Source organism: Notechis scutatus, chromosome 1 (assembly GCF_049901735.1).
Source record: "Notechis scutatus isolate UNSWTSFEM ecotype Mainland chromosome 1, rNotScu1.2, whole genome shotgun sequence".
Classification (NCBI taxonomy): Eukaryota; Metazoa; Chordata; class Lepidosauria; order Squamata; family Elapidae; genus Notechis; species Notechis scutatus.
In genome coordinates, this window is record NC_142009.1 from 39669329 (window position 1) to 39809642 (window position 140314).

At 39.1% G+C, this 140314-nt stretch overlaps 5 protein-coding genes across 13 annotated transcripts; all 5 read right to left on the reverse strand.

Moving 5' to 3' along the window:
• Positions 1-10355: 10355 nt before the first annotated feature.
• On the reverse strand, positions 10356-11306 carry LOC148132757 (endogenous retrovirus group 3 member 1 Env polyprotein-like). The gene has a single exon (XM_087951470.1). The coding sequence runs from the start codon at positions 11304-11306 to the stop codon at positions 10356-10358; it is 951 nt and encodes a 316-aa protein (XP_087807596.1).
• Positions 11307-14547: 3241 nt separating this feature from the next.
• Positions 14548-18708, reverse strand: LOC113430529 (uncharacterized). The gene is given in 4 exon segments (XM_087952302.1): positions 14548-16319; positions 16322-17222; positions 17322-17436; positions 17438-18708. Coding segments are annotated over 4 exon segments (4059 nt in total).
• Positions 18709-24169: 5461 nt separating this feature from the next.
• Positions 24170-35336, reverse strand: GTF2A1L (general transcription factor IIA subunit 1 like). Its single transcript, XM_026680202.2, has 6 exons — positions 35274-35336; positions 33225-33321; positions 30136-30695; positions 29478-29765; positions 26232-26321; positions 24170-24277 (listed from the first exon to the last, which is right to left on the reverse strand). Exons 1-6 carry the CDS (start codon positions 35319-35321, stop codon positions 24170-24172), a joined length of 1191 nt encoding a protein of 396 aa, XP_026535987.2. The 5' UTR covers positions 35322-35336.
• Positions 35337-60691: 25355 nt separating this feature from the next.
• STON1 (stonin 1) lies at positions 60692-85946 on the reverse strand. Of its 9 annotated transcripts, XR_015748823.1 has the most exons (7): positions 85555-85946; positions 69930-71874; positions 68134-68336; positions 65756-67039; positions 62903-63109; positions 62757-62796; positions 62155-62588 (listed from the first exon to the last, which is right to left on the reverse strand). XR_015748823.1 is itself a non-coding variant. In XM_026684822.2 (5 exons), exons 3-5 carry the CDS (start codon positions 71821-71823, stop codon positions 66965-66967), a joined length of 2172 nt encoding a protein of 723 aa, XP_026540607.2. In that variant the 5' UTR covers positions 71824-71874; positions 85555-85618; positions 85759-85946; the 3' UTR covers positions 65624-66964. The 9 variants fall into 9 exon arrangements, 1 of the variants encoding a protein (XP_026540607.2); XR_015748828.1 differs by lacking the exons at positions 62155-62588; positions 62757-62796 and adding an exon at positions 60692-61881 and having other exon boundaries at positions 62968-63109; XR_015748825.1 differs by lacking the exons at positions 62155-62588; positions 62757-62796 and adding an exon at positions 60692-61881.
• A 5682-nt stretch (positions 85947-91628) lies between these two features.
• PPP1R21 (protein phosphatase 1 regulatory subunit 21) lies at positions 91629-120040 on the reverse strand. The gene is made up of 22 exons (XM_026684794.2): positions 119886-120040; positions 118634-118702; positions 117614-117760; positions 117344-117445; positions 115889-116053; positions 115501-115559; positions 114740-114834; positions 114409-114461; positions 113368-113517; positions 111722-111823; positions 111549-111637; positions 109114-109250; positions 108362-108454; positions 107733-107860; positions 104384-104536; positions 102178-102270; positions 100029-100277; positions 99137-99172; positions 98496-98612; positions 95447-95545; positions 94746-94874; positions 91629-93134 (listed from the first exon to the last, which is right to left on the reverse strand). The coding sequence occupies exons 1-22, from the start codon at positions 119943-119945 to the stop codon at positions 93105-93107; spliced, it is 2355 nt and encodes a 784-aa protein (XP_026540579.2). The 5' UTR covers positions 119946-120040; the 3' UTR covers positions 91629-93104.
• Positions 120041-140314: the final 20274 nt, after the last annotated feature.

The window sequence follows — 140314 nt, forward strand, 5'->3', positions numbered from 1 at the left end:
TTCATTTAGTGACCCCTTCCAATTCTTTGCTTTAATTATTTAGAAGAGAAGAACTTTATACAGGAGTATGCACAGAGGCTCTTGCAGCTGACTTCAGCTAGCCTGCACTATAGGTACAGTATCATATACCAAAGAAAACAAGAAAACTAACATCGCCCCCAAATGATTCTACAGTAAATATAGCAGACTATCTGATGATGTAGTCCAAGGAGACATTGCAAAGCTCAACATTTTACCACTGAAGACAATCCTTTGGCAGAAGTCTGATCTACAGCACATTTAAGTGCCTAAAAAAATGTTATGCATCCAATATTCTTACAATTTGAAATTTCTCCACAGAGACACAGAGGGATGTATGTTATACTGCTAACAAATGAAAGCAACGGATTTGTGCACATGAAGCTACAAGAAAAAATATTGGGCTTAGAACATTGGCTAGAACCACCCAGAATAAATGGCTCACATTATTTTTCTTGAACAATTACAAGTTTAAATTCATAATCAAAGAAGAACAAAGGGGGTTTTTTTGTCCTACAATATAATTTAAATGGTCAGGGAGGAGAGGAGAATCCAGAAAATTGTCTTATCAGCAAATAGCTTTTTGAAAAACTCGGGAGCACTTTATATAAAGGGCCTCAAGATGCCAGTGGTTAGATTGGCATACAGTTATATTTCACTACAAATAACCTAAAATATGTGATACATATACATACATAACTAATACATTGCTATTTCTCTTGATTTCCTGGTATTTTCAAAACTGCTTAGTGGGAGATGTATTGTCTAACTGACTAGTGTCCAACTATTGGAGGAGATGGGAGAAATTCCAGGATTAATGTCTTTAGGTTTTTACCAGAGTATTTACTTCTAAAGCAATGGGCTCTTCCTGTTCTGCAGCATCCTTAGCACTGATTGGTTAGCAAGTGGGGGAATAAAATATCTATTTACAGAGTCATTCTATCCCCTCCTGCCAAAAAAGCGGTTGAGGGACAGATCAGATGCTGAAGTATCCTTGTATGGATAGTGTCCACCAAAAGGAGATCCATGCTGAAAACCCCTACCCTGTGTTTCTCATATAATAAGGCTGGGTCTTTTTTTTTTTTTTGAGCCCCGAAAAAAATGGCTAGGCCGTCTTTTCGGGGGTGACTTAATTTCCCCCCCCCCTTGCATCTTCGGGCGGGCGGGCGGCGACGGCTTGGATGTTGACCTCGGCGTTGGTGGGGCACTTTGTATCGGGATCAACGCAGGCAGCACCATCTCCGGGTGTGCAACAAAAGTACTTCCTAACAGCAAGCCCCCCCCCCACCATTCCCCACCATTTCGCATGTTTTAATATAGGCCTTAATTTTGGGGGAGGGGCTTAATTTCATTTCATGTCTGTAAAACATGCTGGGACTTCCTATTGGGGGAGGCCGTATTGTTGGAGAAACAGGGTAGAAATCTTAGGAGACAGACTAACAATTTTTCCTGGTTTGCAAAGGGTACCTAATGTAGTGATTTTCCTTCCAATTTTCAAGAATGGAAGAAGGAGATCCACCTCTGTCCTCTAGTACAGGGGTCCCCAACCGCCGGTCCGCGGACCCGGTACCGGGCCAGCGGAACAAGCCTTACCGGGCCGCTGGTTGCTGGGCACCGCCATCTTTTTAGTAAAAAGCGCTTCGGTGAGCTTTTCGGGTAGAAAGCTCACCAGAAGCGCTTTATCAAAAGATGGCGGCGCCAACGCTTCGAGTGAGCTTTCCGGGTAGAAAGCTCACGGAAGCACTTTTTCATCAAAAAGATGGCGGTGCCAGCGCTTCGGTGAGCTTTTCGGGTAGAAAGCCATTTCTGCCGAAAAAGCTCACCGGGCTGCGCCGCCATCTCTTGGCAACGCGCTTCGATGACGTCACCGGAGCGCTTTTCGTCATAAAAGATGGCGGTGCCCAGTTGACGCCCGGTACCGGGCGCGGCGCCCAGCTGATGCCGGAACTGGGCAGCGGCGTCGAAAAGGTTGGGGATCCCTGCTCTAGTAAACCAGCAGGAGTTTGTAAATGACAAACTATGGGAATTACATTTAAACAATTATCCACATTACCTGTAGTTTCTGGAAAATTATTTAGAATGAAAGGAGATGAGATCAAGAAATAATTTTTTGAAGCGGGGTGGACCAGGGCTTCCTTGAAAGGTACCAGAAATGTCCCTTCCTGCAGTGAAGAATTTACCTGTGCCTTTACCAGTGGTTGGATTCAATTTTTTTTACCATCGGTTCTATGGGCGTGGCTTGGTGGGCGTGGCAAGGGAAGGATACTGTAAAATCTCCAGTCAGAGGTGGTATTTGCCCGTTCTCCGAACTACTCAAAATTTCCACTACCGGTTCTCCAAAACTGGTAAAAACCTGCTGAATACCACCTCTGGCCTTAACCCCTCCTCCCCCCCCCACCCCGGCAGTCACCGTCCTACAAGCTTTCATCAACCAGGAGGGACAAGAATCTAATTGACAGATGGCTGCACTAACAGCACTGAGGACTCTGCCCACTTCATCAGGTCCAAAAGGAACAAATTGTTTCAAGATAACCAGGTAATCTCCCCAGGCAATTTCCCCAGGCATGGGTTCCAACTGGGAATGAATCTGAGTTACTTCATCAGGTGTTCTCTAAATTCCTCTGCAGAGTCCTAAAGATTATCACCCAAGCCCTCCTGTCCCGAGAAGGACCAGGTAATTCTGAACAGGCCCACCAGGCAACACTCTGCAGATGCAATAAGGGTAGAAAAATAATAGAATAGAATAAAATAGAATTCTTTACTGGCCAAGTGTGATTGGATACACAAGGAAATTGTTTTGGTGCATATGTTCTCAAGGTACATACGTCAAGAATCATAAGCATAACACTTAGAAATAGTCATAGGGTACTATAAATTATACTAGGAAACATAATAATAAGTCTATCAAATCATATTAGTAAAGTCAATAAAATAATAATTAAAAATTCATAAGGATACAAGCAACAAAGTTACATTCATACAGTCACAAGTGAGAGGAGGTGGGTGAAAGGAAGGATAAAAAGATTAATAGTAATAGTAATGCAGACTTTGTAAATAGTTTGACAGTGTTGAGGAAATTATTTGTTTAGCAGAGTGATGGCATTCAGGAAAAACTGTTCTTGTTTCTGGTTGTTCTGGTGTGCACCCTCGTTTTGAGGGTGGAAATTGAAACAGTTTATGTCAGGATGTGAGGGGACTGTAAATATTTTCACAGCCCTCTTTTTGACTCGTGCAGTATACAGGTCCTCGATGGAAGGCAGGTTGGTAGCAATTGTTTTTTCTGCAGTTCTAATTATCCGTTGAAGTCTTGTTGGGCTGCAGAACCAAACCAGACAGTTATAGAGGTGCAGATGACAGGCTCAATCATTCCTCTGTAGAGCTGGATCAACAGTTCCTTGGGCAGTTTGAGCTTTCTGAATTGTCACAAAAAGAACATTCTTTGTTATGCTTTTTTGATGATGTTTTTGGTGTTAGGTGTCCAGTTCTTGATATATGATAGAACCTAGAAATTTGAAGGTTTCTATGGTATTTTGCTACCCTTACTTTCCACTTGCTGCCAAGGTGGGTGTTAATAACAGCTCTTTGTTCATCCCTTGTTTTCCTTCAGTGGTGTTCGAGGTGTCTCTTAGCCATTTTCAGAACCTGAAGCTCCTCCACAAACCACAGGGAGTGTCACAAGTGATGGGTCAAGAGCTGCTGCATAGGTGCCATCCTATCTAATGTTTTTGCTGCCCTTCAGTTCCAGGACATAACCAGAGCTTTAGCAGGACCATTCAGTAAAGCCTGCAAGATATCCACCAGATCCCTCTGGAAGATATTTAGGTCCATTAGTCACCACTGCTCAAATGGGTCTGTCTTCCCTGCAGAGGAGGGCAGCATAAAAGAATCTCAAGGACAGAGAGTGTGATCTGAATGCCTTCATCTGGATAGTTACATTTATAATTTTATATATAGAGTGCGTACAGCATTTGGTAAAATCCAAATATATTTTACTCGGATTAACTGATAATTAAGAATGGAAGTAAACTGGAAGGAATGACATGTCAAAATTAATCCCAGATGTAACTTGCGGTCAGGTTCTTGCCTGCACTACAAGAATGAATAGACTTGGTCACATGACCTGAGTATCTTAACAACTAGGTCCGTGATGGTAAACCTATGGCATGTGTGCCACAGGTGGCACGCAGAGCCATTTGTGTGGGCATGCAAGCCCCAGGCAAACTTATCTCACTGCGCATGCACGCACCTCTCAGCTGATTTTCAGTCCATTTGAGGCCTTTTTCAGCCTCCCAAAGGTTTGAAGGAAACCTCTGGAGCCTTTGGAGGCCGAGGTTTAAAACCAACAATTTATGGAGGATTAAGCATCCCCCCAAATCTGGTTATTTTTTTAGGCCAGTTGGAAATCTTTTTTAAAAAAAATAAAAGTTTTATTTAAGTTTTCACAAAACATACAAATACAAATAAAATATCTTTTTTTGAAAACAGCATGACCCCGGGTTATCACTTCTCCATACAGACATAAACTCAATACATATTTATCTTGTACATTCTAATCCATATCTTATAACTATTTTCACAATTTTTTTGATAGCTTTTCCCTGTCTTTACTTACTATAGCCTTATTTTAAATTATCTCATTCCTTTCTTAATTCAATTATATATCTTTATCTAATTTTTAAAATCTTCTAATCAATGTTTTTATATTTTTGTCTGTCCTGTTTACAATTTCATATTATCTTTTCTCATAAAACAAATTTTCCCCTGTAATTATTAGAGTGGAGTGTAACACCTTTGTATCTTTTTTCAAATCTTGTTTAAAAATTTAAGTTACACCTTTACAGTTATAACATTCATTTTCTAACCTCTATTTAATAACACATACCTATTTTCAATCAAATTCTGCTTGGTACATTCCCTTAAAAATACACGCTAAATTCTTAAAAGAAAAAAGTATATATGTATACATATATCTGTGTATATATGTATAACAATAGTAAATGGAATAATTATTCTATTCAAGTACAGCTCTGCCATTAATATTAATAACAATCTTTTACATTTCTATTTCTTTTAACAAACATTACCTAGTAATATCAGTTGTCTTTCATTTTAATCATCTATATTTCATATTTTACGTATTACTGTCTTTAAATAAAAAACCAAACAATAGTTATTAACAGTAGTCAACAAAGTTATTGTTCTTATTCAAGCTCATCTGGTCAACTGATAAAAATCTTCCATGTTTCTTTTCAGGTTTTTTTTTTAAACTTTCTTTTAAAATCATCGAGAGCCTTACTCTCTTTACAAACAAATATTCCACAATTTTTTTCTATCACTTTAATCATCTAACATATTTTCTAACCCTTTTCCATTTCTAATATAATAATGCTATCCCATGCACCCTTGCAGAATCCTTGTAACAAAGTTTCAGCTACAATGTATCTTTTGCAAGCCATGTTAAAATTCCACTATCGATTTTTTTTAAGTTCCAGGTGGTCTCCTCCATTTTCCAGATTCCACCCTCTTTTTTCCTTTTTCCCTCCGCTGCTTTCTTTCTTTTTTAAAAGAAAATTTTTAAATTATCCAAGAATCTTTATCCCTTTGACACTTTATTTTCAGCTAGAAATAGCCTGTTGATGTCAAAGTGGGTTAGTATCAATTTCTTATTCGAATCTCTTCTTCTTAATGTTCCAAATCAGTTAAAACTGTCAATGTTAGAGGGAAAAAAGCTAATTCCATTTCCTTTCCCGTTCTCTTTCGCCGCTTAAAATCTTTTTTAGGAATAGTATTAGTCTTTAAAATTCAGGTTCCAGGTACCTTAAATAGATGTTCTCCATTCAACTCGGTCAGTCAAACTTTCTCCTTTAAACTTCCTCCTGCACAATCTTGTCCGGTCGGGTTCTTCTTTGAGGTGGTCATTTCTGACCATCGCTGCAACCGCCTTTAGGAAAGGGAGTAATGGCCAGCCGAGGAGGAGAGATGCGGTTCTCCTCAACCCCACTGATAGCTCAACCCCACTGAAGCCACGAGGTGGCTTCAGCCCCGAATCCAGGCAGCTCGGGGCACTCCGGCGGTGAGCACGGATCAAAACTGCACATGATTGTGATTTCGGTCCGTCACCGAAGAAGCCCAAACCAGAAGAGCCGGCCAGTTGGAAATCTTGAACAAACTTCAATTTAAGTATTTTTCTATTTATTAAAAGAAAATATTGCCTGCCATTTTACAGGCTGGAAACAATAAATAAACACTTTTGTTTTTGAAAACTTGTTGGAGCTGAAGTGTTATCCCTAGAGAGATTCCTGAAATTTTTATTTCCTTGTCTTTCTCTCATTATATTATATTATTGGAAGAAATCTCTAAATGATTATACTTCAGACACATGAAGACTGATGCGTTTTATACTTACCTACATTGATCACAATTCCCTTTTCTCTCTTTTGGTTCAGGTTTTTAATTTAGATGATGCACAAGCAATTTAAAAGGTCTATTATCCTGAGAACCATTGGACAGCATTTGGCAACAGTGAAAAACAGAAAACTTAGATGCTGTCAGGATGCTGTCAGGAAGCCCTATATCTATATTGGGTATATATATATATATATTTCTATACATAAAACAAGAGTGTTTTTTCAAAAATAATTTTTATTGAATTTAAAAAAAACAGTAATAAAAGACAAGACAAATTAAATGCAAAAAGGAAAAGAAACCTAGAGAATAGAAAGTGCAAGAGAAATTGATATTGATAAATATCAATATTATTGATAAATAATATTATTGATAAATAATTATTGATAAATAAAACTGTTAAAATTCTGAAATTTGCAGATGACACAACAGTGATTGGGCTCATTTGAGATAACGACAAATCCACATACAGACAGGAGGTTGTACAACTAGCTGCGTGGTGTAACCGGAACAATCTGAAATTGAACACACTCAAAACCGTAGAAATGGTGATAGACTTTAGAAGAAACCCTCCCATACTACCACCTCTTACTAGACAACACAGTATCAACAGTAGAGACCTTCAAATTTCTAGGTTCTATTATATCACATCATCTAAAATGGACACCTAATATCAAAAACGTCATTAAAAAAGCACAACAAAGAATGTTCTTTCTGTGCCAACTCAGAAAGCTCAAACTGCCCAAGGAGCTGCTGATACAGTTCTACAAAGGAATTATTGAGTCTATCATCTGCACCTCTATAACTGTCTGGTTTGGTTCTGCAACCCAACAGGATAGACACAGACTTCAGAGGATACAATCTGCAGGGAAAAAAAATTATTACCAACCTGCCTTCAATCAAGGACCTGCCTTCAATCAAGCACCTCCAAAAGTCAAAAAGAGGGCTGTGAAAATATTTACAGACACCTCAGATCCCAGACATAAATTGTTTCAACTCCTTCCCTCAAAACGACGCTATAGAGCACTGCACACCAGAACAACTAGACACAAGGACAGTTTTTTCCTGAATGCCATCACTCTGCTAAACAAATAATTCCCTCAACACTGTCCAACTATTTACAAAGTCTGAATTACTATTACTATTAATCTTCTTGTCACTCCTTATCACTCATCCCCTCCCACTTGTGACTGTATGACTATAACTTTATCGCTTGTATCCTTACTATGTATATTGACTGTTTCCTAGTATGATTTGATTGCTTCTTGTATCCTATGACTATCATTAAGTGTTGTATCTTATGATTCTTGACAAATGTATCCTTTATTTTATGTATACTGAGAGCACTTGCACCAATACAAACTCCTTGTGTGTCCAAACACACTTGAATAAAGAATTCTATTCTATTCTACAATTAACCTCTATCATTAAAAATGTGTTCTTCTCTTTACATTGATAACCTAAGCATAGTCCCCAGGTGCCTTTAAGGATAGGAAAATATCTTATAGGGATCATCATTGCATCCTTCAGCTTAGAACTTCCTATCCATCAAAAGCCAGGCAAACATCAGTCAAGAAGAGGCAGGAACCTTTGTTAAAATCAAGCTATACTAAAGATCATTCTCCTCTTCTCCATGCAGCAATAAAATATAGGGGAAAGTCTCACGCTGGAAAATATGTGTGCATCTGTATTAAGGGAGGTGTATATATAGATAAACTTAAAATGATGTAAGGAGGAAAGTGGGGGAGTAGCTCCAACTGCTAACTGCTTTGACCTTGCCAGTTGCTATCAGTCAGAATTCAGAAGGTTAGCTGTGTCAGAATGGCTGGGAAAAGATATGGGCAGCTCTGCCTTAGCAGGTCCATAAACTGCTAAGTACATGATTTTCCTGATCCTGAAATCCTGTAACTAAATCTGTTACTCTTAAAGCTAAACCCAATCTGTGAATTATGTTCCTACTCTTTTCCAAGGGCTGTCAATGAATTGTTGATATTGCAACTTATCTTGCAAAGAGAACAGTGGGGCTAAAAGGCAACCAGATTACGGGTAAACTAATCAAAGGGCAAGATCTTATTTTCTTATTTTAAAAACAATATGACTAGAATAAAACTAGCCTTTGTTCAGTTCATCAACTCTTGATCTACTTGCCTGATGGACTTCTGGACCAATGTTTGGGAATGAGATGGCTTTGGGTATCCTGGTGGGAGTCCTGAGCAATATTCAATACCATTAATCATGGTAGCCTTCTGGCATCTGGGATAAGTGGGTTTTTGAAAGCCCTGCTTTGAATTTATTTTGTTCCACCTAATAGTGTGAGATTAAAGATAAATATGCCACCAAATATACCATCTAGGATAACAGGGGTGTCAAACTCACAGCATCATGTTGTCATCACATGATGTATCATGACTTTTCCCCCCTTCGCTAAACTGGGGGTGGCATGGCCAGCTTGTGATACATCTGGCCCACGGGCCATGAGTTTGATACCCCGTAATATAATATGATGTGGAGGATGTAGGGATTGTGTGTTGTTTCGTGGCTTATTCCTGATACACATTGCCCAAGCTGAACTTTGTCATGGCCCCATCAGATCCTGGTTCAGGGGAAGAGGAGTTGGAACTGGGACCACCCGACAGGGATGGCACATCTCCCCTGGAATTCTGGAGAGTTCAGGAGTTCTGGGGGAGTTGGTCAACCAGAAGGGGAGCTGCCTGCCTTCACAGACACTGGGGAGGATCAGCTGCAGATAGGAAGTGGTGATGAGAGGCAGCAGATTCCCTTTGTGGAGCAATAGCTGCCTCCCCCTTAAGGGCACAGAGGGTGGAGCAGAGAAATTTTAAAGGTCTGCGAAGCTGCTGACAAGGTGGCTGCCTCACCCCTCCTCACAAGGAACACCTGGCTTGAGCTTATTTAATCAGAGGTTGCGGGGGAGTCTTTGTTGGGAACAATTGTTTTGCCTTGCCACACACTTACCCACCCTTGGGGAAAAAAACTGCTTTGGATTGTGTTTCTGCCCCATGGACTCTGAACCTTGCCTTGGGGGTCCTGAACCTTGTTTAGATTTATGGACTTTGCCTTGTAAGCTTGTACCTTGTTTTTGGACTATGGATTTCCTCTGTGCCTTGTGAATCGGCTCTAGTGACTTGGCTTTTGTTTGTGGGATTATGTTGCACTGACTGTGGGTGGCTGCCTTTGGGAAAGTTTGGGGTGAAACTTTAGTGGCCATTGTAGGACCATTTGTTATGGGATAGCAGAGCAATAAATGACTTTATTGAAGCCTGCATCTGCCTAGGTGCCCTAGTCATAACAGGCTTCTGCTGTAGTTTCTTCTCAAATCTGCTAAGTTGCAAGCAAGAGCAGGTAAAAAGAGAGCAAACTAGGAATTATAAAAACCTATTGTAGCAGCAAATCATATATCGAAGACAGGACTCAAGACCACGAAAAAGGTGGAGGAAATCAGGTTTATTGCGCAATACGTTCAGAGTATTAGCATGACAAATTCTGAACCCCCAGCTGCATCTGGGGTGGTTTCTTTATACCCAGAATGACCTCAGCATAGGTCTGGGCGTTTACCTTTAACACTTTCACAAATTACGGTCAACTAATTATACACGCATCTTAGGACAGATAAATGCAATATCCTGTGTTACGGCAGGAACACAAAAGAGGATATGATAATTTGTTTTCTTGCTTATTCTGTTATCTTACACCAACAGTAATTTTCCATTCCCATCCTTAGTTGCAAGAGAAGCATAGCTTTACTTCCTTAAAATATAAGTTCCTTAATTTCGCAACAAACAAAATACAGAAGTAAATGTGACCTGTAAGTTAGTTCTAACCTATGACCTAGTTTACTATAATGTCCATATTTTATATGCCTTAATTGGTCCTGCTTCATTCCCCCCTTTGAAACTACACCCACATCAAGAGATTTAGTGTGCAGTTTCATATTCATCCAAATTTTGAGTAGTGGGATAAAGAGGAAGAAGTTCTTCATATGTTCCCGAGGGGTCGTGGGCCCATAAGGCCATTACCTTTTCAGTTGTTTTCTTTTCGACAAGAAGTGAGAGGCTGCTGGAAATGGTACGCACGAAGATAGGAAGAATACAAGGCAAGATTACACATCCAGCAGCAATCATCCCAACCAGTGCCACAATGGCCTGTAGGCCAGGTAACTTAGGGAACCAAGAACCAAAAACTTCACCAAAATCAAAACCCTTCCATTTTTGAACAGGGACATGAGCAAGAGTCATAATTCGCTTAGCGCGCTGTTCAATGATTTCTCCTATATCATCAAATTCCAAACAGCAGTTGGTAAAATTGAATTTCCCACAGACCCCACCTTCAGCAGCCAAAAGATAGTCTAAGGCCAAGCGATTCTGATAGACAGCATCCCTGAACTTTCTTTGTTGCTCCGCCAAGGTAACCAGAGACTGCGCAGTTTCATTAGCTATTAACTCAAGCACCGCCTGGAGCCTAATAATGCGGTTGAGCATATAGATAGGGGTACGGTATCCCCAAGACCCGTCTGCTGCCCACATACTTGGGTTATAGTACTGGACAATTCTCTCTGGGGGCCAGTCTCCGTCACTCCAGTCCCCAATTTTGTAAGGCCTATCAGCCTGCAATTTTCTGCCCTGCCATAGATTAGCATTCAATGCCTGGGGTATGTTTAGTGGCATCATAAAGAAAGAAGGATTAATAATTCCTAAGGTGCAAGTCCCTCTCCAGTCAGTGGGTAGAGAGCTATAGGCCACATCCCCGCATATCCAATGTACACCCGGAGGGGCTTCAAGCGTTTTCAAAGGAATACTTATCTGCCCAGTAGGTGTTGGTCCTGTTAGGCCAATAATGCCAGACCTTTGTGGAGTGGTTCCACTCATGCACTTCCAAACACTCAGTGTCCCCAACAGATGGACCTTTCCCTTGTGTATTGGCCAGGCACCAGTGAGCAACAATAGGGTTGGACAATTCCCATCTCGAGAGGGGCTGGTGTGGAGGCATAGCCGAAAGATTATAGGGTATAGAATAGTTCCACTCCTGGGCTGCCCATGGCCACTGATCCCCTATTTTAGTTCCCCCACATATGTAACAGTTAGTAACATTAAAGGTATGAGCTATAGTGGAAGCTAGCTCCAAGAACAGATTTCGTGCCTCATGGGAGGGCTGAAATTCTATATCCACCTCCTGCCAAAATTCTGAGAAATATCTAGAGTTGGAATTAGATGCAATGTTCCTAGTCTCTATGGACAAGTGTATAATCCCCCCTGGGTCTGTCCCTTTTGCATATAACCTAATTCCCAACGTTGGTCCATATTTCGCAATCCAGTCCTGGGGATTAGGAATGGTGATATTAATCCAATTACAATTATACAGGGAGCAGTCTTTGGACTCCAGAGCCCGTGAGATGTGCAAGTTAATCCCCCTTCCTGAGGAGATGTACGTGGCCCACAGAGCACAGCTCCAATATGGGCAGTACCTCTCAGCCACATTACCACTGCAATCCCACCTTCCCCTCCCAGCAGGATTCTGGTAGGGGCAAATGTATATATCGGCATGAGAATATGTCCTATGCCAGGACAAGGATGTTCCACATGAGGTGGGCCATTGGGAAACCTTGCATACATCAAACAAAAAAGTTGCTGGGCTAGTAGGTGTCAGAATCCGAGTTTGAGCAATGATAGGACCGTTGCTATCCCCCTGACTCCTAACCACCAACCACGTTTGGGCAGGTTGTACCTTGGGATCAAAGCATTCATCCCTTTGTGGGCAAATAGAGTACCAGGTTCCATTGAAACAACAGGGGGTGGGAGTCAATGTGCAGGTGTAGTGGGTATGGTATATCAAGGTAGTGCGAATCTCCCTTCCCCTTAATACCGTTTTGAGGCATGCAGTGCAATTGTTGGGACATAAGGGGTCCCGACCACTGAGGGCCTGATCTAATGTAGGAGGGATCTTGTTAGCCTCGTTTTCACCCTGGGGCTTAGGAAATTTGGGCTTTTGTGCGGGGGCGTGGTATCTAGGATTTCTCCAATAAGGAGTGGGTACGATTCCACTTTCCCTATAACACACAAGTCCCTGGTTTCCCATACATCGCTTTAAAGGGGCTTCCACTCGGAAGATGCCTGTGCATTTTTTTCCATTACAACCTGTAGGGGGGCTCCAGGTATCATAGATGCATTGGGGTAGACTAAAGTCTGTGCAGGTTGCCGGTGTTCCTATAGTATATCTGAGGCCACCCCTTCCATCCTTACATTCAGGGTGCATCTCACATTTCTGCCCCTCAGAGAGAGCGGTGGAGCTATCCCTAGGGGCCGCTGTGTAGCACTTCTCCCCATAATTTCCAGCACATCGTAACACTAATGTGTTCTGCATCTGGCTGTTTTCCATGGGCAACATATAAAAACAATTGGAGGTAATATTGAAAATTGTGCAAGTAGGTGGAGTCCCAACATACGCTGTCAATATCCCGTTTATCAACACAGCCATCACACGCCAGGTCATGTTTGTACGTTGCTAACTGATAAGCAGAATTACGGGGTAGTCGGGTATGTTTCACCGAGACCCATGGGGATCGTAGATAGTAGCACCGTATCGTGTTATTTTTCATACATTGCCAATACTTAGTCCCTTGATATTCGCACTGGGGAAGATTTGTAATACGACAGTTAGGGGGTCTATATTCAGTATAAGTGAAATGTTTACCTGTAGGTCTTACCAAATAGCAATCCAGACATGTTTCAATTTTCCTAGCATTAACCATTGGTGGGGGTTCATCCTCGAAAGGATCTGGTGAGTACCACTCCTCCATTATGTCATCATCTAGGAGCAGCGGCTCCTCTGACACCACCTTTTTCTGCTTCAGTGTTGAATATAGGTATAGTGAATTGATTGCAACACGTAGCACTAGCAGAATGGTCACAATCCAGACAGACGGCATGAGCCCTCTGCGGATGCACGCGGTTTCCCTTAACCTCTGACTAGCTTCCATTTCCCTTTATTCCCCCCTTTTTCCACAGCCTAGAACTAGGTACGGGAAACTCTAGACCTCAGGCGCCAAGGGAGACCCGTGCAGTGGGCGTTAGCTTCCGGAGTAACGCCAGCAGGGGTGCGACGGTCTTTGCCTCCCGTAGGTAGAGGGACAGCTTCCGGTGTGTCACCACTAGGGGAGAGCAAATCCTCTTCATCTCCCGTAGGTAGAGGGACAGCTTCCGGTGTGTCACCACTAGGAGAGATATCCTTCTTCACCCTTTTCAGGATAACCTTAAGTGGAGAACCCGGGCAGGTTTCCACTTTCCAATGAGTAGGTGCAGCCAATTTAACACTGGACCAATGGATCCACGACCTTATTTCAGCTACCTTAACAACAAGGGGAGAACACATGACCACAGTATAGGGCCCCCTCCATTTCGGACCTAATGTTTCCCTTTTCCAATCCTTAACCCAGACTTCCTGGCCTGGATGTATATCATGTGGGGAAGTCACCAGCATGTGGGGCTTACACGTGAGGACATAATGTTGTAATTCATGGACAATGGTATTGAGGGCTCTAAGCTGCTGTAACCGAATAGTATCTGAGATCTTGGTGTCGCCATTGGCATTAATCTTGACCAGATTGGGGATCCGGCCATATAACAATTCAAAAGGCAAGACCAAGATATCTTTCCGTGGGGCACATTGAACAGCCACCAGGGCCAAACTCAAAGCATCAGTCCACTTAAGATGGGTTTCCTGACATATTTTAGTGAGTTTGTCCTTGATTGTTCGATTGACTCTCTCCACCCTGCCTCCCGAAGGAGCATGGAAGCTACAGTGCAGCTTCCAGGTAATACCTAAAACCCTGGCTAACTGTTGGGTCGCCTTGTGGATGAATTCCGGACCGTTGTCCAAAGAGATTCGAGAGGGCAACCCGTATCGAGGGATTATAATATGTAGTAATGCCCTCACGACCTCGGTAGCCTTCTTCGTGCGTGTAGGTATACACTCCGGCCACCCAGTATACGTGCACACAATAACAAGAAGCGCACTATATGGACCACAACGGGGCATATCAGTAAAATCAATCATTAATGAATCAAAAGGGTAACAACCTCTTGGTTGGTGGCCCGGGGGTGGTTGCGGGCCTTACCTAGGATTGTTAGCCGCACATATTTCACATCGAGCACACACGTTAGCTGCAATGCTACTAACTTTATCTATGTACAATTCTCTCCTTAGTGCCTTCGTTAAAGCAGTTTTCCCCATGTGCAGTTGCTGATGTACCTGGCGTACAATATCCCATGCCATGTGTGCTGGAATATACACCCTATTGTCTGGTAGGACCCACCAAGGGCCCTCTGGGCGTGCCTCAAGTGCTTCCAGCCTAGCCATGTCATCCCCCGAATAATGGGGCCGCGGGTGGTCATCCGGCAACCATACGGCAAGGTTCCGTTCTACTGGGGTGAAGACGATCATGGCAGCTTCACGTGCGAATTTATCGGCACGCTCATTGCCCCTGTGTATGTCCGTTACTACCTTCTGGTGTCCACGGCAATGCATGACTGCCACCTTGCTCGGGGCCCACACACTGCCTAGGAGATGTAATATCTGCGGACCATATTTAATATCTTTACCCCCTGCCGTAATAAGTCCCCTTTCCTCATACAGAGCTCCGTGAACCTGAACTGTAAGAAAGGCATACTTTGAGTCTGTATATATGTTAACAGTCAAACCATCAGCCAGTTCAAGGGCTCGTGTGAGCGCATGCAACTCAGCTAGTTGGGCACTGGTGCCCGGGGGCAGTGGTGCAGCTTCCCATACTTCATCTAGAGTGACCACAGCATACCCTGCCTTTCTAATCCCCTCGTGCAAGTAACTAGTCCCATCTGTGAATAAGGTGTAGTCAGGAGCAGGGAGGGGCACATCCTTCATGTCAGGGCGACTAGCATAGGTTTCCTCAATTGTGTGGATGCAGTCATGAACTAATTCTGTGTCAGGCTCGGGTAAAAGTGTGGCAGGGTTCAAGGAGGTGGATTGGGTAATGGTGACCATGGGGTTGTGAGTGAGGAGCGCTTGGTACTTGAGCATGCGGGGGTTGGTCAACCACAAGTGTCCCTTCATTTCCAAAACAGACCTAAGGGCATGGGGGGTTCGAATATCCAATCGCTGACCAAAGGTCAATTTACTGGCCTCTTGGGTCAGTAGGGCTGTCCCAGCCACAGCCTTAAGACAAATGGGCCACCCCTTGGCAACATTGTCAAGTTGTTTAGACAGGTATGCCACAGGGCGGTGCCAAGTGCCAATGACCTGGGTGAGGACGCCTACTGCAACATTCCGTTTAGTGTCCACAAATAGCTGGAATGGCTTTTCTAAATCTGGGAGGCCTAAACTAGGAGCTTGCAATAGGGCCTGTTTGAGTGAGAGGAAGCTGGCTTCCTCCTCACCTGCCCACTGAAGTGGGTCTTTATCGGCCCCTTTTGTGGCCTCATAGAGAGGTTGTGCAATGAGGCTAAAGTTGGGAATCCATATACGACAGAACCCTGCCGCTCCCAGAAATCCCCTCAAGTCTTTTCTGCTAGTTGGCCTAGGAAGTTGACAAATAGCCTCCTTGCGCTCATGGCCTAGTGTTCTCTTCCCTTGTTCAATATCATAACCCAAATACCTGACCTTCTGTAAAACTAATTGTGCTTTGTTCCTAGAGGCTTTATATCCTAAACTCTGCAAGAGGGAAAGTAAGTCTCTGGTATTGTCCCAGCAGAGTTCCTCATTGAGTCCTGTCACCAGGAGATCATCTACATATTGCAACACCACGTCAGGGGCTGGTGTGTGCAACGCTTCTAGATCCTTGGCCAGAGCTGCCCCAAAGAGAGTTGGTGAATTTTTAAACCCCTGAGGCAGCCTTGTCCAAGTGTACTGCTGTTTCCGTCCGGGTTCTCCCATTCAAAAGCAAACAAGTGTTGGCTATGTTCATGGATGGGTATGGTGAAAAAGGCATCCTTCAAATCTATGACCGAGAACCACTGAGCGGCCTGGGGAATTAGGCCTAGTATCACATATGGGTTGGGGACCACCGGATGGATGGTCACCGTGGCTAAATTAACAGACCTGAGATCCTGTACCGGCCTAAAGCAGCCATCCCCCTTCGGGATGGGCAATATTGGGGTATTCCAAGGAGACTCAGTTGGCACTAGAATATTATGTTCCAAGTATATATCAATAATGTCCTGAATAGCCTGCATAATGTGGCGTGGATACGCCCTCTGGCGAATCCTCACGGGGGTTTTCATCGGCACTTCCTCTACCAGAATGGGTGGATGATGAGCTGCAAAGCCGGGGGGGTTATCTTCTGCCCACAAATGAGGAACTTGGAACTGTCTCCACGTTTCCTCTTTCCTGTTGCTGAGATCTCTAGCGACCATAAGCCGCCAGGATTCCTCTAGGGGTACAGACAAATTCAACTTGCCATAACCCAGGTGCATGGAGCCGTCTTCTTTGAAGGATATTTGTGCTCGTAATTTACAAAGTAAGTCTCTTCCTAATAATGGGATAGGGCAATCGGGCATGTAGACAAACTGATGAGTAATAGCTTGGCCCTTTACTCTACACTCAAGGGGTTCTAAGAAGGGGCGTTGGGATGTACTCCCCGTTGCCCCTTGGATATTAATAGTCCGCCGAGAGGCTTGGGCCAAAGGCTGAGTTAGGACGGATCGGGTAGCTCCAGTATCTACCAAAAATGTGACAGGCTTGCCTCCCACTTTCAGGCTGACCATGGGTTCTGGGAGGCTCTCTGAACCCAGTCGGTTTCATTCCCAATCCTCAACCTGGGCCAAGCCCACAAGGGGAGGTCTTCCTAAACCCCTTCTCCCCTCCTGTCTTCCCCGGCCTCTCTCCACTGGCCTCCTATGGCCATCTTCCACCACAAAGGAGAGATTCCGTGGGGGGCCCATTCTGTCTCCAGGCCTGTCCCTATTATTCTTTTCAGGGCACTCCCCTTTCCAGTGGCCTTGCCTTTTACAGAAGGCACACTGATTAGGGCCTATTTCCCATCCCCCCCCTTTGCAGACTGTTGCCCCTAGCCTGTAGGCCTGGCCCTGCACCTCGTGGGACATGGGCCTTCCCTCTTGTAGGGCCTGCAATGGCTGCCGCGAGTAACTCGGCCTTCCGTTGCAATTTTTGGTCTTTCTTTTTGTCTTCCTCCTTGTCCCTATTGGCAAATACCTTGCGGGCCACTTCCATCAGCTCGCTCATGGGCTTTCCCAGGGCACCCTCAAGACGTTGCAATTTACGTCGTATGTCCAAGGCACTCTGGGAAATGAATGCCATAGTCATCATACGCGCATTCTCAGGGGCTGAGGGGTCTATAGGGGTGTACATACGGTATGCCTCTACCAGCCGGGTGTAAAATGCTTCTGGGCTCTCGGTGGGTTCCTGCAATATTAAAGCAGGCTTTGACATATTAATCACAGGCTTTCCTGCAAGGCGAATGGCTCGGACTACAAGGGACTGGTAATCCCTCAATCGTGTTTTCCCTTCATCAGTGTAAAGATCCCAGTCTGGGTTACTAGATGGGTATTTCTCATCCATGAGGTCAATTAAAGAATGATTCAGTGCAACATCAGGTTTTAATATTTCACTGATTGCATTCCTAATTTTCTCCATTTTCTCGGGGCTGAACAATGTCCCCATGAGTTGTTGGACATCTAGCCAATTGGGATTATGGGCATCCATTATTGTCTTCACTAAGTCTGCCACTTCCATGGGTTTTTCGCTGAATGGGCCGTAATGTAACTTCCAATTTAACAGGTCTGAGGAAGTGAAAGGTACATGCTGAAATAATGAGAGTGTGACTAACTCAGAGGGGTTCCTAGGGTTAATGGCCAGTTGATCTACCTGCCTCAGAGGAGCTGTTAGAGAGGCTTTTTCTGTTTTTGCTCGAGTCCTGGCAGCAACTGGCTCAGTTCCAGATGAAGTCCCCTCCCCTGATTCCAGACTCAGAGACTGTCGGAGCCTCTCAGTAGAAATAGGGTCAGGCCATCTTTCCACTGGTGTAGAGGATGCCTGCTGGGGAGGGTCAGCCTGGGCTGATCGATCTGTCTTCTTTACATATGGGGACCATTGGTCCAGCTGGGCCATGAACCCAGAGACCCCTGATGATTCTTCATCTCCCCCTCCATCATCAAACCCTCCTGGTGGCACATATGGTGGGGGGTGTGGCGCTTTCTCAGGACAATTGGGCAACACCTGCGCAGTTTTGCGCAGGGTTTTCAGTGTAACCTTCCGTGACAATAGAGCCTTACACCGACGCATTTTTAGTACTCGTAACCAAGGTGGGGGGTGATTCAATAGGTCCAGCCACACGTCAATGTATGGTGCCTGATCTGGATGTCCTAGAGTAGGGTGGAAGACCAAGCGGTGCACCTGTACTGCAGTGGGGATGTCAAATGTACCTATAGTGGGCCACCCAAACCCAAATGTGGGCCACTCTGTCTCACAAAACTTTCGCAATTTTAGTCTACTCCACTTATAACCGTAATCTTGTGATTGGTATGCCTCTTTGAAATGTTTTAACATAACCTCCAAGGGAGTGACAGGAGTGCTTTCCTTACCACCCATGAGCCACCCACTTAACCAGACAAGACAGTTTGAGGGAAAGGGTTGAAGAGGAGAGTAGGTGGTCTCTCCTTCTCCGGACACACCAAGGAGTCACATTCACACACACCCGACCCAGGGAGCCGGATGCACACGGTCTCCGATGGGAACTGCGGGCGCCACTCGCTTTCTACTGACCCATGGTGCTGGACACTCACAGTCACCAAAGGGAACTGCAGTAGTCTTTCTTCACAATCAGGCCTGACAATTCCACCCACCTTACCTTTTAAGAGAGGGTGATCAGTCCTCTCCTCCGTCCCTGCTTATAGGGAGGGATTATTTTCCCAGTCTAATACTTGCCTGCAGGCGTCTTCCTTCTTCACAGCTGGCCAGCCCCCAGTCCTGTTCCTCTTACCCTTCAGCAGTGGTTCTTGGAGGTGCTGATCGCCGATGCCAGGGAACAGAAGTCTAAGGAAGTCCCTCGGATTCAAAGGTCCGATGGCTCCTGGGATGTTCCCCACAACTCACCGATACTCTGGCAGTCGGGATGGACCCCTCCAGAGGGCCTCAGGGCCCCTTCAGTCCTGCCGCGGTCGCCATTGAATGTAGCAGCAAATCATATATCGAAGACAGGACTCAAGACCACGAAACAGGTGGAGGAAATCAGGTTTATTGCGCAACACGTTCAGAGTATTAGCATGACAAATTCTGAACCCCCAGCTGCATCTGGGGTGGTTTCTTTATACCCAGAATGACCTCAGCATAGGTCTGGGCATTTACCTTTAACACTTTCACAAATTACGGTCAACTAATTATACACGCATCTTAGGACAGATAAATGCAATATCCTGTGTTACGGCAGGAACACAAAAGAGGATATGATAATTTGTTTTCTTGCTTATTCTGTTATCTTACACCAACAGTAATTTTCCATTCCCATCCTTAGTTGCAAGAGAAGCATAGCTTTACTTCCTTAAAATATAAGTTCCTTAATTTCGCAACAAACAAAATACAGAAGTAAATGTGACCTGTAAGTTAGTTCTAACCTATGACCTAGTTTACTATAATGTCCATATTTTATATGCCTTAATTGGTCCTGCTTCACTATGAATGTTTTGCCCATATGCAGAATGGACCTTGACTTGTTTCTGGCTTTTTCAATATACCATGGCACAGTATGATCTTAGCTTAACAATCAGTAAAGTTTGATAGTGTTTCTCATGCCCTTTTAGATCTATTCTTCAAACTGCTACTTAAATTGATACTTTTCAATGATCTGCAAAAGCAGCACCCAGGTATAAGAATGAAACCCCAACATTTCCAAATTCTGTAAAATGATAAGGCCCCATCATTGAAGGTATATTCACAATTTATACCTTCCATCAGAGGGGTGGGATTCTACCGGTTTGGACTGTTTCACTATAACTGGTTGTTACGATTCTGCGCAGTTCAGAGAACTAGCAAATCATCTCCCTGGTTGGCCCTGCCCCTCTCCACCCGCCACTCCCCAGTCAGTTCTTATCGCACATGCAGAACATCGCTGACTGCATGAAAAAGCATCTAAAACAATTTAATGAGGACTTGACATACTGATCGTGGAATTATAATTGATCTTCTTGGAAGGAGATATGGAAAACTGAGAGGGAAGGTAGGGAAAATAGAGCAGAACTTGTGGCCTTTTGCTATAGCTATGGTAGACACCTATACTGGGAGCTCTCTGCTGGTAAGTTTGTTGCCCGTTCCATTGTATATCTGCAAACAAAAAAGATAAGCTCATTTCTCATCTAAAGAAACTAATACATGGTAGAACTGTTCCAGAATCTGTCAACTGGAGGAATACAAGATATCTATTTCTTACAGAAATTCTAATAAAAATATAGATCTCAGTTTGTCATTTAAAAACCAAATGTGAATTGTGTTTCTAACACATCCTTCTTGTTGCCAAGCCTCAAGCTTTCTTTGTGAAATACGTGTATAATCTCATTACAGTGTTATTACACTTTCAGTTTTGATTAGGAATTTTTCAGTTCAGTCGGTCTGCAAGCCTGCAAACATGCTTGTGGAAGAAATTAGCAAGCAATTTCTTTCAAACCCACAATGATGCATTGCACCAATACACTCTCAGTTTATAACTATAGAAAAGGGGAAATTAGCAAGACACTTTGCATGGATTTGCTGGAGAATGAATCGACACTTCTGTAGATAACATAATGGAACATGTCCTTAATGCAAGAACACAAATGCCTTTAAAACGTAAATCAGAGTTAATTATGCTTCCATTGATTTCTTAACTGGGAACTTTAAAAGTTTTAATGCCACAGTTTAAAAACTGCCAATAAGATCTGACTTTGGTTTGTGACAACCTGCTGCAACAGCAGAATGATCATACATCTGAATGCTTGGCAACTGTCCAAAGTAAAACATTACATTTTGGCTGAAATTTGAGAATATTAAAGTTCTATAGCAAAATATCACAAGTTCTGTTTTTAAAATTCTAAGGAAAGCTTTTTCTACTTAGATCACTGGTGCATCCCAGTTCAGAATAGGCCACCCCTCCTTGGATTTAACCATTGCATCAAACTATGATTTTTTTTTCTTAACTGTGGTTTTAAAATTGAGTCACAATTAGGTTAATATGTGATCTTAGATTGGCAGAAACCTTACATAGTTTTAGACAGAGCATTTCCAGTCCTACCTAGGGGTGCCAAGCACTGAAATTGAATGTAGACTTATGAATTCTGTATCTTGGCAGAAATCATTTGGTTTCTATCACTCTGTGGTAGAGACCAATTACCACCTTCTTTTATTCACTGTTAAGCAGCTGCATCTGAATTAGACCTTTCAAAAGTCATAAAACCTTAGCATTCTTGCTCTGAATGGTGCAATTTTATGGTGCATGTTCTCTTCCCTCCAGGCAGAGCCTCGATCTCATCATTTTCACCACAATCCCTCTCTTTTTTTAACCTACTCTGCAGTTACCCCTACTTCCCTCTCTTTCATGTATTTTCCCACTAGCAAATTTACTGGATTTTTTACAAGTGTTTCTCAACCTTGGCAACTGGCTGGAGAATTCTGGAATTTGAGGTCCACACCTGTTAAAGTTGCTGAAGAAACATGGATACAAAAGTGAGTGCAAGGCATGAAAGGAATACATTGACATAGTTTGTTTATATAGAAATAATGAATAAATGACTGAATTGCAAAACTAATATATGGAGGAAGACCAATAGGTCAAGAGGGAGGGAAAGACTGAGAGAGCTTTTCTTGTATGATGCTGAACTCTATACATTTTAAAGTTGCTAAGGTCAAGAAACACTCGCTTAGAGCTCAACTGTTCCCTATTGGTCTTCCATCTTAGTTGTAACCAGACTTAATCTTGCTTAACTTCCAAGCCCAGACAAGATCAGTTATGAGCTACTATTTGCTGAGATATCCCAACTGGTCTATGGGTCTAACTGTTCAAATATGGGAAGTAGTGATCCTCAATATTCTTTGAATATGAAGTGTTTTACCTTTGCACCAAACAATCCAGATTTATAGCTACACTAAAAAAAATGCTACTAATTTGCCCACACAGACCTACTAATTTGCCCACACAGACCTATCTACTAATTTGCCCACACAGACTACACAGACCTAAGTAATTTGCCCACACAGACCTATCATTTGACGCCCCAAATAAAAAAACAGTATTTTTCTAAAAGGAATTGTATTTATTCTGTGCTGCATCCACAATCACCATCTACACTGAAAGCTTACTATGATAACTAGTCTTTTCATCTTTGCTCCCTGTACTTCTCACCAACTAATAAATTTGTTTACACAAAAACTGGTGACAGCTACTAATTTAAAAGTCTTCAGAGGGAGGCTATGACTTTAAATGAAGCTGGGTATTGCTGATGGTCATAAAACTATATCCCAACAATTAAACAGATAATTGTTTTAATTCAGGGTCTATGCCAGAGGTGGTATTCAGCAGGTTTTGACCAGTTCTAGAGAACTGGTAGCAGAAATTTTGAGTAGTTCGGAGAACCAGCAAATACCACCTCTGACTGGAGATTTTACAGTATCCTTCCTCTGTCATGCCCACCAAGCCACACCCACAGAACCGGTAGTAAAAAAAATTGAATCCCACCACTGGTCTATGCCATTTGAAAGTAGATTGTCCATGCAATCTGAGGGAAGAAGCATGAAAAATGCACTTTTAGATAGCCATATACGGTATATATTACATTTCTTGGGGGAGGGGGGAGTTAGTGTATTTTAAAACAATGTTTTACCTATAATTATAAATGTGACCAATCTTCTGTCCCACCCTCAACTGTAAATCACATTTTTAAAAAAAATAGGATAAATAATGAAAGATGACTATGGAGACCAAGATCAGCCTTGTTGGACTCCAAAACTCACTGGCGCAAAAATACTTGTCTGCTGTAGTATATGAAACTGGCTCACACCAGCCTGTGAGAGCAGTCTGTAATATTTTGGGGAATTTTGCAAGCCAATGGAACTCAATGCTCAGCCTAGACACCTAGCGCATCGTCGGCTTGGCGGTTAGCAGCAGCAATGGAGCTGGAAGAGCTAATAGTTATCAAGCGCTCTATTGCACGTCCATCTCTTTTTATGAGCACTCCAAAAGTCTCTGGTGAGCCACTGCGAGAAACAAAATACTTGCCTCAAACAGGCCTTGGCAGCAGGGGGATTCTTGTGTTTTTATGTGCCACCCCTCCAGAGATAATGTCAAAGTTGCTGTTTCTTGTCTTTGCCCACTATGATTTACTAGATAGGTTTTGCATTTTTTGTCTTCAAAATGTTTTCAGTTTTTTAATATTGATTTCAATTGCTGTAAGCCAACTTGAGAGACTTATGTGCATTTGGAGGAAGGAATAAAGGGAGCATAACTGTGTATGAGAGAGAGACACACACAGATGGAGACAGAGAAAGCATCTGGGGGGGGCACCAACCTAGGAAAGGAGCAAGCAGATATACAGTATTTACTGATTCATACAAATTAAATGGAACTTGATCAATACACACAGTAACTGTCAACACTGAGTTTTTTTATAGAGTCGCATACTTTATTCATGTGATTTGTTTTTCAGAACACAAAACTTTCAATATTTCCTTGCTGAATTTTACAGAACAGTTTTTAAAAATACTGCAGATATTTCTGAAACTTTCACCACTCTGCATCTCCAATGGCTTTGGAGAAAATGTAGTCCTTTCCCCCAAAGCACATCACACCATCTTTCAAGTAGAATTTCCATCTGTTCTTACTTCGCTGAACCTAATGAAAGATAAAATATCAGCTCCCTCAATCATGGCTTCGAAAACATTTGCATCCTGGTGATTAGAAAGTCCGCTAAAAGAAAAGATGCTTTCTTTTATAAGCAATGGGAAAGAAAGTTACTTGATGTACCAGTCTAATATTAGAACCAAAACCGGGGCGGGAGGGCAGGGGGAGTCAACAATGCAAACCTTACAGTAATTTAGAAGCAGGAAAAACACTGCAGAAAGAAACCTTCTGTTAGAATGCCAGTCATTATACCTTCTGGGATACTCTATTAATACATTCTCCATTTTGGTCCAATTATGCTCATTTAAATTTATGGGGATGAGAAAACTCTCAAACATTTTCACTGGGTGGCAAACCTCATGGTTTCTCTCAATTTGCTGCTCTCTCACACACACACTTACTGTAAGGGACAGCACTTAGCAATAGCACTTAGACCTATATACCGCTTTATAGTGCTGTAAAGCCCTCTCTAAGTGGTTTCCAGAGTCAGCATATTTCCCCCAACAATCTGGGTTCTCATTTTACCCACCTCAGAAAGAGGAAGGTTGAGTCAACCTTGAGCCTGGTAAGATTTGAACTGCCAAATTGCAGGCAGCTGGCAGTCAGCAGAAGTAGCCTGCAGTACTGCACTCTAACCTCTGCACCACTGAGGCTCTTGCATGATTTTCATGTCAGAACCTTGAAAAAGTGCTGAGAAATCACATTAAAGATGCTTTATGCCTTTCTCACAGTCATCAAGCTACTACTCTCAAGATCTCCTGGGCAACTGAGAAAAGTGTTAGACCTGTTAACCTCAGTGGTGTGCATAGATTTGTTTGAACATTTCCACTCTCGCTTAATCAGAATTGTCCCAAGCATGCTTTTGGAAATAAGCCTTGCCAGCTCTGAAGCGGAGAGAAATGAAGCACCGACACCTGTTCAAACACCTGTTCGTCTCTGTTATGCCAAGAACTGTTTCCCATTTATCTAATTCTTTCCTTATCTCACCACTCCCGTATTCAGGGGTGCAATTCAACTGGTGTAACAACTGGTTCCGTGAGTGCGTGCTTTACACGCACGTAGCATTTGAAAAAACACTGCTTTTTCAGCTCTAAAACTTACCTTCTGCTGCAGTCCCGGTGAATAAATTAGCTAAGGAGTGGCAATCCGCTGTGCCGCGCCAAACAGCTGAGCTGAAAACCCCAGAAATAAAGGATAGAATGGGGCAGGGACAGGTGGGCGGGGCCAAATCGTCGCCGTAACTACTGGCTTGCCTGAACTGGGCCAAAAGGGTAGAATCCCATCCCTGCCCATATTACTAAAAATGTAGTGTGCCTAAAGGCACATGCCCACGATAACCAGTTATCTAACATTATGGGGGGGAAATTCACACTTAGATTAGATTAGATTTCTTAATGAATCAAAAGGTCCAATCCTTTTAAAGAACGGCAACGTTTAATCACATGGTTCTGCTCAGTTTTAATTTTATTTGCATGGATTTCTGAAACCTCAGCAAGCATATGAGAGATTTCAGCTGCACAATTCCTTAAAAAGACAACATACAACTGAAGAGGTCATCATAGGCTTATTGTCTAACTTTTTGCTGTTATCTTTCACTAGCTCATGGGCATGGGGATTAATAAGCATGCTATTCAATTATATAAATATACGAGAGGAATATATTAAAGGGAAATTAAGCAAGCATGCAATTTTGTTACTTCTATGTCAGTTCTTGCATAAAATATATATTTGGGCACAGAACCCAAGTTACTTTTAACGACATGCCTAAAAATATAAATGAATTAGGGGCCTGCCCCAATCTGGCACTATGGAACTAGGTAAAAATATCTGTATCTTCTCAAATTTCCCATCACCATGGGAGAATACTTGATTCTGACATACTTGATATTAAGGAAGGCTGACTTGAAGTTTCAGAGCTCATTTAAAAAAAAAAACTTAAACATACCTTGTCATATTGGCATACTATTATATTATCGGTGTCAAAAACATCAGGTGTTTCTTGTTCACTAACATCATCACCGGAATTTAAAGGATCCTGAAAAGAAACAAACACCCCAAAAGTTTAACCTAAAGAGTTTTGACTAACATTTAGTTATTTTATTAAAATAGGCTATAACTAACCATGATTATAGTAGATTGCGGTACAGGAATGGAGAAAGCTATGATATATAGAGCAGGGGTCTCCAACCTTGGCAACTTTTAAGACTTGTGGACTTCAACTTCCAGAATTCCTCAGCCAGCAAAGCCAAGGTTGGAGACCCCTGATATAGGGTATTTTCAATTCTTGCCTCTACAACAAGGATCAAACAAATCCACAGAGTTCTTTTGTCTACTTTGGTACCGGATGTAGGATCTGCAAAGCAGAGTACAACTCAGACAGTGTCACAAATGGTTGCCTGATTCTACAAATGTACCTTGTGCCAAACAGAACACATCGCTTCCTCAAGTGCTCTGTTGTGCTTTTCCAAGTAAAAATTCAGAAAATTACCCTGCATCAGTACTATACCTATAGCAGCTATGTTGCAATTTCCACCTTCCTGGCGGCACATTACTGAACATTGTCTCTTTTCTTTCAACTTTACAGATATTAAACGGAGCACTCAGACAAATATGCTTCCCCAAAAGAGCTGCTGTCTGCTTTCTTTCTATAAAAAAAGAACATTCTGGAGGGTTTAGCAATAAATGACTTCAGATTACTTTTTCTACTAATACAGTCAGTTCAGCTTTCCTCACTTTCATCCTTCAAAAGATGTGTGTCCTGTCTCAATTACTTCTCCACTCCCCTTTTTGCCTTCTGGAAGGTAAATTCTGCACATTTCATTTTTTATTAACCAGGCTTCTGCACATTTTCCCAATTAAATATTTTTCAGCACCAATACTCAATATTTTAAAAAAGAAAATGCAAAATTGTTTCTGTGGAACCAGGACAGGGAGCAGCTTCAGGATTTGCAGGGACCAAATTAATCTATGTTGTGCGCACACAATTGCCAGAAGCAATAAGAAACAATTTATTTCCAGGAAGTTGCAAATCTAACTAAAAGAGAACATACAATAAGTTAGTGTCTTGCCCAGAGATGAACACTGCACATTTATAATCCCCTCAAGCTAGATCAGGGGTGTCACACTCGATTTCATTGAGAGCCACATCAGGGCTGTGTTTGACCTTGGGGACCAGGGTGGTATGGCCAGGGTGGGCATGGCCAGCTTGACATCACTTGTGTTGGGTGCGTCTGTGGTAAGTGGAGCGCTCTGCCAGTAAAAACTGACCCCTTATTTTCCTTTTCAGCCACAATGGCCTCCTGCAACCCTCTGCCAGTGCACGTGGCCCTCCCAAGCCCTGTTTTTGGAGCTCCATTTTCATTGGCAAAGGGCTACAGAAGGCCGTTGTGGCTGAAAATGGGTCCTGAGAGGGCCACATGCAACCCCCCAAGCTCTGTTTTCACTGGCAGAGTCACCATAGGCTGGTCCTTCGCTGTTTCCAAGGTGGCCTCATGGGCCAGATCTAAGCACCTTGTGGGCCAGATCTGGCCCCTGGGCCTTGAGTTCGACACCCCTGAGTAGATGATTATGAACAATACATGTAGATTTCCCATCATTGTAACACAGGTAGTCAACTTACAACCACAACTGAGCCCAAACTTTCTGTAGCCCAAAATTAATGTCTCAGTTCTGCCCCCATTTTATGAACTTTCTTGCTACCTGTGGTGAGCACATGGAGGGCTGTGCGGCCCCCTAAAGAAATGCAACCCCATACCATTACTGACCCACTGCCAAACCAGTTATGCTGGAGGATGTTGCAGGCAGCAGAACGTTCTCCATGGTGTCTCCAGACCCTGTCATGTCTGTCACATGTGCTCAGTGTGAACCTGCTTTCAGCTGTGAAGAGCATAGCTATCAGATCACAGTGGCGAATTTGCCAATCTTGGTGTTCTCTGGCAAATGCCAAATGTCCTGCAGAGTGTTGGGCTGTAAGCACAACCCCCATCTGTGAACGTCAGGCCCTCATACCGCCCTCATACCACCCTCATGGAGTCTGTTTCTGACTGCTTGCGCAGCCACATGCACATTTGTGGCCCGCTGGAGGTCATTTTGCAGAGCTCTGGCAGTGCTCCTCCTGTCCCTCCTTGCACAAAGGCAGAGGTAGCGGTCCTGATGCTGGGTTGTTGCCCTCTTACGGCCTCCCCCATGTCTCCTGATGTACTGGCCTGTCTCCTGGTAGTGCCTCCATGCTCTGGACACTACGCTGACGGGCACAGCAAACCTTCTTGCCACAGCTCACATTGATGTGCCATCCTGGATGAGCTGCACTACCTGAGACACTTGTGTGGGTTGTAGACTCCGTCTCATGCTATCACTAGAGTGAAAGAACCACCAGCATTCAAAAGTGACTAAACCATCAGCCAGAAAGCATAGGAACTGAGTAGTAGTCTGTGGTCACCACCTGCAGAACCATTCCTTTATTGGGGATGTCTTACTAACTGCCTATGCTTTCCACCTGTTGTATATTCCATTTGCACAACAGCATGTGAAATTGTCAATCAGTGTTGCTACCTAAGTGGACAGCTTGATTTCACAGAAGTGTGATTGACTTGGAGTTACATTGTGTTGTTTAAGTGTTCCCTTTATTTTTTTTGAGCAGTGTATATCCAATATGAGTATTAGATTTGAATGAGGAGATCTGTATTTTCTTTAAGTCCTTCGAGGCAAGCTTGAAGGAATTGTATGAATTTAATCTATGGAATGGATGTATTAAGATGTGATCTGATAGCTATGTTCAAATAGTAATAAAGAGCTTCACACAGATGATATGGGAAACTAGTACTCTAGTGCTACAAAGAAAAGGCAACAATTGGACTCCAACATGCATTAAGGCCCAACTAATATGGTCAATCAAGGGACCTTGGAAATTATAGTCAAAAATATCTGGAGGGCTCCAGGTTGCCCATTCTTGTTTAACTAATAGGTTTAGATTACAAAGAAGGAGATCCACACTTAATATTAAGAATGATACCCTATTCATTAGTGGCGGGAAACACCTTCATTAGAGGTCTTTATAGCTGAGGTAAGGATTTAGTAATTCATCAGTGGAGGAGCTGGACAGCTGTAAAAGTCCATCTAATTCTGTTTTCTTAATGCAAATGAAGACTATACTGCAAAGTGAAATCAAATCATTGTAAACATTAAGTTTTACCTCCTCAACAATATCAACTGAGGATTCATCAGCATCGCTGGTACTGTTGAGAGACTGATTGTCTGAAGTGCTATTTTCACCTTCCTCCTCTTCTTCCTCATCCAGGACTTTTAAATCTTCAGCATCAATTATACCCACAAGCTCCTCATCTTCTCCATCTCTTGGACTTTCTATTTCTGCTTTGGGTGAGAGATCACTTGTCCCATCTAGTTGAATGATTTCCTCAAGGCCATTGGAAGTATTTTTCTGGGCCAGCAGGTCTGATTCCATTTGCACACTGGTATCTAACTAAAAGGAAGTGGGGATCTGAAAGGCTATGGAAAAGCACGTAGTCAAGAGATAACATCTTTTTAAAATGATGCAATACTTCCTGCCCACACAACACGTTAAAAATATCAAGACTGTTCAACTTTAGTAAAATCAATAAGTGTTTTGCTATTGCTTTTAAATGGGGATGGATGGGTGGATTTTATTTTTATTCATTTATTAAATTTATATGCCGCCCATCTCACTCTGCAAAGCAACTCTGTGATGAAGCTCATTCCACATTTCTATTCAAGCTGTGTATAAATACATTCTTAAAATTATATCTACAAGCTCTCTTCAAGTAGTTATGTATATTAAAAATCCTTTAAAATAAAAACAGCAGCAGAGTTACCTCTTCAACAAAAGAGAGGCTGGTTTCATCAGACAGAAGGGCAGGGTCATCCAAGTCATTGCCCATAATTATCAGCTCAATTATATCATCAGGTTCGGGAGGCTGATCAAGATTCACAGACAATTGTCCCCCAGCAGAAGAAATGCCTTCTCTTGCTTCTCTGGACCTGGGGTTGTCTACTCCAGATGACTTTGCAATAGGAACAGTTGTAACAGCTATCTGGGGAGTCTGTAAAGAACTGCAGGGCTGCAGGCTTACCAGGGTCCCTACTTCCCCCTGACTTCTGGTGGCTTCTAGTGTGGCAGCAGTAGCCCCAAGCAAGTCTTTATGCCCCATCTTTAGGTGCTGCGGCACAGGCAGCTTTGAGGTCAGCAAGCTACCATTGCTGGTTTCTTGAACAGAAGACATATTTGCCTGTATAATATTAACTGGGGGTGGCTGAGGCACCAAGGATTGCTTCCCAACTTGCTGGAACATTTGTTCAAGTGGAGTCTGAATGGCAGTTCCTCCATCAGTAGTTTGAGTGACAACCACAGGCATGTTGACTTTATACAAGTGTCCTACAAGAAGAAGAAGAAAAAGTAGAAATTGTGGATATTAGGGCTATGCAGCATTTTTGGATTTAGTCCATGAAGATCATTCAAAGATTGCATTGGTGAAAACACACCAATTGCCTGCAACTTTTTAAAATAACAAGTCTTTTTCCAAGACAATGTGCCAGCTGCCCAAATTCAGGAAAAGACAGGGTTCCTTCAGAAAGAGTACATTCCAGCGTCTTTCAATAATGGAACCTGAAATGCTGCACAGCCCTAATGAAATCACCTGGCCTAATGAAATTCTCTGGCAGCCAACCAGAATGTCTAGTGTTTGTTTTACTCCATTTACTGTATATGGCCGCCCATCCTGCAAGCAAAAATGACTGAACAAATATACAACTGTTTTGCCGCTCAGACTGTTACCTCCCTCCAACCAACCACTATTGATCAACAGTTAATTCAGCTCTGTAAAGAAGCAGAAAAAGATATACAAGCAGGGATGGTTCCAGTGAAATGGAGAAAAGTGCTCCTCCAAACTAATAGTTTGCCCCCACTCTTCTGTTGAAATTAAAATGGATTTTTTATTTGTAAAAGCAAATTTGAAACGAAGCTCATGCTCCTCAAAATGCATATTGCCCCTTCTACATTCCACATCCCACTGATTATTTTCCCATTGCACTACTACTGTACACAGACTAGTCTCTTTGCATTTGAAGGCTGTTTATCACATTATCATTGTATTTCATAGAGAGAGAGAGAGAGTGCATGCCAGGGTAGTAGCCAAATGGATAATTCTGGCCCAGTCCCTTGTTCAGTCAGCCCTACATCAGTGACGAAGCTTTCATCTTGCAGTGGACCAATTCAGGCTAATACAGTTACACACAATTACATGCCCACAAACATTATTTCTTAGTTTGGCTACAGAGGAATGAAACAGATGAGAAAAATGCTCCTTCTATCTATCTTTGGATAAGTGTACATTCCCTCTTCAACAAATATTCCCTCCCTTGTTTCTTCCATTAGTCTTCCTCAGTTAGCATCCTATAGATGAGCTGAAATTCAGAATCTGCATGACCATGAACTCTGAAAACCTTTCTTCAGTTGCACATATCTACAGCACAAATATGACACTGCCTTCATCCCATCCTCAGCCAATAAATAAATGTGAAAAAGTTTTAATTCAGTTCTCCTGATATTAATTAAAGTATTTGTGCTCCCCTTATTCTTACATTGCCACAATAAAATATTGTAGGCGTCATCCAGCCCAAAACAGAAAAAGACTCCAGCACCTTTCTACCAGTAATCAGCACCCAAATCAGCAAAGGTTAATTACAAGGTTAACTTCAGACCCACAATCAAGTAAGCAATACCCCAATCAAGAAACTGCCAAACAGCCAGCCCAACCAAAGAATCTCTAAGACAAGACACCCACACAGACAAGCACGTCATCAGAATATAAACTGACAGCAAACAGCACTCCTACTAGCACTGATGATGTTACCTAGTTAGGGTAACGAAACGTCTTCAAGAAAACAAGCAAGCTCATGAAGTACCAAGGATGCCTCATTTCAACCCTGAGCTACAAATATTCTCTTTTATTGATTTTAGGCTTTGTTGCCCGGGATCTTGAAAGGAAGTCAAAGAAGGGAAAAGAGGCAATAGAATAGGAAGAGCAAATTTCATTCCAGCCTTGCTGTCTCAAGCGTGGGCAGGTGAATGACTTAGCACTTCAACTTAGCACTGGGGAAGTATTTTACAATATCCAGAGGCAGCCATGTTAGGGAAAGCTCTCCTATATGATTTTCCATTGCCTTAAATCAGGGGTCCTCAACTTGGCAACTTTAAGTCTTGTGGACTTCAACTCCTAGAATTCTCCAGCTTGTTGTTTCATAGCTGGCTGGAGAATTCTGGGAGTTGAAGTCCAGACATCTTAAAGTTGCCAAGTTTGGAGAGCTCTGTCTTAAATACTCTCTAAATTATCTAAGCTACCTTTCTATTAAGCCAGAATGCACTCCTCCTCTTATCTATTGCTTCATGTTGTGCTTTTAAACTTAAGACTGTAGGACAGAGTTGCTTCCCAGCATGCAAGCTTCTTTCATTAAAATAACAGCACCAGCATTAGTCTATCAAATCATTACTGCTATTATTTCTCCCCTATACACGTTTGTCCACACTGAAGTTTTCCCTAGCTTCAAAGAATCAGGAAAGCTGAAGATTTTCATAAGGTGGGAGAATTTCTTAAAACAAGCTCTTGAATTACAAAATTCATTAAAAGGGAACGAGAACAAATAATTAGGCATTAAGTTTGCAGCAGTTTCAATTATTAACACTAACACGTCACTATTTCCCTGTTGCATTTGCTTGGTAAGTTGTTATTGTTATTATTATGCTCACTGCATAAATTATGCTCAAGGGCAGTGTTTCTCAACCTCAGGAACTTTAAAATGGGTTGACTTCAACACCCAGAATTCCCCCAACCAGCATGAAGTCCACCCATCTTAAAAATCCTGAGGTGGAGAAACACTGATTGAAGGGTACATCATTAATTCTTACCAGAGGTTGTCTGAAGAGTCACACCAGGAGGTATTTGGATAGGATAGGTAAGGCCAGAAGGCAGAGAAAGGATGGCCCCACTAGACTGGGAAGACTCCTAGATAAAAGAAAGCTTATCAGGGGAAAAATCACTCAATTACTATGTCCAAATTTACTACCTTGGAGCAGCCCATGTATTTTTTCATTAACATAAATTATGCAACTTTATTTTCATGTGGCAGGAAATCATGTTTGGTTCTTCTTTGGTTTTATATAGACTTCCTACCTCTTTTGAGGTTCTTTTTCTTATCACTGTAAGAACTAAAACCGCCCAGGAGTTTCAATATGCAAGAGGAGGTTCCTCTGATATGACATGCCAAACAATATTTTAATTCTGCATTTCTACACTCTGGCTGTGTCTCTATGAAAAACACATTCTTTTCTTTTCCTTTACAGATCTTCCAAAAATAAAAAATCTCTGTCAGATTTTGAATTCTATCTCCATTAAGGAGAGTTGTTTGAACAGGTTTCAATCATTTTAGAGGAGCTGACTGGAAAATGAGGATTGTAAAATGAAATTTAGGAAAATTGAATTGATTCTATTCCTCCAACAAAAAATCTGAGAAACGGAATAATAGGATTGGAAGGGACCTTGGAGGTCTTCTAGTCCAATCCCCTGCTCAAGTAGGGGGACCTATTCTATTCTGAACAAATGGCTGACCAGTCTCTTCTTGAATTAATCTAGATGCCACTGTTTTGCTGAATTATGGAATTGGAGGCACCGTTCAATTGCAGTCCTAAAAACCCAAAGCTAGAGCAGACCCAAGGCTCTGTAGCCTTTATCCAAAGACTTCCAGTGAGGGGGATAGAAGACTTAAATATTTAATTGATGGAAGTTCTCTTGAATGTTTTTGCAATACATCCTGTCTGCATATGTGTGCACTTATATATACACCCATGCAGTACTGACATTAATGAAAATAGGTATATAGCTTCAGTTCTTCTCTCTTCCTCTGTGTGTCGGTGTGTGTATCTGTGTTGTTTAAGTTCTTCACTACCCTCATGATGTTTTATGGGGAGTCTCATTTATAATCCATCCATATTTTCTCACAGTTTCTACCATCCTTTTTCTTCACATAAAATAATTCTGCTAATCCTCCACAGGTGTGTGTTAAAGTGCAAACTGTTGAAGTGCAAATAGTTTTATGCCAACAAATATACAGCTGAGCAAGAAACTTTGATCTACGGGTTGGTGATCAGTGTATAGCTCTTTACCCATGAGAAATGCAAGATACCGCATGATTACCAATTATCTTTATGCAAGCAACATTTCACTTAAAATTTTATGATGAAAAACAAAGTCATATAAAAAGAGAAATACCAAATGAAAGTGAAATGAAAGGCAGAGGAAAACAAAATCACATAATTACCAATTAATAACAGAGCAAGAAAATCCAAAATGAGATTTAACTTTGTTTTTTATTGACTTCAACTATGCATTCCTTTGACTATGTGAATCATTCGAGAATATGGAATATATTAAAGCTATGCAGGTAATTCTCAATTTATGACCACAGTGGGGACCAGGCTTGTTGTTGAGCAAAACAGTAGTTAACCAAGATGTCATGTGACCATTTCGCCCAACAACTGCAATCCCAGCACTCTCAGTTGTGGTTATTGCGTGATCTTGTAGGTGTTTAAGTGGACAATCTCCTAGGTAAGGATAGCAGGGTGTCTCAGGGTAGTGGAGAAGGTCCTGAAAGGTCCTGCGGACACCGCATAGAATTTCTGGGGTGCTGAGGACAAGGCTCTCCATTTTGGCACTGAAAATCCTCCCTGAGTGAAGAGACTTGTCCTCAACACCCCCACAAATTGTGTGAGGCCTGCATCAGGTCTTCCAGAGCTACCTCCAGTCCCCTGGGGCACCCCATACTTCTTACCTGGGACTTTGTCCAAGTTTGGCAGAAGGTATTTTACAGCACAGAGACTTGTGTTTCCATCCATGGCTGAATTTACATTTTTGCCTTTTTTGAAATGTTAAAATTATATGGAAATAACAAAGTTACATACTAGTTCAGCTGCTACTGCTGGTGTTGTACAGGTAGTGAACTGATGCATTCCTCTGCCTGCAGTAACACCTAAAGGCATATTATTTAAATAAAATATTAAACATCATTAAAGAATTGAATTTTTCTTTTCAACTTCAGGTACTTCTGATGTGAACTTGTAACCTTATCATTCCTCAGCAACATTTATCTATTAACCAAATTTAAATTGCTGCCCATCTCAAATGAATGCCTACTCCTGATAATTCTGAAAACTGAATCACACATATTTAGAGGTTGCCTATATAAGAAAGAGCTGCACTTGAATGTATAAAATTTATATTTTATATACCCTTGGTGCATGCATTATAAACAAGACAGACTGACATTGGAATTTCTACTTATTGTTAAAAGAGAATAAGCCCAGAAAAGTTTCTTTTGTCACACTTGACCAACATTAGAATGAAACCACTCATTGTAACTATGCTTTGTTATAAAAAGTTAGTATAGCTTAGGAGGAGAATGAACCAGATTCCCTGGTTGCCCATATCATGGTAATATTTGTCAGCTTTGGATTGGAAGCCATATTAGCACCAAAAGCTGCCACATTCTTGTGCTTGGGAAATTGGGAAGGGGGATTTCATGGAAGATATTTAGTTAAGACATAATAGCATTCTTCTTCACAGTCAAGGTCATGTTATTCCTGCATCTGGATGAGGAGTGTTTAAGGGATGTCTCAAGTTGGGATGGATGGTGATTGGGGCATGTGATAGAATGATGGGTTCAGGGGATGAATTTATATTTTTTAATTATTGAAGGAAAACCCAGAACTCTCAGATTTGGGTTTTCCCAGATGTGCCAGTATGACTTTTCCAGTATAAAGAAACTTTGAGGAAATGGCTGTCTTGGAGTTTTTGATTGGAGTTTGGTTTTGCTGGAACGCTGACAGTATTTATGATTTGTTTAGTCTATTCCACAGGCAGGAAGAGTCAGCAGCAAACAAGAAAGACTTCAAAATTTAGGCTTAATCTGATATGCAAATACAGCCATTCTGAGTGACACTAGGGTTGAAAAGGGAAACACTTTCACCAAATTATTTTGCCATTGGGTTCTGGCTATATTTTTGTATCTACAAGAACATTTCTATGCAGTACATAATAGATCAGCTGGTCATATTCTGCAGGCTAAATGTGGCTTCCAGTACCACCTTCGCCAAAATCATTGCATTGAAATTCAGTGGCAAATTTGTTGTTGTTTTTTTTCTTTAAAAGAAATAACTTTCCAAATAATATGCTCTACTTATCTTAATGCACATTTTAAAAATAAAAATAACCCTTAAGACTCCAAACATAGAAATCCCAAAATGATCAGCTCCACCACCAGCAGGAATGGCACATCCCCTGAGGCCCTCCAAGCTCAAAAATTTTCTTAAAGGCAAAGGTAGCTCTGGCAAAAAAAAACAAAAAAACCCAAAAAATTCTCCATCATGTTGCTAGCAATTAGATGAGTTTGATTGTTATAATTTCCTCTTAAAAGACACCAGAATGATGTTGAACTTTGTGTTAGGCATCTCTGAAAAAGACAAATTATTCTCTATCGCTTCCTACTCATCCCGCAGCAGAAGATGCAGGAGCTGAATTGATGCCCATGCTTCCTACTGAGCAATGATTCCTCTCTAAGACAGTCTTTGCTGAAAGAAATCAGGCATCAACCTGTCGTCTGCAGGGCTTGGAAGCTGGATGGAAGATGCAGGGTGAACTGGGGCAAAACATGATTATGGTGGAAGAAACCTTCAGTTGCTTTAGACTGCATCACTTTCATTTCCCAGCGCTGCAAGAAAAAAAAAAATTTAAACACAAGAAAGAACATCCCCTATAAAGTGCGGTGAATTTTCTTCTTTTTTCATATAATTTGTATTAAGAATGTTAAAAATGAGATTAAAAATTAACAATAACCAATATGAAGAAATAAAGAGGGGGAAAAACAGCAAAAAAGCTAAAAGTGTGAAAAGAAAAGATGAAAAAGAAATAGAAGTAGCTTCTAATTTTTTTTACAGCAATTACAACTATAAATACTGTTCAAAATTACCTCTTACTCTATGGTTACAAAAAGCCCTCTTTTTTATATCTTTCTTTTTAATCATCAAATCCATAAATCATAAGTTCATTTTTTTTCTGTTTCATGCAAAATGTCTATAAGGGGGAAACCTTATAGATATTATGGGGGGCAGGCAGTTGCTCACATAACCACAGCATACACCATGTAGGGTTTGTTAAAGGTAAAAAGCAGACCTTAAATCACATTAATCTTCGCTTAGTGTCCACAAGCAAGACCAGCAGCATGGTCACTAAATACTGCAGGCGCAAAACAGAAAATCACATAACTGCAATCACCTTACAATCTCATTCCCATTCAGTAAATAAGATACCATGTGACCACGACTTGCAATTTTATTGCCAGCTTTTCCAATGACTTTGCTTGTTGGAAGCTAGTTGTGATGTGTTCAAACGGTGATCATGTGGACATGGGATGCTGAAGCATTATTAAATGTGAGAATTGATCACAAAGCTATTTTTTTACACTCTAGCAACTTTGAAAGTTTGTTAAACAGGGCAGTTGCTAAGTGAGGATTACCTCTATGGGGGCATACCAAGGCATGCCTATTACTACTCATGCCACCGCATTCTGGATCAGTGGAAGCTTCTGGGTGGCCTTCAAGAGCAGCCCCATGTAGAGCACATTGCAGTAGTCACACCACTAGGGTTTGAATGAAGGGCACCCAATTTAGGAAAGGTGCAATTGGTGCACCAGATGAAGTTGTACGAAGGCCTTCCTGGCCACAGCTGATACCTGTTCTTCCAGGAAGATCTCCAGACTGCATCCCAACCCTGAAGGGAAGTGGTATCCCATCCAGGGTCAGAAATGGAATGCCCAAGATCTGGGGAACTCAAACACCCACAATCACTCAGTCTTGGTCAGATTGAGTCAGAGATGCTTTCTCCCCATCGAAACCCACATAACCTTCACTATATTCTCCTGTTATATTTTTCAATAATTGTTAGGAACATACTATAAAATGTTTATTCTCCTTTGGTTTCTCTCTGGTATCTGCAGGAAAGTAAACTTTGTTGGCAACAATCCTGTACTTTTCAAGGAAATATGGGCACTAATCAATTTAACTACTTTCTCCAAGTAACTTCAGTAGAATGTCAACAGCTAAAAGAATTTACATGGCAACTGAGATATAGGAAAAATATTAATTCAGCCCAGAATCTATCTGATGGTTGTGAAGCTTATAACCCCAATGTATATTGTTGGAGAAATGTTTCCATCATTCCATTTTTAGAAAAAATATGATTCATCTTAAAATTCCATGACAGAAATTCCAGCAGTATTTTCAAATGTTCAACATGGACAAAACCAGTTGAAAAATTGAAAAAGTGGGAACATCTACCAAAAACAGGCATTTGATCTACTTATTATCACCTAGAAAGAATTTAAAAGACAGGCAGGAGAAATGGAGTTATCAACAAACCCGCTTGAGCTCCTTCAGAATTTGTTCATCTACACCTTCTTCCACAAAAACATCTTGGATTCCTTCAATCACATCATCAATGACCGATTTGTAGAATTTAGGCTGCACAACACATAAATTACAGAAAGAGATGTAAGAGGGGAGCTGCTTTTGGATCCTATATTCTACTGAGATAATAAATCTAAAGCAGAGGTCTCCAAACTTGGCAACTTTAAGACTTGTGGACTTCTGGGAGTTGAAGTCCACAAGTCTTAAAGTTGCCAAGATTGGGGACCCCTGATCTAAGGAATAAGCATTGGATACAGAAACAGAATCTCAGAATGTTGTGTTTTGTTAAGAATAAATGGGTGCTGAATGGAGATTGAATACAAAAATTCAGTGACTAGCACAATGGTCTAAAAAAAACCACTGAATGGTGCTATGTATAAATTGTTTTTGTATGCTTCTTTTTTTAATATCAGGCCTTTAATTCTTTTTGGCTTAGCATTTTGCTACTCCTTTTCTGTAGTCTGCATAATTATCCCAAAAGGGAAATAGTTTTATGAGTACATGCATACAACACAATGGTGCCTAGTCCCAAAGAATCCACATAGTCATCTAAAGAGATGTTCCATAAGACAGTATTAAAACCAGGTCCCAGATTTCCTACCTGTCCCACCCCAATTGTGATGAAAACAGAGAAGACAGAACAGTTAACGTTCATGTAATTGTCCCCAAAAGATATCAGTGGAAATGCTGGCTTGCTAGTGCAACTCACTCAGAAAAAGAGGTAGCAAGTTGAATCATGCACAGGCTGAAGCTTTAAATCAGGGGTGTCCAACCTTGGCAACTTTAAGACTTGTGGACTTCAACTCCCAGAATTCCTCAGCCAGCAAAGCTTTGCTGGCTGAGGAATTCTGGGAGTTGAAGTCCACAAGTCTTAAAGTTGCCAAGGTTGGACACCCCTGCTTTAAATATTCCACCTGGCCTTATTGTACAATATGTTGCTTATCCCGTTAACAAAAGCCACACCCTCCTTAAAATTTTAAGTGAAAAAAATCCTTTATTTTTCCTTTCTCAAAAATGTTTTTTTTTTTAGTTTAAGTCATTGCATTGTCCAAAATGAAGGGATGAGTAACAATCACCTTCCTTTTAAAGATGATCTCCTTATCAAAATCGGCATCTGAGGTGGCAGCAAGGAGTTCTTACCAATTATTCTCAAAACTCTTCATTGTGTGTGAGAGCAAATAGCAGGAAGAAAAGAGATAAGGAAGTGGCCAGTAGCTTTTCTTCTTTTCTGACCAAGAAGCCAGAGAATCTTGAATTGGAAAAATACCTTTACCTACCCTTTTCTTTCTAGAATGTTTTGCACAAATGTTCACATATGTTTTATTCATGCTCATTTTATATACACACTTCTCTTTAATATTTGCCCTGGCTCCTAAATTAACAGAATTGTAGATTTTTTACATTAGGCAGTAAATGTTTAATTTTTTGCATTGCCACAATAAATCAATGCTGGCATTTTATGTTAACTGTGTTGCAGTTTTTAAAATCTTCTAAATTCTAACATGCAGTGCAAATCTGGACTGATTCTGTTTTGCATTCAGATCCAAATTATATTCAATTTAGATCAGAGTCATTGTGAAAGATAGCAAATTAATTTAAGCATGGGCTTAGTTTGATTCCTTTAAGTACTCACCCATAAAGCAGTCATTCTGTTAACTAAAGCTTTCCAACTAGATTTCTTCTGGGGTTTTTTTATTATTTGGGTGAGCAGAGATAAAAAGCAGGCACTAAATTATACACACACAACCTCAAACAAGTAATTTGAAGCAGATGACCTTTTAAAGAAACAATGAGCATTTTTGTGAACAGCAGGAATGTATCTGAACTCTAGATTTACTGAATCAAAAACCAAAACATTTCAGATACCTACTCCATGTTATTTTGGAACTATGCTAGTCTGAAGGTCAGAAGTACCAGCTGAAAATTTCAAATTTGAATTCAGCGCTAAATTGTGAGATGTTCTAAGCTAAATCATTATGGCTTAACATACTTTGTTATAATTAGTGAAATAATGTAGCATGAAAATCTTTGATGCTCAAAACACAAAGTAAATTACATTAAATATTATTCCTCTTGTTCAACTTTCAGACACATTTCTTGTCAACTAAAGAATTACTATCTAACTTAGTAAATTAAGAAGATGGCTATCCTTCAGACCAATTCAAACAGGATTACCCCATTATATTTTTCTAGGGCTATTGTTTCAAAATTCATTCTAACCTATCCCCAGACTACATCAATGTGATGGGGTGGGATTGGTTTACTTCTGAATGGGAGATGTAGGCCACCTGTAGCATGTGGCGTCAGCTTACTCAGAGCAGGAGCCCTTGATGAATTAAGACCTAACCCAGCTCTTTATCCTACTCAAGCGAACTTCAGAGGCAGCCACTACCTAACCATGTGAATAGGAATCTAGAGGCCAACTGCCCAAGTCTGAAGGACTGTTGCTTATAGCCTATCTATCCCCTTTCACAGCCTTCTAAAACCAGCTGGGCTAAGTCTCATCATCCTGTTTTACTTAACGTGTTCAGGGATTTAGTCCTTTCTCTTCAGCAAGATGGGTTTCCCCATCCCCACCCCACTCACTTACTGAGGCCAGGTAAAAGATAGCAGATATATTTGCTAGTACGCTCAGTTTAGTATTAATCTTAGTTGCAATAGATTATTAGCATACAAACCCAGCTCTGTTAGTCCACGTATTAAGTACCTCCAGAAAATAAGTTACTGTATTCAATAGCCAGGAGAAGCGTCAACGCAGCCTCCCTCTGCACTGAGCATCCCCTTCCTGGGGGGGGGGGGGGGGGAATGGTGTCGGCTCAACATGGGCTGGCTTTCAAACCTCTTTTTTTACCTTCTTCCAATTACACAAACATACACACACACACTTCTTTCACCCTCACCACTGGGCTGCCGTGAGCCATCGCTTCTCGCTCTCTCCTCTCTCTTTCTCTTGCGGCGCCTCCGGCCTCCGCCGGTGGCTCCATGGAGCGTTTAAGCCGCCGCCGGGGCTCTCAACGCTCGTCCTCGCGCGCCCCCTGGCGGTTCCCCAGGCAACAGCCACGCCTCGCCGAAGTCTGGCGCTTTCGCGAATAGCGAAGCAGAACTTTGCGGGAAGAGTAAAGCGGGATTCGGTAAGAGCCCGAAAGGAGGATCCCCTGATGTGAGAATCCAATGAAATAACAATAGGCAAACATTAAGTACGTTAGAGGGAAAAAGGGGCGACGGGGAAAAGGCTCTGGAACAGGTTGGTAGTATCAAATTATCTCCTTCCTTCATGCGAAGTTAAATGAGTGGCTGCATCGCCTTTGAACATATTCTGACCCGAGAGACGACTGTCCCGGATGGATTATTGCCCGAGATAATTTTTTGGGAGTCCTGCCTGTCCTAGGTATAAAGCGCCATAGTTATCTTCCTTCTCAACACTGTACGGAATGTTGCTTTTAGATGAATTTGGAGAACCGTACTTTTTTAAAAGCAAGTGGCTAAAGAAATAACACCGGTGCACCTTTACCTCCATTGGGAAAACTTCACCTGGCCAACAACCACTTTTTAGGCTAGCTTGTTATGGAAACCCAGCTGATGTGGATCGTTCATGGTTCAAGGTGTCATTCTGTCAATACAGCCAGACAAGAGTAAGTCACATGGTTGTGGTGGTTCTCCTGGGAGGTTGGGAATCTGAATTGAATATTTTGCATTCGTCGTATATCCTCTTTACTGCCATCTTGTATCGTCTGGATTTTGGCAGCCTATTTACGCTGGTCCTAATCTACCGTAATTGTTTTAGAGTTGTCGACCCCCCACAATTTTGCTGAAGTACAATTTCCAACATTCCTTACTAGAAAGGTTGGGCTCTTGAATCTTGGAGTTCAGCAGCAGCTGGACCCTCACCTGTTGCCCCTTCCTGAAAAGAATAAATTAGAAATTTGGGGAGGACATTTTTGTAAATTTTGGAGATTTTGTAACTCTTCTGAAGAGTTACAGGTTGTTGTTGTTGTTTGAGATAATAGAAACTAAAATAGCACTAATTTTGTTGTTCCCATTTCTGATCTGAGCAGCCTCAGCCCTGATTTCCAAAATGCCAGGTGTATAAAGAAAAAAAGGGAAGGTGTGCTTACTGCCCTTTCATCCTTCTCAACACCAGCTGGAGGGAGCACTCCCCAATCACAGCACATGGACCCATGAAGGGGACATTTAAAGGGATAAACCCTGTTCACTGATTCAGCCATATCCCAACTCAATCTTCCTGCACTTGGGATAGCTAGTGGCTATCTGAAGGCTCTTCCCCCTTCCCCTGCTTCCCTCCCAACCAAACCCCTGGGGTTGGAGATTTGGGGAAATGAAGACGGGTGGATCTCCTTCTTTCACCTGACTGATAATGGGGGAAGCTGCCTAATACCTGGGTTGGTTCCTCTTTCAAAACCGAACTTCCAAATCAATTGTCTTGGAGCTCTGGCAATAAAGGAATCAGCCCACGCCTGAAAGCCTAGGGACCAGGGGGAAAGATGTGTGTATGTCTGCCAGCTTAAAATGACCAACAGGCACTGATCCATAGGGAGTCACATGATGCACAGAATGGTCAATGAAGTGCACCAAACAAAAACTGTGTTGGAATAGGGAATAGAACATTAAAGCCACAATAGTCAAATAATAATCTCTTTGATAGCAATGCTATTAAAAAGAAGCTTGCCCAGACATTTGTACCATGGTTAAGGGCAACAAGGAATGATTGCTAGAAGTAGTTCCCTGTCCTGCCTGGGTATGCCAAGCATTCAGACTGTAAGCCTTCAAGATTTTCTTCCTTTGCTTTGCATCTTTCAGCTGTCATAAGTAACAGGGGGAAGGAGGGGGGACGGGGTTATGGGAAGTGAGCTGGAGGCTTTACAAAACAGAACTGTATAAGTTGGGGGGGAAGTTTCTTGCTTAGGCTTCTATCCTATGCTCAGCTGCAGCTCTTTATCAAAATATGTCAAGGTCAACTGACAGAGGCCTCATCACCACCTGGAGATGCCCACATGATGTTATACACAACTTTTTATTGGATGAACAAATTGAACTATTGTGGGTGGGAACATTGCCATCACTTTGTATATGTGATTTACATGCTCACTTCTTTAACACTTCTGGTGATAATAAATTCTTTTGTTGCTACCACTTGACTTCCAGTAAAAGATATCTTTTCTCTAATTAATGGAGTCTAAGTATTTCTTTCTTGGATTTTGAACGGAGCACCATCTGACACAAACTAGCTTTCAATGCACTGTGGCTGCTGTGTGAGTTGCAACACTTCTGTTTTATTTTTTGTAAGTGAAATAGCATAGCTGATGTCCTGAAGAGCATCACTGAGGTACTTTTAGTGAACCATGCTTTTTCTGTTAATGTATCAGATCCTGTTTTAAAGTATGCTAAAATACTTTAACACTTCTACGGTATCCCAGTGTTTATCCTGGCTGCTTTTGACTGATACAGCAGAACTTGAGTACAAACTTCAAAGTATTTTTCTTCCACTCCTTCTCTGTTCCCCCCTGGCTTCCTAGAGCAGGTAAACCCCCTGTTTTTTGAAAGACGTTATGTTTAATATATCTTATGTGTTATATCTTATGTGTGTAATGTGTACAAAACTTCTACCAGAATGTATTTTCTTCCTCTTTCTTTTTTCCCCTGTCTTCCTAGACTAAACCCTAAGGGATTATTATCTTATGTGTGCTTGTACATGTTCCAAACTATAAGCCGCTCTATGAATATATGGTTGAACAAATTAATCAAAAATGTTTTAATAAGGATTGTGGATGTGAATGCAACAGAAATAACACCCCAATTTTAAAAATAAAAACTGAATATCACTCTGAATAGACTAAACCAATCTTATAGTTTACTTAGCAGGGTTTTCAGCCACTGGGTAGGGCTGAGAGTCAGTGGAGGTTACAAGAACTGAAATAATACAGTTCTCATGGAGGAGGAAACCAGGGGAAGCTGGGCATTCCATTTTTACTGATGGTATTTGGAAAAGGTGGGTCAACAGCATGATGATTCAACATCGATAGTAGTTAAAGTATTGAATCAGAATCAGAATAGAGCTGGAAGGGACTTGGAGATCTTCTACTCCAGTCCCCTGCTCAAGCAGGAGATCCTATACCAGTGGCTAACCTTTTTGGGCTCCTTGCCAAAGATTGTGCATGTGTTTGCATGCTCGCACTCGCGTGCCAGCACCCAGAAGGCAATGCGCGCCCCCCCACACCCCCTACGCATGTGCATGTAATCCCCACCCACCCTCGTCGCCCCCTTACCTGCACTGCGCCTCACAGCTGATTTCCGGCCTCCCAAAGGCTTGAGGAAGGCTTCTGCAGGCTTTGCAGGCCGAAAACTAGCCCCGTTTCGTCACTTCCGATATATTCGGAAAAACAGGAAGTGATGAAATGGAGCTAGTTTTCAGCCTGCAAAGCCTGCAGAAACCTTCCTCAAGCCTTTGGGAGGCCAAAAAAGGCCCCAAACCGGCCAAAAATCAACTGTGAGCCGCATGCATGCCCAGTGAGGTAAGTATGCCTGCAGCTCGCGTGCCGGCACAAATGGCTCTGTGTGCCACCTGTGGCACGCGTGCCCTAGGTTCACCATCATGGTCCTATTCCATTTCAGACAAGTGACTATCCAGTCTCTCCTTAAAAACCTCCAGTGATGAAGCACCCACAACTTCTGAAGGCAAGCTGCTCCACTGGTTATTGTCCTCGCTGTTGGGAAGTTTCTCCTTAATTCCAGATTGCTTGTCTCCTTGATTAGTTTCTATCCATTGTTTCTTGTCCTGCCGTCCAGTGCTTTGGAAAAGAAATTGACCTCCTCCTCTTTATGGCAGCCTCTCAAATACTGGAACACTGCTATCATGACCCCTGTAGTCCTTCTTTTCTCTAGACTAGCCAAACAACCCTTCTTCATATGTTTTAGCCTCCAGGCCTTTAATCGTCTTAGTTGCTCTTCTTTGTACTTTTTCCAAAGTCTCAATATCTTTTTTGTAATGCGGTGACTAAAACTGGATGCAGTATTCCAGGTATGGTCTTACTAAGGTTTTATCAAGCGGTACTTTATAAATTTACTTTATAAAGATTGAGGAGATCCAGATTCAAATCTGTCCTCAGACATGAAAGCTCATTTGATAACATTGGACCAGTCACTACAGCTAGTCCTTGACTTACAACAATTTGTTTAGTGACCATTTGAAGTTACAACAGCATTGAAAATAGTGACTTATGACCATTTTTCACACTTACAGTCCTTGCAGCATCCCCATGGTCATGTGATTTATATTAGGTTGCTTGACAACTGGTTCATATTTGTGACAGTTTCAATGTCTCAGGGTCATATGAACACAGTTTGTGACCTTCTGATGAGCAAAGTCAATGGGAAGCCAGATTCACTTAACAGCGGTGTTACTAATTTAACAACTGCAATGATTCACTTAACAGATATGACAGGAAAGGTCATAAAATGAGGCAAAACTCACTTAACAAATTTCTCACTTAACAACATACATTTTAGGCTCAATCGTGGTTGTAAGTCAAGGACTACGTGTATCTCTCATTCCAAGATTAACTTCCAAAAACTACATCGGTATGATAAACTTGGAGAAAGCACTGCAAGACCCCCAAAAGAAAGGCACAATATAAATGTAATAACTAACCTAATTTTGTCAAAGTAGATGATGATTACAAGAATTTGGATGCGCTGCTCACCTGAGACTTGCCTTGAAACAGCTTGTGTAGCTATTTAACACATCGCCCTCCAGATACGTTACACTTCAGCAACCTTGATTCTTAGCCAATGACAAATTCCATGTGAAATACATTGATCAAACAGATTGCAAGGAGCAGCTTCAGCTGCTTTAATGATAGTCAGGTTTCCTACAATTGACCTGTGGTTTTTGTTTTTTTATTTGTTTGTTGGCTGGCTTCCTTTTTCCATATTATCTAAATCTCACATTTCTTTTAACTTCTGTAATTTTTTAGACCTTTTAAGCTACTGTGTTTAGTTCTCTCTTATTCGTTGGGTATTGATTAACTCAGTATTACCCATCTATTATTCAGTCTTGTTTTGAACTGACCGACTGCATGGCTTTTAAATGTCTTGTTATTCACTCTGGAAGCATTTTATACTCAAGGGTCAGGACAGAACATCAGCTTTCTGGCCAAGAATCTGGCCAATCTTGACCTAAGAATCAGTCAACACCCTGTAAACTGCTAAGCTGTTTAACAGTTGATTCTTTGTGGAATTCTTTATACCCATTTACACACGCATTCTGAAAATTATGCAACGTTTTAGGTTTCCTTAAACCTGCATAAGCTCTCTCTTTTCAAGGCCTTGGGGGGTGCATAAGCAAGAACACTCCTAACCCAAATATCATGTCATCCTTCGTGTAGACCCCAATTGCTTGTGAAGCTTCTCAAAATAATCTTATTGGATTAGTGTAAGGAACAGATGTTCGATTTATCAACCTTTATCAGCAGCAAAACTCCTGTTTTCCTGCTAAAAAGTGAAATATGCTTGCACAAAACTCCTGCATTGTCAGGGCTCATTAGCAAGAAGCAATCAAGTGTCGTTTCTTTTTTTTAAGACAGTCATTTCTTTACTTGGCATAGGTATTTCCTGCCACTTCTGCCACTTCCTCATAATTGGAGGTACAATACTGCCATCTGCCAGCCAAAAAAAAAAATGATGTATATTTTCTGTGCAAAGCACAGTTTAGTTGTTGATTTCAGCTAACCGAATCTGAAAAATAAGTTTTTATTTTTTATTTTTTAAAAAGAAAATCATGTAATTACATAGCTGCCCTGTACCCTGAGGCAACAGTAATAAGAATAGTGCAACAAATTAAACCAGTGGGACAGCGGAAGGCCAGTCTTCCTGTGAAGCAGTTCTACATTGTAACCACATTTTCTAAATGATACTGTCCAGAATCAAATTGGATGGTGCTGCTGGTTAATTCTGGTAAAGCATGTACTTTGCATCAATAGCCATAACCACAAGCCACAATGCCACTGTGATTAGAATGCAGTATTGCAGGTTGACTTTGCTTACCACCAGGAGTTTGATCGTGACCAGCACAAGGTTGACTTAGCCTTCCATCCTTCCAAGTCAGTAAAATGAGGACGCAGATTGTTGTGGCCAATATGCCAACTCTGTAAAACCACTTAAAGAGTACTGTAAAGCACGATGAAGCAGTATATAACTCTTAAGTGCTATTGCTATTCGAAGCTGAGAATACACATTTGACTAAGCTATGGTTTTGTTTAATCATGGTTTATTGAATTAATTATGATGGCTGATTTCACACAACTCACCATAAATTTACAACATTTACAAAATACAATGGACAGTTTCATCTAATAGTCTAAGCCACAATGAAACAAAAACATAATTTAGTGTAAATCTGGTAGCAAGGATTTGGTAAAAACATACTAACTAAAAGATTTACTAACTGCATCATAAACACTGTAAAGCAGGGGTCCCCAACCGCCGGTCCGCGGACCGTACCGTCCGCGAACAAGTCTTACCGGGCCGCTGGTTGCTGCGTCGCCATCTTTTTGTAAAAGTGCTTCCGGTGAGCTTTTCCGGGTAGAAAGCTCACCGGGCACTTTTTCATCAAAAAACTATGGCGGCGCTAGCGCTTCCAGTGAGCTTTTCCGGGTAGAAAGCCATTTCTACCCAAAAGCTCACCGGAGCGCTGGCGCCCATCTTTTGACGAAAAAGTGCTTCCGGTGAGGTCACCGGAAGCACTTTTTCGCCAAAAGATGGCGGCGCCCAGTTGATGCCGGTACCGGGCACGCGTGCCCAGCTGATGCCGGTACCGGGCCGCGGCGTCAAAAGGTTGGGGATCACTGCTGTAAAGTACACTGCTCAAAAAAATAAAGGGAACACAAAAATAAGACATCCTGGATCTGAATGAATATTTTTATTAAATACTTTGTTCATTACATAGTTGAATGTGCTGACAACAAAATCACACAACAATTATCAATGGAAATCAAATTTAGCAACCCATGGAGGTCTGGATTTGGAGTTACACTCAAAATTAAAGTGGAAAAAAACACTACAGGCTGATCCAACTTTGATGTAATGTCCTTAAAACAAGTCAAAATGAGGCTCAGTAGTGTGTGTGGCCTCCACGTGCCTGTATGACCTCCCTACAACACCTGGGCATGCTCCTGATGAGGTGGCAGATGGTCTCCTGAGGGATCTCCTCCCACACCTGGACGAAAGCATCCCCCAACTCCTGGACAGTCTGTGGTGCAATGTGGCATTGGTGGATGGAGCGAGACATGATGTCCCAGATGTGCTCAATTGGATTCAGGTCTGGGGAACGGGTGGGCCAGTCCATAGCATCAATGCCTTCATCTTTCAGGAACTGCTGACACACTCCAGCCACCTGAGGTCTAGCATTGTCTTGCATTAGGAGGAACCCAGGGCCAACCGCACCAGCATATGGTCTCACAAGGGGTCTGAGGATCTCATCTCAGTATCTAATGGCAGTCAGGCTACCTCTGGCAAGCACATGGAGGGCTGTGCGGCCCCCTAAAGAAATGCCACCCCACACCATTACTGACCCACTGCCAAACCGGTCATGCTGGAGGATATTGCAGGCAGCAGAACATTCTCCACAGCGTTTCCAGACCCTGTCACATCTGTCACGTGCTCAGTGTGAACCTGCTTTCATCCGTGAAGAGCACAGGGCGCCAGTGGTGAATTTGCCAATCTTGGTGTTCTCTGGCAAATGCCAAACATCCTGCACGGTGTAAGCACAACCCCCACCTGTGGACGTCAGGCCCTCATACCACCCTCATGGAGTCTGTTTCTGACCATTTGAGCAGCCACATGCACATTTGTGGCCTGCTGGAGGTCATTTTGCAGGGCTCTGGCAGGGCTCCTCCTGTCCCTCCTTGCACAAAGGCGGAGGTAGCGGTCCTGATGCTGGGTTGTTGCCCTCCTGTGGCCTCCTCCACGTCTCCTGATGTACTGGCCTGTCTCCTGGTAGCGCCTCCATGCTCTGGACACTACACTGACAGACACAGCAAACCTTCTTGCCATAGCTTACATTGATGTGCCATCCTGAATGAGCTGCACTACCTGAGCCACTTGTGTGGGTTGTAGACTCCGTCTCATGCTACCACTAGAGTGAAAGCACCGCCAGCATTCAAAAGTGACCAAACCATCAGCCAGAAAGCAAAGGAACTGAGAAGTGGTCTGTGGTCACCACCTGCAGAACCACTCCTTTATTGGGGATGTCTTGCTAACTGCCTATACTTTCCACTTGTTGTCTATTCCATTTGCACAACAGCATGTGAAATTGATTGTCAATCAGTGTTGCTACCTAAGTGGACAGTTTGATTTCACAGAAGTGTGATTGACTTGGAGTTACATTGTGTTGTTTAAGTGTTCCCTTTATTTTTTTGAGCAGTGTATAATACCAAGGACCTCAAGAGAATATTTCTGTCTTTTTTTTTTTTTTTTGAATGCTGCATGAATAGCATCCATCTCAAGCATAAGCTCTAAGTCAACAACAGAGCACAAAATTGTGCAAACATGTTGGGCAAATATGCCTTCTATGGCATTCTACAGATTCTTCCCCTACGTTTTTTTGATTGGCAAAATCCAACTTTCCTCAAGTACCTGGTTAAATAATAGATCAGAAACTACCATATTAGAAGAACCTAGAGTTCAAGTTTCCAAATTATACTTTGGGGGCAACCTTGTTTAATAATAGCATGAAAGTTATTTGCTAGGCTTGCATCTGATAAATATGAAAAAGAGAGGTTCCTTTCATATACGGAGCCACAGAAGTTATAACTAGCTTATTTGTACAAGATACTACTCTGGGTAGATTTGCTTTTGATAGTAGATTTTGTAATTGTAATTCAAAGAAGTGTCGCATATACTAATTGAGTCCATTTCAGTGGTGGGATTCAAAAAAATTTACTACCAGTTCTGTGGGCGCGGCTTGGTGGGCGTGGCAGGGGAAGGATACTGTAAAATCTCCAGTCAGAGGTGGTATTTGCCAGTTCTCCGAACTACTCAAAATTTCCGCTACTGGTTCTCCAGAACTGGTCAGAGCCTGCTGAATACCACCTCTGGTCCATTTGCAAATATAGATATTGGATCCATTTAGGTATCTAGTTAAATAATGCATTGGTAGACTTTGCACAGGAAAAAAAACTGCTAAAAGAAAGCTAGTATCTCATTGTTGAGACCAGAGCTCTGAAGCAAGGATATCTTGCAAGGATCTCTCCCACCATAGTGATGAATCTTTTTAAGTTTCAAGTTCCAAATTCTAGTGATCTCTTTGCAACAAACATACATTCAATATTTAGAAATCAGCAAATAGAACTATATTTGCATAACATACTGAACCACAAAATAGCCATTTTTAACCTAGGCTTCATGTAGACCCAACCCTTGCTGTTAGTTTATGGTTCAGAGTATTATGCAAATTCCACATTGGACCAAGGAGACAAAGTTTCGGAAAGCCAAACAGAATGCTGCCTTTGTTCAAAATGGTTTTAAGTCAACAGCTCAAATATTTAGTCTGCAATCTGGTCTTATTTCCTTGGGGATAAACTTTATTAAACTTAAGGGGGTTTATTTCTGACTAGACACACAGCACTGAGAGATAGTATAAGCAAGAGAGCAAGCTGTTTCTTATTAGCTTGGTTAACAGTTAATTATATGCAAGAATAAATTGTTCCTAACTTAACTACTGCATGAGGCTGAAGTTAAAAGGTTAAAAGTAAGAAAGGGATTGAGAGTGAGAAGCTCTGCCCATTGGTCATATCCAAGGATTGTTCATTTTTAATTATTTCTTGTTTACACTGTGCTTGAGAGCTAAATATGATTTATATTTAATGTCAGAATTTATTTTTAAAAAGATAAATATCAGTGTTTTTGAGAGCTGTGACCCATTTAAAATGTAATTCTGATAGATAGCTGATGCCATCTTCTGTTCTAAAAAAGTACTGCTATAAAGTAAAATAAAGCAGCTGATCATTAAAGAAAGTCATGCTTTACATTGCAAATTCCAAACAATTCAGTCTGAGTAATTTGCACAGCCCTAAAAGAATATTTAAACACTTAAGTCAAGGGAAAACATGATGTCTCAGCCTATTGTCCCTCCAGTTGTGTCCCTCTTCCAAAAATGTTTAAATGTAGCCTCAAACCACAAAAAGATTGTATATCACTCATACAGTAACTCCCTTACAATCTGTAGGAGTATTTTTTTCAAACTAGGCAACTTTAAGATATGTGGACTTTAACTCTCAGAAAGTTGAAAGAATTGAATTAAAGTCCATCCCTGGGGAATTCTGGAATTGAAGTTCACACATGCTATGTTTGAAAAACACTGATCTATAGTAATTAACATTCCCCGACTAGTCACAATTTTTACTGTTGCCAAACTGTACTTTAATGCCAAGACTTAAATAGCAGATTGGAAACACACTTGTAACCATTAAGAGGTATTAACTTGTAGCTACTGAAATAATTGTCATGATTTGGTTTGTATTGTTATGAGCTGTAGTGGTGCAATGATTGGAATGCTGTATTGCAAGTTAATTCTGCTGACTGGCAGCAGTTCAATTCTGAATGACTCAAGGTTGATTCGGCCTTCCATCCTTTCAAGGTCAGTAAAATGTGAACTCAAGATTGTTGAGGGCAATATGCTGACTCTGTAAACTGCTTAGAAAGAGCTATAAAGCACTATGAAGTGGTATATAAGTCTAAGTGCTCTTGCTATTGTCTTGTTGGTCGCTTTAGGCTAGCATGGACTCTTGGCCAACTGCCCAAACTAATCCCTGCAGTTTTCCCGGCAAGAACTTTTGGAAGTGGTTTGCCATTGCATTCTTCCTAGTGTTGAGGGGGAGTGACTGGCCCAAGGTCACCCAATTAGCTTTGTGATTAAGGAGGAACTAGAACTCATGGCCTCTTAGTTTCTAGGTTGATGTCCTGACCAGTACACCAAACTTGCTCTCACATTGTCATGGTAATATATTCTTAATTCCACTTTATTTTCTTGTACCTACAGTACATCTATTCAGTGGAGTTTTCTGAATAACATTCAAGAATATTCCCATAGAAACAGTAATTACTCCAAAGTAAGAAAAGGTGGCAACCGTGGCCAGGTGGGGCTTTCCTAAACCAGGAGGTTTTGCTCCTGGTCACTCCTGCTTTAGCTGGCTTCGAATCAGACAATTGCAAGAGGTTGTATATGAAGCTGCACAAAGACCATCCAGAAGCATTAGTTGGTCCAGAATGAAGCAGTTGGGGGTAATTATGGCTGCAACTTCTTATGCCCATGTGACACTATCCTATTTGAGCTGCATTGGCTCCCAATAGGCTTCTGGGTATGATTCAAAGTTCTGGTTGTCAACCCTACATCGCATAGGACCAGATTACTTGTGGGACCTCCTCCTTCTACAAGAACTGCCCCAAACATTCTCAGAGGAAGGGTATGCTCCAAGTTCCCTCTTTTAAACATTGCTGTCTCATGGGAATTAGGAAGTATGCCTGTTCAGTGGTTGACCCTGTCCTCTGGAATGATCTCCCCATTATATGATGGGCCCAAACTCTGCTTGCCATTAGAAACCCTATTAAGACCTAGCATTTCCCCTCCCCCAGATGTTTGAGTCCAGTTGAGTGCAGTCCTCTTTTAGTTGTTTATGTTTATCATTTTACATTTTATACTGTATATATGGGGTATTTTTGTGAAGTTTATGGATATTTTTTATTGGCCATTTTTGTTGTGTCTCATCCACAGTTACATTGTTTGAGTTGAGTATCATTATAAGGAAAGATACTAAATCACCTCTCTTATATATTTCCAGGAGGTTTCTGTGATTGAGAATGAACTTGAATCTCCCTGGGAACATTCCTAAGGCTATTTTGTTTGTTCCATTGATCAGAGGAGCATCTGCTGGTGATGGGGTGACATCAGCTGAAAGAGTAGGTCCAATATTTTCAACTCGGTATTTATATGTGGATTTGGAGCACAGCCTCTTATTTGACAGAAATAAGTATTTCCTTAACAACAGCAGAATAAATATCATACACAGCCAAATTTCTGAGGCACAATCTGGGAAACTGAGGATTGCAAAAAATGGATAGGTCTTGTCATGCCTCTGTTGGAATATGATTCCGAAGGAGAGGTGGAACAGCTGACAGGGAGTGGGAGTATGGCTCCGGTGGCTGTGGAGGAAACTGGGGAAGGGCACAGTCCAGCTGGGCATTCAGAGGAAGACCTAGGCCCACCCCCTCTTCATCCTAGGGCACGCAGGAACGGATAAGGGAGCAACGTGCATTATGGGGGAGAAAAAGGCCCTGATTCCCTTCATTAGCTGCAGCTGGGAAAACAGGATAAAGAGGGTGTTTGCGCACAGTTCCTTGCTGGAAGCAAAGTGTGAATTATTTTGGTTTGTCAAGTTTTATCTGAGTCCTGGCATCCTCCCAACTGTGTGTGTTTTGTTATCTTTTAAAGTCTTCAATTCCTTAACCTGCCCTGTCTCGTTAATTGCTGCAGCATGGTTTGTGTTGGTTTTTATTTATAATTTATATGTACCTTGGGTTCAGACGGAATTTCTTCCCTCTAAAAACTGTTCTTGGGAGAGGTTTTTTTCTCCAGCCAAGGATAACTGGACATTGGGGGCCAAGTTGGAGGTATTAAAGGGACTTTACCTATTATTGTGCCTTTGTTGCTTTTGTGCCATGCCCCGGGTCATCACAGGTCTACATACCACCTACATTTGCTTGATCTATGTAAAACCTGCATATATAAGTAGTCCTCGACTTACAACAGTTCATTCAGTGATTGTTCGAAGTTACAACAGCACTGAAAAAAAGTGACTTACAACCATTTTTCACAGTTACGACCTTTGCAGCATCTCCATGATCATGTGATCAAAAATCAGTTGCTTGGCAACTGGTTCATATTTATGACAGTTGCTCTGTCCCAGGGTCATGTGATCCCCTTTTGTGAACTCCTGACAGGCAAAGTCAATGGGGAAGCCAGATTCACTTAACAACCGGATTGTTAACTTGTCAACTACAGTGATTCACTTAACCACTGAGGCAAAAAAAAGTTGTAAAATGGGCAAAACCCACTTAACAAATGTCTCGCTTAACAACAGAAATTTTGGGCTTAATTATGCTCATAAATCGAGGACTACCTGTACTATGTTTGAAAACTGGAGAAATAGAAGGGGAGCACCAGCTTTTGCATTTAGGGAAAAAAAATTAATGGCAATTCAGTCTAGATTTTAGTAAACTGGGTATTAAGTTCCACTAGCTATTTCAATCAGCAGGAATCAACTCGAACCTTGGACATGTTTCTCCAGCATTGACTGCTGATCATTCAGTTCTCAAGAGGGAAGGTTGCCCTAGCTTTACTTCATTTGTATCAATCAATTTAAATTTTCTTCTCATATTCTTTAGTTTTTGCATACAGAATCCTGTCAGAATGACACAGTAGGCAATGCAACAAGAAACCAGAATAGAAAGATTATAGTCTTTATGCAGGATTGAATGTAAACATGCAATCATACAGTTGCAGATGTCAACAATAGGCATTTGTTGTGCCAGGTTTGTCAATCAGCACATAAAATGCATTCAGTAATCATGGTATCGACAAATAATGGCAGATTCGTTGTTTGATAAACACACTGCAGGAAAGCCAACTTCTGCCAAATGAAATCATGTCTCAGTAAAGAATCAGAGGAGAAGGAAAATTGCTGATAATTCCTCATGTGATTCAAAATGTAAATACAGTATAAGACTTGGTTTATTTTGCTCCTGAGCTCCAAGTGAGTCAGTTTCATTTTTGAAAGCAGGATATTAAAAATCTATGGGACACAACAGATAATCTTTTTACCTACTATTTGAAATGTTTATATCCTATCTTTCTGCTATGAATGTAATATGTTCCGCAATAGCCACATTAAATATCAATACATTTAGTATTCCTTGTTTAGTAACCACAATTAGCACCAGTTACTCCATTGCTAAGCCTCAGTCACTAAGCAGAAAATCACATGTAATGGACTTACTATGTCACTTCCCAGTTTGTTGTTAAATGAGTCACCACAACATTAAATCAAACATCATATGATTGCAACTTGCAATTTTACTTCTACATTCTCCATTAATTTTGCTTGTTGTAAGACAGTTCTTCAGCAACCATTTCAAAATTATAACAGCACTGAATGAATTGTACTTTTAATTGGTCCTTGGAGTTTCACTGATCACAGCATCCTCATGTTCCTTGCTGGCTTCTCACAAACCAAGTCAATGGGGAAACTGACCAAAAGTTGAATGAATTCCTTGTTTAATAGCCCACATGGTCCTTGCTTAAGGGCAGCACCTAGGACTGCTGGAGTTGCCATCGCTAAGTGAGGCAGTCACATGATACCACGCTTTATGATCACCTCGCTTAGTGACATAAATTCCAGTCAAAATTGCTGTTGTAACCCAAGGACTATTTTAAATATAAAAGGTTTAAACAAGTTAAATTAGAGTTACGTGTATATAAAATCACCAAAAAGTTTTCTAAGTATAACAACAGTAACGCATAGAAGGAACAAATTTACTTTCTAATATACCAGAAGGCAATGTAACAATAAATGAAAAGGACAAAAAAGGAGATTTCAGCTTATCAGTGCTGAATAATTCAGCAGTAGTTCCAATATGGATAATCAACCAGAATGACCAATGCTGTCCACCTTGATACAGGTCCAAATAAACCACTTCCTTGAGGACATTCTGTAGTTGGTTCTGAACCACGGCCTCAACAACCTTTGCTACAAAAGGAAGGGATGAAGATGGGGTGGAAATCTACCACCTTCGCATTCAGAGACCTTTTAAAGGGGAACCAATGCCTTTTAGAGCTGCTGGCATTAATCCTTCCTATAAAGAGTTTTTCATAACCTTCCAGTTCCAGAGAACTATTATCCCTTCAAGTGGCCCAAAGAAACCAGGACAGACCACAATCTGTAGGTTAAGGACATTCTATAGAGCACCCTAGCCACTTCCTCAGAAGTAGCAAGCTGAAAAAGAAACCCAAATGATACCTATCTGGCTGGTATTACCAAGACTTGATCAGGCACTGCATCCCCTCTCTAAAACATACTCTCCCAGGTTTTAGTTGTGGCATAACCTGCAACACCAGACAGGGATGTGTGTGTGGTAGTTGTTATTCATGTGTCTCTGGAGGCCTCCAGGGGGTCTGCCCCAGACATTACAGAATGTGAAACCATCTTCCAGACGTTGGACCATAAGAATCGTTGGGGATTGCTGCTCACTTGCCTTCCCACTGAGCAACCCTTATTGAATAACCCCATCTCTGCCTGCGTTACTGGATTCTGTGTCTAAGATGGTGGTGGAATTCTCTAGATTTATAATTCTGGGGGATTTCAAGTTGCTACCTTTGGACATAGGGTCTGAGGCTACACAGGAGGTCATGCCATCATGGAAGCCATAGACCTGGTTCAACTCATCCATGGCCCAACTCACCTAGGGGGTCACACACTGAAACTGGTATTTGTCTTGGGGCAGTGGAATCATGATCTGATTTGGGGGGATGTTAACATCAGTCTCCTGCCATGAACGAACCACTCCCTGTTGAGCCTAAGGGTTTTTAGCAGCTGCCCCACACCACAGTGAGGTGGGGCATATTAGAATGGCCCAGCCCAAGCACTTTATGGACCCCATGAAGTTTCAGAGGAATCATGGGGGTTTTCCTGAAGCTCTGGCACACAGTTCAGCAGATGCTTCTTGGAATGCTTCTTTGCTGCTTGTAATGAGAAGGTGATTGGAGGTGTTGAACTAAATTGCACCCGGGCAGACTCTCTGTGTACATGGATCTCAATATACAATGAAGTGACACAAGAGATGCCTAGGATGTCATTGGTGGAAGATAAAGAGTGAAGCCAATCAAGCACGTATAAGAGCATATATTAGGATTAACCTTAAGGAAAGAAGAGCAATGAAGTGCAATTACTTCTGCATCCTTATTGCATTGGTAGACAGTAGGTGAACAGGTCCCTCCAAGTTAAGGAGGAACATGGGATGATCCTGTTATCTGGGAAGAAATCAAGATAGTGATCTCAAAGAAGTCGACATGTCTTTGTGGCTGTGAGCTTGACCACTTTGTATCCTGGACCCATGTCCCCCCTGGTTGGTTAAAGCCTCCCAGGAGATGGCATGTGGCTGAGTCCAAGCAGGGTCTAAGTCTACATGGAAGGAAGGAAGCAGTGGGGTGCCACAAGGTTCCGTCTTAGGCCCAGTACTCTTCAATATCTTCATTAACAACTTAGACGAGGGAATAGAAGGGGAACTTACCAAATTTGCAGATGATACTAAGCTGGTAGGAATAGCTAACACCCAAGAAGATAGGCTCAAGATCCAGATGGATCTTGACAGACTAGAACACTGGGCTGTATCTAACAAAATGAAATTCAATGCAGAGAAAAGTAAAGTTCTACACTTAGGCAAGAGAAACCAAAAGTACACATATAGACTGGATGAAACCAGGCTCAATAACAGTAACTGTGAGAGGGATCTTGGAGTCTTAGTGGACAACCAGCTAAATATGAGCCAGCAGTGTGCAGCAGCAGCCAAAAAAGCTAATGCAATCCTAAATTGTATTAACAGAGGGATACAATCAAGATCAAGTGAGGTACTAATACCACTCCATAAAGCCTTAGTAAGACCACACCTAGAGTAGTGCATCCAGTTTTGCTCACCACATTATAAAAAAGATGTTGAGACTCTAGAAAAAGTACAGAGAAGAGCAACCAGGATGATTAGGGGACTGGAAACTAAAACATACAATGAACAGGAACTGGGCTTGGCTAGTCTAGTAAAGAGAAGGACCAGAGGAGACATGATAGAGGTCTTCCAATATCTGAGGGGCTGCCACAGGGAGGAAGGGGTCAAGCTATTTTCTAAAGTGCCTGTAGGTCAGACAAGGAATAATGGATGGAAAGGAGAGATTTAACCTGGAAATAAGGAGAAACTTTCTGACAGTGAGAACAATTAACCAATGGAACAGCTTGCCCTCGGAAGTTGTGGGAGCGCCATCACTTGAGACTTTCAAAAAGAGATTGGACTGCCATTTGTCAGAAATGGTGTAGGGTCTCCCGCTTGGGCGAGGGGTTGGACTAGGTGACCTACAAGGTCCCTTCCAACTCTGATTATCTGTTATCTGTTATCACAGTAGCTAATGTTTCTTTGCAGGAGGAGGTACTTGAAGGATGCATGTTATACCCCCTTCTGAAGAGGCCTTCCTTGGACATAGCTGTGTTAAATAAATTTCTTCCAATCTCCAATTTTCCCTTTGGGGGGAAGTTTATTGAGAGGGTGGTTGGGTGCAGAGAAGCAGATAATCTGGGGCCCTTTTCAACCTAGGTTCAAGCTGGGGTATAGCATTGATTACATTTGCTGTTGACCTTTGAAGGACCTGGGGTGGGGGTGATGCAACTGCCCTAGCTCTTCTGGATCTCTTAGTAACTTTCAGTACCATCCACAATGGTATCCTTCTGGTCATGCTCTGAGAGTTGGGAGCGGGAGGCACCATTTTGTGGTGATTCTCATCCTTTCTCTATGACTGGTTCCAATCTGTGTTGATGGGTGAGGAAAAGTCAAACCCAAGGCCCTGCAGTGTGAGATGCCTCAGGGCTTGGTCTTTCCTCCATCCTCTTTAACATCTACTTGAAACCACTGGGTGAAGTCATCCGACAGCACAGATATGATATCATCATATGCTAATGATACCCAATTATATATATATTACCCCAGACCAGGTAGGTAATGCTGTTGTGGTGTATCCAAGTACCTGGAGGCTGTAAGGCTCTGGATAAGGATGATGAACCAACTTTGGCTCAACTTAATACGGAGTGGCATTGGGTTTTTGGCCCCACATCCTTTCTTAAATTTATTCTGGACATAAATAAACACATTTTACAATTTTGCTGCCACTGCCTCAAATAAATTATGTCTAGCTCATCTCCATTCTTGTGTGTGTATATGTGTGTGGGGCGGGGGGTTTACTAATTACCAGTAAATGGAATATTCTAACTCATTCTATTGATTTCTGTGTCTCCCAGAACTAAAAGGACAAGCATCTCAGAATGTATGTTTGGTGGTTCCAGGAGAATATGTTATTGTGCTGCACTGTAAGTGATCCGGCACAGAATCCAAATAAAGAAATGTGTATTGTATTGTTACATGAATATTTTATGTTTTCAGAGTTATAATTTTGTATAATAATTTATCCTGCCCATAACACTCTGATTCCCCCTTTATGTACCTTGGCGGGGGGGGGGGGAGGCAGGAGGACAGAAAACGCTGCAGTTTATTTGCTCCCACCAGATGGTACTATAACTTCAGTACCAAGATTCCCAAGGTTGACGGTCTGACTTAAAATTACAGGGATAAAAAGTGGACTAGGGAAGTAAACAGCACAGGAGTAAAAGAGAAACTGACACACGGTGCACTCATTCTGCATTGCTTTTTCATGGGTGGAAAAATGAAAGACTGTTTTCTATTTTGAAAATGCAGTTTTCCTAATTAGTAGTAGTTATCAGTTTCATAACAGCCTCTTTCTCATGGAATAGAGAAAGTGAGTTTTATTTTATTTTTTCCTCTCAGGGCCCCTTCCACTGTTAAAAATTATGAAGGACTCTAAGAGCTCTTCTAAGTATGGGTTATATATCAATGTTTACCTTATTAAGAAATTAAATTGACACTTTTGCTGCCACTACCACTTCTGATTATTGTTTGATGGGATTGTAATATTGTATTATTTTTCAACATGACTACAAAAACAAAATGAGCAGAAAATATGACGTCCAGGATTTTAATCAGGTAGGATTTCAATGTGTATCACAGATTCTGATTATCTCACTCCTCTTCTACGCTCAAAGAAGGTTTAAAAATATCACTTCCTGATTCATATGGAAATGATTTTTGATCCAAAAGAAAGAACATCCCTGAATCTAGATTCAAGCTCTAGAACTCCTCACATGCTGACCAAGTTGCTAATGTCAGCTTTAATACTCTTCTGGATAAAATCAGAAGCCACAAAAGGGAAGAGCTTAGAGAATATCCACATGGAAGTTTAAAGTTAGATAAAGCTATACAGGACAAAAATAATGATTTGGTAAACAGTATTAAAAACATGACTTTGAGATGTGTGGGATCCAAAACTCTTGTCCGATCATAACACTAAAAATGCAGCATCCTGCTTTATATATGCAATTAATAGACTAGATTTAGGAAACCAAAGATATTGAGATTTCCTTTTCTTCATATTTTAACATGGTAAGCTATAACCAATTCATATCTAAATCTTGAAAACACCTCTTTGAAAAAAATGTTCAGAGCCATAGAAAGACCCAGCAGTGAACTAATTGATAGCTGTTTCAGATCTTAAACAAGGGCCCACAAAATCATATGCTACCACCAAAGGAATTTTGTTTCTTCCAATACTGCTGTAGATAGCACCTGGGTAATCAGAGGGTTCAGTAAGATTATGTACAACAAATCTCCATGTCATCAGGTAATATAAAACACCTGCTGTTTCCATGTCTTCAGTGGGAAAACAAAAGTAAAATGTCAACAATTTTTTTTGAAGTGAAAGACAAACTGGTAACAGGCAAACCAAAATGTTTGACAAAAAAACATTCTCCAAGGAAGGAACCTTTTTCCTACTTACAGGTTTATTCAACTCAGCCTGTTGTGAGGCCTTGAATGGTTTTAAGTGGCAAAAGGAGAAGTTGGCTTATGCTGGAAGGATGCTTGTTGCATGGAAAAATAAGGTTTTGTCCTATTTTGACGCATCGCTGTTACTGCAAGTCACGCAATTATCAAGTTGAGAATGTGCTGATTTTGAAAAAGGCTAATGATAGCTTGACCAATCACTGTTTTTCAAAATATGTACTGTATTTGAACTCCCAGAAAGATAAGAGGCTCTGAATCATCTTGTTATTGCAATCTGCTTTCCAGATCCCGAAATTCCTTCCATCTGTTGTCTCTAGAACATAAGAATAGCATTTTGGTTTGCCTTCCTTGAATATTGGCATAAGTCTCCAGAGAAGAAACTCTTTGAAATTTGGAAAAATTTCTGAACAAGATATGGTTAGTATGGTAATAAGTCCACTGCAGATTTCAAAGGTAAAACTTTGTCCAAGAAACCTATCGGTCCTGATTATCAATCCCTGTCAAATAATTTGGACAGTAGCACTGAGATGAACACATACTGATCAGCATATATTAAAAAATACTGAACCCCATATGTAGAAAATGGTACAATGCTATATTTTAATATTTATTGAGGTTGGACAAAAGTATGGTGTTTCCCAATTAGAAATTATTGTATTAAGAGGTTGTCCAAATTCACTGGTCTACAAGGAAAAAGCCTTGGAAATTAGCTTAATTTTACCAGAATTGGGTCACTAATAAATGAAAATTAAGTCCTGAGTATTAATTGGCTCTGGTTTCCAAGATACAGTTTCAGGTCAAAATTGCATCAAAATAATTCATAATGACGAGGGGGATTCTCCATAATTTTTCTGCAAAATGTGATATAGCAATGAGAATGGTGCCACACCAATCAAAATCAGTTTTTGCATGAAAAACTAACAAGCTCTAACATCAGATTAAACTTCAAGATTTCATCTTTATTCGGTATCTAAAGTGTGCTTTTTGGCTTTTTTCTTGTGAACTGCAGCAGGATCATCCCTGGGGAGATAAAAAGAAAAATTTATACACTTCTATGTGGTACCATTTTCATTGTTCTACCATACTTTGTCGATAATCAAAATACGTAAAATTAATACATTTTATCTCAGAGGCTGATAATTTCCCAAAATTTGTAGACCAGTGATATCAGAGATCATTCTTTCTCACCGTTAAGCTCAGGAGGAACTCATTTGGTTTCCTGAAGAAGCTAGAAAATTGAGAGGGAGGACTAAGTGTTGGAAGTGAGCCATCTTACAATAAATTCTGAGTAATTTCCTGTGGTAATTAGTTGTGGAACACGCAGGTATTCTCACCTATTCAGGGAAGTTGATGCATGACTGATTCCATACAGAACTTGCAGTAGTATACACTAGTTTACCTTTTCACATGTAGAATAGTTCTCCAGTAAGTCCTCTTTTAACTATAAAGAATATTCAGCAAGTACCAAACTGCATCACATCTATTGCTCAAATGTTGATAATACTTTCAGCATCAAACCATTCTTCTGTGAGCAGCAAGGCCTGAGAGTTGATACAAAATAATGAAGAATTTGAACATAATCTATTATGCACCTCTGAGAACACATGCATTTATTATTTGAGTCCAAAATCTGATGTGTATCTACAGTGTAAGTCATCTCCCACATGAATAATTTAGAATCCTTTAATATTTTTACCTCCTTTGTGGAAAAAGCTATGGAAAGATTTGACCTGAGGCTCATGTCTTGGTTGATTCATCCCAAAATGATCTTGTTCTCTTGAGATCTGGGAACAGGTTTAACAGCTGAACAGATACATGAGAAGAAGCTCTTGAAGCATTTGAAATCCCAGGACAACTGGTAAGGCCTTTTCCTTGTCTTTGGTTTCCACTTAAATTTCCTCAAATAATGTATCATAGAATAACTTGTCTTGTTGAATGACCTCAAATGTACTGCAGCTTTAAATTGGAATCAATATTTTATTTCAGCCAGAAGTTTCTATACACTGTGCAAGTATACGATGGTGGGGTGACAGCCAGTCTCATTGACTAAGTTTTCTTTTACCTTTTTCTGAGGATAAAGGTGACTATGAGGTCTCAGAGAAGCCTGGAAGTGGGGAGACTGCTAAGAGACCTTCAGCAAAGAAATCAATGTAGAAAGGGATCTCCTTGAGCCCTGCTCTCTTATTTGAATGGTCATCAGCCAAGACTGTTTTTCCAGCCCTAGTGTTTTTATCAGTGATAGACAGTCAGTGACTGTGAAGGGAGCAAAGAAGTGAAGGCAACAGGGGGATATCCATGACTGAGGAAACTTCCCCTCTTACAAGCAGCTGCAAAGAGCATGAATCAAGCCCAGATAGCCTTATTCATGTAATTCAACTGAAAAATTTGATATGATGATTGTCTGCCCAAATGAGGCTCTGTCTTCACTAATGGCTCAGTTCCCTGAAATAATATATGAAAACAAGATCCATGCATGAACTATGTTCCTTAAGTGTAGTCCACTGGGTCTGCAGTAGATTACTCCCTCAGAAATGGAGGGGAGCACTCATGGAAGGACCTTCCCCTTGGGGCTTATATTGTACAAGTCTCACAGAACCTTCTGGAGTGATCTTCTGAGGCATCCAAGAATCAAGATAGACTAAATTCCTTTCATTCTGTTTTCCTCCTCTCACATACAGTACTAGATAGTAGAGCTGCTCTCTTTGTATGGCCACCATAGTCAGGCAGAAGAGGAACAGAAGAAAGCTTTCTTCTCCAATAAGTGTATTAGGTGCAATTCAGAATACAATGGGAAGAACAACCCCAAGAATACTTTTCTGCACTGTGGGAAAACAGAATTAGATCTCATTTACATAAAAAGTGTTGCTTTTGTTATTAACAGTGTGTTCTTACTTTAAAAGATACAGCATAATTCCCTTTCACCAAAAAATCTAAATGGAACAAGCATTAGAGCTAAAAGACATTTCTCTGCTATATCCATTCATATTCAGTGTCAGAAATACTCTATGTATATTTAAATTGTGTACATACTAATTTTATGTCATTTTATTACATAAATAATACATATATACATTTTAAAAGGATTATTCCTCCCACAGCAGAAAAACCACACTGGCGTAAATGGATTTTCCTACAGAAAAGTGTATACACACATACACACACACACACACATACAAAATATCTGAATATTTTGGTGCATTTCCTTCCAATACTTTTGAATTAGCATGACTAAATGCGTAGATAAAATGTTCTTTCTTTGTTGTAGCGTTTCCAATATTTGTGATTGTATAATTTCTTTTGAACTTGTCAACCATTGATGAAGTACACCATACCAATTTTCCTCCAAATCATAGCTTAGAGTAAATGTTATTGATTTTTCCCCATAAACCTATTATTCTATTGTGATTATTTCTTTGAAATTTGCATCCACTTTATCATATAATTTTTAATTTGTTTTGCCTCCATGTCATATTTCAATAAGAATATATCCCCTAATAGAATGTCTTGATTATGTTAAAATATTCTACATTCTGCCCTTTTTCTCAAGATCCCTTCTTTCTTGAGATCAGTTTTTATTTTTCCAGCAATCAACCATGGTGAATGTTTACCTTCACAGAACAATTCTTACTATGGGTTTAGTCTGTTTTCCAAGTCTGAGTACAACATATTAGCATATGTGATTAAATCCTTCTTGCTGTAGTTGTCTTCAAAATTAAAGGCATCTGACAATGTATGCTAATGGTGAAATTACCAGACGTATCCTTATTTTTAGATGATTCTATATTTTTTAACAAACTTTGCGTTATCATATGCTCTTTCACATACTTCTCTTGTTTCTTCACACCATAAATATCTATGAAATCCATTGACTAAATCAGTTCCTACTACAATTGATATTCTGCTGTTTAAGGATTTTATCTATTCTGTTATCCACAATGAACAGCTCACTTGATAATTCAAATCCACCTCCTTCTTTTGAGTCTTGTAAAATTTGAATCTTACTTGTTTATATTCCCTGTATTTAGTATCTGCAGCAAGAATAAACATGTGTGAAATGAAATGTGCTGTTACAGTTTTATTCCAAAAAGAGTTACATGAAACAAAAATAACATGTGGAACAGTTAAAATTAATCAGAATGCAAGCAATATAAATTAAAACTGATTTCCCAAATATTCAGTACATATACCTCAAGATTGAAAATAGTGATGAGTCCTCTTCCCAAATGTGTCAAATGTCTAAATAATAAATTTTAAAAATAAGTTCAAAATAGCCCAAAGGGTAAGCTGATTGTATTAGTTATAGCTGTTTTCTCATAAAGCCAAGTGCAATCCATTCCACACTCCTTAAGTAAATTCTAGCTCATCTGGTAGAACAAAAGAACATTTTGCTTTTCATGTTCATATGAAAGACCTTGTTCTTCAGCTTTTATGAAAAACAAATGAAGACTTTTTTTCTAATCTAACATATGTTCTTGTTGGAGATTCAAAAAAAGCCCAATGGCAAAATATTACAAAGCAAAACAATTTTCACCAAAAGCCCAAAGGAAAGGAACAGTTCAAATTATTGCAGTGCTTCCCCTACATTAACAACTTTGGAAGGAAGCAACGGATTAGCCCTTTATTTTTGCCAACAGCACTACCCTAAAAATATCTATGTTATATTCTAGTAAATAATTTCCCACACATGTACTTTTAAGTAGCAAAAGAACATATTGAAATACTTACTTACAATGTAAAAGGTTCAATTTACAGTAAAATCTCTAAGTTCACCACTGAATCCACCAATAAATATAGTTGGGCCTGCCTTTTTTAGTGAAAGTTGGAAGATTAAACAAAATTATACAGACAGATTTTATCTATGTTTTATGATTCTAGACAACATCAAAAGTTGAAACATTTGGATGCTAACATGAAAATGATTTGTGATCAGCTGACTTTGAAGTCATATAAAATATGGTTATTTTCAATATAGTATGTCCTTTGGGTTGAAAGGCAGAAGGTTGTTTAGGAATATACAAAAGTACAAGTACAATTTACTGCAGTTTGTTAACCCAAATATATTTTCCCACCAATTACATGGCAGTTGCAGTGCATAGTTGTATTACCTCAGGAAAAGGTAAGTCTGCCTTAGGGAGTTGCAAGCTATAACTGTGTTCAGTTTATTTCCCCACAAACTCTGAAACAGAACCAACTTATAGTATTACCTTTATAATGTTATAGTTAATATATTAAATGTTTAGAAAGCAAACTGACAATTATGTACCTAAACTTTTTATATGACAATTTGAAAATTATATACTGAAATCTTCCAACATTGCTTTACTGCATTTAAATTATCCTGCTTACATTAAAATAGTTCTCACAACCTCAAAAAGAATCCAAATTACTTGTCTCTTCTACTGTATGTCACAATCTCCACTCTTATTGGGATCTTCTCCCTCAAGTCTAATCCATTTCTTCTCAATTTCAACCTGTAGTATGAAAGCAAAAGAAATGGGATTAAGAAAAGTTTATATTATTAGTGGCATTCCTATCTAATTGTGTTTTAAGAAACAGCTGGTCTTTTTATTGAAATAAAATATAAATTGAATATTAAGAGAACACGGGATAAATATACAGAATAAAAGAAAACATGTTGCTGTGATACTGACTTAAGACCATCATCCCATCTCATTCAAAATATAAATAGTAGCATCCATCCAGTGTAACACCAGCAGAAATTTGCATGGTCCACTTCACTTGTTTTACACAATCAATAGATTGCCTATATTATAAATAAGTAAATATAATAACAGTAAGTATTTAGGATAAAAAATTAATGAGTTTTGAAAGCAGTCACAGAACAATATTATTAAATCTAAAACTTACAGAAAAATAAAAATGGGGTTTTCTGAGCTATAGATGGGTTGTCTTAGTTGAATGAGCCCACTGACACAATCTTTTCTGCCATAATATAGAGAGAACAAGGGTTTTGAGGCTTGTTCAGAAGAATAGACCTCTTTGCTTGCTATCGTCCTTTAGTGATTTAAAATTTAAAGGCACGCATAAAGCAAAACTTATATTAGTCTATGTGCATGATCATGCCAACTGGCTGTTTCATGCCATTCTATATGAATCTATAATGGTTACCACTTTCTTGTTTAAAACATATTGTCTTGTCTCGGTCATGACCTGCAGTAAGCAGAGAGGCAAGTCTTAAATCATGACTTGTTTCACGTTTATTTATTTTTTGGCTGAAATAATAAAAAGTTGTGGGCAGATCATGTGATAAGCAGTTGCTCTGGTAGATGATATGGGAAGTTTTAAGACAGAGACAACCCCGGAAAGATTTGTGCAGCTGGAAAAATAAGGCAGTTGATTATAACAGGATGCACTGACAACTAAAGCTACATTTTATATGTTATCCAAACGCAAGCATTATGCTAGTGCTGGATAAGGTTCCACAGAATGGTAGTTACATCATCAGATGCAAGCCTTAGCAAAAGACATACAGTGAAATAAATTTCAATATGATTATGGTAATTGTGGGTTGACATTTGGTTAAGCAGGAGCAGAAAGACATTACCTGGCAATTATAACATGCTTTCTGAATCACATGTTTCTGAGGCTGTACATCCCTATCAATTCCCCATGATTTCACTTCAGTTCCTGAGGCACATGCATCAGACACAACGAACTGCACCACAGCAAAAGGGCACCAGTCAGAAGGGATTTCTTGATCTGAGCCAAGTTCTAGTTTGAAAGACAAACTGTGCAGATGATCTGGATCTTGGAAGGAAAGAAGGGGAAATATTATAGCAACGCTCTACGAAGACAGCTAGCTTAGAGAACAATCAAGCTATTGAAGTTTTTGGAAGGACTGGGTAATGCAATAGGATAGTTAAGTAATTTGACAGGAAACAACAATAATGAAGGGCCACTAAATGGAAGTCCACTGGAATATTTGCTCCAGTCTTAAAATTGGATCTGTACCATTTTTAGCCAAAACATAATATAACACTAGCAAATAAAATTCAACTTTTTTGGGCAATCATAACAAACACAGAAGAGCCCAGCATATCAAATACTTGATATCAAAGTATGAACTACTACTTGCCATCTTACCAGAGGTGGTATTCAGCAGGTTCTGACCAGTTCTGGAGAACCGGTAGCAGAAATTTTGAGTAGTTCGGAAAAATCAGCAAATACCACCTCTGACTGGAGATTTTATAGTTTCCGTCCCCTGCCACGCCCGCCAAGCCACGCCCACAGAACCGGTATTAAAAAAATTTGAATCCCACCACTGCGTCTTACATTAAGCTAAACATAAAACTATTCATTCTTTTGCATATATTTGAAGACATACAGTAATGTAGCTATCTGATAATATTTCAAATTTATATAGCTACCTCAATATACATTTTCTAGACGAACCTGTTATTCTATTCTATTCTATTTTTGTTTTTCAAGGCTAATGTATATTTAGCCACTGTATTTAGAAATTATTCGTGTAACTGCTATGGGGAGAAGTGTACTTGGATCGAACTCTTAAAATAGAATAGAATATAGAATAGAATTCTTTATTGGCCAAGTGTGGTTGGACGCACAAGGAATTTGTCTTGGTGCAAACATTCTCAGTATACATAAAAGATACATTTGTCAAGAATCAAAAGGTATAATACTTAATGATAGTCATAGGGTACAATAAGCAATCAAATCATACTAGGAAACAGTCAATATAGATCATAAGGATGCAAGCGACAAAGTTACAGTCATATAGTCACAAGTGGGAGGGGATGGGTGATAAGGAGTGATGAGAAAATTAACAGTAATAGTAGTGCAGACTTTGTAATAGTTGAACAGTGTTGAGGGAATTATTTGTTTAGCAGAGTGATATAAATACAGTAAAAGATTTCCCCAAAGGACAAATTCTAATGTAACTCTAGGGCCCTTTAAAAAGAAATGTATAAAACAAGTTTGTCAATCAACATTGGTGTTATTAAATATACAAAGTTGTGAACTGGCAAGTTTTATATTTTGCATAGGTGAATAGAATAGTTCAGAATTTGAGATTAAACAAGCAGAAGCAGTTATATACATTCAAAACATAGCCCTACTTGCACTAAAATGGTACCTACTATATATTGTCATACTAATAGTAATGAGAAACAATTTTAAGTTTTTAATTTTTTTAAAAAGTAATGGAAATATGCTAGCCAGAATGAAATAGGCATGATCTTCCACTATATCATCTATTTTATTTACTGGACCATTAATTCTGCCACTAATATCTTATTTCTGTCGTATTAACAAACTACAGAAATAATTCAATTCAATTATCTTTCAACATTTATATAAACTAATTTTATAAAAATTATTTACTTGCGTTTTTATCTGGTAGTCTGTCAATTTTCCACACAATAGCTCTATAGGCACTTTCATACTTGGCTGTTCCAACTGAGACATGAATAATGGAGTCAGATTCAAGCTCATTTAAAGAGCCAAGGCAAGTTCTTCTGTTCATTTTTGCTTTCAGGGATCTCTGTCTTTGGAGGTTCATAGTCCAAAGAGTTTTGTTCCATTGTGAGGGAACAGGAAAGTGAACCATTACATTCTCACAGTGTTTTGTAGGGTATGAATATGCTGAAGACACGTTTATGAAAGCTTGCAGTTCAACATAAGCTCCTTGAACAACTAACAAGGCTTTGATAGAAAATGGAAGATCTGATCCATTATATTGTGTCCTATAACGCATTAGTTCTACTCTACAGCCATCTGGTGGTGTAAATTTAATTATTCTTGATTGCTCAAATTCTTGTTTCTTCACACATTGATGAAAGTGATAGTTGTTAATTTTGATCAATTTTTTCTTATTGTCTGACTCAAAATAATGTTCATTCCTCTTTTGAAGCTCCAAGTCATTTAGTGTCATAAAGCATTCAGAATTGCCATTCAAAAAGTTTAATGAATAAATATGAGTTATGACAGCAGTTTCAGTTAATCTGTCTTCTGCTTTACTAATTGTCCCCCAAAAATTATCCACTATTTCCAAGATCATTTCTTGTTCTTCATAGTGTCTCTTTGATTTTGAAATAGCAGGAAGCTTCATTAACTCTTCCTCAACTATCATTAGGAAGTCAGTGAAGTCACCGTAATCAGTTGTTCCTAATTTCAGCATCTGTTCGATCTCTGCTTCATGAACCACTTCAGTTTTAGGGTACTTCTTCTTCTCTATATATGTCACATATTCAATTTTTACCGTATGAATTTTCCCAGAGATACTGCAGTTCTCTAACTTTGGTTCTGAAAGCCTGCAATATGGATGCAGCTGGAATTCTTTGAAAGGTTTTTCAAGACCTTTTTCATAATACATTTGTAGGATTCCTCCTGGTAAAATTCTAAGGTAAATAGGACCCCACTGCCTTGATGACATCATATTTTTCTTTTCAGGAATCCTCAGCATGAAAGGCCAGCCATCTTTTCTCTGACTGCTAAAGAGACTGCTTGGAATAAATGAAGAAAGGCCATCTCTAGTGCATATACATGGAATGGGTCTCAAAGTTCTTTCATTGTTTGAAGTTTCTGTTTTCAAGTGTTCAAGCCTCTCACATATATAATTGAATGAACCCTGGTTTAAGCTTTTCTGATCTGGCCAGCTTTTCTTCCCTTTAAAAGAACAATCTCTTTCAAAATCTGACTCTTTTTCATGTACATGAAAGCTGGACAAGGACCCAGTAGATGAATCTTCTGACCAAAATGGATTGGAGAAAGCAGACTCACTTGAAACATTCTGAAAAAAGGCTTGAGAGTCTAAGGAATTTTCCAATTTCTTTGAGTTTTCCTGATGCATAACTTGTGCACCATGTATTGGTTTCAGAGTGGAGAACTCTGAACTGTGCACAGGCTGAGATATTCCAGTCAGTTTTTGAGAAGGTGGTTCAATCAGTGGGAGATGATTAACATTGGATGACAATTCTGGAATAGGACTAAGAAAATGAGTTCCCGATTTAGGAAAGCAAGGACTGACAGGATAGTCTCTGGTGGGTGTACAGAGTGGAGAATTACTGGGGGGATCAGGGCTATAGAAGTAATCACTTTTAGGAGATGAGAGAGAAGTACAGGTGATGGAGGACAATTGGTTTGAAAAATCTTGCATTTTAGGCAGTGTGAGTTTAAGCCCATTTGGTCTGCAAACGTTATCATTTTCTCTTGACCTCTGAGGAGACTGGGATTCATCTTCAAAAGTAACCCAGGTTGCAGTATTTGCAGTAAACATCTTGCTGTTGAAATCTGGAAAAACTGAGTAAAAGTTTCATTTGTAATTCATCTGTTAAAAAAAAAAAAAAAGAAATGAGTAAAAAAAATACTAATATTTTTATTTCAATCTGTAATTTTCAGGTTCAGAGACGTGAATTATTAGAAATGAACACTTAATACCATTAGACAAAAAAATCCATAGTGTGTGTTTAAAAATACCTTTTATCAATAAATCCATTCAGTATGCAATTGCTAAAGACTAGATAAAGGAACTGGAGATCCCCATTTTATCTAAATTCTCTTAAACATCTACCTTTATAAACATTTAAAACAGTTAAATCAATATTTTCAATATATCTCTGATTATGGCTTATTCAAAAGGAACAACAAAATCAGACTTAATTATCCTATTGCATTTGTATAAAAAAAGAATCAGTAAATCATAATGGTTTTGGAGATGAATAGTGCGGCATTAAAAGTTACATTTTTCAATTATCCTAAAGGTTTTATGTTCTGGGAAAAAGTAAGAATATACATTTGATAATATAATATAATTTGATTTAAGATATTTTTTAAAAAAAACACATGAAAATTGAGAGCCAGACAACAGAATTGGTTTCTTGCAGCTCTTCTTACTGCTAAAAGAAAACATGTATGGCCCAATTATTCCAAGGATTGAAGACAGAGGTGGTATTCAGCAGGTTCTGACCAGTTCTGGAGAACCGGTAGCGGAAATTTTGAGTAGTTCAGAGAACCGGCAAATACCACCTCTGACTGGCCCTGCCCTCATCTATTCTCTGCCTCCCTAGTCCCAGCTGATCGGCTGGGTCTTCTTTTGTTGCACTGCACAGGAGAATGCAGCTGGAAAGCAGGTTAGTGGGGTGGGGAGGGAATGGAGATTTTACAGTATCCTTCCCATGCCACGCCCACCAAGCCACACCCACAGAACTGGTAGTAAAAAAATTTGAATCCCACCACTGATTGAAGATATGATGTTATTTGCCACTTATTAAAAGTTGCTTATAGACATGAATTATATATGGATTGTAAAAATACAATATAGTTTATACACATATACATTTCCTAGAGGAGCTTATAAATATAAAAAGAAAAAATAATTATCCTCTTTATATTGGAATATTGCCTCAAGAAGGAAGCAAGACTTATAACAGTGATACAGCACTTGGTCATAAGAATGAAACAATGAAAATACAATAATATTCTACTTAGATGTAAATTAGCATGCCTCTGTTAGAATTGTAAATTTGTACAATTGTACAATTCAGTAAATCAAATACAAATCAAAAACTTGATGTTTTTGTTACTGACTTAAAAATTCCTGATTTGAATAAGTCCAATAAACTCCAATTCGTTGATCTTTTGCACACACGTCTGAAAATATAGTTCATAAACATAATTACCATAACACTTATTGTCAACTAATGCAAACTTTCCATTTTTTGAAGACTATAGAATTCAAATTTACAATAAGAGAAACAAATAAGTAGTGAAAATATTACTGAATATTTTAAATAGGATATAAATAGAAAAGGGTGCATGATAGCTCATATTCATATGTTTATTGTGAATATTTGAGTCCTGCTCCTCTGCATACTATTACTTTTAAGAATTCGCTCTAATTATGCACATAAGTGTAATCTTACTTTTTAATGGCTGAATATTCTATTAAACGTAGCAGTATATCAGTTTCCTGCTATTTTTAATTGCAGTACATTGTTATTTGTTTTCTGGTTTGCTGTAAATAAGTTTCTACTTTATGTACATTGTAATAAAACATTTTGCTTTGTTTACTATGAAATTGATAATCTGAATTTTCATTTTATTTCAGCCATTAGCAAAGCAAAAGTATATTTGACAGGATGATTTTATCACAAGTCTCCAAACACAAACCAGGATAGTCCGTACTTCCACAAGACTTTAAATGCAAGAACTTCTTTGCTTCCTGCAAAGAATCCCACCTCTGAGGGCTGGCTTAAGGAAGGGGCCATCAGCTTGCAGCCTTACTCCTGAGTCACCCATGCTGCAGCAGCTATTCTTTCCTTCGAACGGCTCCTCCGGGTCCTCTGCATCAGTGCTGCCAGCCTCCACAAGCTCTGAAGGCAGCACTCCACTCTCTGATAGTCCTGGCCCATTCCTACATCACCCGAAGGCCCCTCATCTGAGTCCTCACTGTCTGAGACCTCAGCTGTCCGCATCTGCTGCCGGCAAACCACAACACTTACAACCATTCATTTAGTGTCCATTTGAAGTTACAACCACACTACAAAAAGTGACTTTTGGCCATTTTTCATACTTACAACTGTTGCCAACATCCTCAGGTTCTGCTGCTTGGTAACTGGTTCATACTTACGATGGTTGCAGTGTCCTGGGATCACATGATCACCTTTTGCGACCTTCTGACAAGCAAAGTCAATGGGGTAATCCATGTTCACTTACCCATATTACTAACTTAACAATGCGATAATTCATTTAACAAATGTGGTAAGAAAGGTCATAAAATGTGGTAAAACTCACAAACAAATGTTTCAGAAACATAAACTTTGGGCTCAATTGTAGTCATAAGTCAAGGACTATCTGTACAATGGCTATCTAAACTGTATTCCCTATCTTTCAATTAGAAATATAGTACTGGGGATTGAAGTTAGCCAATTGTATATGCAAATCTGATACAGATTTTTTTTAGCAACAGTTTGCTTTGTTCCAAACGCTCAAGATTCAGAGGAACAGAATTCTTTTCTGTTATTATATGAAAAAGACTGGACGTTTACATGCATGTATTAAGTAAGAATGAAATGCCAGTCAGCTTGGAATTTCCTGTTAGTCTGATTTACATTCCAAATATTACTTAAGTTCAACTTCTGCACTATGCAATGGCTGACAAACTATTTTTATTTTTTTTCCTTACCACAACTATTTATACAGAGAACTAATGCCATATTTTTCTTTTTTTTTTTTTAAAACAAGTTTTATTAAAAGTTTCAACAACAAACAAATCATTACATATTGAATCTTTCCCTGTTTTTCTACAATAATTTCCCCAATATTCTCATAAAACACAAACAAACACAAACAAACATAAAAAAAATCTTTTAGTAAAGTACCTTGGCCCCAGTTACCTCTCTTTGCATGGGCTAAAATAATAACACATATCACTCTTCACATTTCTATCTTATTTAATCCATCTTAATTAAATCATTAAATTTGTATCTTTTGCCCATTCATTTATCCCTCTATCTCTTCTTATAATAAAAGAAAAAATTTCTCCTGAAATCACTAATCAGAGTATGATGCCTTTCTATCCTCCCCCTAAGTTAGTAAAATTAACATTCAACATAACAAATACCCAATTTGGTTCTGCTTGGTACATTCTATCCACCAAAAATGTTTAAATACATTGTATCCTCCTTTCCTTCGATATTTTATTACATTTTAAAAATCAATCATTAATAAAAACTTCAACATTTTAATTTCTTATTAAATCTTAAAGCATTCTAATTTACTATTTCAAATATAAATATTACACTACCATCTTCTGTACCTTAGCAGAATCTTTCTTACAGAAAATTATATTTCATCCTTTATCTCTAAAAAAATCCTCTTCTCCCATCCAATTTTAAAGCTTTGAGGCTTTTCTCCGCCTTTCCCTTTCTTTCTTCCCCCACCAAATCTTCCTACCCCCTTCTTCTTCTAACCTCTGCCTTGCTGGGATCCCTTCTCTGTTGCATTCCTTTTTCTCTTGTTTGTTATCATTATATTTACTTTGCATCATGTTTTTCTCTTTCTCAAATGTTTTTTTAGATCTTAAGTCCTTCATTTTCCTTGCTCTCTTCCTTCCTTCTTCCTTAGATAAGTTTTGGGATTCAATGAAGATGGCGTCTTCGTCTCTTCCTTGTTGTTCTTCTTCCATTTCCATCTGTTCCATTGTCTGTTGGTAATTGACCAGCGCCATTTCTAGAAATAGAAAAGCTTTTTCCATGCCATCTTTGCAGATTGCTTTTGTTTGCTCATATTCATCCCTCAGGTCTTCAAAAAGGAAAGCCATTATAAATAAGTCTTTTCTTTTCTTTATTCCTCTTTCTTCTTACACCAACCAAATATTCCGAGAGAAAGGCAAAACAATCCCAAAATCCACAATCCTCAATAAATCCAAGCAAGCCAAAATTCCCCTTCCTCTTCCAGGGTGGTATCAAACAAATAAAAAAAAGAATCCAAGTCTATATTTTAAAGCCTTATTAAGATTGTATTTCTGTCCTCAAGTCTTCAAGGCATCTCTCCAACAAGATCCAAATTTATATATTTTCTTTATCCTCTCCTTCCGGCTTAATTCCGTCGGGAGGAGAGTAAACTTTCCCTTCAGCACCTCAAAACAGCCGCTTTTTTTCTCTTGTGGAAGAAATCATCAGAAAACCATCTTTTCCAGGAATTAAATTAAATAAATCTCAAAGCCCTGGGTCGACCAAGAAGAACTTTTACTTTCAATAACTTTCTCTTCTTCCTCCTGCGCATACTTGCCCGGCTGTCAACTTCTTTGTGGCGGCCATTACGGACCGCCGCTGCACTCCCTGGTAACAGGGGGTTCTGCCGCCAGGGAGGGGTCTGCAACACCCCAAACCCTTCCTCCGGATCCCCTTACCTTCAGCTACCCCTGCAGGGCAGCCTTGCTCCGCACCGTCCGGTCGGAGCCCCAAAACGGCTAGCGGCAGGGATCGCGCAGCTTCGCGAATCCCTACCGCTCGCGAAGCCGACAAACCGGAAACAACCAACTAATGCCATATTTTTCATAAAAAATTGAAAAAAGACAAAAACATTTCTTAAAGTAGAAACATACCAGGGATCTCTTTGACTCAATTTCCCAAACAATGCACACATTTCCATTTTTTCTCACTTTATAAATATTGTTATTCTCAAGTAACTGATTACCATCATTAGAGCGTCTTGATTTCAAATAACACTGTTTTTTACTTTAAAAGAAAATCCATCCATATACATTATTTGATATTTTTGTAACAACAGATATATTAATAAATCCTTCTGAAGAATAGAAATAGGTTAAAAAAATCAGGACCACAGAAGCCAAACAAGATGTGATATAGAATATTTTCTCCATCATTTTTAAACATAATGCTTGTAGAAATTGAATAAATAATTAGTTAAAAGCAATCACAGAGATCCTGAGATCCAAAAATCCATGGTACTAGAAGATGTGATTTAACTTTTTCAGCTCAACTAATTCAATCCATAAACCATGCAGAGTTGCTGGAGATGGGCCAGCATATAAATTTAATAAATCCCTAATTTAAAGTAATTTTCTTGAAAATTTGTACAGTATGTAAGCATTATACATGTATAGCGTTAGTTAGGAAAAAACAATAGGAAGAGGTAGCCATATTACTCCAGTATTATTTAAATATAAATGAGGGCCCAACCTCAGTTTTAACAATACTAATTTAATGATGGTACTGCAATTACCGTATTTGCCGGGCGTATAAGACGACTGGGCGTATAAGACGACCCCCAACATTTCCACTCAAAATATAGAGTTTGTTATATACTCGCCCGTATAAGACTACCCCTCTTCCACACACCTTCCACTTTTGCACTTTTTTTTTTTTTGACGCACTTTTCTGCTTTGGACAATTTTGAAATGAGCTAATCCAATTTTGAACCAAGAATATGCCAATAGCTATGGAGTTTAGAAATGAGTTTTAAAAATATTTTTCATTGCTTACCATTAAGCGTAAAATATGTTGTAAATAAAATGAGAACACAGGAAACGTTCTCTTCTTAATACAGCTGATCTCTCTCTCTCTCTCTCTCTCTCTCTCACACACACACACACACACACACACACAAAAACCCGGACACTGAAAAAGGCTGCCAAGGAACAGTATATTCAATGCCTTCTCTTTAATCAAGAAACAAGGAATTCCTTAGAATCTTTTTTTTTTCCCCAAGTGGCCCTCTTTAAAAAAAAAAAATGGAGGTAACACTTTCATTCAAAAAGTCTTCCAGTATCTGGAGTCGCTCAGACATATTGAAGTGAGGCAGGAGAGTAAGTGAAATTTGAAATGATCCAGCTACAGTTTTCTTCCCCTCCCGCCCGAAGGCCATTATCTCCACGTCAAAACGAACGAGGGGAGGCAAAGAAGCCAAACACGCTAAAAAGGATCTCTTTATTTTCCTACACAAGGTCACACCTACTTTTCCGCATTCAAAGGACAACCTCTCCTCACCACCACCACACACACACACACACTCCAATACCCACAAACAATGTTCTGGGCATTAATCACCATTGCTACATTAACCTGGTAAATTTATACCCTGCCCCCCCAGTGTTGCTTTGACGGCAGGATTTCACACAGCGGGCGCCGCCGCTCTCTTCTCCGCTCTCCCACCGTTCGCAAATGTTGGAAGCACCGTAAAACCTGATAACCCACCCGGGGCTCCCCATCCTTAACCTACAGCCGCCCGCATGCAAACCTGCGTGCAAAAAGAAAAAGAAAAAGAAAAGTACGCCGCACGTGAGGATCTTCGAATCCTCCCTCCCCACACCGCTAAGGAAGGAAGAGGGGGAAAGGTTATGCAGCACGTGGCGAGTGACACCCGCCACACACACACACACACACACACACACACACACACACACACACACACACACCGCCCCCAGCCTCCCTCCCGGCTGCAACTCAAGCTCAAGTGGGAGTCGAGTCCTCCCGGCGTATAAGACGACCCCCACTTGGAGGCATGTTTTTCAGGGCAAAAAAGTCGTCTTATACGCCGGCAAATACGGTAAATGGGTAATGTCTGAGATATTTAAACAAAGTTAGCAAATATTAAAAACCAAGTTAATGTTTTGAGGAAGAGAGTTTCAAAACCCAACAAAATTTTCCAAAACTTTATCCCTCTATTTATGAAGTTTATTTTTATTTCTTTATTCATTTTTATAGCCACACATTTCAACACAGTGACTCTGGGTAGCTAACAATTATAAAAACTATTTAAACACATACAAAAATAAATTAAATACAAAAAGCAGCCGAGATATAGAATCTCATCTATAATAAGAACTGTAGAACGTATTAGACAAAATAAATACAGGTAGTCCTCAACATATGACCACAATTGAGCCAAAAATTTATGTTGTTAAGTGAGAAATTTGTTAAGTGAGTTTGTTCCATTTTACAACATTTGTAAAATGAATCACTGCAGTTCTTAAATTTGTAACACAGTTGTTAGGTGAATTGGTTTCCCCATTGACTCTGCTTGTCAGAAGGGTGCAAAAGGAGATCACATGACTCCAGGATGCTGCAACAGTCATAAATAGGAGTCAGTTATCAAGCATCCAAATGACCATAGGGATGCTGCAATGGTCGTATGTGTGAAAAATGGTAAGTCACTTTTTTCAGCGCCGTTGCAACTTTGAACAGTCACTAAATGAACTGTTGTAAATTGAGGCCTACCTGCATAGTTGCATAACTGCTTAAATTGCACAATACTAGCAAATAGCTTGCAGTTTTTTTGGTGCCTAATTCAAACACTGAAATGGGAAAAAAAGAGGGTGCATAAATCCAGAGAACTTACCTTAGATTTTATCCTCATTTCCAAAAGCATTTTCTTAATACTGTATACTATATTATATTATATTTGTATAATAATGTGTGTGTGATTATATAATTATATTAGTGTAATATAATATAAAATTACAAGCAAACATTTTATGAACATTTTCAAACTGACTTCAGAAGGGATCGTGGCACTTGTGATCATACTGCAAATCTCAATATCAAAAGAATATCTACATCTATTGAAGTCTGTTGGCTACAAGAAATCCTTTAATTTTGTCAATCATGACAAGCTTTGGAGTGCACTAGAAGTGCTGGGAGTGCCAACATATCTGGTCAGGCTGATGCAGTCACTGTGCACAAATCAGGAAGCCACTGTGTAAACACCATATGGTGACATTGACTAGCTCAAGATAAAGAGGTATGGCAAGGTTGCATTTTTTTTAGCTTTCTTATTTAACCTATATGCTGAAGTGGTCAAGAGGAAACTGAAGAATCAAAAATTAAGGACTGGAGGAAGAAACATCAGCAACAGTCGACCTGCTGATGACAAACTTTCCTCTCAGAAAACAAAGTAGGTCTGAAACATCTGATTATTTTTTTTAAAAAAGCAAGAAAGCTGGCCTCTTTTTGAACATCAAGATCAAATTCATGATCACTGAAAGGAATGGAAATGTCAAAATAAAAATTAATGATAAAGAGATCAAATGTGTGCAAGAATTCATTTTCCTAGGATCATGCATTGATCAAGGCAATAAATGAAGTCCATGTAAGGCATCCAGAAAGTATCCATGATATCAAATCAGCAATAAGCATAGATTTAGTAGGGAAAAGCAAGGACGTGAGTCTGGCAACGAAATGCAGATTAGTCCACACTATTGTGTTCCCCATTAGTCTCCATAATTGCAAAAGCAGGACAATGAAAAAACTGGACAGGAGAAATGTTGATTTGTTCAAGTCGTGGTATTGAAGAAGATTCCTGTGCATTCCTTGGACAGCAAAGATGACAAACAACCAAATACTAGAGCATATAAAGCCAGACATATTGCTGGAAGGCAGAATCACAAAATCCCGCCTTACTTATTTTATCCATATCATCCACTGAAAGTCACTAGAAAAGGCAGTTATGCCCAGAATGGTCAATGATAAAAGGAAATAAGGCTATCAAAAAAAAACATGGTGGTTAGACACCATCAAAGCCAACTGCTAGAGCAGAAAACAACTAAAAGAAACTGTACAAATTCAGAAAATGTGGAAAGAGTTGGTCCATAGAATCACTGATAATCAGATATGATTGAACAGATAGCATCATCATCATCATCATTATAATCTATAAACATTCTTGAGGATTATTTATGAAAATATATCTGCCTAGTTCTTGCCTCATCTACAACTTGTGAGAGCTACAGGAACCCATAAAAAGCAATGTACGAATAGTCATCGATTTATGACTGGTCACTTAGCAACTGTTTGAAATTATGGACCTACCTTGGGGCTACTTACAACACAGATTTAAAGTTCTAATGGTCACTGACCCCTATAGTCACATGGTTAAACATCAGATGCTTGGTAACACAATCATATTTATGGCTATTTGCAGCCTCCTACAGTCACATGACACTGAGCTTCTGACAAGGGCAAACTAACTGTGCCTGCCTCAAGCTGAAGAAGCTTCTTGGATGAGAAATGAAACGTCTTCAAAGAAAAAACAGAAAGTCCAATTGCCTCTTGAAAAAGGACCTTTGGGACAACCATGACCTGGATGACTGAGAATCTCCATAGACATTTAAGTGTGCCTGAATTTACCATCTGTTCAGAAACCAGACACTTCCCTTTTTCAAAATTACAATTTAAATGATACTTCCTACACACATTTCTCTAAAACTTTTTAAAATGAAATATTAATGAATCTCAAGGGTAGTCCAAAACTCTTTCTTAGATATTACACGTCTATGCAGTTTACATTGGCAAAAGTTATATGAATTTGCTTTTTCTTGGCTCTTTTGTGGTTTTTGCCCAGATTCTTGCATAATAAGTACTGGGAAGAAAATATAAGTTGCTAGCCATCCCAAAGTTTTGCCAAGCACCACTTCAAGGCATAGTGGGATGAAAAACATCATGTATTTGTCAGATAGCAAAGCTATAATAAGCATTTGGGAAAAGGCTGCCACAAACATTGAAAAGCAGAAATAAATATCAGTACTGTAGTTCAAAAATCCAAGCAGTACCTAATAATAAAGCTGATTTAAAAACAAGGAAATTGGCAACTGTGTAGGAATGTTGAACCGCAGCAAAATACAGTCATATTTTCCAACCCTTCTGACTGTATTAACACAAGAAATCACGTCTGGCAATAGAAAATGCTGGCACTTTCAATTTCAGCAATTTGCAAAAACAAAATAAAAAACCTTCATGCCAAGTCTTTGTCCTTTCCTCATTAGCAAAACATCCTCCATTGTTATTGTATCAAGAATTAACTAATATTTAAGCAATCAAGGCTATTATAATGCATTTGAAGAACATAAAATTTCCAGAACCTCTTTTTTCTGCAGCATAGCCACTATGTTCCTGCAAAACTTTGCAATGGCATCCATTACATTGTGGTTTGGTTATTTATTCCAGTTGAGAATTTAGGCCCAAGATTTGTAACTTGATAATCAGAAATTGGCTTTGTGTATCCACAAAATTGTTTCTTCACCAGCCCAGCCCAACACTGTGTTACCATTTTCTGTGAGACAGAATAAAACTAAATTTAAAAGTTTGCATACTACAAGTTATAAAAGTCACATTTAGAAAAAAAAAAATAAACCTAGGATATCATTCAATTCATAATGTAATCAAGAACAGTGCAAGATTTCAATTAAAATTGAATTGATTTACTCTAGTTGGATCTGCATTTGCTTCACTATAAGATTATTCATGGTATATTTAATGTTGCAACAAAAACTACTCCCACAAATGTCTTACCTTGTTCCACCAGCCCAGAATTCTTCAAAAGAAGTCCCTCCTATTATGGTTGATAAATGGAATGTACAGTGATAACATATTTCTAGCTATTAAATATTGGAGGGAACAGATTGTACCTCTTACATTTGAGGCAGGATGTAAATCTATTTTTGCAAAATTTTATTTCCCAGTACATTTTATGTTGTTTTCTACTACTGTATTATTGGGTCCCCTTTCCCCTCCCCACAAAATAATTGTTTCTTATGAAATAGTCAGCTCTTTGCAACCTAATGAGTGTATTCTCTTTAATAACCCAGATTATTCCCCTTTCATCTAGATCAGAGATGAGGAACTAGGGCCCCTTTATGACTTATGGACTTTAACTCCCAGAATTCCTGAGCCAGCATGGTTCCCCATCTGATCTAAATCAAAAATACAAGAAGCAAAGTTAAAAGATAAACTGAGAAAGAGGTTTTCCTCTTGAAATCCATCAGTATTTCAAATATCCTATCGACCTTTGAATCTATCAATGCCTAAAGGAATAAATATTTTATTTAAAAGACTAGTGAGACAACTTTCTTAGAAACTACACACACACATCCACAAGCATCAAAGAAAGATAAAAGCAGAAAACAATAAGAACAGAAACCTGGCATCACAACCAATTCCCATCAATATAGCCAGTGGTAGGATTCAAATTTTTTTACTACCAGTTCTGTGGGCGTGGCATGGGAAGGATACTGTAAAATCTCCAGTCAGAGGTGGTATTTGCCAGTTCTCCGAACTACTCAAAATTTCCACTACTGGTTCTCCAGAACTGGTCAGAAGTAGCTGAATACCACCTCTGAATATAGCCAACACTAGCAACTTCAGGCACCAACTCACCCTGTCTGAGTACTTGGGGGAAGATCCAGGTTTTTATAGCTTTCTAGAAAATCAAGAGTGTGAGTGGATGCCAGATCATAAGGGGAAGAATTCCACAGAGCAAAGACTGCCAGGTCCCACTAGATGGCAAAAATTGTGGAATGGGACCTGGAGCATGACTACTCTATTTGAACTGGTGAGACAAGCAGATACCCTCAGGGAGTTTTTCAAATAACCTGGCACCAGGTCATGTAGAACTTTAAAGACAATAACCAGCAATACTGCAATTCTGAGCCAATTGCTAATTTCAAGGTGGTCTTCAATGGCAGCCCCATGGACAGCATGCTACAATAGTCAGCCAAGTGACCAAGGCATGAGTAACCATGAGCAAGTCCAGAAAAGGGGACAATTGGCGAACAAGATGAATCTATGCAAAGACTACTCTTGCATGGTCCTTGACAAGTCGTCATGTCTGTAGGAGATCTCCCAAATTGTCCAACCCTTCAAGTCCAGTATCGTTTCCACCATCTACAGTATAACATTACACATCAGCAAGCCATGAGAAGCCAAAAACAGGCTATTGCATCTTGCCAGGGTTGAGCCAGAGTCAAACCTTCCCCATCCAGACCTTCACAACTTCTAGGCACTGGGTCCGCACTGCAACAATATCAACTGCCCAGCCCAGGGTGCAGATATATAAGTGGATATTATCACCATATAGCACTGATTCAGAAATTCTCTGCAGGGATGACATCTGTGCATTTCTGTACTAATTGATGAGTTTAGGAATCAGAAATATTTTTAAAGCTGTTTATCACAGAAGGATATTGGGGGTTTCTTTTTGCCTTTCCGAAGTGGTCTATTCTGCAAATAGAGTACATTGCTACAGTTACCTATAACAGAAATAATGTGTCTCAATGAACAGATCCTAAGCAAATCTCAAAGAAAAACAATTTGATTTTTTGAAGACATTCTTGGATTAGAAATATGTTTTGCTAATATTTTAAAAAATTCCTAGACACCAGGTCAAATTATATTTAAATTCTTCAAAGTATCATGTTTTTAAACAAAAACAAAAAAATAGAAAACAAAAGGCACTCATTGTAAACATTCAGTATTTGATGTACAAGCATTTTTCTATTGAAAAAATAAAGACCAGGAATGCTGTATGCTTTTTACAGAACTATTTAAATTGTAGGCTGGTCCAGTTCCTTTTTGTGAATAACTATATCCCCATGGCAGCCATTTTGTGAAAGCCATGCCCTTATGGCAATTATTTTATGTTAGTGCCACTAAAACGTTTTCAGAATTTTCCATTACCTACGAGTTTAATAAATGGGATCAGGGTTTAATTTTTCATGTTCTAGTGACATTGATAAATGTTAATTTTGGACCACAGCCATTTTATCTTTCTGGACTGAAGCATGGAAACAAAAATTCAGAAGGCAACAAGATGTCCTCCAGATGTTCTGGACTACACTTTTCAAACCCCAACTGACCAGAATGTCAGTCTTATAGAACTGTTCTTCAAAACACACTTCAGCTACAGTATTATCTTTTAGCTCTTAGGATGAAATTCTGCCAATATTAGGGCCACAGCAGAGTTGGTGAATAACAAAGAGTAGTACTGTTCTAGATTTTACTGAAAATAAGAATGTTCAGGAACTAGAAATTAGGAAAGGCAAGAAGTAAACAAGCTGGTCATTTACATAGAAATAATTAGTTAAAGTTGCACTTATCTCTCCCATTACAAACGGTCATATTTGACCGTTCTGGTTAACAGAGAGAATAAGATGTACATCCTGAATCAAGAAGGATTTAAGTTACTATTTTCCAACTTCGCAGCTTTAAGATGCGTGGACTTCAACTCCCAGAATTCCTGCGGAAGCATCCTGGAAAACTCTGACTTTAAGTTAACAAGCATTTTTCCAAAGGAATCCGGTGCGACCAAGCCCAGAGGAAAAGGCTACTTTGTAGCAGCAGAGCAGTTTCTACGAAGTTAGCCTGGAGGACCCCTCCGCGCGTCCTCTTTGAAGGGGGGCTTTGCTGGGCTGGTCCCGCGGTCCTTCAGCACGAACGTGGCTGCCGCAGTTTCTGGATCAAGAGGCCACCAAGATCTCCGATACAGACGAAAAGGGGAAATATAATCTTGGGCTCAAAGCACAAGAAACAAGATTTCCCCCTAATTTTCAACAAAACTGCACACACACCCCCAAAAAACAACAACACTACCTTGAGGGAGCCACCCTAACCCCGCCCTCGGGTTTGCCCAGTTTAGTTGCCTCTTTCTCTCCCAATTCAGCTCGCCCATATAGACAAACACACAAACGGGGCGTCCTGCGCCCCCTTCTTACCGGCCTGAGTGTTGAACCCTCTGAGTTCCGCAAATCGGGTGCCGGCCGGAAAGTGGGAGAGCTTCTGCCGGCGAAAAAAGGAAGAGGAGGGAGAAATCAGAAGCTGCCTCCTTCACCTCCTCACCAGCTGGCCCGGTCCCAAGCTCCGACAACCCTCGGGCACCACAAGGTCTCCCGCGGCTGCCGACCTCCCCTCCGGCCAACCTGCCTTCGCCTGCCCGCGCTTCGCAACTGACGATCGAGCCTCGCTGCTCCCAGGCAAAGGCGAGCCTCGCGCGTTCCGCTAACTCCCGCGGGGCATCTTTAATCGACGTGGAGGGAGGCCAGCCTGGGCGAAGAGGAGGGTTACCAGCTAAACCCCGCCTGGCATGTTTGGGTCTCCATTCCCTGCGCAGGCGCTATAACTTTCAGCCGCATGGAGAGGATAACAAGCGGAGTGAAAGTGAATCTCTTGGGGGCGGGGAGGGCTTGGCAAACAAATCACCCTGGACCAAATCATACAGCGGGGGCGTTCAGGATTGCCCAAAATAGGAGACGCGGGGATGCGGTCTCTTCCTCGGCAGAAAAGTAGCACCTCAAGGGAGAACGTTCATCCTTGCTTTTCATCAAATGGGCTCGTTGACTGTGCAAGGAAAGATGCATTCTTAAACCCAAACACCAATCCCTTATCTTCCTTTTTCAAGATTTTAATGATCAGACAGCCCCATTTAACTCAAATGGCCTTTATTTCCAAATGAATAGGCATAAGAGTGCAGCCCAAATTGTTCGTTGAAACTGATGAACACTTGGACAACTAATTTAGTTTGCTGCACTGGCAATCTTGAAAACTCAGTGGGGTTCTAGCTATTTTATTGTGTCCTTTAAAAGAACCAGAATTTATTTTAAAGAACTATTTGCAGCCAACTCTTACAAAGCCTCAGGCTCTCAATACTGAAAAATTTGCTAGGGAATACCACAAGAGTAAAACAAAGTTTGGAGGTGTGGGGGAAATAGAAACAAAGTAACCACATTACCTATGTATCCGACTGACACATACACAAACACAGGGTGTGATTGATTTTGTCCCTTTTTGTTTGTTTTGTTTTACAGTAAACTACCACTTTCCTTCTGTTAAACTTCAAAGGTTAATTGTCAGTCTTAGATCAGAGTAGTGGCCTTTTATAAGTCTTAACAATTTAGCTGCTTCTTACAAGGAGACCTAGTTTACAGGGTTTTTTCCCTTCCATTTAATGACCTCTCCAGCTTCCAATTTTATTTCAGAAAGGGGAACATTGGGATCATCAACACACAGGCACACACACACACACACACCCTTCCCTCCTAATGGAATTTCCATCTCACTGCTAGCACTCCCACACTACCCTGTGGAGCCAGGCTGAAGCCAATCTAATCCAAGGTGTTCTGGCATGAAGTGAGTATTTTCGTTAAAAAATGCAAGCCAATCTATGATGCATGGAGGAAGAGGAGGTTTGAGGTAAAATGGAGTGGAGATCTGCTTGATCACAATTGGTCCGAGAAGCTGCTAAGGAACTGCTTCCTTCCATCTGAGCCCTGTGTTCAGTGCCTGTTTTGCAATGTTTATCCTTTAGGCAAACTAGGAACCCAGCTTCCATAGGCACTTTCCTTATCTTCTTTTTTTCAAACCTGGTCAACCTAGAAGACTCTAAGCCCTGAAAATTGTATCCAGCTTGTCCAGTTACATGTGTGTAACTGAAAGTACAATTTTAGTCTTTCTCAGTTCCTCTCCTGTGGGATGCTCTTCTGAAAAGGTCATTCTACCACTGGATGTAACCAGTACAAATCTGGCTTAAGTATGCAGTAAAAAATTTCCTCTTCTATCCTTTTGGTTGACAGAGCTATAGTGTATGCTTTAATTTGCATGCTTTGGTTTGACACTTAATATGTTTGATTTGACACAAGAATTAGTGACATTATTTTTTAGACCTCTCAGCAATTTATAACACTTATCAAGTGGTGGTATCTGGGTTGTAAAATCTGGGTCGCCAGTAGATGGCAGCCACTCTTTCCTCTCACCTAAATTTGCTGACAAGTTGATAGGTCAGTCATTGTTTTGAGAAATTATGTGGATACACTTCACAGTTGAATGCATCTCACACACACCAAACTCCTAATCTGAACTCTGATTCCTATACAATGGCAGCACCTGCTGCACAAATCCAAGTGAGTCCTATATTGCAGTTAAGAGAAACAAACTTTTTGCTATCTAATGATGATTATCATAGCCTATTAGCCAGGATTTTGAGACCATTGATCTAACTCTGAGTTTAATTGGTTTGTTCTTGGGAAATTTAGGCACTACTTTTTGTGTCTTTAAAATCTGGGGTTCTCCTGAATTTATGTATTGCTACCCTAATTATGTGTGGAATATAATAGCTCTGCCCACTATGTAAAACAATTGAGACTACTATTGCACATATACCAATTATACTTTGGTTAGCTGAACATTATATTCTTTAAATCCATTTAAATAATTGTATGACCATATTTCAACAAAAAGTAATCCCTTCTCCAATCTCTGTGTAAAGGAAAACCAGTACACTGCAGTATTGTCTAACATTAGACAGGGCAACAGATTAGAAAAAAAAAACAATTGTCTGTTAACCAAAGTCCTAGAAAACTATCATTAACATTGAGTCATTTTCGGTTTTTAGGTTTTTTTCATCCCAATACAGTAACACACTATAAAACATAAATTTTATAATGTGTTCTTATCCCAACAGTTTAAGAATACTCTACTGGCTTGTCAACATATATTGGTTAATTAATATAGTCCTTAAATGTTGCAAAAAGAATTTAACTGAATCCCTATACTAGTAACCAAGAATTCCTTTCATATCCAGACACAATGGCTCTTCCGTTCTAATTTGCAATCTCAAATTCCAAGCTGAGATAGAAGCAAAATGGATTTCTACCAAATCATAGGAATTCTCAGCTTCTGCTTCTTTGTCCAGATAAGAAAAGCAGACGCTTTTGAGCCATTGCAGGACACTTAAATTGACAAGAGAGATTCAGCATTGTGAAAGAAACATTGTGCCCTTTAAAATATGTAAGGTTCATCTTTTCTTCCTAAATAAGTACATGGAGAACATGCTGGTACTGCTCCAGTGAACTTAATTTTTTATCTTAATTCTTAATAGGTTTAAATCCATTAATAGTGGCTTAAGTAATTTCAGGACTTGATACAGTAATTGGTTTATTGGACTGTGCTAAGATTTATAGGATATATATGGTACATTGATATTGTGTGAATGAATGTTAAATAGTTCCAATAGTGTTTCATTACAGATATTAAATGTATGGGGAAAATAAGCAAGAACTGTGGTACCCCCACAGAGAGGGTTCACCTGTTTATCTGTCCCATGCTATGAACTAGAACTTCCAATTCAGGAAGGAGTACAGTACACCCCTCCTCCCAAAGTGCTTAAGGATACTAGAATCAGTCATATTGATTGCTGCTGACAGCAAGTAGGATGAGAAGGGCCTCACTCCCTCTATTTAGTTCCCAAGAAAGAATATCTACTACAGTTTCTACAGTAATGTTATTTTGATTACATATCTAATCTGAACCAATACTGGAACGCATTCAGATCATCTTCTCTGCAATTGTCATCCCACTTTTTCTTCAACAATTTCTCCCCCAAAGATACTTCTTCAGGAGCAAGTGTACCACTACCTCTTCCAAGATGACACATACCATCCCTTCTCCCAAAGAAGCATTAGTCATTTGTTGAATCTAAATGCAGACATATAGTTGCTCAAAAGAGCCAGGTGGGGCATGGATCTAGCTCTCAGGTGGCAGAGTTCTTGATGCAAAGGATCTTACCACTTCTTGAGAATTCACAAGACCAAACAAATCGCAGATATCCATGCAAGACCTTCTCCAAGTCTCTTCATAGAATTATGTTCATGAGCAGCCTAGACCTGGCTGACTAACTTTTATTGACAAAATATTCAGCAAATATGCTGTGTGCTGCAGGAAAGTTTTTCCTTCTGTCCTTCATTAACAGGGTCATCTTAAACATAACACAATTTTGTCACTGAAGTAACCACAGTCAAGAAACAGCCACACTAAATCTGGATTGATACCTGTACTCAATTCATATTCTAATTCCTTGTCTTACACCACTGCAATTTTAGGCATCACTTCTGCTACTATCTCTCTGGATTCCTTGGTACATTTGATAAGATCAATAGGCAATGAGATCACTTGGTGCCTTTTTCATCTCTGAGCTCCAAGGTTGAACAAAGCATATGGAGGACTTTCTGCCAAACTGCTTGGAAAATCTTCAAGCAACCAACCAGATCCGTTAGGCACCTCAGGTAGACTTTGCTAATTGGCTCTATTATTTGGAGAATTCACAGGTCTTGGTAAGCCATAGGTTGACCAGGAAGTAAACTGAATGAAAAATGACTGAAGACAAATATGTTATCTGTTGCAAAGTAGTACAATAGGCAACCATTTTGTTTCAAAAGCATTCTAGGGCTTTTACTTTTGAAAAACAAAAGCTATCCTTGAAGAGCCAGTGTGATGTGGTGATTAAGATGTGGACTAGAAACTAGGAGACTGAGTTCTAGTCCCACCTTATGCATGAAAGCCTGCTGGGTGACTTTCACCCAGTCACTTTCACTCACTCCAACCCACTCAATAAGATTGTTGTTGTGGAGAAAACAGGAGGACTGGGTATTGTGTATTAAGGTGAGATAACAATCAAATAAATAAATTCATTTTAGCCTCTTAGCATCCCTCCCAAACTTTTCTCCCCCAAATCTTAAAAAAATAAAATAAACAAATTACTATTCCAGAAAGTTTTATAGGGGCTTGTGGTCCACAAACTTCACTTGTGGCCTCATAAGATCTGTGACCCAGCCATTGTAGAAAATAAATGAGGGATAAAACAAGCTATGGCTCACTGTGATAAATAATCAGCCAGCTGGGAGGTTAACTGAGCTCTGATTACTGTGACTGTACCATCCTGACCAATAAAGCTCCCAGAAACCAACTGAAGCAGATGAAAGATCATTCACACTAATCCGGCTATATTTTGTGTTTAGCCACAAAACTAGACATAAAAGTGCATCCCAGCTAAAAAAATCTTTTTCTAGGACATGAGCAAATAAGAGGATTGTTTCCCTGCATAAATATGCATAAGAAAGGATTAAGCAAATATATGCTACAAGATGAGAAGGGCTAACAATATTACTGCTTTGTGACTGATTTTAATATAAATTTAATTATGGGGTTGTTTATGCTAGTTTTAGCTAACCTGTTTTATATCATTCTAAATGACTTCAGAAATGCAAAAATCAAGAAAGAAATCAACAAAGTAGCAACAGACATGCCTGCAAAACACTTTTGGAGGTATGCACTAAAATGTTTCAAACTTCACATATTTCACGAATTCTTCCGCTGTATTGTACTAAAACATTACAATTCTAAACCAAAGCTTCCCCTGTTCAATTGCTATATAGAAATGAACAGAAAATAAAACAAGTTAGCTGGCAGTAAACAAAAACAGTTCCTAAACTGCAGATGTGGATAATGTAATGTAGGATGAATATATAAGGATAGGTAAAAACAGAGAAATGGCCAATTCAGAAATTGCTGCAATGTGTCCTTTTGCCCTTCAAAACCACAGGCATATGTAGTTCATTGTATAAAAAAACCCCTGCAAATGTAAATCAGTATACTGTATATGTAAAATTGCATGCAGTTTTCTCTCTATACATGAGCTTTTCATTAATCTTCCTCTACCAGATGTTTTCCTTTTACCCAGCCCCCTTTAATAGCTGCCTTACTATCTTAAAGGTTGAGAATGAGATAACAAAAGGATTTCAGGAATCAGCAACGTAACATGAAAATAACCAAGGTCAAATCAGTCAGTCATGTTAAAATCTATTCTCCCTTAGTTTATATTTCAATCTAAATAAATCTTATGAATTTTCTAGATAGCTTGAGGGTGATTCAAGGGTAATTCCTCTTTTATAAGTATCAGTTTAACATTTGTTTTTGAAAAAAAAGCATTATTTTCTTCAATACATAAAATCCTCCCATGTTTCCATTAGTCAAGATTTTTAATATTTGTTCCACTGTAGTACAGATCAATTCTTAAAAAAACATAAAACATGAGATATAAACTTACTCAAGACAGTGTTGTTCAACATCTATTGTGAAATTGTGGACCACTACCACCCTTCAAAAAAACTTCTAAAGGGAATATTTAGCTGGCAGTGTATTTATTCTACATTCATAAAGCACATTGACGTAGTTAATACAGTGGAGTAACCTGATGGAAGAACAGCTATCTCTTATGTACTAGTAGAATTCATACAGTAGTGAATTGTAGTGAATCTGTGAATTCCTGGTTGGAGGAAACCCTTGCAAAAAAAAAATGAATGGAAATATCAGTATATTTAGATGGCAATTTCAAATTCCATGGAGCAATCAACCAAGGATTGATTCAGCCTCTAATAGGGCCTGATAAGACTTTTAGAAGTCTGCTAGAATATGAAAACAAATATATCTGTGAAAGAAGTAGTGTGAATCTCAAGAGCCAAGCCACCATTCTCAAGAGGATTGAACAGGATAGGGAAAATAACAAACTACGATGTAAAAATGTAAGCAGTGATGCAAACAAATCCCTAAATCTCTGCATTGCACCTCTTACGGTGTATTCTTGGTTACATGAAATTCCACAGCAGTCCTTCTGTACACAGCTTTACTAATTCAGTAACATTATATCTTATCTTATATACCAGCCTTTATCTGATGACCTTTTCAGTGTTTTTCTTCTCTGCATCTTATTCCAGTTGGTGAAGGTGATTTCTTAGTCATCACTTTTGTGTGAAAAATAAGTAAGACAAACAAAAATAAGAAACAGGTCCATCACAATTTTACATTAACTCCTTCTCTGGCCTTCTTTCTCCTTCATTTCAAAAGACAACAATTCTACGTTTTCAGTTGTTCATTACAATTAATAGGAATTTGTATTAGTCACATTGTATTGAATGTTTCAGTAAAAGCATTTTGAGGCGGCCTCTCTTAGAAAAGCTAAAGTCATTAGAAGACATACTACAATAATTGTATAGTTGGACAATGCCAAAAAAGTCTTGATGTATCTGGTTATTTCTTGTAAACAAGGATGGATGAGCAGGAGTGAAGGAAAAGACAACTACTGCATTGATGCCCAATCTGTTCATCTAGTATGCATCAAAATATACACAACTGAAGAAGTTTGGAGATGGAAATTAAAACTTATCCAAAGTGTATGATAAAAAATTATGGTTGAGTTCTATGCATGCTATCCATACAATATTCATTTTCCTGCACGTGTTTCTGACCATACCAAGTTCAGTTTAGATTTTGCTGGCTAACACAACCAGTGTGGTTTCAATTTTATGCACAACATCAAAGCCTAAACTGAATTACAGCCATATCCAGGCAACAGGTGATTTGACCAACTGAAATCCAGTCCCAGTATCGGTGTTTTCTCTGTCGCAGCATAATTGTAAAAACAGCTAGCCAACCAATACTATCGGCTTTTGTTCTTCTTGGAATTTCCCTGGATCGAGAAAAAAACAGATATGATAATTTTGTTTAAAATGGCAGAATGCTGCTGTATAACTGCATTGGATTCTGCACTTCCAGCTCAATGTTTAGATGGCAACAGTTATGCATGGCTTCTTTTAAAGTTTTTAAATAATTTATTTTGCTTGAATTAATTTTACCAAGAAACTGGCATTGGGGGGAGAAATCACCACTTGCAAAAACCAAAGGTTTTAAATGTTAGTTACAAGCTCAATTTTGGAACTTGGGAATGCAGCAAGGAAGTACCAGATTCCATACAGGAAGAAGACAGCTGAGAAGACATCTGATATGCCAGCTAGATTGGATTCATACTACAAATATGCTAGTGCATCTTCCAGCTAGTCAAATGATTTTTTAAGTCACTTTAATAAATGGTTGCAATTTTATTTCAAAAATTGTTTAGTACAAAAGCATATTATAAACAAACATAAATAGATATAAAGGTTATTATTTAACACATTTCAGAAATGAAGCTTTGCTCACAAGACACTCTGGCTGCCTGGAAAAAAGGGAAGTATTTTCATTAGTGAGAAATAAAATTACGGTTTGGGAGCTAAATTAATTAGTTTCTTCAAGAATTTCACAGTACTGATTTCTAACAAATCAGTATATGGTTACTGGCTTGATTTCATGTCATACTTAGTTTGAATTCATATGAATCTTGATGTAAGATTCCAACTGACATAATGCTATGTAAATTGTCAAGAAGCAATCTGTTATGAAGGCCTTTAAATAAAAGTAGTAAGTAACCAGTAATTTTAAAATCAGAAGGCAGAAATTTTATTCAGACCTGAAGGGTGATAATTAGCCTTCATATAACAGAACTGCATGCATGTTTTCTCATTCACGTCTCATCAAATTAACTCACAATAACGCTATGCCTGAGCAGACAATTGATTCATTTCAGTCCAGAAAAATGGCATCAATTGTTAACAGTTCAAGGTTTAAGATAGTGACTTGTTATCAGAATTCCTTCTAAATGGAGAGGTCAAGGAGTGAGTCTAAAATCATCTAACTATGCTATGACTCACAATTTCAAAGCTCAATAAAGTCTTTGTCCACTCACTCAAAATAGTCCCTTTCTCTATTTCTCTTATTTCAGTGCTTTGCACTTGCTATTCCTAGGTATAAGTCAATATCTTCACTTATTCATCTTCTCAAAACATGTATCTTTAAACTTTTCTTCATCTCATCTTAATTTAGTGGCTTGTTTTGTGCTATCCATCCTGTTACCCTTTATTCCAAAAATAGTATCCCTTTCCTGAACATATCTAAATACTTAATGTAGAATATATTCCTTCTGAATGAAACTTTAATATATCTTCTATCTGCGAGGCAGAACTGTGGACATAATTAAACATTAAACCACAGACAATCTTCATTGCCAAATCAAAACTCTCAAGCTTATTTTGCATAATTCACCGACCAGAATTTATAGTGTACTCATCTGTGTATCTTCCTTGTGAGGCCTTAAGGTATTTTCACAGATCATTTAGTTAAACACCCAGAAATGCTCAGAACAATACAACACTCCAACAAATTGCACAAGAAACCAAATATCACTTGTGGCATTGAGATTACTTACTTTGTTAGCCAGTTTTAATGTATCTATCTCTTCCCGTTGTTTGGTTAAGGTTTCATTCATACTGCAAAGGTGGTCACTCATCATGCTTAACTGATCTTCATAGCTTCTCTTGGTTGTTGTCAGCTCATCCTAAAAATTCAGAAGGACAGCTTTAGGTTCTGTCCAACATTACAAAACAATGACACATTGCTGCAATCAATAAATAGCCCATAAAACAGGACACACTGAGAGAGAGAGAAAACAGCTTCATATTCTAATGCTTATTGTGATTTTGCACTTCCTTTAAGATGTTGATCAATTCCTGTTTTAAAGAATTACACTGGAATTACACTTACGACTAGGAGGATGGCAAATGGCGTTGAACACCAACCACTTTACAACAGGAACTCAAAGAAACTTTTTTACCTGAACAACACATAACACAGCAGGCTTGGAAAAGAAACTCTAACATCATCACTTTATCTGGCAAACTGCCCCCACCCCCACCCCCACGATGAGAAATTTATTGAGACCAGGCAAATTTTTAAAAATCCAACCAACAGAACTGGATTGTCCATTGGAGCTGAGCAGCTATAATAAATTCAGATACAATAATTAAACTTTCACCAATTGAATAATGCTAAAAATCATAATTAAAACTGGAAAACAATTTTTAAAGAATGGATTACACCATTACCCAAAGTTTTTTTTAAAAAACTTGCCTGTAACTTGCTGATGTTAAGTCTTGTTAATTTCATTTTTTCCAGTGATGATTCTTTTGCATTCTCTGATAGAGTAAGCCGTTTTACAAGTGCTCGGCACTATCAAAAAAACAAAAAACAAAACCACAGTTAAGTTAAGTTTCCAACAACTGTACCTACAGCATATACATATGCCCCAGAAATGATGACTATTTGATCTCCTAATATTCTTCCTCTGGTTTTTCAAGTTATGTTAATGTTCTTGTTGATAGGTCATCTGATCCTACTGCCTCCTGTCGCTTTTCTTCCTCAATTTCTAGCTTTGGACATAGCCCAATACTCTTCTGCTCCCAGCCAGATCCACTACTTTGGTTCCCCTTTGTCTCTTCATATTTTTATTATGATTCAATAACAAAAAGTTTTGATCTATGCTGGTAGTCCTCAACTTATGACCACAACTGACCCCAAAATTTCTGTTGATAAGCGAGACATTTGTTAAGTGAATTTTGCCCATTTTATGACCTTTCTTGCCACAGTGGTTAAGTGAATTACTCCAGTTGTTAAGTTAGTAACATGTGAGTCTGGTTTTTGCATTAATTTTGCTGGTCAGAAGGTTGCAAAAGGGGATCAACATGACCCTGGGACACTGCAACCATCATAAACATGAATTAGTTGCTAAGCACCCAATTTTTATAACATGACCATGGGGATGCTACAACAGTCATGTTAAATAGTCATAGATCACTTTTTTCATTGTCATTACTTCAAACAGTCACTAAATGAACAGTTGTAAATTGAGGACTACTTGTTTCTTAACCTTGTTTTTAGCAAAAACTCTGCAATTCTTTCTATCACTAATTTGCTGAATATCTCCTTACATTGTACATCCTTTTCATTCTGTAACCTCAGCCTATCAAACAACTTATTTTCTTCAAAAAAGTTTTTTTTTGTCTGTTTGCACCTTCAGTTTTTCCTCATTATTAGCTCTTGCTGCTTTTTCTCAATAAACTGTTGGCTTCCTGCACTAATTTTGGGTTGTTTTTCAGTCATTTCCTCATACAGCTGAACACTGCGCTGGAACAGAAGGAGTTGTGCAACTTCATTCATGATAAGTTCATTCTTTGCTCTTTTCCTGTACCATCAGTCTGTGTAAACAACACCAGTTCATCCCACTCAACCCTAAAAACGACAAGTGTTTTGATACCCTGCTTTCCATTCTGCTTAAGAATTTGCCTCTAAAGCCAAGTGAATCCACCTTTACACTTTTCTGTTTTCTCTCCTTAGATATCAATTACCACTCTTATCTTGATCATATCACTTTAAATACTTGTTTGATTTTGCCATTTTCTATCATCTGTATGTTCAGTATTAACTCAACAGCCCTTTCTGTTCAGCATTCAGACTTAGCCCTTTCACCTATTTTCAAAAACAATGTATCATATTTCTTCCTTTTCATCATTTAAACATTCAGTCTTTCCTCACTGTCCATATTTGCTTGCTTGTTTGTTTGTTTGTTAGATTTGTACATCCACCCATGTTAGAACACAGCTCTGGGCAGCTCACCACAATATTAAAAGTACAAAACCATAAAACAGAAACTAAAAACTCGGAGCCTCAGTTCCATCCTCTGGACCATGTCTTAACCAGGCCTGGATGATTTCTCACCTGCTATTTTCTCTCCATCTTGTACTTGTTCTACTTGTTTTTAGCTTCATCACATTCATGTTTTTAGCTTCATTACTATCATAGCATGATAGTTACTCATCTGTCTCATCACTTTGACAATGCAAAACTTTTCCTTTATCCCTATTACTGGTTACCTAACTATTCCTAATTGCATAAGTTTCCTGACTTCAAATCATCTACAACATACAGTTTAAGAACTGTAACAGCCACTATATAATAGCCAACAGGCAGAAGACTAGTGCATCCATGAAGACCAACTAGCAGTCAGAAGACATGATGAAAACTCCTTAATTTCACAGCACATGGACAGACTCAATCAGAGTTTCAACTGAGAAACTGTGAGCATCCTAGATGAAGCCAAGTCCAAAAATGCCAGAGAATTCCTGGAGTCCTGACACTCAGGCAAATCTGCTATCAACAGGCAGGCACCTAGAGATAAACAACATCTACATACCATTCAAAAGAGACAACCAAAAAGCCCCAAAGGAAATAAAAAGATGATTCTATAGTCCTTATTTGGGGTAGAAATAAGGCAACTGGATGGAGCTGAGCATTTACTGGCCGGATGTCCATCCTGATGCCTATGCAGAGTTTGCAGATTTTCTTTTTCTTTCTGCCTTGGAGAGAAACACCTGCTACTATCTAGGATTGAATTCTCAGCCCGCCAAGTGGGAGGCAAGTGTCTTCACTACTTGACCACCACATCACTCATATTAACACCAAAATTAACACTAGATCAAAACCAAGTAAACAATGCCCCAATCAAGGAACTATCAGCACAGAGAAACAAGTTAATGGTAAACAACCGCTAATCAAGGAACCACAAAGAAAGAACACTCCCACCAATGCTGACAGGGCAAGCCACGGGTATAACCCCACTCCCTTCTAGCACTGATGATGTTAGCTAGTTTGGTAACGAAACATCCTGAAAAAAACCACCAAGGTCAGAGAGCACCAAGGACCCCACAGTGACTTCACTTTGTAAGAGCTTCATGGTCTTCCTTCTCAACTATTTATAGCCCAATACATTTCTTCATATGACTCTACAGCTCCATTTCTTCAAACATCTAAAACATTTTCTTTTACTTGCTTTTGCTGCTGTTTATAGTTGGTACATGGAATGCCCATGTAGCAACTTCCCTTTTTTATCTCCTGAAAATCCATCTTTTCTAGGTAATCTTTTACTTGTCCTCCTTGTCCTAATATTTCTTTATAGCTAATGCAAATTATAGCACAAGTAACTGAAACAATCACACCTTATTCCCCTGCTTACCAGAAATACATGGCAAAGAATTAGCCAATGAAAAGGCCTCTATAAGAAACAGAACATTTATTGTAACACTAAAATCTCATTTTCAGAGTAAGCAACTTATTGTTCATTTACCTCTGCATGAAAATGTACAGACTTGCTATCAGCAAACTGTAGCTGAGATGTAAGCTCTATTATTCTCGCCATATAGTGGTTCTTTATCAAATCTTCCCTGGTATCAGCTTCTGGAATCTTCCAAGCAAATATGTGGGGAAAAATGTAAATGTTTATTCAAGTATGAAAAACATCACAAATCAAACATGTCTTCCACTGCATTGGGTGCTTGTGAAAGCCATAATTCAAACAAATAAATTGTGGAGTTAAAAAGTGCAAACAAAATTATAAAGCGATGGCAACAGCTAATTTATGAGAAAAGTTTTTCTCAGCTAAAAAAGGCAAGGTTGAGAAGAGTACTCTCTGAGATTTATAAAATAATGTACAGAAAGTACAACTTCAAATTAGCTGACTGGGGAAAGAAAAACAAAGCATTTCTTCACACTGCACATACAGTAGTTAAAATATGGAATTTACTTTCTCATATCTTTAAATAACAATAGAAGCTATCAGAAATGGTTGCAGAAATAGTATTAGTAAACCAGAGCAACAAAACTAACTGCCCTTCAACTACATTGATCTGTTTTCATAATCTTAATGGCCCAAATAATTTGCATTATTTGATATACTAAATATAACATTATATAATATTAATGCTGTACCTCTTCATTTCCAGTGGTCACTGTTAGCATTCCAATCTTTAAAAGAAATCAGGACAAGGTTAATTCAAAGTAACAATTTATTCTTCTAAAATAATTTATATACAGTCAAATCTACTCTTTCTTACTTCAGTAGAATCTTAACTAGAACATGTTCTAAATTTTAAAAGCGTTAACTGTGCTTAGTTTTCATCAATTTCAAAGGACATATTGGATATATAATATGCTTATTTCCGTCCCACTAGAATCAATGGGGCTCTCAATGAGGCTATGAAACATTACAACCTGAGATGCATTGAATTGTTTTACTTAATACTGTGCATTAAAAACATTAAATCAGAATTGCAAATGTATTCTCACCTAACAAATGCTAAAGAAAGAAATTCTGAAGCACTAATTGACATAATACATGAGGTTATCAAGTGTCTAAAACCTGTATATACGATTAAATAATCTCCCGTTATTTATCACAGGAATGTTAAGCTGCATAAAATTTGCTTAAGATAGAGATAGATTGACAGAAACAAAATCTGAACTGATGATACAGCATTGTACTTCTATCAGAAAAATACTGGCACACTGCCATACTAACCACTGGAATATTTACGTTTGTTAGCTATTGTCCCTTGCTGCTCTTCCTTCTCTTCTGGCCTTCAATGTTCTTCAGATTGTGTACCCAAACTATTCCATTTCAGTTGCCAAACATTTTCCAATACCAATCCAATTCTCCCCCTAGACTTTTGTCTGATCCTTTTTAAAATGCCCTTGTGGCATCTAAATGCAACTATTGTGCTAATTTCCCCAAAGTGCTAATTAATAAATCCACTGTTTCATGATAAGCATCCATGAAAAAATACGATATTTCACCACCTCAGTGGGCATGTAATACACTTACCAAACTTGTACTTTGAACTGGCTCTCTCAGTGCTTTTTCTGCACCATCATCCTTTTCTTGTTTCATTGCATTTAACACAAAGGAATTTTCTGTGGTTGCTTCGATCAGCTGGTTGCCTACAGACGTTTTGGCTTTTTCAGATACTTTTTTATTCTCTTTTTCTAACTTAATTTTAGCTAGCTGGGCCTCCAGCATCCAATGCTCTTTTTCTTGTTCCAATTTTGCAATTTTTTCCAAACTCTGCTGGACCTGGGAATAAGGAAAATTATCACCATGAAGCAAACTGATGCCTATTTACAAGCTACAGTGAAAAAAAGGGAAAGCTGCAATGGACTGTTTGAAAAATAATCCACATGGAACTGTGAATTGCAAAAGGAAGTTGGAGGAACAGAAGGTTCCAACATATAGCTTCGATATGATGTCATGTGGTCCATGCATGTCCAAGTATCTAGCAACCATAACCTCAAGAATGAAGAACAAGGCTTTGATTCCAGTACATTGTCCCTTTCTATTCCCTCCTTAAAGGGAAGAGTATAGAAAACATTTTAGATAAATCACAGGCAGTCATTGACAAGACAGCCAGATTTTTATGAAGCTGTAATGTTTCCTTAATTTTAAAATGTAAGCATATGATAGTAACATGTTGTACAGCTGTGTATGCAAACCACAGATATTCAATTGCAGAAGAAACAGATGCTTGTGATAGCTGATTAGATAACATTTTATAAATCACAAACAAAAAGACATTGTTTTAAAAACCCTGAACAGTATAGTTTAATTAAGATATGAGTACATTAGTGTGATCTCTTTCCCCCCAGTATAACAAGTTTTGGTTAATGGATTGTTCACTCTAGATAATGTTTTGCAGCTGGGAAAAAGAAGTGAAGTTATTTTCCAAAAGCCTCAACAAGAAGTACATTTTAGATATATATTCCCATCTGTTTACTAATTCCATTTTTAAGTCAATCCTTCTGATTACTGCAAACTGAATTATACTTGAAAACTAGAGCAGGATCTCATAAATAATGTTAATTCTTTTAACTGCTATTTACAAGTGAACTTTTAACTCTGAAACAAATTTAACAGGCAGACTGTACATCATATACATAATAGTCCTATGAACTAGTACCCTTCATACTACAGCCTGATTTCAATTACCCAAATACCCCAAAGAAGGTATTAGATAAATCAAATACAAAGAGTAAAATCTGTTTTTTTTTCCCATTGAAGTACCGTATTTCCATTTGCTGAGCATTGGGCATAGGCAGGGGGATGGCAGAGAAGGAGAATCAGTTTATATTCACATCTAACATCTATCTATCTAATGCAGGGGTGTCAAACTCAATTTCATTGAGGCCCACATCAAGGTGTGTTGGACCTCGGAGGGGGGCAGGTGGGCGTGGCTAGCTCGAGGTCACTCATGTCAGAGGCACCTGTGTTGGCTTGAGCACTCTCCCAGTGAAAAATGAGCCCTGTTTTCACTGGCAGAATGTTGCAGGCAGCTGTCTCAGCCGAAAACGGAGTTCAGGAGAGCCGCACATGGCCCTCCCTAGCTCCATTTTTGCTGGCAAAGGCACCATGGGCTGGTTCTTCGCTGTTTCCAGGGAGGCCCCAAGGGCCAGATCTAAGCACCCCTTGGTCCGAATCTAGCCCCCAAGCCTTGAGTTTGACACCCCTGATCTAATCTATCCATCCATTTATCCATCCATCCATCCCTCAAATTTACTTGCTGCCCATCTTGTGGTTTGGGTGATTCTGATGGTGTGTATCAGTTTCAAATGGCATAGCTAAGTTTTTAAGTCCTTTCTTGAAGTCTCTCACTCTTACATTTTATACCAATAGGGTAATGTTCAACAGCAGATGAGTAAAGTGTAGGTCTATGTATTATAAAACAGTGTTACTGGGTTTTTGCAGAGAAAACTAGTTTTGGGAGGAAACGGTTGTAAAAGAACCCCTTCGCTATTCTGCATTTCGATAAGTTATACAACAGCAAAGTTCAAAAAACAAGTTTCATTCTCCCTTTATTATGGATGTCTGCATTTAGATATCTAATAGCACATGTGATAAATTAAGATGTCTCCCCAATGCAACTCCCAAATAGGGTGCATATACTGTATTTTGAAGGGGCTGCATATCAGATCAGGAGTACCTGCTGTGCGAGGCCTTCTCTGCTCTCTGTGGAACTCAGAAGAATCCTGCGATTAGCCAAAGCCTCTGCATAAGGCACTGAATCAGGACAAGGCTGGAACCACACAAAAAAAAAGTATTTTGATGAACCAGGCTAAGCAGGAATATCTTGTGTTTTTTATCATCCTTCCCCATGTTAACACAAAAAAAAAAAAAAAAACATTCCAGGTGCTTTTCTGTCCTCTAGGGCAGGGGTCTGTGCCATTATTCTTAGCATCCCAGAATGGGACTTGGCAAAAATGGCAAAGGAGAGTCTTGCTTCTCCTTTATATAAATTGCACCTCAACACAATGAATTGAATCCTGAGTGTTATTCTGGACAAATGTTATGCTGAAAAAAATGGTATTAAACTGCATGTGGTATAAAGACACAGCAAAGACTGCAGGAAATGTTAGGAACAGGGAGCAAGATTACGGCTGTATGGGAAAGAATGCACTGACAGCTGGCCAAAGTGATAAAAGTCACAGATGAGAAATTGTGTTTTTTTTCAGCTCCTTGCTACTGATAAACACAAATGAGAGTGTTAGTCTTGCCAGTTTTCTCCATCCAGCTAAAAGCAAAACACGAAAACAACATTCATTAAATTAGTGTTTATAGCAAGTGAGCCTTCATGTCCCTTGTAGCACTTCACAAGACAAAAACACATGAGAATTCAAGTAGAAATATTTTTAATCAACCCATTTTATCTTCTCCATGAATGTACTATAACTAATTCAAACTAACAGGCTCAGGAAATACATGATTAGAAGTTTAAGTTCTTCCTGAAGCTTATATTTGTTTGTAGGTGTGAAAAAATTTCTTCCCATCTATCTCCACTGTGATATGTTATTTCTGTTTGCTTTTTCCTTTTTATCATGATGTTCATATTGTTAAACCTATGGGGTGGGACAGTCTTAGTGTTTTAAATGGTCCTATTTAAGCAGCTGAGAATCTTTTCACCTGAAGTAGTGAACTATGAACAAAGACATTTAGAAAAAACTCTTTTAAATAAAAAATTGAATATTTGTTTCAGTATCCAGCACATTATATTTTAATAATAGAGATGAATTTACCAATAATAAATTTAAGCATGATCCTGAAGTTACGCTTTTTGTATAGGTGCTCATCTGTCATCACTTGGAAGATAAATTATCTTTTCAGCTTTTTGCACACTCTACAACTATAAAAAGTCAAGGGATATAAGCAGATATAATATGTGGAAGGAAGGTAAAAAAATTCACACTGTGCAGGGGAAATCTATTCATGGGACTAACATAAATTAACACAGCTATAATTCTGGCTATCTGTAAACAGGAAAAAGCTTTCTGAGAATTTTCTCATTTTTTGCAACCATTTATGCTAACTTTGTACAGATGTTAAGAAGGGCTCCACATAGCTAAGCAGAAATTAGTAGATTGCAAATTTGTGGTTAGTACCAATAATGCATACTACCTAAGAGGGAGGGGAAGAGATTTTGCCACAATATTACACTAAGCTTCAAAAATTTGGAAGAGTTACATGTTCCTGTAGTAGTAAGCCATAAAAATATTCAGGACACAGCACAATGCCTTGTTGCTTTCTGCTCCTTGCTGAGGTTTGGCACAAGGTTTAGATAAATTGTGTCAGGGTAAATGACAAAAATATTCTTAAGATTGTTGGCTACGGCAATTCAACAATGGACATAAATATCAGTTATAAGAAGAGATACTCATTGCTAACATAGTTCATCACTAAGAATTCGCTCCTTCTGCTGACAATTAAACATGTAAGGCTTATGTCAAGTACCTCATTAACTCTCCATGGTTCTACTTAATTTAAGTCCTCAAATAATTTGTCTCAAATCCCCCTCTCAGCCCATATGGAGATCCCAAATATATTTTCCCCCAAACAGCCATACTCTATCCCTAAGTTTCCTACTTCTTGGAATTTCTTTCAGTTTCCCTCACAGACTAACAGCAGGAAGCCTATTACAATTCTCACGCTCATCCATCAATTTTCAGCCTCTGCAATCTCTGAAGCGGCTTCAAACTAGCTAATACACCACTGAGTAACAGAAATGGCTCTATCTCTAACAAAGAACCTCTTCATAAAAGGAAAATATTTCAGTCCCACATGAAAGGACTTTTTGAACCCACCCAAGGAATCCAAGCTGCTGTTGGTGTATCTATTGTATGTGAACAAGCACAAACCTTCTTCAGATGTTTCATGTAGGCAGCTGCTTTCTTCTTATACTGAAGCATGCACTCAGCTGAGAGGGGGTTGACAAATGCCATTCCTCCTTTAGGTCCATAACTCAGTGATAGAGTGAAACTATCTAAATTATTGCAGAAGAATGACGCAATCTAGACGTGCAAAAACAAGAGACATGATATACTGGTCTGCTTTGGATACAAAATTAAACTACAGTTTACCATAAATGAAATAAATAATCGTATGATAGATTGTCAATTTAAAAAGGATCCTGGTGGCCAGTCACAAAACACCAGGGGTGGGATGCTACCGGTTCTGCCCGGCTCTATAGAACCAGTAGCTCTGAAGAGCAGCAGACACAGAACCGGTTTGTGTCTGCTGCTGTTTGGCCTGCCCACCCGCCCGGGCTCTTACCTGTCCTTTATTTCCTGCTTTTTCAACCTCAGCTGCTTTGCGCGGCACAGCTGAGGTTAAAAAAGCAATAAAAAAGCCATTTTTGAAATGCTGCGCCCCTGCGCGCAGCGCTTATCAGCTGTCTGGGCAGCACAGCTTATTGTGTATTACACGCATGCACAGCACACATCTGCCACATGTGCATGCGAAGCGCACATGCGCACGCAAAACATAATTACCAAACCAGTAGTAACACCGGTTGAATCCCACCCCTGCAAAACACCCAAATCCCAGAAGGCCAATAGATGAGAGGGCCATTGTCTCCTTTATGATAACACTGTATTGACACAAAAAAACCCAGCACTGAGTTACCTATCACCATTTTTTTTGTTTAAAATTCATACGGCCTTGAACTTTCTGTGAAATATGTTAGGGGTTGACATTTTGCAACATCAGCATCCCATTTAATTAAAAAACTGAAACTGGTAACAACAAAAGTGGGGGCTTGAAGGCATGCACATAAAGTAAATGTGTAAAAGTTCCAGTCTAGATATATTCTATCTGGCTTTTTTTAAAGGATTTACCACATGAATAGTATTTCTCAAAAATATAGCCCTAGTCACAGTAACATAGTGTGTTCTAAATATATTTATTTTATTTATTTATTTATTTATTTGATTTGCCAATTGTTTACAAGATAATAAGTGTAAGTGTATACATAGTTGTGAATACATGAAATGGGTACATATAAGAAAAATAAAAGAAGAATAAGAGAAACAATAGGACAGGGACGGTAGGCACGTTGGTGCGCTTATGCATGCCCCCTACAGACCTCTTAGGAAAGGGGTGAGGTCAATAGTAGACAGTCTAAGGTTAAAGTTTTTGGGGTTTGGGGAAGAAACTACAGAGTCGGGTAGATTATTCCAGACATTGACCACTCTATTGCTGAAGTCGTATTTCCTGCAATCAAGTTTGGTGCGGTTAACTTTGAGTTTGTATCTATTGTGTGCTCTTGTGTTGTTATGGTTGAAGCTGAAGTATTCATTGACAGGTAGGACATTGTAATGTATGATTTTATATACCATGCTTAAATCAGACCGAAGACGGCGTAATTCAAGGTTTTCTAGTTCTAGAATTTCAAGTCTGGTGGCATAAGGTATTCTACAACGAGTAGAGGAGTGGAGAACTCTTCTTGTGAAATATTTCTGGATTTTCTCAATTGTGCTAATATCAGATACGTAATGTGGGTTCCAGACTGATGAACTGTATTCGAGTATTGGTCTAGCAAATGTTTTGTATGCTCTGGTTAGTAGTGTGATATTACCAGAGAAAAAGCTACGTAGGATTAGGTTAACAACTCTTAATGCCTTTTTGGCTATGTAGTTGCAGTGGGCTCTAGCACTTAGATCATTAGAGGCGAGTATTCCAAGGTCCTTTACAAAGCTTGGGTCATCAACAAGATCTTGACTATTCAGCTTGTATTTTATTTTCTGATTTTTTTTGCCAATATGTAAGACAGAGCATTTATTTGTTGAGATTTGAAGTTGCCATTTGTTTGACCATTCTGATACATAGTCAAGATCTTTTTGTAGGGTAGCAGTATTGTCTGTGGTATTGAACAGCTTTACATCATCAGCGAAAAGAACGCAATTGCTCTTAATATGATCACAGAGGTCATTTATGTAGAGTATGAAGAGAGTTGGTCCTAGAACACTGCCTTGGGGGACACCACTATTGACAGGTACAGAATTTGATAGGACGCTCCCAATTTTGACCATTTGTTGACTGTTTGCCAGGAATGCTTCTATCCAGTTATTCAGTTGTCCAGAGATACCATAGGATTTTATTTTTAGGAGTAGTTTGTCGTGTACCACTGAATCAAAGACTTTACAGAAGTCTATGTAGATTGCGTCTATTGCTTTGCCCTGGTCGAGTTGTGTCGTCCATATGTTTTTGCAGTGTAAGAGTTGCAGATTACAGGATAGTTTTTTTCTGAAACCAAATTGTTTATTGGAGAGTAGGTTGTTTGTCTCTAAGTGGAGGATGATGGATTGGTTAATAATTGATCTCCAAGATGAATGATAAACCACTTTTTTAAACTTTCTTTTTTCTTGGTGCCTTCAAGTTACTGTCGACTCCTGCTGATTGCCTGAAAAAGTTACTGCAGTTTTCTTGGCAAGATTTTGGAAATAGGTTGAGTAGTGCAGTGGCTTTGAGGTAGAGTTCTCGCCTCACAATCAGGAGGCTGTGAGTTCAATCCTAGGTAGCGGAAGATATTTCTTTCTCTGGGCACAATGACTAATTATCTGCTGCGAACTCTGCATGGGTGACAGGAAGGGCATTCAGCCAGTAAACACTCAGCTCCATTAAGTTGTCCCAACTCCACTCTAAGTAAGGGATTACAGGATCATTAAAAGGAAAAAAATGTGGAAGTGGTTTGCCATTGCCTACTTTTTAGAGTTCAGAGGAAGTGACTGGCCCATGGTCAACCAGCTGTTTTTGTGCTTAAGATGAGACTAGAACTCAAGGTCTCCCAGTTTCTAAACTGACACTTTCACCATTACTAGCTGTCAGAGTATATTCATGAACTGGAATAGAATTTAGTTACAAAGTCAGCCAATGAATAGGCATAGCAACTAAGTCAGCCAATGAGGGCTGTTTGGAAACTGAAACAAGAAATGGCCTGTGTGTGGCTCTAGTCTTGCTTGCCTGATGAACTGAAGTGAAACTGGTCTCTGCTCTGAGCTGCTGCCTATGTTTTTGCTTGTAACCTTTTCCATGTTGGAAGAAACTACTGGCATTGTAAACTTTACTTCAAAATGTTTTTATGTATATAAAGAAGTTAATGAATCCTGCTACATCAATCATCTGTGTGTTTTCTGGACTTGAATTTATGCTGCAAATTCTAACTAGCTCCCCAGATAAGTCACTGCTTAAGTTGAAAAGAAACTTTACCTTGCCTGTTGCATTAGTTAATGCTAACAGAGAGGATAAGATACAGTCATTGGTGGTGATGAGCTTCTGAGTGGCTATAGGGAGCTCACGTTCCAAGGTAGCTTTTTGACTAAAGTGCTTGTTAATATCTAAAATCAAAATAAATTAATATGTATCAGTTATGCACATAAGTCACAGCACCTTTACCTGTAAGATTTATATTCCATTTCAAGAGATTTCATATGGAGATTTTCCTTCATTGTAATCCCACAAACATCTTACTAACAGTCATGACTGAAGGTGAACTGGAAATCTTCATATTTTCAATCTTAACTGTTACACCACATTAGTTCTCCTTTCCTTTGAACCTCTCATTCTAATCCAATTTGAAAATCTATTTCTCCTTGCTATTTCTTAACTTTTACTTTTTTCTACCCGAAAGTGTGTTTTACAAGAAGACACATTTTACTTACTGCTCACCATAATGAAGACCAATAGCTCCCATGTGTTGCTGCTCAGTAATCAATTTTGTTTTTGTTTTTAAACAGGCTTTATTGCCAGCAAAAAAAACCTTGCAAAGTAATTGCTTCCCTCAACTTCTCATTTCCTTGAATCTGGGTGAACTACACAGCAAGTTCAAATGATCTCACCTTTCATAACTTCTTGAAATCCATTAAGAGCTGAAGCAATGCATGTGAACACAGAGTTGAAATTTGTTTGAAGCAGGTGATCTGCTTTTGTGCCTAGATTGTATAAACAACAGTAATATTGAAATTTGGTGACAAATATGTATCTTTTTAAAAGTATGCAATGGGAAAAGAAACACAGAATAGTATTGAGTAAACAAATCAAACACCTCTGTTGAAATAAACCATAGATCTAACTCAGTTAAACAGTGTAATCAATGAGCCCAAAAGGCAGCAACATCCAATTATAGTTTTTTTCTACTTATTACATTTGTACCAAGTTCAGATTTCTTCTTTTAAGTAGAATTAAGATGGCACAGAAAAACCATCTGAAAAATACCATGTGGCATTACATTATAAAATATTCAAATTAAATCCATTTGTTAAATTTTCTAATAATTGTCAGCACACGGTAAAATCGCTACCATTCAGATTAGCAATTTAAACAAAATTAGAATCACCCATCTGAGCAAGAACCCAAATTAGTGAAATCAGTGATCAATCCTACTTTAAATAATTCAAATCATTTCATGGGATTGATTTCAATTATTTTCTTTCATCAATTACGTGAGTTATTACACTGAAAGATACAAATGTATAGGCCAGCTTCTTTGAGTCAATTAAGAGAATGAATTCAGAATCTGTCTTCTTCAAGAAGTCACATTTCATACATCACATTGAATCCTGAACTGTTGTTGCCCAAAGCCCACACTTACTGGGTAAGGCTAGAAGACAAATGTATGTATGCAGCTTCTCAAAGATTGCCGTCAGCTTCTTCATATCATTTTGCAGGTTCATATTCATGGCTCTTAATGCAGCTGTGCAAAGAGAAGATTCACACTCTTCTTCCAAACTAGGAACATATGAATTTATGTTTTTGAGAGTGAGTATTATGATGGTGCTTTGATACTTTTTTTTAACAAGTAGAAAAAAAAGAACATAAGAGCCTGCTGGGTCAGGCTATAAAATCAGTCTAGTCTTGCATTCTGCATTACACAGTGACAATTGCATAGGTTTGGATAGCATAAAGCCTGAAAGAGTAATAAGTCATTTCCACTATCACTTTCCAACCCAAGCATGCTCCTCCCGAGTAAACAATCATTAAAATCAGTAGTCATTGATTGCCATTACCAGAAGTCTAAGTCTAAATACTCAAGGTGGCAAAGATATCTGATAGTCCTTCCTCTTCCAGTTAATTTATTAATCAATAAATCTATGACTAGTCATGTTTAATTATAAATAAATGATTTAATTATGTGTGATGTGAAACTTATTCCCTACTTGAGTCCTTTCTGCATTAGGTTCAATGAATGACTAAAATGCTACATTGTCTAAGCCAGGGCTGTCAAACTCACAGCCTGTGGGCTGGATGCATCACGCATCTGGTTAACGAAGGGAGGGGAAAGTCCTGATACGTCACGTGACAACGTGAGTTTGATACCCCTGGTCTAAGCCATGAATGATTTTATATCGTTCTATCTTTCTTGTCTTCCCTTTCCCACCTTCATTTAAGCTAAAGAGCCTGAATTTTTATAGTCTTTCTTCATACTCCAGCCTTCTAATAATTTTGGTGCCTCATTTGTATAGATTTTTAGTTCAATATTGTTTTCAAGATGTGGTGGTAGCAACTGTACACAATATTGAAAGGATAGTTTCATCACTATTGTAAAAAACTAATAATGCAAAATATTGCAAAAGAATAATAATGAAAGGTAACTGCGAAACATAACTGTTCCTTAATAATTCCAAACAAGGAATTTGTGTTTTTTTTTAAATAGCAACTGCACAATGGTTGGACATCAGGCTGTCCCTCATGAACAACTGATTAAAGGGATCTGAACTCACATGATCCTGTCAAGTGCCGGGGAAATCAGGAGATTCAGGTAGTTCAAATGAGTAAAAAGATTTATTGCACGCTTAACTCTATACAAGAATCTGGCTAAGTGACCATTAAGGGAAATGTGCAGGAATTAAGAAAGGAATTAGATCTCTTGTGGGTGCACAGGGACTTATGATGCATTGGGCTCAGCCTGGTCATCTCCTACAGATCCAAATCACTGATGTCAGTACATCTGAAATGCACCAGTTCAAAGAAAGCAAGAGTGCATTAGGGTGCACTAATGGCTCCCAACTGCTCACTATTGCAGCCTTCACCAACCTGACAGGCTCCAAATAGAATTATGACTACCAGAATTCCCAACCAGTACAGATACCATTACCTCTGGAGAAAATAAGTTAATGCTATTGTATTTCTTTTTTTTAAATCCAATTTGATATTATAAAGCAGGGGTGTCAGACTCAATTTCATTGAGGGCCACATCAGGATTGGGTTTGACCTTGGGGAGGCTGGGTGGGTATGGCCATGGTGGGGTGACACGGGACCGCATCTCCGCAGACATGGTTTTATAAACCTCTAAAAATAGGGAGGCATGTAATACTGTGATTTTTTAAAATACTTACTTGATCTACTTGATCACTTTATGAGAGAGAGACCAGATCAAGAAACTGGCTCAGTAGGAAGACTAGAACTGCAAAATTGTTGACATAGGCTACAGTAGCAGAATCCTGCAAGCCTGAAAGGTAAAATATTTTACTTTTCCTCCCTTTTATAACCTTTTGAGACGGCCTTCTGAAGCACTTCAGAGGCCCTGGAAGGCCTCCTAGATGACTCCGGAGGCTCCATTTTGGATCTGGAAGGCCTCCTGGGCAACTCTGGAGGCCCCGTTGTGGGCCTGGAAGGCCTCACAGGCCACTCCAGAAGCCAAAAGCAGTTGCGCCCGTGCCCTTTTTGCTAGCAGAGGCACCGTGGGCCGGTCCTTTGCTATTTCCAGAACAACCCCATGAGCCAGATCTAAACACCCCATGGGCCAGATGCAGCCCGCAGGCCTTGAGTTTGACACTCCTGTTATAAAGCTACTTTGACAGGGCATGCTCTTGACATATAAGATTTGATGAATATCAAGCATCACATTTCCTGCTTAATCTTTCTTATGACAGCTGACATCACTGTAAAAGGGAAGACCACAATCAAGTTTGCTTGTTTTCCTCTTGCCCTTCTCCCAAACTGGTAGAAAAAAAGATCTGAAAAGGGACTTGTATTTTATGTATCTGCTTTATCTAAATTGCTTGGGGGGAAAAACTCTGATAGTACCTTTTCAACTGATAAGGAAGAATCTTCCTGAGAAAGCAGACATAAGATGTTAAGTAGTCAGAAAAAGTTTTTAATTCCGTAGTTGTTTCCTTGCAAGAAAAAAAAAGAAGTTTTAGATATTTAGTACCAAAAGCTTTAAACAGGGAGGTATAGTAACAGAATAACAATATTACCAGCACTGTGATGGTGTCTTCTGTGATGTTCTCAAACAAATGCAGAATTCCTTCCTCCAGTGGGCGAATGTAGGATGCATTTTCATGAAGGTACTGTGAGAACTGAATGCAAAGAAATCCATTGGCTGGAATATCACAACATCTTAGTTATATTTACCTTCAAGGATTAAGGAGAAAGATTTTGATTTTATACTGCCACTTGGAATAGAGAGAAAGGAGAAGAAAACAATTTTTTAAAGGTATGTGAACAGCTAACCTGCTCAGAAGAAATTAAAAAATTGAAGTTATTTATACAATGAAGGTATTTTAGAAAAAACTTATGTTGAAAGAAAATAATTACAGTCCTTTAAATATTTCAGTGACTCATTGTTGACAAAAGGTTTAATGGTTCACATTTTAATTGCTACTGAAGGACAGAGTTTTTCATTTAAAAATTACTACTGAAGGACAGTGTTTAATTTTTCATCAATTACACAGCTTCAATAATTCCTAACTACAAATAGGCAACTCCTTCTACATACACCAGTATCTTTTCCTGATACAGAAAAAAGCAGCTTTGCATAGTTTGATCACTGTTTTATCAAATTCAACATTATTTCTAGTCAAATGGAAGGCACGTTTCTTTCCCTCTTTATAAACTTTTTATTGTTCCCTTTTAAATAACACATTTCTAAACAAAGGAAGCCTAAACAAAGGAAGCTCCAAATGATTCAATAAGAAAATGACAAAACATCTGGAATATTAATAAATGCCCTTTTCTGGAGCTCTATTCACTTTCTGTGTAGTCACATCCTTAAGTGAGCATTTTTTAGCATTCCATCAACCACAGTATCCTCAGTTATTACTCACCAAATTGACTATTTTAGGGCAAATATTTCCCGTGGTTATATTTATTTTTAACTCACAAGGCTAACAAACTGTCCAAGGACCTCTTACAGTAAATTTATAACAAAATAGTAAGGTAGTATGCATATTTAAAACTACAAGTGCAGGGAAAACTCAGAAATAAAATTCAAAAAACATAAACCCTAAATCAAAAGATCCTATACCGAAATATTATTAGAGTTTCCTGAAGAAGCCAGTTGTAGGAGAAAATCTCAAAAGCCAGGTTTGCATTGTGGGGGGTGGTGGATATGTGTGTATGTGTATGTGTTTGTTATCACCACCAGAAAGGAAGCTTTCTTCAGTTGCCTCCCTCAAAAGAGGGAGGGGGAGGAAAAAGGCTGCAGTTAGGATTGCACTGAATAGATAACTTGATAGCTACAGTATATATATAAACTTACAGTTCAGAGACACTGAACAAGAAGCTATCTTACATCAAGTCAAATTACTGATCCATTGGCCAAGTATAGTATATAGTAGCTAGGAACAACTTTTTTAGAACTTAAGCAGTTTTCCCTACCATGTGCTTCTTCTTTTCATTTGAAGATGCAATATAATCTGGAATCGTCAAATTAGAAATAAAGTTATCCTAACAAGAGACTAGAACAACATACCTAACCCAATTCTGCATACTGAAGTTTTCACAAATGCAAAAATTATTTTAACAGTTCTACTGTGCTTGTCAAGCTATAGAATGCTTAGAAGTAGCATGTTGTTATTTGTTCATTATATTTAATGGTATACAATTCCCCCAATAATAGTACCTTCTGATTTAATGGTGAAATGGTATCTGTGGCAGAATCAATCGGGAAAATCTGAATTCGCTGCTCAGTGTAGGTGTGGAAATTAAGGAGAGCTGTCACTAAATCCTGGATAAAGGCCAGAGCTTGACCAGCAAGATCACGAAGTTTCAACTGTAAAAGTATAGAGAACCAAGATACAACTTTAAAAGAACTTTTATCTAACAGTGTTCCCAACTGAAATATAGAAATGCCAGGATGATATTTAAAAGGCCAGATATGCAAAAGCTCAGGAGGACACATTGGCATTTCAAATTAGACATGGAGTTAAATGTTAGAGGCACACAAGCAAAAAGCAGATCATTTGCTCTTCTACCCTATCCTTCTGAAGATACTTTCCATGTTAGAATAGATTGTGTTACATAAGTTTTCACTGCAAAGGAATGGAGTTGTTCCCAAATGAGGTGGAACCACAGCTGACACAAGAGCTTACAATTGATTTCAGACTATTGTCTTACAACACTACACTCAATATCATATCTGCAAGATACAGTATTTATTTATTCTTCAATTATTCTTCAACAGCATCTAGCTAACATTGATCTCAAAAATATAAGTAGCACGGACCTGATTAATAATTTGTTAAGAGATCATTAAAAAAAAAAACCAGAGATGTAGGATAGACTGAAAGTTGGGGAAAAAAATAACAGTCAAGATTAATGCAAATCACCAGAAATTGAGTTCTGCTCAAGAACTTTCTATCTTTTCATGAAAATAGAGATCAATCTCATAAACTAAAGTTCAAAATGGGGGAACAAATTCTTGCATTAAGTGCTCCTGTCTTGCAGCTGTCCTGCTTCCCAAAATCAATCTCTTCATTTCTCGTTTAAAAGGAATCAAGCAGTTTCCGGCCTCTCTTTATAAAAAAAAAACATTTCTACTATACTAGATATTACTCAGAGTCTGAAATCATTTAAACATACTTAATGGGGAATCAGCACTGATTCACAAATGCCAAAGAAATCCACATTTCTTAATTTAAGCACTCTTAATTGTATTACTCACTTGCCTGCGTCGATTATGTAATGGCACGTTCAGAGCATTATACTGGCTAGATCCTACAAAATAATCAATTCACAGTATTAGACAGATCAAGTATACTTCCTCTGCCCATCTTTTTAAAACTTTTTGTTAGTTCATAAGTCATCCAAGAATAGTGTCTTTACAACCTGTACCAATAACCACATTTTAAAATCAAAATAAAATAAGTATATAAATACGTGTAAAATATATATATATTAAATCAGAATAAGGAAACAATCTCAGCTTTTCAATTTTCTACAATTTTTTTCCCTTTATTCAACTGCAAATGCAATCAATTCAATTCAATACCTACTTGTATCATTGAAAGGTACTTTTTCACTTATAATCCGTAAAGACTCATCCAATCTGCTACTCAGGTCTCTATGGAGATGCTGTACCTGCTGCTGGCTAATAGACAAAAACAAGACTATCATTTTATTTTTTGTTCATTTTCGTAAAAAAAACGCCTGATAAACAAAACAAAAAGTATACTCCCAATATTACAATTCACCAAGAAAACTTTTTATTAATATACTACTAATTAGTACTATAATATTAGTATGGCCCCATTGGAGCCCGGTTTAGAGGAGGAGGAGTTGGAACTGGGACTGTCTGACAGGGATGGCGCATCACCCTTGGCATGTTTGGAGAAGCCAGGGCTGTCCCAGACTTCTCAGGCATGGTGGGAAGCGGTCAACCAGACGGAGAGCTGCCTGTCCTCAGAGACCGAGAAGGATTGCGTGCTGACAGGCAGTGGTGCTGCTGATAGATAGCAGATCCCCTCTGATGAGGGACAACTGCCTCTCTCAATAAATCCAAGGGCATGGAGAACAAAGATAGAACAGGGCATACAGTCACCCACCCCAAAAATCTTACATCTTACAGTAAGGCAGTAACAGTAAAAGGCATATATACAAATTTTTAAAACTAACCTCTATATATAATTAGGTATGCATTTAAGTTTAATGCTGGTGCTTGATGATCAAGATGATAATAAACAGTACTCATTTAATTAAAAACAACTTTCTCTAGGGAGACATTAATAGTATTTAATCTACAATATCAAAAGCATACCACTCTTCTGTTCGACCTCTGCAGTCCTTGGCTTCCTTCTCTAGGCTTTGAGATTTGATCTAAAAGAAAAGGCAGAAGAAACATCAGAATTATCATTATGTATTTGCACAATTAATTCTATTCCAAGATCAGAAATTAGCATTAAAGAGCACTATATATTTTTAAAAATCTAAACTTATCAACAAATATTTTTTAGGAAATTAGACAACTGAAAATGTTAGAGAATGAGAGAAATGAGGGAGCAAAATAGCTGTATGCAAGGATGCAAGGTTCATTCTGGTTCTACCTTAAATTTAAAGCATACAATTCTCAAACTGCTACTGCTTGAATCATTTAAGTCTCAAAAGTGCAGAGTTCTACAACAGGGAAGTTATAGCTTTAAACTTACTTCTAACTTGGCTTTATCATTTTGCAGCTTTTCTATTGTCTCCATGTACTTCCTAGTAAGGCCATCCACCACAGCTTGATGCTGTGCAGTCTCCATCTCTAAAACATCAAGTCTGCTTCTCAGCTCACCTTCTAAGCGCTTATGTTGCTCATCTGCCTCAAAGAACTGAAATGAGAAGGGCAGAAAAGTTATCACAGTTGGTATTAAACTCCATCAATAGCTGCCAAGATAGAGAAATTGTATAATAATAATAAATGTTGGAAATGCCATGAAACAGGAAGAATAGTTTAGTATATATAGTATATATGTTAAAAAAAAGAAAGAAATATGCAGCACTATCCAAATCAAATCTGAAATGAAACCACAATTGTTCTTACTAGACATAATTCCAAATCATATTAAGAGAAATGGTAATTTGCCTATTTAGTATTTCTCAGAAGTTATATGTTTCTAAGATGTCCTGTTACTTCTACCGGTAGTTCTCAGTTAAGACCCAGAACAACTGGGCCCAGAATTTCCATTGCTAAGTGACATGGTTTTAAAGTGCAACATCATGTGACCATGCTGCTTAGCAACAGCAATTCTGGCACTTCTGATTGGCATTGTTAAACAAAACCTGCAACATTATTAAGTGCAATGGCATGTGGTCGCCATCTGCAGCCTCCTGTCTTCATTCCCATTGATTTTGCTTGTCAGCAGCCAGCAGTGAAGGTTACTAATAATGATCCATGGGATGCTGTGATGTCAGAACTGTAAGCTAGTTACCGAACCTCTAGATTGTGATTATGTGACTATGACCATCATAACTGCAAGCCAGTTGCCAGGCACCCAAATCACAATCTCATGACTTCAGAGACACTGCAACGACTGAAACATCAAGGACTGGTCATAAGTACCATTCGTTCAGTGCCATCACAACTATCATAGATTGCTGAACAAATGGTTGTTAAATGAGGGTCACCTGTACTGACACAAGCCAGCTCATTTCATAGCACAGTTATAGAACTGAATCAACTGGTTATTGTTGCCTAAGCTGTCCTTATGTTATATTCAGGTTCTTGTTTTAACTGCTTTATTTTAAGAATGGAGAAACCACAAGCCCACAAGCCTAATCAAGCTTTCAAGACCATTTGTCCAGCTTATGGATCAATGTTTTTATTTAATTTATATGCAGCCCACCTTGCTGACACATAACTCAATTGAGATCCCTTTTTTCCATCCAAATCTGTTTATTTCAGAAAGATGCCCCCAAATACATATTTCATGGGCCTTTACTAAAATCAACAAGAAGATAAATTTGGAGTTTGGCCCCCACCTACAATAACATTACTCAGACCAGGAGAGAGTGACTGCGGATGGATACAGCTTTTTCACCCAACTGTGCCCCACTCTTTCCTTACTAATTTCTGTCAAGAATATAAGCGTTTGGATGATGTATTAAACAAAATTACCAACCTGAATGTGTAACCTCTCATTTTCTTCTATCTTTTTTTGAAGATCTTCACCAAAGACGTTTTTCTGTTCTTGACTCAACTGAGATACAGAGTCACCACTTTTCTAATCAAAACAAAATATGCTTGTTTGCTGAAGGCATTTTTCATATCATTAATTATGGATTTTTACAATAAAATAATTAGTTAGATAAGAATTCTAACATGGGAGAATTCTTAACTATTTGTATTACTACATTTATAGAATATGCTAGAAAACTAGCTTGCTACCTACCTTGTTCTTCTTGCCTTTATATTCACTTAATGCAAGTTCATCTTGAAGGAGCTCTACTCTCTTGGCCAACTGCTGATTTCGAAAAGTCAAACTATCCATTTCCTGTTGCAGCTTCCTGAGTGATTGGTCTTTCATTTTCATTTGTTCCTGTATTAAAATTGAATGTTTCATCACACTGAGTTCTAGCACAGATTGATTTTAACAATTCCTTGTCACATCCAAAGTCTTCTAAAGACCATTGAGAATCATGGTGTTTTATCTAAGATTACTAAAACTAGTTAAGTGATATACTCATCATTTCTGTATGGAAGTAAAGTATTGAAATAATGTTTATATAAAATATGTTTATTGCATTGAGAGGCTTCCTTTCTTCTTTAAAAGCTCAATGTAACTTATATGGGAGTGCCTCTCTAATGTCTCCATAACAATAATTCTATGAGGCAGATTGAAATAAAAGAGCCTGACTGGCCAAAGCTTATTCCATACATTCTTCAGTCAAATATGGATTTGAATCTGGGACTTCTTGCTTAAGGCTAATACACACTACACTGACACTCTTACTACTGATACTTTGGTGGGAGTTTTAAAAAATAAACTTTCAATAGGTTTCATGTATCAATTCAAAACAAACAAGATCAACAAATGAAAACAATGCTTCTATAAGGAGATTTAAGAGAAAATTGTTTTGACTGCTGTCAATTCTGTGATAGACCTTCAAAAAATCAAAATGTGATTTTTGCCCTTCCCAAAGTAAATGGCAGCAATTCTCCCACATGGATTAGCTTTCACTATAAACCCAATTCTACTACAAGCAATCAAGAGGTCTTACACAAAAGAAGTGGTGACAGATTTCACCAAGATTAAACTAAAAATCTCTGTGATACAATTTACTTTTAAGCTGAAATAATATTTCACACATTATACTGGTATATCAGCTAACTCAGAATCATAGTAGACAATGGCCAGCCCTATTGAGAAATGTTCTTTTTAATCAAGCTATTCAGTATTTTTAAGCTATACCTTTAGAGCTGCTGAGTTTGCCTGCTCATCCATTACACCCTTTTTCAATACTTGATTCTGAGCTCGAAGCTGCAAAACAGAGAGAGAAATGATTAACTCAGCTATGAAGCAATATGGTCTTTGACATCCTTTAGGAAAATATTAATTAAACACTTTTAATAAAATACAGATACCAAGAAAGAAAGAAAAATTCCAAAACAAATTTAAGCTTTGGAAAGTTTAACAATATAAATGTTTCACAGCCAAGGTGAAACAGCACTTCTGCACAAACATAATTTAGGCCCGTAAAATTGTATGCCTACAGCTAAAACAAAAATTTGAAAATTATCTCTATGGGGAATTGAACAGAATTGGTCCAAAGAGGGTCTCAGTAAGCAAGCAATGTTGAAGTAAAAGGATTCCAAGCAGAGTTCTTGAAACAGAACCCAAAGAACAATGATTAATCAATATGAGCACATACATTCTTTTACTATTTTATTTATAGCCCACTTTTATTTTTTACAACTTAAGGTGGTTAAAGTATTACCTTCTATTCCCCCCCCCCCCACCAAAAAAAATCACCATGTGAGGTGGGTTGGGCTGAGAGAAACTATGACTGGCACAGAGTCACCAACCAGTTTTCCAGAGAGGACCAAAACTTACAGTTTCACCAACTTCTGCTCCAGTACCTTAATCACTACACCAAGTGAGCTCACAATATAAGAAACTGGATAAAAATTCTAATTTTTAAAAAATTCACATATTAACATTAGTGTTGCGCCCTCAATAAAATGCTACATCTCTTTATCATTTTAACCCCAGTTGCTGGCTCTTTTTTACAATACAGTATTAACAATCTTCAAACCTTTCTTTCCCTATTCCCCTCATGTGAACAGGTTATTTATAGGATCCCAACCTTCCCTAAACCGGAATGAAGGTGGGATGAAGGAGCTGAGGACAGAAAGGCTGAAGCAGATAAAGGAAATCCTCAGGCTAGACTCTTTCACACCAGTTGCTCCCTGAATGGATTTAAATATCAGGGCGTGAATGAATGCAAACGAATTCGGTGAAGAGCTGCGTTTCCCTCCTTCATTGAAACAAGGAGACAAAAGATATGCCAGCTCAACATTTCAAACAGAAGGAGAATGGCATCAAGTCTTTCTTGATACCTAGAAAAGACAGGAGGGGACACATTATGGGGTCTGAAACCACTGGCGGCGGGTCGGCACTTTTCAGGGTCTCTGTACTTGGGGGAGTTGGCACGTGCCAGTACCTTGGAATATTCCTGCGCTAGTTTCTGGTACTTCCCTTGCAGCTCGGTCGCTGCCGCCATGACCGCCCCAGTCAGTGTACGAGAAGCCGCTACCCGGAAAGCGACCCTTCGCCTGCTCCAACCATTGTAGGAGACGTACTTCCGGGTGTGGGCGGAGCGAACGTCAAGCATCGCCCACCCTGACCCCGCCTAGCTCAGCTCGGCTGTCCACCATCTTGAGCAGCTCTTAGTTCGGGAGCCGATGTGATTAAAGCGCGAAGGGGCGGAAACCGAAAATGGCCCCACCCCGTTTTCTCTGGAAAGGAAAACGGAACGACAGGCGGAAGGTGGGGAGGGGTGGAAATCGGCGAATGTGGGCTGGCTACTTGTTACAATGGCGGTAGAAGGAGCGTTTTGTGTTTGTGTTTTGAGTGAGTGTGTGCGTAAGTGTGTTTCCTGTTTTGGCCAGTCTCGAGACGGTTCCCTGCAGTTCAGTTTAGCATTTTCGTGGCAGCCGCCGTTTTTCCCCCTTTCAAACAACAACAAACGGATTACGTTCTTGTCTGTCTACAGAAGCTTTAATTAACATAAATGGAAATATTATTTAGAATTTTTTTAATTGTTAAAAGCCACTCGTTTAAAATGTATAACTCTGATGAACGTAAGTAATCAGAACAAATCAATGCAGGGAAAGGAAACCGAAGCTAACCTAAGAGATCTGTAGGGGGCGTGCATAAGCGCACCAAGGTGCCTACCGTCCCTGTCCTATTGTTTCTTTTATTTTTCTTATATGTATCCATGTATTCAGAACTATGTTTTTACTTATACCTATTATCTTGTAAGCAATTGACAAATAAAAATAAATAAAATAAAATAAATAAGCGTTGAAATAGCAATGTATATTGTGGCTCCCCTGACATCCTAATTCTAATGCCTGGGGGAAGATCCGGGTTTTAGTAGCCTGCCAGAAGTACAAGAAAATTGACACCACCCAAATCTCAGGGGCAGAGCCTGTTCAATAGGGAAGTTGCTTTGACAAAGAAGATACATCGTTCTCCCTTCAAGATGGCAATATTTGAGAGGGATCTTGGAGCATGCCTCCCTCCCCCCAAAAATCTGGTGGAATAGGCAGAAACTGACCACACTGTTTGATGGTCCCACAAGTAAATTGGCACGTGCCATGTAAGGATGTGAAAGTAATAACTAGTACCTTAGGTTGAAGCTGAAAATATACAGGAAACCAATGCAACTTGTGCAACAGTGGTGTTACGTTGGCACACTTTGGAGCACCCAAAATGGTAATACGGTACTGCTGCTTTCTGCATCCGTGAAGTCTCTTGAGTGCTCTTCAAGGGCAGCCACATGTAGAGCATGTTACAGTAATCCAACTGAGAAATGACTAAGGTTGAGTCCAAGAACTGGCACAACTGACGCACAAGATGAATGAAGCTGCAGCTGTGAACTGCTCTTTCAGCAGTGAGTTTAAGAGGACCCCAGATTGTACACCAACTCTATCTAGCGCAGTGCTATCCCGTGTAGTGTGTAGAATTAAACTGAAAGCCATTTGGTATTGTCAAGATTGAACTACAACCAATTATTTCCCCATCCAGAAGAACTTGTGCAGCGAGGGGTGGAAATATAAAGCAATGTATCAGCATATTGATGGCATTTTACCCAAAGCTAACGTAATGCATTTTATCCAATGCTTGCCCATAAGTTTCATATAGTTCAGGCTTGCGCAATTTGTAGACGAGAAAGGGCCACATTGATAATTAAAAATCATTGCAGGTTGGTTTTCCAATCAGCTGTTTGGCTCCTAGAAAGTGTCAGCAGCACTGGAGTAGGCAACAGTGATGAGACCTGGAGATGTTAGAGATGCTTGCAACTCATCTTCAAGGGCAGTGTCTGCAGTGGAATTTATTGATTTCCTTAAAACCACCAATGGGTCACAAATGACTGCTTGATGGGGTATATATGTAGGTACTAATGGGGTACTTATGTAAATACTAAATAGGAATCAAAGGCTTATTGCATCAAAATCTGCAGAGAAATAAAAAAGAGATTGTTCAAGAGTTTCCTCAGAAACTTCAACCATAATTACAAAGGTTTGCCATCAAAAATAATAATATGCTATGTGATAATGTAATTACCATATCTTCTCCATCACAATTATTGCATCAGCAGAATATCCCATCAGTATTTTTAGGAGTTTCATCCTCTCTCGTGGGAGGCAAGAAGCAAGAGAATCTTTGCGCCAGAGTCTTTAAATCTTGGAATAGGTTTTTGCAGCTAAAATTACTCAGATTTGTTCTGGCTAGTCATCATGTGGTTGGGTTCAGAAGACCAATTGACCTTGTGATTTTTATCAGGGTTCATTTCAGCTTGTTGAATCCAATAAATAGATAGGATGATATGTCATGTGTGGGTTATATTCCTGTCCTATCTGGCTCCTTCAGAAGCATGGGAGGTACAATATAAATAATGGAAAGTTATTATGTGTGCCCACTTGAAGAAGCCAGAGGTACATCGCTTCCTGAGGCAATCCCTGTTGTAGCCAGTGTAGACAGTTTCCAACTTTACCTTTTTTAGGGAAGTTTGTTGAAAGAGAACCACAAATACAGAGCACATTGGATGAAGCAAATAGATTCTTTCCAATTGGAATCCAGGTATGAGAAGAACTAACTTGGTTGCCCTGCTTTATGACCTTCATTGTGATATTCAGTTACAATGAGTGGACAACATAAGTTATTAGGCGTGGAAAAGAGATTGTCCAGAAAGAAAAAAGAAAGCAAGCTAAAGTCAAGAAATATATGGATAACTTTTGACCTTAACAGATAATTACAATCTTATCCCTTCTTGGTCTTAGATGTTATGTAAGTCCCTTCAGCCTATTATTTAATCCACATCTTTCTTAATTTTAAAAATATAATCTTTGTTATTTTTTCTTGTCAGCAAATATAAGGTTTCAGTCTTTCTGAAAAGTTATTGTTACTTTTTTTCTCCAACCAAACAGTTTCAATTTTGTCATTTCTGCAAATTCTGACATTTTCACAATCCATTTTTCCACTGGGAGTTTCAGTATTGTTCCATTGTTGTACATAACAATAGGCTTGCTGCAGTTACTATATACAAGATCAATCTACCACAACTCTTTTCAACTCTTTTCTAATTCATTTTCCACAAGTCCCAACAAAAACAATTCTGATTTCTTTATAATATTTATCTTTAAAATGCTTTGCTTTAAAATGCTTTATTGCATGGATTTGTATCAAAAATTTATATGCTTTCTCACAAGGACACAATGGTGTGCTGAACAGCAAGGTTGAGCTGAGCTTTCACAATATTAAAATGCAAACAACAATAAATTAAGGATTCTAAATATACATCATACATTCCTTACAATGTCTATAAAAAGGGATATAAAATTAAGGCAAGAGCCTGATCATCTTTATATTAAAGCCCTTTGGGGAGCCTTTGAAAAAATGTTTTTCAACTTACAAGTTTGAAAATCTAGAAAAAAGTTGATAAATTAAAAATGGTTTTAAATGAACCCAAATATGGCACTCAGTTACAAGTAACAATAGCTAAACCAGGTTTACAATTGGATGGATTAGAATACAATTTGTGGCTGGCAAATTTGAAGGAGAAGGAGCTTGGTTTGAAAATTGCAGGCTTATTGGAAAAGACTGAAAAAGATTTGGAGATGATAGAATTGATGAGTGACTGAACTTTCTTAAGAAGATTGATGGAGAATGGACTTATTATATTCAATCAAGAGATGCTGCATTTCAACTTGTAGGAAAATTATTTGAACAAATGCTGGAGAAATATTTACAACAGAGATTTATGAGTTTAGGGGATGAGAGAGGCAATTGTTGGAAAAGATCCCAATAAAAATTTTAAGGAAAAATCAATCGAAGATATTTGATCCAGGATGGATCAGAGATAATAACTTCTGATCTAACATAAACCACCACAATTATCTCTGAATTATCTTTGAGTTAATTACAATAATCACTTATCTCTTTGAGTTAATTATAATGATTGTTAAGAGAGGGGTTTGAAGTTTGCTGTTAGTTTTATCTGTTAACTATTTTTTATATATAGTAGATTGATGTCAGGTCAGACTGGTTGGGTAAACAGCTGTGAAAGTTCATAAATTGTGAGCCTGTTTTGCAAGGGGGGAACTGTTGTCCTTGAAACATATTTATCAGTATTCAACTAGGGGTGGCAATATATGTGTATGTGGGGTTTTAAAGCACTTTTTAATGTCTTGTTTTGTTCTGCTTTATTCTTGCATTTTTACATTCTCATTTCTGGGATTTCTATTTTAACTTTGTGAATGAAATAAAACGTTTATTGAAAAAAAATGTTCCCTCATGCTTTTCACATTTCCAATTCTGTTTTGAAATGCTTTTGTACATTGTTTATCATTTCTCTGGTGTCATATACCAAATTTAACCTAATAGCTAATTTTATTAAAATTATCTTAAATGATGACCCACTTTAGGCCAAGGTAGGTATATAGTGTAAGTCTTGACCTGATGCCTAGATGTAAAGCAGCAAGTTGAAGTTTAAAACCTGCAAAGTGAAAATGTTGCTTGTCCTGAACCACCTGGCATTCTGCCTACCCAGTAATAACTCTGAATAGAGAATTGTTCCTCCTGTAAGAGAAGACGAACAACTTGCTGGGAATGCAGACAACACATACACAAAGATTAATGTCTGGTGCAAGAAACCAAGAATGACACAAGTAGTTACTGCAGAGCAGATTATTGTTGCTCACCTGTAGACAGGAATCTTGCCAGATTAAAACACAAATCTACATAACTATTAGATAGACCCTATTAAAAATTAGGGAGGGTCCACTCTCACTCTACATGCCAAAGATTCTATGCTGAACTGCCTCTTTGTTCATTAGAAAATACCCCCTTCCTCTTTTGACTGTACTGCATTCCATCACAGGAAAGCAGTCAAAACTAACCACAGAGGGTTTTAATTAATTTTAATGAATCATTCATTTAAATTGGGTGTGGTTGCTTAATATGGTAAATACTGTGATAGCATGGTGTTGATTTTATTTATTAATGGATTTTTTTTGTAAACTTCCAGGAGTTCATATGGATATCTATAAGAAAATAAACCCAAGGAATGTTTTTAGATCCATTTGTGTTTTTATGAGAAATTCATGACTGTAAAATGAATTGCTAGGAAATTTTATGCAATACAAAATTCCAGTCAGATGAAAAATATGATACAGTAAGAATACATCGGTTATTATTTTCTTCTTGCACTTCTTCACAGCATTTCATGTCTGAGAAGATGTCAAAGAATTGTTAGGCAGAATATAAAATATAAAATGTTATTCAAATCAGATTTGACTCCCAGTGATTTAAATAAGTTGTAGGCAAGTGCCTGTTCCTACTGTTGACATGTTCAGAAGTATCTCTTCCCAATCAAATTCAGAGCATTGCACAGTCCAGATCAACACTGCTGCCATTTTCCTTATTTTTAAGCCAACATATTAGCATAGTTATTTTAAATGTAAACATGTACTTGTAAACATGTTCCATATAGAAACTACTATTACAAATACTGTGTCCTTCCCTTATAGATGATTTTTTTGTGATAAGGAAGAAAAATAGAACAGGTGGAGAATATACGATTGTGACAAATGGAAGATATGTCTGTAACACTAGTAACATCTTATGTATGAAGTAGGCAATTAACATAAAAACTTGATCAAACATATACGTAATGTTTTTAAATGGTGTTATAAGGCAGAAAATTACAGTCTCTCTATAAAATACTACAGTAACATGAATAACATTAGTTGAAACAGTAATATATAGAATTAAAGCATCTAAAGTTCTGACAAAATATAAATGCTTGATCAAGCTTTCATTTTTCAATTTATCTTCAGTGATTTTGAAAAGCTAATAAATCAATAATCCCAATCCTACATTGATTCATTAGGGAGAGTTATTTCATGTAGAAATATGGAAGCCCATAAGTACTACACAGTTATTATATTTCACAAACATATTATCCACACATACATATGGATACACATGTAATTTAGTGATGCTTAAAATTGAATGCTGCTGCTAAAGAGAGTTCAAATTATTGTACAGTTATTCAGTAAAAAGCCTAACATTTACAGCTTCTTAGTTGGTATTCACAAAAACCCTTTACCTCCTTACTTTACAATCCATGAAACCTTTCCCTTCCGAGTTGTGATTTTGTAATACATTTATTAAATGTATATAATTGGGTGCACTGCTTCGTACATTGGTGCTTTCTATTGGTTAACTGGAAACAGGAATATTGTGCTAAAGACCTCAAAACAACTAATGTAAATTTAAATCCCATAAAGATGCATTCAAAAGAACATAATCTCTCCCTGCTTGATTGATATAATTACTGTGTTTCTCCAACAATATGGCCTCCACCAATAGGAAGGCCCAGCATGATTTCTAGGCATGAGGTGAAATTAAGCCCCACCCCCAAAATTTAGGCCTATTTAATCCATGCGTTTCCCCGCCATTTCTCACATTGTTCATTAGAATTACACGAGGTGAAGAGAAAAGGGCGGGGGTGGGGAGAAAACTTGCCTTTAGGAGTGCCCTGCAGGTAGCCTAGGCTAGAATACCCCGATCTACCGATAGAACATCAGCTGATAGAAGCTCCCCAAAGGCAGAGTCCCCAGCCACTTTGGGGTGAGGCATGGCTGCCTGTGTCCCCTCGCCATTAGGCAGTGTCTTTCGGGCGATGGAAGCTCCCCAAGGGCAATCACCAGCCACTCCCCTTGCCGCAAGGCCGCTTCTACCAGCCGATTGAAGTGGCTGGTGACTGCCCTTGGGGAGCTTCCATCGCCCAAAAGACACTGCCTAATGGTGAGGGAACACAGGCAGCCATGCCTTATCCCGAAGCGTCTGGGGACTCTGCCTTCGGGGAGCTTTCGTTGACCATTAGAAACGGCCTTGCAGCAAGGGGAGTATGTGTGTGCGCTCGCCCCGAGGCTGCTTCTACCGGCTGATCGAAGTGGCTGATGACTGCCCTTGGGGAGCTTCCATCACCCGAAAGACACTGCCTTGGGACACGGGCAGCCACGCCTTGCCCTGAAGCGGCTGGGGACTCTGCCTTCGGGGAGCTTTCGTCGCTCAATAGAAATGGCCTCGTGGAGAGGTATGTGCGTATGGGCCGCTCTAGGTGGGGAGGAAATTAAGTCACCCCCGAAAAGATGGCCTCGCCGTTTTTTCAGGGGTCAAAAAAAAATAAGGCCCGGCCTTATTTTGTGAGAAACATGGTACTATATGACTATAGTAGTTCAATAGAAGGAAAGTAAAAAATCTGGTGTTCTCAGTAAACCCTATAGTAACTTAAACTTGGCTAAATGTATCTAAATAATGTCAGAACATTAAGACTCAACATGCTACATGTATCCCTGTTGTTAAAAAAAAATTAACTGGTTTAGACATACATAATTCAGGCAAGAGTTGTTTGGCCTCCAAGATTCTGAGACGGGTTTTCTTGAATTTTTAAGTTTGGATATTTTTAAGAGTTTAGATTAATCATCCTAATAAATGCCTCCTATTAAAAAAGTCCATTAATAAATTAGTACACTTTATTTTGCAGTCTAGCTCCTAGGCTGCAATTCCCTTCTCTAGAAAAGCAGAAGAGCATTGGAGTAATTTATAGCTCAAGAAAGCTTAAGCGTTTTACTACAATATGTTAGTTCTTTAAATTTTAAAAAAGCTTGCTAGTAGTAGATATGATAGCACATCCAATTCCTGGATGCATGTTGAAAATGTCAAAGAAGAAGATTATGGGAAAATGATAGGATAGCAAATGAATATTAGTCAAGCACAGCCTGTGGTTTCCTGCTGTTATTGAGGGTTAAATGAGGGTCAAGTGTGATGCTAAACTTTTTCTTAATTCTGATATATGTATGTCAAAACCAATTAAAAGCAATTAAAAAATAAAGGTGAAATAATATCACAAGGAGGAAAATATAAATATTGCATAAAATGTAGCCAACATGCTGTCTGCCTATTACCATGGCATCCCCAAGATTGCTGAAAAGAATACATTTTGAGGGCTTTCTGGAAGAGCATGAGGGTTGGGGTGAAACTGCTTCTGTATATTTAAATCTTCCTGATTTACTGTATCCTATTGCAGGGGTCTCCAACCTTGGCAACTTTAAGCCTGGAGGACTCCTGTCTTATTGGATGCATAATATAATTTTGTTCTTTATTTTTGATGCACTAGGGGGAGCTTTTTAACTACCTTTGGTTTGTAACTTCTGATTTACTTGAATAGGAGAGAAATACCGAATTGTTTTCTTAAAGCTTCATTTCATTTTAAAATATAAATTATTTGTAAACGAACAAAAAGCTAAATGTAACTGTCTTATTGTTATAAAAGTACGTTTTGGTTTTTTTTTAAAGGACGATAGTAATTATAATTGCCCTTGAAAATATTTAGTCCAGTCATGATGCATTTTTGAGGCTTAAGCATGTACTCTTCACAAATGTAGCAGAATGTATCACGGCTGGTCCAACATTGCTGAGACATTTCTGCTGTCACTAATCATCCTATAGACATCTATAAACATTATGCAATATGTCCTGAGTGCATGCCTAGACATGCATGAACTACATAAAGCACAACAGAGGCAAAAAGTGGTAAACTCTGTGTGGTGTGTGTGTGTGTGTGTGTGTGTGTGTGTAGTCCTCAATTTGTAGCCATTCATTTGATGACTGTTTGAAGTCCCAGTGGCACTGAAAAAAGTGACTTACAACCATTTTTCACACTTACAACCGTTGCAGCATCCCTGTGGTCATGTGATCAAAATGTGTACACTTGGCGATTGACATGTACTATTTATGATGGTCGCAGTGTCCCAGGGGGTCACCTTTTGCTATCTTCTGACAAGCAAAAAAAATAAAAATGGGGAAGCTACATTCACTTAACAACAATGTTACTAACATAACAACTGAACTGCAGTGATTCCTTTAACTGTGCAAGAAAGATTGAAAAATGGGGCAACGTTCGCTTAACCACTATCTTGCTTAGCAGTGAAAATGTTGGGCTTAATTGTGATCCATATGTCGCAGGTTACCTGTATAAGAAGGAAATTACAAAAACAAATTTCTATTGAACAGTAAGTGATAGTCAGTGGTGGGATTCAAATTGTGGGCATGGCTAGGTGGACATGGCCATGTGATTGGGTGGGTGTGGCTTTTTTGCAGCACCACCCCCCACTCCCCCACCCCATTTTTGGAGCCTTCCTGGCCTCAGGTGAGCCTCTGGGGGCCCCATTTTTGCTCCCAGAAGTCTCCCCTGGGGCTCAAGAAGGAAAAAAAGAGAGCATAGGAGGGGCATGCAGCACCCCTCCATGCTCCATTTTGGGGCTTTCCTGGCCTCAGAGAAGCCTCTGGGGGTGGCGTTTTTGCTCCCAGGAAGCTTCCCTGGGACCCAGGAAGACAAAAAATGGAGGGAGAGGGCTCTCAGGGAAGCCTCCTGGGTGAAGCAGTAAGAAACCAGGGGAATCCCGGCACATTACGAACAGCTGATTGTCAGGAGGTTAAAAAAAATACCTTAAGGGGTGACTGGGCGGGTGAGCATCAGGCAGATGGGGTGAAGAGGACAACAGGCGGGTGGGGCAAGCGAGCGAGCGGCGACCAGGTGACCAGGTTAGGGGCATGGCCAGCCAGAAGTTACTACTGGTTCGGTGACCCATGCCAAAGCCTTGCTACCGGTTTGCCTGAACTGGTGAGAACTGGCTGAATACCACCACTGGTGATAGTTTAAACTACTGATTACTTTCATGATTGCAGCCAAAAATCTGTAAGATACCCAAACTGTTTGCTTTCAGAGAGTTATGGTATCCTTTCTTATGAAGAAAAAGGCAAAGTATTGTTTTTATGTCCAGTGCTTCTGCCTGGAGCTTCTGCCCTGTGTCTCTATCATGGCACAGTCTATCCACATTCAGCCATATTGCTTTTCAGATCTGAATACATTATTTTCTACAGAAATCTAAATATGCTTCATTGAATAGATTCACAGACCAGAATTTTTTATGAAGAAACAAAATCAATACATTCTAGATATTCAGGAGAGAGAATGATAACTCATCCTGAATTAATGAGAAATAGAGGTAAATGGATGGGTGAAAACATGTTTCCAGTTGTTTTTTTTTTTTTGCATAAATAAAAGCTTAAAAGAAGTGAGACAGTGACAGGTAGAACATGAAAATCCTGGACATTCATCATTGCATTACTCACAAAAATCATTTTCTTTTGTATATTTTAGTTTATATTATATCTGAAATTCTGCCTTTTAAGGTCTTTCAACTACTTTTTACTTTTAAATTCATTCATATTTCTTTATTTAAATTATACAGTTGATTAAGGCTTCAAAGTTTCTGAATTAAAAAGAATGACCAAAAGAAGGGAAAAATTATATTAGAAGCAGAAATAATTATGTAGAAAAATATAGACATGCCATTTTTAACCACGGAATCAAACAAAAGCAGAACCAAAACCTAGAATATTTTTTCCTGAAGTGAAAAAATTCCAGAATTCACTTCTGAACTTCTCTGTTCAGTTGGATCAGAACTGCAGATTGAAAAGCAGGTATAGCATAGTGTTCAAACAAATAAATACTTCAGGGGTCAATACTTTCCTCAGAATCAGAATGTATATATAAAGTAAACCAATAGCTGGATGTTTACTTACTTTTAATATCTGCAAGTTTTGTGTTTTGTCCTCTTCAAAGGAAAGTACATATACCAGTGGTAAGATTCAAATTTTTTTACTACTGGTTCTGTGGGCAGGGCTTGGTGGGCATGGCATGGGAAGGATACTGTAAAATCTCCATTCCCACCCCATTCCAGGGGAAGGATACTGTAAAATCCCCATTCTCTCCCCACCCCACCTAACCTGCTTTCCAGCTCTGTTCTCCTGTACAGGGCAACAAAAGAAGACCCAACCGATCAGCTGGGACTTGGGAGGCAGAGAATAGATGTGGGTGGGGCCAGTCAGAGGTGGTATTCCAAACTACTCAAAATTTCCGCTATCGGTTCTCCAAACTAAAAATTTCTGCTATCGGTTCTCCAGAACTGGTCAGAACTTGCTGAATACTACCTCTGTATCTCCCTGATGTCAATGTATTGGTCATTTTATCACAACATAAAAACTCTAATCTCTCCCAGTCACTAGGCTCCCAGGTTATGCCTGCAGCACATGATGGCTGATCTATATTGTGAAGATCATTTTTGCAGTCTTCTCAGCCATTGCAAAGAAAGCTAGGTAGTTATCACTTCCTGCTTCCCTTTTCTTTGTCATGTGAGCTGGAACAAGAAAAATTAAAACAGCCCACAAACAATTTCAGGAGAGGAGTGAAATTACGGTAGATTGTTCCGCAGCATTGGCCCTTTCCACAGAAGCCACAGAAATCACTGTTGATGTTAGATGCATCACACAGGATGGGGAAGAACCTGTAAGAAGAGCCTTGGAAAAAATCTGGAAACAGAGGACAGATTACAGAGGAGGCATCTAGTAGGAAACTTGGACTCAGGGATTTGTATACTGATGCAAGTTTCTTTTTACAACAAAGAAAGATTGTTCAATTATTAACACACAAGCTTTGTTTCAAACACTGCTTACATTCAGTTACAGCATGTTAGGGTCTCTTAGCTCACTCTGTCCAAATGTGCAAAGAGATCCTGTATTTAAATACTTTCATTTGAAATAGAACTGAGCTGGTTGGTTAGTGGGCTGAACCAGTTTGTAAAGCAGAAGTGGTTTGAAAAATATTAAATAAACAAAACTCCAAACTATCCCAAATTTATGATTCCCTTTTTTTTGGGGGGGGGGAATCTGTGTTTTTCTATATTTTCCTAGACGTGCAACTCCTGATCAACGAGTAGATGGCAGTCATGGCTAGGAGAGCCTTTGTACAACTTGATTTTGTGCACCAGATGCTGGATCAGGAGGACCTGTGCTCAAGTCATTCAAGCCGGCGACATCTCATGTCTGAACTACTGCAATGCATTTTACATGGGGCTACCCTTGAAGAGCATTCAGAAGCTACTAACTAGTGCAGAATGTGGCAGTGCAGACAGTCTTTGGGACCCATAGAATGGCTCATGTTATATTGCTGTTCAGTGAGCTACACTGGCTGCTGGTTTGCTTCCAGGTGCAATTCAAGGTGTTGGTTATATAAAGCCCTGCATGGCATGGGTCCAGGTTATTTGCAGAAGTGCCTCATCCTGACGTGCCTGCCCCACCTGTGCCAGCAGAGGATGCATTCTGCAGATACCACCAATCAAGGGATTTCAGCTGGCAGAATCCAAGGGAAGAGCCTTCTTTGCCATGGCCCCTGCCATTTGGAACATTATAGCCCTCAGGATAAGATCTGCTCCCACCCTTCTGACCTTTCATAAGGGTCTGAAAACCAGTTGGTGTTGCCACGCTGGAGGTGGTTGATGGGCTAATAACAGATCATATCTTACCTTCTGCACACCTTTTCCTCTCCCTCCACATCTTTTACCTTAATTTATAATTTTATTGCCACATATATTTGTATGGTTTACTGCCTTTAACTGTCCACTACCCAGAATCACTTTCTGGCTTATAAATAAAATAAATAAATATATGAAATAAATTTAAATTTGTCTCACTAGTGTCAGCGTTCCAAGTAAACTCTCCAGAAAATTCAAAACTCCAAGGCAAAGTCCATCGAAGTAAGAATTTATTAGAGAAATCATGTTGGCACATCTGGACAAACCCCGAATCTGAATTCCCGTGTTTTCCGCCCTCCACACTAAAACTCACACCCTGCCTCATTTAGTGACTCCCAGGTCACATTAGCCAATCAACTTCCTGTCTCAGCTGCCGCCAAATTCCAGTCGCTCCCTTCCAGGTGCCAACAACTTGTCCTTGATCTCTGGCAAAAAATGTTGTGGCTATATTCCCTTCACTACTCTCCCATTCCCATAGCCTGCCCCTTCCCCACTGTGGCAGCCCAGAATTTGAATCAAGATGGATCCGGGACTGACAGCTAGATCAAATTGAGTATTTTTTCCACCAAGCTTAAGTTGTTAAGGGGCTCTGGTGGTTCATAAGTTATGATTTATCTTAGCATCTTTGTATTCAGAGATATAGTATCTGAGGACCTGAAAGCTTGGTTTAGCTATCATATTATTTTCCCTGTGTCCAATCTGGGAAGCCATCTGAGCTAAAATCCTACACCATATGCAAACTGAACAACTTATGCATCAGTGAAAAACATTTCTTTTTACTGTTCAGATAGGTTTATAATAATTTCACAAGTGGCAGTTTTCATCAGGCTGAGGTTGGCTACAGCTGTTTTTGGAGAAAGAGCCATTGTGAATCATCAAAGGCCATCAGCCAAAGCTGAAATCAGGCCTCTAGATGCTGATGGCACCAGGCTCTGAACTGCTGCTTTGTTTTTCTTATCATAGCAACTGTGGGACTAGACCACTGAAATATGTGCTTTCCCTGTTGAAATTCTCACAAATCTATCTAATGAGGCAATGCCTTTTAGAGCTCTTCTGACATGTTTATTTTATAAAATCAGGCAGAATACTTTGGGAAGGAGAAGGGAAAATGAAAGAGACACAAAGATTATTGAATTTAAGAAATGTGTATTAGGTTTTTCCTCACTAGAAAAAAAAGGTTCAGAGTGGTATCAATATATAAGTATAGTTTGATCATATTTAAGATAAATGATAATGGAACAGAAAATCAGTTTGGTATAGTAGCTAAAATATCAGGCTAGAAACCAAGAGACTGAGTTTTAATCCTGCCTTAGGCATGAAACTAACTGGGTGATCTTGAGCCAGTCACTTTCTCTCAGCTCTAGGACAGAGATAATAACAAAACACTATTGAAAAACCTTGCCAAAGAAACTACAGAGACTTGTCCAGGCAATCTGAAAATCAGACATGATTGACAGGAAGAAAAAAACTGAAGAAATACCAAAAACTGTAATACAAAGAACCAACAATAATTTTAATAAACATTAGGCAGTAAAATATTATTTAAAAAGAGATGCCTTGCTAATATCTGAGATGGACAGCAATATAACTTCAATCAAATATAATCAAATATATAATATAATAAAATCAAATATAAGTGAGGTAGAAAATGTCCCCATCTCAATACAGGGAATTCTACATATAAATTAATGTTACTAAATAAGTACAATTCCACAATTGCCATCAACTGTCAACATTATAATTCTGTGAGTACATAATTTAGTAGTACACATAAGAGTTTGTAAAATAGGAACAATTTTAATCCTACTTTACTTATTAATCATTTCTGATCATCTGAAGAGTGTCTGTTTACTGCATGTTCATTCAAAATGGTTTCAAGTACCGTATTTGCCGGCGTATAAGACGACCGGCGTATAAGACGACACCCCACCACCACCGGAAACGCCCTCCAGAAATCCCCGGGGCTGCAGCGGCAGGGCAGAGTGCCAGGGGCCGTGGGAAGAGCAGGAAGGCTGCAGCCTCGGGCGGAGCGAGGCGAGCGGGATGAAGCGGAAGCGACGCAGGGGATCCAGGAAGCCAGAGGCGCCTTCGCTGCGTCCAACAAGCATCCGAAAGCCGGCAGTGGATATACCGGCGTATAAGACGACCCCCCCACTTGGAGGCATGTATTTCGGAGCAAAAAAGTCGTCTTATACGCCGGCAAATACGGTAAATAATAGCATGTTGGCTTGCCTGATACGTTCTGATTCTAGCTTGCATAGAATATTATTGCATGCTTGGAGTAAAATGCTTAGAGCATGCTGGACTTTGGTTGTACTTATACCAGATGTGCCAAAACTGATTGTCTTTACTATTAGTTGTGAATTGTCTTGTCTTTACTATTAGCTGTGAATTGTCTTGTCTTTGTGAATGCTGCACATCACACATACAACCAAAGTTGTTAATTTAACTTACAATTTTTTGGCTTATTAAAAGCAGTAATTGAAAGCTTTGAATCACAAGTATCATGATGGACAGCAAGGTTAATATCTATGGGTACATTCTGGCCATGTCAGATAGAAGGTGGCAACTTGTAATAGCTAAAAGAGCTTTTAAGCACAATCTAAAAGAAATGAAAGAGGAAAATAATATGCTGTGTTTAGGAAATGAAAAGAGAAGGCTGTAACAGATCTGAATTAAAGTGTTATGATCTTGTTATGTTGATTACAAAATAGAAGAAACCAAGAACATTGGTTTCATTAACAAACATTAGTGGCACAGAACACCACACTGAGCCAGAAGCACATTTCCTGAGAACTTCTTCCAATATCCTCTGGCAGTAACTGTACTTAATGTCAAACCACTGTGAGTCATCATCACTGGTTGAAAATTCTGGGTATTTCAGTTTCAATACATCTAAAGAGTGCCCAGCGGCTTTAGAAGGCAAAGAATTTTGTATGCAGATGGCAAGGATACATGAGATGGAATGGATCTATGCAGCCATCTCTTACATTTGCCTTTTCATCAGCCCAATTACTATTATTTAATAGTATTTTTAATATTCCTCCTCCCAACCCCTGTATCAAAATTCTATCTATCTATCTATCTATCTATCTATCTATCTATCTATCTATCTATCTATCTATCTATCTAACTCTAGGTGAAATGAATCCTGGTTCTTCTAGAGTTAAATCTTTAAAATTAGGTCTTGCTGAAAGAAAGCTGGCTTGGTTTCCTAGCAACCACTGCATGGGATGCTACTGTCATTCACTGGATACTTCCCTGGAGAGTCAACCTTCTGCTCATACAAAACAGGTTATGATTGGGTAGAGATGACATCACACGATTTGACAAGAGATACAAATTGTTCCAAAGGCATCTCTGAATGCAATGACTTTCAAACTCATTCAGGAAGAAATCTTTTTGTTTTAAATAGCTTTCCGTAATGCAATGATCTCTTGAAGTTTTGGACTACAGTTGCCTCAGGGCTGAAGAAAAGCTTCTGGATTCATAAAGCAAAATTTCTGTAAAAGTATCACTCCATCTTTGAGAGCCTTCATTAGTTTAGCTAATCTTAGCAAGAGAATCTGTAGAAAGAAAGGTGAGTGAGTAGTTAACAACTATTATTGGTTACATAAGAAAAGTATAGATAGTGAAAGAATATTTTTCAGACATCCAATTTGTTTCCACGTTTCAAGGACATTTTTGAATGAATACAAGTCCTCTACAAATGTATGTGAAGGGAAGCAATATATATGGAGGCAAAGCCGTACAAGTACTCTTTACTCCTCGAATCAAGTTGTGCCACATATTAGGGATTAAAATTATGCAAAACAGACATAGACACAGACTCCTCTCTTGCAGAATATAAATATTTAATATACATATTCCCCCCCCCCCCGACTTTTAAAACATCTTTTTTCCCAATCTGGAATTTTTCAGATGTGATGAACTTTATTTCTTATAGAAAAATGCTGCTGAATTATGGGAGTTAAAGTACAACAAAACTGCAAGGGACCAGATTGAGGAAGGCTCTTCTACAAGCTTCTATATTATTTAGGATAGTCATGAACCTATCTATAAACTACCTCTTGTCTTCTAAAATCCCACTTCACTTAAAAGTAAGACATTGGCGGCAAGTTGATGTTGAGAAGCTGGTTTATACAACTTAAGTTTTCATTAAATGTACATGTAGTCAAGTAATTGGACTGGATGTGAAAGCAAATTATAACTGGCTTTCCATGTTGCTCAACAGCTGAGCATTCTCCTTTCGTGTGAATGTTGCAGTGTTGATCACCAATATCTCAATTTATAAGGATCTCAAAGGAAAGGGACTAGAAAAGCATATGGCTTAAGAACGGGGGCAATGCCACTACATTACTAAAAACGTTTAAATGACCATCATTGCCTTTAAACATGTTTTTATATCTCATCTTTCCTTCAGAAATTTGAAGTGCTGAATATAGATCTTAGTCCACCCATTTCAATTATCTTAGCAGCAAACTTGTAGAGTAGGATAAGCTAAGTGTAAATTACCAGCCCAAAAATCACTTTGCAAGGTGGATGACTGGGCTGATTTGAACTTATTTCCCAGTTCTAAATCAATGCTCTAATCATTGCTAAATGCTTCATGTGTACATGCATACTGTAATCTGAAGCAGCCAGCTGAATTAACCATGTCAACAAATGTAATAAAACTCTGAAGGCTTCCAGTATTAATCTAACTTTCTGAGGTCTCATCGTTTTATTCTCATGACAATCCTGTGTTCCTCAACATGAGAAACAAAAGCAGCAGCACAAAACATTGAGTTTAGTATTTGTAATGGAATTTCAGAATATTGCAGGAAAAACATGAAGTGAACCCTTGAATGACAATTGAAACCATGAAGAAATCACCAGATGTTTTTCCAGCACCTGTCCCCTCCAAACTGTCTTTTATATTATTGAAACAAGTTTTAGAGGGAAACACATTTCCTATATACATGAAATTAGAATCGTAACTTTTTATGTCTGCATGCAAGTGAAGAGTAGCTTTTTAGTAACTGCAAGAACAGAACAAATGACAGCGAAAAGTGAAGTGTCAAAAAGCACGCAACCAAGAATTACTTCCCATATGGGTGTCATCACACAGTAGCTAATACTAGTATGCAAAACTTGGAAACTCCAGTCCACTTAACCCACCCCAAATTTTTTTGGTAAGGGTTTCTTTTCTTTTTTTTGTCCCTCTGAGTGATTGTTGACTCCCGGCAACTGCCTTGAAAAGCCCCTGCCATTTTCTGGACAAGATTTCAAAATTGGTTTGCCATTGCCTGTTTCTTTTGGGAGAGAGAATGACTGGCCCAAGGTCACCCAGGTGGGTCCCCCCAACTCAAGGACTTCACAGCCTCCTGGTTACTAGCCTAGAACCTTAATCACCACATCAAATGGTGTTCCCTTTCTATGGAAAATGTAAAATATAAGTTTTGCTGTATTATCCAAAAGGCAAAGAAAGCCATTACTCCAAAGTGTTATAAAACAAAGTTTATTTTGAAATATTTTATCATAATGAATTGCATCTCTTTGGTAAAAATAAACTCCATCAACATTTTAATTAATAGAGGTTAGCATACAAAAACATTTTTAAATCAGGTCAACTACTAAACGGGGCTCAAGGGATTTCAAGTTAGAAAGGGGTTATCTACTGGCAGAGTTAGTCTCAGTCAATCCAAGAAGTTGCAGGGGCAGGTGATGGAGAAAAACAGCTAATGTAGGTTTAAAAAAAAAGAATTTTGCTTACTTTGATCTGAAAGCATTCTTACAATTTCCATTTTTAATAAATAGTTACAGTGAATTGGCAATTGTAAATGGTCTATCACTACAAAATGGCAATGTAATACTTTTAAATTATACCCTTTAAATCTGAAAAAAATACACTTCTAAAAACAAATCTTTTCTTGGCACTGGCAGTTAAACTGTGAAGAATGTGCTTTTTCAAATAAATGGCAGGTACAAGTTTTTTAAAAATACTCTATTCCTCTTTTTCAATAAATATTTTGACTACCCCATCATTAGCATTGCAGGGTGTGCTTTGCTTTACTGTCGTATTTGCTTTAGCCAAATAAAGAAGCTGCAAACTGTTCCAATTCAAAGTTGGGCTTTTCTAAGGAAGGTTGCCTGCACTTCTCACAGAAGCTATAATTTAGCTCCAGTATATGAAAGATTTGCACAATACTGGCATCAGCTTATACCTTAAGAACAGGTGGGTCTCCCGCAGGAAGCTCTGCATGCTAATTTTTAAGAGTTGAAGAGGATCAGATAATATTCCATTATCATCTCTTTTTTCCCTGAAGCTAAACTAATTTTCTGAAAGGAATTTACTTTAAAAAAAATTAAAGGTAAGATTATACTTTGCATCTAAAACAAAGCATGTCCATGTGTGCTTCTCCTGACTATGATGTATACAATTACTGGCCAAGGGCCACGATCTGCACACACTTCCTCACAGGTAGCAGACAACAATATAGAATGCATCAATGCAGCCTGACCAAGAGCAACTGATTCCATATGTTAATAGGGCATAGAGTGGCTGGGCTAGAGATGTTCTCTGTGCAGCAAATACATGTCACACATATCAGTTCCACGCTATTAATCATTGCAACCATCCTTAGCCTTTTTTTTTTCCTCCCAAGAGATATAGCAATGCTGACAAGGACTACTACAAGTTTGTAGGACCAGCACAGCTAATCTAGCACATCCTGAGATGCATGCAATGGTGCTAAATCATCCTATTTCCTTTTCTTCTGAAATGTATAAAGCCATTCATATATCTGTAGTCATTCCAAATACCCAACATAGGTTCTTTTAGAAGCTAATGCATCAGGAAGGATTCTAGCCTACTAGCTTTCTATGTGCAAGAATTATTCTTTCATGAAACCAAACTTAAGAGTAGATAACTCTACTACTGTTCTGAATTGAACATCCACAGAGGGTGCGGATACATGCTCCATCCACATCACAGCTACTTCATAATAATAGATCTCTAACTTGCTGATCAGAACCCTGGCCATTCCCATTTGTTCTGGGCTGACCCTAGAGTGCACACATTTTGCCGAATGGAGAGAGAGATGCATGATTGCAATAAAGGCATCCCAATTTACTAATCTAATATACTAGCACCATCTGGATGTGTTTTAGACCTGAGAGTCACCAACCAGGTCTTGTGAATGGCAGGCAAGCACGCGCAGCTCAACTTACACAAGTGGCAGTGCGATCCCTGTCCCCCCCCACCAGCCGGGCCCCCAAGCTGCAAAGGCTAGGGACCACTACTTTAGACATACCAGAGCTAGTTAACCCTAAGCAAAGAAAATGAGGACTTCCTTGCAAAGATACGAAAATACTTATTTCTCTTTGAAAATTAGAACAGTAAGTTCAGTGTAAATTTTGGCTATAGGAAGACACACATATTTTGTGAATACGGCTAGTAAAGGCAAAAGAATAATAATGCAGCTTTTCCCCATATCCACAAGAACTTGGATATGGCAGTTCCCTTCTTCATGGAATTTCCACAATGAATTTAGAGATGAAGCAAATCTAATGTATTACAACATGTTGTTCTACCCATTCTAGAGAAAGTATGTATGTAAAATCCCTGCTTGGGATCTCTTCAAAATGGGGGGTGGGGCAAGATATCATATTTTTGCAACTCAAAAAGCACCATGCATATAGTAAACAAGCATATAAGGAGGAAAAATCTAAACCTCTCTCCAATATGCTATTTGCTAGCTGCATATATATTACTTCCCATTTATAGGCAGAAATTATACAATCAGAGGATTTCCCAAAGTCATGCTATGTAAGGTAACTAAGATTGCAAGCATCTACAATCGTAGCTCTTTAAATCTGGCCTTTCTGAAGCATCTGTTCTCACCAAATGCTTTTATTGCTCTGCCTTTGGACTTGAAGA

What these genes read in the sequence shown, in the direction of transcription:
- LOC148132757 (XM_087951470.1), bottom strand. Translation starts at nt 11,306, where the DNA reads ATGAGTGGAACCACTCCACAAAGGTCTGGCATTATTGGCCTAACAGGA.
- GTF2A1L (XM_026680202.2), bottom strand. Translation starts at nt 35,321, where the DNA reads ATGCATCAGTTCACTACCTGTACAACACCAGCAGTAGCAGCTGAACTA. An exon ending in CAGTTGATATTGTTGAGGAG is followed by an intron (nt 26,322 to 29,477) that starts GTAAAACTTAAT and finishes GTTTCTTTTCAG; the next exon opens with GATCCTTTAAATTCCGGTGA. An exon ending in TAGTATGCCAATATGACAAG is followed by an intron (nt 24,278 to 26,231) that starts GTATGTTTAAGT and finishes ATCTTTCATTAG; the next exon opens with GTTCAGCGAAGTAAGAACAG.
- STON1 (XM_026684822.2), bottom strand. Translation starts at nt 71,823, where the DNA reads ATGTTTACTGCAAATACTGCAACCTGGGTTACTTTTGAAGATGAATCC. An exon ending in ACTACCAGATAAAAACGCAA is followed by an intron (nt 68,337 to 69,929) that starts GTAAATAATTTT and finishes TTTCCTTCCAAG; the next exon opens with ATCCAGATCATCTGCACAGT. An exon ending in AAGCATGTTATAATTGCCAG is followed by an intron (nt 67,040 to 68,133) that starts GTAATGTCTTTC and finishes TTCATACTACAG; the next exon opens with GTTGAAATTGAGAAGAAATG.
- PPP1R21 (XM_026684794.2), bottom strand. Translation starts at nt 119,945, where the DNA reads ATGGCGGCAGCGACCGAGCTGCAAGGGAAGTACCAGAAACTAGCGCAG. An exon ending in TAGCGCAGGAATATTCCAAG is followed by an intron (nt 118,703 to 119,885) that starts GTACTGGCACGT and finishes TCTGTTTTGCAG; the next exon opens with CTTCGAGCTCAGAATCAAGT. An exon ending in CATTAAAACTGGCTAACAAA is followed by an intron (nt 93,135 to 94,745) that starts GTAAGTAATCTC and finishes TTCTCGATCCAG; the next exon opens with GGAAATTCCAAGAAGAACAA.